Source organism: Haliotis asinina, chromosome 10, assembly GCF_037392515.1.
Source record: "Haliotis asinina isolate JCU_RB_2024 chromosome 10, JCU_Hal_asi_v2, whole genome shotgun sequence".
NCBI classification, from domain to species: Eukaryota; Metazoa; Mollusca; class Gastropoda; order Lepetellida; family Haliotidae; genus Haliotis; species Haliotis asinina.
The window spans coordinates 49,725,361-49,847,572 of NC_090289.1; the positions used below are offsets into that span (position 1 = coordinate 49,725,361).

The 122,212-nt window shown below is 40.5% G+C and overlaps 5 protein-coding genes across 5 annotated transcripts in view; 2 read left to right on the forward strand and 3 right to left on the reverse strand.

The window, feature by feature from the left end:
* Window positions 1–1,997, forward strand: part of LOC137298120 (homeobox protein engrailed-1-B-like) — a 16,699-nt gene extending 14,702 nt beyond the window's left edge. The window contains exon 2 of the mRNA XM_067830219.1: window positions 1–1,997. This exon is cut by the window's left edge and continues 64 nt beyond it. Within this exon, the coding sequence (XP_067686320.1) occupies window positions 1–241 (241 nt within the window). The 3' untranslated portion in view covers window positions 242–1,997.
* A 24,245-nt stretch (window positions 1,998–26,242) lies between these two features.
* LOC137299024 (major facilitator superfamily domain-containing protein 6-like) lies at window positions 26,243–62,705 on the reverse strand. Its single transcript, XM_067831497.1, has 7 exons — window positions 61,014–62,705; window positions 36,837–36,944; window positions 36,122–36,283; window positions 32,441–32,671; window positions 31,324–31,392; window positions 30,582–30,631; window positions 26,243–29,995 (listed from the first exon to the last, which is right to left on the reverse strand). The coding sequence occupies exons 1-7, from the start codon at window positions 62,626–62,628 to the stop codon at window positions 29,882–29,884; spliced, it is 2,349 nt and encodes a 782-aa protein (XP_067687598.1). The 5' UTR covers window positions 62,629–62,705; the 3' UTR covers window positions 26,243–29,881.
* A 6,903-nt stretch (window positions 62,706–69,608) lies between these two features.
* On the reverse strand, window positions 69,609–82,150 carry LOC137298003 (E3 ubiquitin-protein ligase RNF113A-like). Its single transcript, XM_067830023.1, has 9 exons — window positions 82,022–82,150; window positions 81,515–81,597; window positions 78,792–78,890; window positions 75,549–75,766; window positions 74,666–74,772; window positions 74,249–74,332; window positions 73,789–73,882; window positions 72,853–72,959; window positions 69,609–72,292 (listed from the first exon to the last, which is right to left on the reverse strand). Exons 1-9 carry the CDS (start codon window positions 82,134–82,136, stop codon window positions 72,114–72,116), a joined length of 1,086 nt encoding a protein of 361 aa, XP_067686124.1. The 5' UTR covers window positions 82,137–82,150; the 3' UTR covers window positions 69,609–72,113.
* A 94-nt stretch (window positions 82,151–82,244) lies between these two features.
* On the forward strand, window positions 82,245–95,210 carry LOC137298023 (D-ribitol-5-phosphate cytidylyltransferase-like). The gene is made up of 9 exons (XM_067830057.1): window positions 82,245–82,519; window positions 87,071–87,231; window positions 87,742–87,842; window positions 88,755–88,904; window positions 89,665–89,769; window positions 90,097–90,142; window positions 90,517–90,614; window positions 92,271–92,546; window positions 93,116–95,210. The coding sequence occupies exons 1-9, from the start codon at window positions 82,377–82,379 to the stop codon at window positions 93,206–93,208; spliced, it is 1,173 nt and encodes a 390-aa protein (XP_067686158.1). The 5' UTR covers window positions 82,245–82,376; the 3' UTR covers window positions 93,209–95,210.
* A 1,469-nt stretch (window positions 95,211–96,679) lies between these two features.
* LOC137298748 (O-acyltransferase like protein-like) lies at window positions 96,680–111,735 on the reverse strand. The gene is made up of 15 exons (XM_067831023.1): window positions 111,123–111,735; window positions 109,632–109,837; window positions 108,752–108,851; window positions 108,189–108,285; window positions 106,471–106,826; window positions 105,806–105,970; window positions 105,213–105,306; window positions 103,407–103,505; window positions 102,136–102,298; window positions 101,526–101,608; window positions 100,670–100,801; window positions 99,812–99,938; window positions 98,879–99,071; window positions 98,025–98,167; window positions 96,680–97,186 (listed from the first exon to the last, which is right to left on the reverse strand). The coding sequence occupies exons 1-15, from the start codon at window positions 111,733–111,735 to the stop codon at window positions 97,079–97,081; spliced, it is 2,679 nt and encodes an 892-aa protein (XP_067687124.1). The 3' UTR covers window positions 96,680–97,078.
* Between the last annotated feature and the right edge of the window lie 10,477 nt (window positions 111,736–122,212).

The window sequence follows — 122,212 nt, forward strand, 5'->3', positions numbered from 1 at the left end:
GTTCACAACAGAGCAGCTGGACAGGCTCCGTGATGAGTTCAACGAGAGTCACTACCTCTCGGAAGATCGACGCCGCGTGCTGGCAAAACAGCTCAGCCTTAACGAAACCCAGATCAAGATATGGTTCCAGAATAAAAGGGCTAAGTTAAAAAAGTCCTCTGCCTCTGTGAAACCTCTTGCTAACAAACTGATGGCTGAAGGGTTATATAACCACTCGACATTCAAACCTGACGGAAGCTGACGTCATGCAAATCAGTGATCCCAAAGACATGCGCATTTGACGTCGCTGCGTTCCACTTGTGCACAAAAAGATACATGCTTGAAGCGCGTGAAGATTTCAGTTACAGATCTACTGGTGCATGATGCAAACACTACCGCTATTCACGATATGTCTTTATGTATATACTTTTGTTTCAGTACTCATTGAATGATTTACAAATAAGCATGGGATCAAACAGTTTCGATGCCTGGCGGGACACCGGGTGTTTAACCAGCATGAACAGTCACAGATTGCATGCGTTGGACAATCTAGTCCTCAAACTGAAGCAGTTGTACACCGAGGATAATATACATAGCATACACCCGAGCTGTAACGTTGCTATTCAAACTGTCAAGTTCTTCGTGTTATCAAGGCAGATAAGTAAAATCTCCTTTAATTGTTTGTGCGAATAAGACATTGTTAAAGAGGGCGAAGTTACTGCGTACTTAAAATGTCATATTATACATTTTCTGATATAGTACTCAATGTTTAGTTGGGATAATCATATGTTTTATTGTATTCAGTTATACCTTGTGTATCAATAACATCATTTTGCTCATCGCGGAAATTCAAAAACACAAAACACCCCTACAAGAGTAGAAAAAGATATAATGCAAACAGTGAGTCCTTATTATAACACGCTCCGAAACGAATTACAATGTCACTACCAGTTTATCGTGAGTGACTTGGTTTACCATGTCGCCATATCCCACAGTCTTAGTAAACATAGCCTGAGTACTTTTCATTACACTCCATTACTGAGTCCAAACCTGAAAAAAATAGGAGGAGGTCGCGTCAGGTAATCTTTGAGACTGACCAATCAGAACACAGCTTACCAAATCGCCTCTTGAACTTTCACCTCGGAAAGGTTTTTACCCGAACGATTCCGAATGCTATTTTCCATACCGAGTAATGCATAAGGAACACGCTACAGTACTGTCAACAATGAGTGAACAGCCGCTGAAAATAGCGTTTTAGTCAACATTCAAAGATGTCAGCTTGCAGAAATACGTAGTCTAGCTTATGGTAACCATGTCATCAAAAAGCCCTAAGCATAATATATTGCAGGTCAAATACCTGTGTTTTGTGCGGATTTTCGTTTACTGAGGGATCAGTGTCAGTGAAAAGCGAATTTTTTAAGTCCCGCATAACCCTAAACAGTAGCCATTGTCTGATTGGTTACATGCGTTCGGCCTTCTCGCGTTTGATTGGACGGTCATAGGTCGCTCGAAGGTTACCTAACGCGACCTCCTACTAGGGTTTGTTGGACTCAGTAGTGGAGTGTAAAAAGTACTGAGACTAAGTTTACTTAGACTGCCTTTATCTTGTCCAGAGTCGGTTGTTTACAGAAAGCCGCCAAGCAGCTGAAATATTGCTGAGTTGTGGCGTTTATAAATATAAACATACATGTTACATTCATGGCCGACGATATTTTGAAACAAGGAATACGTTACAAATCAATCTGAGTGAAAGTATCCTGAGATTTGACGCATCTGAGGTGAAATCACGTTCGGTTTCCTGCATCTAGGTTGAAATATTTTCAAAACTGACACTTGCCCGTAGTTGTTGTGGCGACCGCCTGCTCCTACAATATAGGGAAGATAACACATTTTCCCTTGGACCAAGCAGCAAGTATTATGTCCCAGTCTCCCTATTGTGCTGCCTAAGATGAAATCATCCCACGAAGAGACAGACGTACTGAATTATCTCTTTACGAATAAATTACACTATTTTGACATGGTTTCTTGAGTTTATTTTTTCTTAAAATGCCTTTAACATTCTTGATCGTCGATTTTATCTGGACCCACTGACAGCAGCTCTCTCGAATTAAATGGAAGATTTAGTGCGAAACGAAAAAGAAAATGTTTTTGCATAAAGTGACTTAGTACAGGTGAAAACCAAGTTCTCAAAATCACATAATGTCAGTATTAGATTACGTTACCAACGCGGATGTTAAATAATCCTTTATCAATTCGTTAAGGTAGGAATTCACAGGAACTGAAACATCTTTTAATGAAGATAAATCATACCGATTATCCTGTTCTTGTAGATCTGAGTTGTAATTTGCATTTCTGGAATTTCTTTCAGATACCGATTCTCGGACCTCAAAATATTGATAACGACGATGAGGGGAGATAGGTTGGTTCACTGAATACATAGTTTGCAACCTGCAGTTATTTCAGTTCTCAAATCAAAGATTCGATACTCGACGTAAGGGCGTTAGAGAAACATATCAAACAATGAGAAAATAGTACATGAGATAATTAATGAGCATATTTACATCCTTTGTAATCCCGCATTTGTAAGACGCAAATTCACATTCAACATCAACTTTATAATTATCAGCCGGTACCGTCCGAGATTATAAACTTGTACAATGATTCTACGTCTGACGTTCACTGACGTAATGATGACGCCATGTTTTCTGATATTGACGTCACTTCCTCCCCGGTAGTCCTGGGATACTGCAGTGGCATGCGTCTCCGCCCAGCTGGATAGAACACAGATAATCGCAGATGTCCGTCGTGGTAGATGGCTTTGGTGTCGTTTGAGAGAGGTGGGTGTGATTTCTTTGAGCTGCCCGCTCTCGGATATCTGGGGATAAAACGACATGGACGATATTGGAGTACAACTAGACAGACATCATTCACAAAATATCGAGAAAAGTAATGCAGGAATGAAATCATTGAAGACGTGAAACGATTTCGCGGTTTTTTACGACCTGTACATGAAGTAGTCATTACGCACTGACATCAATGATCCAGTTGCTGTCTATCTCAACTCAAAGTTGTGACCTTAAAGCTCTATAGAATGTGTTTCGGCGAACAAACTGATTATTTTCTGGCATTTACGTTGACTCGAAGAAACAAAGAATAGTATTTACCGTGGACTTTTTAAGAACCTTTAGCTAAGTGCATGACTAATTTTACTGAAATGTTAAATATTACACAAAAGAAACTATAGATCGACCGATGTTCATTCGATGTGGAACGACCTAGGTATTCCAAAGAGGCAACGGCATCCAGGACCTCTTGCAGGCCACAGACCTAGGTCGTTCCAGAAGCAAGACCCCTCAGGAGTGGTTTACCACATAGAATGTGACAGCGGTGACTCCTATGTTGGAGAAACATCAAGACCACGCTGACTCAGGATGAAGGAACACCAGGCTTCAGTTAGGAAAAATGATTCTAAATCAGCCATTTCCGACCGCATCAAAACCCATCCTAGCCACATCATCCAATGGGATTTTGTCAAACTATAAAATTCGCAAACGTTTGGAAGCAGTACGCATCAAGAAGATAGGGCCCATACTCAAGAGGTGAAGGATAGTACCATATTCCCAATACCTACCATCACTTGATAAATTAATCAATAATATTTCTTGTGCACATTCATTGTTTCTGCTCAACCATGTACATCAACCCCAACCAATGTAAGAACATTCCACCTGGCTTCCTGTCATTTGTACAAGCTCTAATTTGCTCTTGTATGTCACCCTGATAGCTTCCTGTCAACATGCCCATCTCTTACACAAGTACATCAACCTCATTTATTGTACCAGCAACCATTTCCCTATGTTCTGTAATAGCAACTCGTGTATATATTCTCTCAGTTTGTTACTCATGTATCACTTGCTTGACAACGACATTAGAATCTATGTTGAAACGTCGCCTCCACAGAATACAATAAGTTGTATATCCATAATAATTGTCATTATTCTTCATCAGCTCAACTCTTAAAAATGCCCATCAAAGAAGTCATAGGGGAAGGAGATTTAAATCTTCGTACTAACGATCAAATCTGATGAGGTCTCCACTCTTGACATTAGGACACTCGCAGTAGTCCGGCGTCCTCACGAGGGGGAGTTCCTCCCCACGAGAACAGAAGATGTCACACATCAATGGGGAGGAATACACGTAGCATGCTGACAGCGCCAACGTTGCTAGGAGGGGCACACACGACCGCATGCTTAATGGAATTCACCTCTGACAATGTTCGACTTAACTTGAACGTAGAATGTGTTGAACTGATCTGTGAAATAAACACATGTATTAAATACAGAAGAAGCATTATGTCCTCTAAAGAAACGAACTTGTAAAGATGTTAACAACCTGTTTTCTTTTGAATGTCAATCGTTGCAGCATAAATACTACTGCAATGGTGCACTTGTTATCAAAGATACATGAACGACAACGGTCAGTAAACAAAGAATATGTGAGTGAATAAAGTGTCCAGTCTGAAAACCGTTGGTTGCCTCTTACAACAAACATGGGTTTAGAAGATCAGTTCTAACCCGGATCTTCACAGCACAAGATCCTATAACATACCCGTACATCAGCTTATGAACTATGGATTAAACTGACACATCAAACGCACCTTACTCACTCTTTCTCTCTCTCTCTCTCTCTCTCTCTCTCTCTCTCTCTTAAGATATAAGTATTATAATTATGATTATTACTAAATGATCTACAGCTATATCACAGCTATACAGCTATATCATTGTAATTGTCATAATTATCTACAGCTACATCACTCAGAACCTCGTCAAACCTAAAACATCTCAGAACAGAGCAATTCAACGGCATTTGCCTCTTACGAGTCAACTAATATAGACCTAATTTTCGTTATTTATGACAGTGCAGAACAAGGTAAGGCCTGGTCTCTACCTTCCATAAACATGCCGTAAATCAGACTACCACGTCAGGAGACAGAAAATACATTATCTGCTTGTAACCAAGAACCTTTGGTGGATCTTTATGTCTTAGAAGCTATGTAACACTAAGCTCGGATATAGGGCTATGTTTGTGAGCTACTTCACAAAGTGTTACGGTGGCAAGAACACCCTTATTTATGATAGTCGTAACGTAGTGCATTAAGTCCTAGTACTGTGAGATACCACGTCCCGTCTCTTATGCGACTTACGGGAATTAGCATGGATGGCCTTGTGGTTAGATGCCATGTGTAACACACGTGGGTACGCCGTACATACCACCATCATATTCTACCGCTGTAAATGTACTGGGGTCTATACGATTCTCAATGTATACGCTGCCGTCAGATTCTACCGCTGTAAACATGTACTGGAATCTGTACGATTCTCAAGGACTCGTATATACCAACTCAAGATTCTACCGCTGTAAACATGTCCTGGAATCTATACGATTATCAAGGACTCGTATATACCAACTCAAGATTCTACCGCTGTAAACGTCCTGGAATCTCTACCATTCTCGTTTTTCAACTGTCTGAAGCATAATTATTTTTTCAAAGCACTTTTGTCTTTTTTAAATGTTCCGGTCCCTTAGTACAATCGTTTCCATGCTTATAGAATTTGAACCAAACACAGAAACAGGCATCATTCTTCTGCAAGCATCAAAATCACTACACGAATGATTTCATAAGCATGCCCATCTGATTTTGTTGTAGCTAAGAACGAGTCCCGGGACTAAAAAAATACTCAAAACAGTTGAAACAGGCAAAGTCAGTTCATCAGTCGCAATGGATGGATATAGCTGATTTCTTTAGTTTTCTGGGGTTCAAAGGGAATTCTTCAGGGGGACCTCCCCTCCATAGGACAGGAGTTTATAGCCAAGAGTATAGAGTATGCTAATCTGCATGTTAAGATACGGGAAGTGTATGTTACTATCTGAGACGTGCATGTTACTACACGGAAGGTACATGCTACTATATAGGAAATACATGTTGCTATACGGGATGTACATGTTAATATATTGGAAGTGCATATTACTATATATGGGAAGTTATGATACTTTATGGGAAACGCATGGTACTATATGGAAAGTGCATGCTGATATTTGAAGTGCATGCTGCTATGTTGAAAGTACATGTTACTGCATGGAAACGTTTCTCTACATGACATGTTATCGTGGTGTAGGAACTACTTCTATTGTACAACAAGGACAGGTGACTGAATAGGTCATGGGAGCAGCATGTTATATGGCCAATGACAAGAGATAGGGTATAAATATTACATTTTAGTGTACACGAAGCCAGGTAACTGAATAGAAATTACAGATCATTGATTCAGACCTGGACACAGTTTTGTATTAACCGCGCTTGTCTTTTACAAACGCAGTAATCGTTACAGCTTGACAGTAGTGTAGCTGCTGGTCGCAATAGTGTGTTGTTCTGTTGGAATTTTGGCTTTATATTTGGCTTTGTACTTTCTTGTGAACTGTGTGCAGGTTTGAATGTGACCTATGTACTCTAACGTACATGTGTGCAAGTTTGAATATGACCTATGTGCCCTAACGTAAGTGTGCAAGATTGAAGATAACCTATGTGGTCTAATGTAAATGTGTGGGAGTTTGAATATGACCTATGTGTTCTAACATAAATATGTGCGAGTTTGATTATGGCATAGGTGCTCTAACGTAAATGTGTGCAAGTTTGAATATGACCTATGTGCTCTAAAGTAAATGTGTGCAAGTTTGATTATGACCTATGTGCTCTAACGTAAATGTGTGCAAGTTTGATTATGACCTATGTGTCCTAACGTAAATGTGTGGGAGTTTGATTATGACCTATGTGTTCTAACGTAAATGTGTGCAAGTTTGAATATGACCTATGTGCTCTAACGTAAATGTGTGCAAGTTTGAATATGACCTATGTGCTCTAACGTAGATGTGTGCAAGTTTGAATATGACCTATGTGCTCTAACGTAGATGTGTGCAAGTTTGAATATGACCTATGTACTCTAACGTAAATGTGTATAAGTTTGAATATGACCTATGTGCCCTAACGTAGATGTGTGCAAGTTTGAATATGACCTATGTGCCCTAACGTAAATGTGTGCAAGTTTGAATATGACCTATGTGCTCTAACGTAAGTACGTAAGTGTGTGCAAGTTTGAAGATTACCTGTGTGCTCTAACGTAAATATGTGCGAGTTACAATATGGCTTATGTGCTCTTACGTAAATGTGTGCAAGTTTGAATATGACCTATTATGTGTTCTTACGTAAATATGTGCGAGTGTGAAGATGGCTCTATGTGCTCTAACCTAAATGTTTCCTGACCTGTTCCGTATGTAAATCAGAATTTCTAGGTGAAGCTGCAACATCTGTTGCTATTCGTTATCATACGTGAAGACCGTTTCAGATTACCACTTTAAGGTGGCACATTTATGAATCACATAATTAAGTCGATCTGAATTTTCAGATTGAACTATATAACTGTTCCATGTTCTTCCCATACAATTTCAGCTATCGGGAAATATAGCGCTCTATCCGAATATTATAGTTACCCTGTGACTAAACAAAGTGTAGGCCATATAACTTAACGAATGTAATTCAAAGACAAATTTTAATGAAGATTGTTATAATTAGATAAATCCTCAAACTGTTACATAATGTCATGATATGTGTTAAAGTCGTAGTTCATACAATCTATTCTGAATAAATCATAATAATGCATATTTTGCCTGCATCCATTTCGAAAATAACATCTGCACCAAATATGTGTAAAGACACAATTCTATCTTATAATGAAGTTATCTTAAAATGGAATGTACTCTGTCAAAATGTATTCCGAATGCCAAGGTCACGGGCTAAATCAGAGAAGTAGTATGCCATATGTATATAAAAATTTAGAAAACATATTCTAGAAGACATCACTAAAAACATAATCATGTTAGTGTGAAGATCAAGCGTCTTCCAGTAATCAATGATCGTAAGAAGGCCACTGTCCAATACAGAAAAACGTGTGCATAAATAGCATAGCGGCATATAGATTCATCCATAGCTGAAATCGTAATGTTCCAATAAATCATATTGTTCCAGTATTTAGGAGTCTAATTACATAACTCTTGCATACATATTTACATAAAGGTCTCATTAACATATGTTAAATTATCGCATTTATATACTCATGCAATATAACAAGACATATAAGACAGATACAAGTGTCTTGTGTTCTTACAGGAATTACACATTAATATAAAATGATATAATTCATCTCCTACCCCAAATGATAACATACCTGTAATCAGATACGTTTCTACTAACCTTGTGCGCAATTATTTCCAACCGGCAATATGTTGGTATGTGTGTGTTTGCTTGGCACTCCTCTGCACGAATGTCAGGACCAAGAACCACATTGGCTGTCACAAGTATTAAGAAACCTAGTATCTAAATGCACTAGTTCTCCGAGCTGAGTTCATTTAATGACATTTTGCCAGGTGAGAGGGTTTCCGGGCAATTCCCTGCTGGAGTCGAGGGTACTAAAGGTAGTGTTGATGATCAGCCTGTATGTAAAGGGTCTGTTGACACAGTTGACGGAGATAAGTGACTTGTTGAGTCGCAATCACTAGATATATGTTCCTTCCATTTCGTGTGTTCAAATACGGCAGATTAGAATAGAGCTGAATCATCACCGGAATATAAAGCTTCTTTCCTTGATGTAGTTTACCATTATATTGCCGAATCTTATGAGGGTACTTGGGGCTAGAATTGGGTATTTGAAGTACTAAGGTAATATTTTACCACGTGCACCACGTTTACGGTTTCTGACGGTAAGCGACTGTCTACTCAACTGTCTTCACACTGTCTAAGGGAATGCTACTCAAATATAGATTGCAGACTGATCTGTGTTTAGTGTTCTCAGACTGACTTGTCATTCCTTTTATGTCTGCAGTGTTGAGGTAATTGTGTCACTAAAGGAGTAAATGCTTAGGACCTGCATTACTTCACACGCCTTGAAGCGCTCACGACGGCCATGACCCCACCTCTCTCACTCACTGACTCTTTGCCCTTTCAGAATGCTTGACATGGTTGTACACGTTAGGCTTGTTTTGCTGCATTTGCGCTTTGAGACCTCAAGACTTTCTTTACCTGGGATTACATCTAATGTATTCCCAGGGAGCTCTACTTCAAACTTGTACCAGAAATATTTGTCTTTGTGGCAATTGTGTATCGGTTCCGAACGGCTTGGAGCACAACATATCGGTCATCTGCTGACATCAACCAGTCTTCCAGGACGAGGTCTGTCCTGTATTCTACCAGTGGCCTGGAACCTGTCCCTATCTCTGTGAATGACGGAGGTAGACACCTGAAGACGTCTTATGTGGATTCACCATCTCTTAACGATGCATGGTACTGCTTCTTTTGGCGCATAACGGTCATCGCTGTGGCATGGTGAAGTCGTATAGAGAACCCCCATGCAGTCTGCAGCTTCTTTCAAAGGAAACGTTGATACAAGTTGATGGCACGTCTTATCTTAGATACATAGCGTTCACTAACATGTATGCTGCATGTTGTTCATGTCAGTGGACACTGTGTGTCTTAACTAGCCTTGTCGGTCTTCCACATGTACTAAGCTGTTGTGTTTGGGCGTTTGAACCAAACATAATGCTGGTGTGTTTTCAACACCCTTATTTACCGCTGTTTTGGACAATGTTTCATTTCACTCAAACTCAACCGATAGTGAATCGGTTGCTTCACTGCATGTTCTAGTATGCCGTTTGAGTGCCCAATAAGCACAGATAGAAAGCTGCTAAAAATGACCTCACCACGTTTAAGTTTAGACATGACTATCAAATTTTAGGGCATTCCTATACCTTTTGATTATAGTATATATACAAACATGACACCTTAGTATTTGTTTCATTTTAGTAACAAAGATATCACGTTGGCTCCATCAGAAACGACTGTTGAATTGAAGCAACTTGATATGTCAGTGATATGATTCGAGCGAAGACACAACTGCCACGAGGCTGCGTTTACTTGGATCACGGAGTAAACGGACGTATCTTCTTCTCCGTCTGAAAGGATGAGGACTGTCTGCTGGGATCAAATACCCTTTTCACAGTTGATGACGGATCCTGGTATGAAGGGATTGACTCCAGCGAAGAGGCGTAATGATGCGTTGAATGAAGGTCTCCACTGTCACGAGATGAGTCATGAGTCACCGATTTATATATATTCAGCAATAAACTGTGCCATCTGTCCAGTATCTAAGTAACGTAGACCCTTATAAAAATTACTGTGACTTCGAACTGTAACGAGGACACACGCAGTGTGCACGTGACGTGAGAACACCTCGACCTGCTGTCTGTCATCCTACTGCTAAAACCGCTGTTTCTCCACCAACCAACACCTTTCTATCTCTCATACAGCTAATAATTTTTTACAAGTAACACCCCTCAGTTCCTCCTACAACTAACACCATTCTGTTTCTGCCGCAACATATACATCTCTATTTCTTCTTCAACTAACGCATTACTACTTCTCATACAACGGACACATATCTATTTATCCTTCACTTAACACATCTCTATCCACCCTCAGCTAACACCTCTCTAATTCTCCTTCAACTAACACCTCTCTATTTCTTCTTCAACTAGCGCATTACTACTTCTCATACAACGAACACATATCTATTTATCCTTCACTTAACACATCTCTATCCACCCTCAGCTAACACCTCTCTAATTCTCCTTCAACTAACACCTCTCTAATTCTCCTTCAAGCAACACCTTTCTAATTCTCTTTCAAGTAGCACCCCTCTAATTCCCCTTCAACTAACAATCCTATATTCTCCTTCAACTAACACCTCTCTATTTCTTCTTCAACTAGCGCATTACTACTTCTCATACAACGAACACATATCTATTTATCCTTCACTTAACACATCTCTATCCACCCTCAGCTAACACCTCTCTAATTCTCCTTCAACTAACACCTCTCTAATTCCCCTTCAACTAACAATCCTATATTCTCCTTCAACTAACACCTCTCTAATTCTTCTTCAACTAACACCTCTCTAATTCCCCTTGAACTAACAATCCTATATTCTCCTTCAACTAACACCTCTCTAATTCTCCTTCAACTAACACCTCTCTAATTCCCCTTCAACTAACAATCCTATATTCTCCTTCAACTAACACCTCTCTAATTCTTCTTCAACTAACACCTCTCTAATTCCCCTTGAACTAACAATCCTATATTCTCCTTCAACTAACACCTCTCTAATTCTCCTTCAACTAACACCTCTCTAATTCCCCTTCAACTAACAATCCTATATTCTCCTTCAACTAACACCTCTCTAATTCCTCTTCAACTAACACCTCTCTAATTCCCCTTGAACTAACAATCCTATATTCTCCTTCAACTAACACCTCTCTAATTCTCCTTCAACTAACACCTCTCTAATTCCCCTTCAACTAACAATCCTATATTCTCCTTCAACTAACACCTCTCTAATTCCTCTTCAACTAACACCTCTCTAATTCCCCTTGAACTAACAATCCTATATTCTCCTTCAACTAACACCTCTCTAATTCTCCTTCAACTAACACCTCTCTAATTCCCCTTCAACTAACAATCCTATATTCTCCTTCAACTAACACCTCTCTAATTCCTCTTCAACTAACACCTCTTTAATTCCCCTTGAACTAACACCTCTTTAATTCCCCTTGAACTAACACCTACCAGTTATCCAATGTCAGTGCTCGTTTTTCATTTAAAGTATCTTAGACATGATACAGAGACTCCGTGGTGTACCTCAATTAACGTCATTTCCATAGCTCATAGCATTGTGTGTGTCAAGACGTATGGCATATTTCCTGCATATCATGTGCATATCATTACACCTGTCAGACTAGTTATTTCCATAGTGTGGAAACAACAGGAAGATTTTAAGACTACATAAGCAGTCATCGCATACTTTCACTATACTTCCACATTTTATCAACAACAGCGGTTGTGTCACTTTCATTACAATACTTCTACCAGGCCTCTTTTGGGAAAAAATGTCCATCTGTTGATGATAACGCTGTTAACTGATTTATTTCACATTGACCTCTTTTGTCTTATGCCACTGGATTGCAGTGACAACTTTTTTCTCTTATGACGTTGTGGTACATATCCGTATACCACTGTGAGTGAGTATAGTTACGCCGTTTTAGCGCAGTTTGTCTTGGTCGATGACATTGTGATTGTGTCATACGTCATAGCGTCGTCTATCTTAGTTCATGTCAATGTAGGAGTCTACGCCGATGTCATTGTATGTACTTTAGGAAGCATATTATGTGCGATGTATTCCACATATTACCGTGTTTGTGTTGCATATCTTAGTTATTGTCAGTGTTTGTCATAGTGATGTCACTGCAAGTATTGCTTTTTCTTTTTGTGTTTTGTTTGTTTGTTGTTATTTGTTTTGTTTGTGTTTTTGTTGTCTTCTGTTGTGTGTACTCGTGTGTGTGTGCGTGTGTGTGAGTAGGTGTCATTGCACTTGTTTCAATTCTTAATATACTGTTCGTTTGTCAACAGAAATGTCATGGTGTCTGTGTATTACTGTCACTGTGTATCTCTGTGTTGATCGTATTGTATTTTCGTATTTTGGAATATCCTTTTAACATAACAATTTAACCCCAAACAATTTCTTCAAATATTTTATTCAGAGACCAGGCCAGCCTAGCTCAAGTGTAGTCACGCAAGTGTAAGTCAATTCATTGTCACTGCATGGTCTTTGAAATGGGATTGGTTGTGATACTATGGTTACCGGACTTCGACGCCATTCTACGTCATAATGACGTCAACAGCGTTATCCAGATTAGGAGTCGGTAAATATAGTCAGCTGTCTTGTATCTGAAGATAACCGTTTATCGTGAAGTTATATATAATAAGAAGACTATTCTTATCGACTGTGGTATGTCACATGACCGACTTGTGAGCTTTCTTTGTTCAAAGACTGCCTGATCTTTGTCTGATTCCATAGTATGCTGCTTCGGACCAGTACTGCCTGACTTGCAATGATCGAATTGAAGCAAGTCTAGATTGCCTCCATTCCGAATCTCCCATCTCATCCGGGTTACTCTCTCAATTTAAATCAGCTTGTTGTTTCTTTCAGTGTTATTTGTTTGGCTAATCGAGAAGCGCGTTGTGGTTGACATAGCTGACAATTCCAGCAATTGCCAATGAGATGTTGTCTGTTATCTGACTCGGATCTAACTAAGGATTTTTCACATTAGCAAAGATAATGAATTGAAAAATATAGTGTTAGACAGTTCAAGATGATAAAAATATCACATGAGCCCGTGAAGTCATGCAGCTGCTATTCACACGGTTCGTACATAAATTAATATGGGTACGACTGTCGAGCTCAAACACAAACTTGTGCTGATCAAGGCATTCAACTTCTTCGAAGCTGTACACAGGACATTCCGTTGTAAACCTTTTATTGCTTTAACCTGAAGCACAGTGTTTCAATCACAGAAATCCCTACATCTTAATGTGTTTTCACAAAGGGCCTAGACGGTGTTGAGGTGTCAAGGAGACGATGTTCATGATGAGGTGCCAGTATGTGATGTACATCGCAATAATAGAAGAAACCTTGTCAGAATGAGCATAGAGACCTTTAAATATGAGTCTACATTCATGGACAGGTGCAGGAGTATAGTAATACATCACAGCAGCAGTACTGTAACAAACCATTTCCATGGCAATCACAGCATTCCTATCTGGGAAATCTTAGCACAACGGTTTACATCGACAGTCGTCGTACTGGTAGCACGATGGGAGAGGGCGTTTGCGGATACCGCCATACAATTCAGGCAAAGTCACATACTTGAACTACATTAAAAATGTCACTCGAGCGCACATAGATTAATGGAAAATCAGGGGATGTGTTAATCAACGCTGTTTTTTCATGATGCGAATTCGAGCTAATGGGTCTAAGGTATGTAATCGCGGACTATCACAGTAAAGGACAGACGTAGACGTGTGTTGCTGTTCCTCTGACAGTGTGAGATTTACAGCCTCTGGCACCCTACAGCTGAGTTACTTGTCGGGGTAACACTGGGATGTGTTCGCCTATGCTTTTTTTCTAATTGAGTCGTCCACCTGCCAACAGCGTCACCTGCCAGAAAGCTTTCATGTTTCGTTTAGGATCACAACATATCATAAACGTAGGCGTCACGGAATGTAGGATTTAGCGTAAATGTGTGTCTGAATTTATTGTATGTTTTATTACACTTATTTTGCTTGACCAAGATTTACACATGTATCATTTCAGCTGAAGAGGTTGGAATGACGATAGGCATATATTTGACAGGAATGCACACCACGCGTAAGATTGCAGGGGGAGATAAGCGAAACAGTTGTTATCAGACCTCATTGGGTGCGTTATCTGCCCCATCTCTGCGGAGAGAGCACAAAACAAGAGGCAATTAGAGTAGGCAATTTTCAGAATGTTAGAAGTATGTATATGACATGTAAGAGCGACACCAGAGGGGGGACCGGTGATGAGCTGTTTGCTGCCTTATGAATAATTGTCACCGGACAGGCGGTGTTTGTTGACTAAACACCCTTTATCGCTGAAATACATCTTACTTGTGTGCCAGTCTCCTTATCTATGGAGGCAGTGAGGGAGCATTCCTTGTTGATGGAAGGAGATGTGGAACTGGGAACGATGTCATACTCGACTTCCTACAAATACCAACTCCTTGTTAGCAACGTCGTCGACGTGCTTGGGGGATATTTTTCTTTATTTGTATCTGAGTATTCCATCTTGATTTCATGATTTGTTCTTGTGACAAGATGTTTAAAATAAATAAAGCCATTCTGACAATCCACCACCAGTTTAGAAGTTCAAGTTTTAGCACTGTTGGCGGTTGTTACGATTCTGCTTGTTAAACTGTTTACATCAATTAGTGTTGAGAGAAGAGTGAAGCTGGTTTGAAGAATCCGCAACAAGCTTATATTGTCAGAGTGCTACCCTGTCGGAGAATGCTCACTATTTTAGTGTTTGAAGTGACTCGGATATTTGGTTAGAGATGCGATAAAATAGCAATATCCGAATCTACATCCCCATCACAAGACCTACCGGATGGTCTTCACCGTGCATGACGCAAAGCACACTACTATCACATTTATCACCCCCAAAACACCATATAGAAGAGGAGGAGGAGGGTGGAGAAAGGGAGAAACAAAAGCAAAATCGAGAAGGTACGGAGAGTAAGCTCACTGGTATTGTTTGTAATTTTTACAAACCACTGGTGATGTCTAACATTTACAAAACACCCTTAAAGTTTGGGTTTTTTCACATTAGGGCGATATAAGACATATGATATAACGAACGGTCGAGTTACAAGACAGATTTTGAAATGTGTTAAACTATTTTCTGTACAACGCTTTAAATGCTACAAACCATGCCGCAGTCGTGACCGCAGTCAAATTAAGAGTATCTGCTCCGTGCACCACGATGTGCTCCAGTGGAGACAAGTTCCCAAGGCTTGGTCACGTTTGGCGGAAGTTGACTGCATGTGCTCTTTTGGTGACTGACCAAACTCACCCTCATCTATAATCTAGCTAATGGTGTTTCACCATCCGTTGGCGTGTCTTCACGTGTCTGCCACGAGTAGATCTGCTGTCAGCGAATCTTTATGTGCCTTCAACTAGTAGACCTGCTGTCAGCGTGTCTTCATGTGTCTGCAACTAGCAAACCTGCGGTCAGCGAATCTTTATGTGTCTGCAACTAGTAGACCTGCCGTCAGCGAGAGCTGGATAAGAGATGAGTTATCTGGATTAGACAAGAGTTAGCTGTTCTCGAGGAGAGTTAAGTCAGCAACGGCCCTTTAAAAAATACAGCATGCCAGGCACTGGTCTTTCAGTGCGACATGTATACATGGATATGAAAAATTAATTCCATTTGGGTGAACTATCTTAGTGTTCTCGACCAGTTGTTAAAGGAAAAATGTCACATATGTTCGACAATATTTTGGCCTGTATTATATATATCGGGGCATATGCACTCCCTTTAGCTTCCTAATGATGCAATACAATACAAGACGTGTTATCCGTTACGACATGCCTGAAATCAATAACTGAAACTTCGAGACGAACACCTTCTAAACATAGAAGACTTGCCATATATGGTATGTAAACAATTGCTCCCCACATCTAAAAGAGTCGCACGCGGTGTTGTCGGTGTTTGCAGAAGTTAGTATAGGATATCCGTAAAGAGCTTTCCAAGGGACATGAATCTATGGGAGTCGCTTGAAATAATGTTCGGCCAGTAGAGGGCACGGGGGTCGATTTAATGCAACGTTGCATAAATTCATTCAAACTTATTAATTTAATATTGTAATCTATGTATGTAATGTTGGGGGGAATACATTAAATCGTAGCTTCCGAGAGGGCTGATAATATTATTGAGAGAAATACATAGAGAATCTCACCCAGGTGTCTACTGATATCAAATATGTCAACACATGTTGGTAAAGTAACAAATATCAAAGGCTTGCCGAGGATATTTGTACCCTTATCAACGAGTGTTGATATAATTCATATCAGTAGACATGCGGATGAGATTCTATTTATCATCCAAAATCATTCTTCATTAGTTTTTAATGACAAATGTACATCTCTGAACACAGTACAGACCTTAGACTTGCAGTGCAACGATGTCATAGCATTGTGACGTCCTCAAGTTCATGACGTCATTGCATTCTCAGGGCATTTAGCAAAATCTACTGGCCTATCTCCTAGGAGATATGGTCTGATCTCACACAAGCGATATCTCCTGTGGAACACAGTTTGGGATGATATATTTCTTTATTACCAGAGAAGTGTGGTGTGATATTGTGCCTTTAAAAAGGAACAAGAACAAAGACACTCGTTTCTATGTTTCTTTCAATACAGTCAAATTCAAAAGATGATGATTATCTAGTATTCCACGTGTGTAAGATACAGGTGTAATCTTCCATCTTATCCACCTGGCACGTCTCCCTGTGACAGCTCCAGGCGAGTTCTACCTACACCCAAGGACATGTCTATAAAGACGTGGAACAGAAAGAATCTACACATTCCTGGCGGGTTCTAGCTTATGTTACACGTTTCCTGATCGTTGAAATGACTTTATTTGCTGCTGATATTTGTATTTCATTTCATTTATTTGCACTTTGAATTTATATGGCAAATTTCTATTCTAGCATATCCACTTATACCAGTGCATGGCATTGTCCACAGAAATATGTGTTAATGTTATGGGATGTTAGTGCTGAGAAGCTGCCTGCTGGACATTGTGAAACGATGGCAAGAGTGGATCCAGAGGAAAAACATGTTCGTGGGACATGTCGTCGTAATGTCCTCATTCTTCTTCTCCTCAACTTCTAGAAGTGTGCTCATGATACTTAGGTAAATGAAAATATGTGATAACACCAGGTGTTTCCTGCGAAAGGAATCGGGGTATATTCCTACCCACCACTAGAACCAGTCCACGCACACAATATGCCTGGCACCATTCAATATTGCGCCGAGTTCTTGAAGTAACAGCCTGGAACAAAGATGACTGCTACCCAATATTACTGCCGCGCGTATAATTAAAGTTTGTATAAAAAAAACTTTGGGCCATTCATGAAAACCGTCAACTCCATTGAAATATGTTGTTTGTCAAGAACTACAACGTTTCAAGTGTGTATAAAGGCTGTGCTCGAAGTGGGAACTTGTCAGATATTTAAAAAATGAAATGGCAAGATGCTACGAATGTTGTGTTATTGACAAAAACATTAATAACTGTTTCCGGTTGACATTCATGGCCTCACGGTAATTGGATATTTGACACGGTAGTAACGATAGTAGATCGTTAGAAAATAGTAACAAATTCAACAAAATCAAGCGTACTAACTCACATGTTTCTCCACAGAAGCACTGGAACGGCTAATGGTTTGAACTAAAGCAGATTCTGAATAGATAAGATTTCCTGTGGTCGTGTTTTATTTCTGAAATGTTCGATGGCACTTGGCGTAGACATTGTGTTGCTTGTCATACGTGTCATAAACAATTTAGGTATTATTTGGAACCTGATTTCGGAATAAGATACATCACATCAGTATGTAAAAAGACGGAAGAATTTCAGCGTGAAAGAAGAAGTTAATTGGTACGGTTGTTGGAATTCCACCTCCCTGAAAGAAGCAACAACCTCCCAAGCACTGGATCCTAGTGTGTGACACGCAAACATAGACTTGGCACTTGTCCCTTTAACAGTTACTGATCGTGCATACTAACAACAAAACGACACCACTGTGGCACCGGCCTGGTTCCGCGGGATTATAGTCAGTGTCCAAGCGTTAGCGCAGCAGATCCCGGCAATCAAGCATCATATATTAAAAAACGGAATACGAATCAAGGTGCTTGGAACATTTTCCCACATTAAAGATAAGTGACAAGAATTTTATGAATACAGTGTGGAATATCAGAAAGGACAACAGGTGTTGGTGGAAAGGGTGAGCATGTTGGCACCGTGCTCTGCCAGTTGCGCCGCCATTTGCACAAGTGCCATTGAGAGAGGAGATGCGCAATAACTGTTTTATGGCACGTGGCATTATTACACTGTTTATGTTTGATGAGCACTCTGCAACATACGTTCAGCATTGTTACATTTTGTCATTGTTAAAGTGTTGCATATGCTATTGTGTTACCTGCCTCCAAAGCGGAATGACGACACCCTGTAAGTTATCGAATCTGGACCAGGCAATCCGGTGACTGACATTGTGAGGAACGAACCAAAACGTCTGTGTTCAACATGCAGTCTACATCTAAACTTGTGGTGGACTTTTGTGGCCAGTGTAGGATTCTGGGGACCATTTCAACATGGAATTACTTTTCTCTTTTACTACGAACAATTTTCTGTAAAATATGTTCATTTCAGAGACTGCAGTTAGTCTATTTCAGCGACGGCTCTCGGTAAATTGAGTCCTGCAAGACATTAGAGCGTTCTCTTCAGGAAAGTCACCGTCAGGACTGAATGGGCACCCGGTAGAATAAGCTGGTTATGACCTTCTACAGCCTCAAAAGAGAAGTATACTCCCCGGGAAGATAGAAATGTTTTTGCTTATCATCAATATGCACAATACAGGGCACCACAATGTTATACAGTCGTCATTTATGTTCTAGGGTGAAGCAGGATAAAGACTCATATTCTGAAGCAGCGTATGTGGTTAATGCGCTATAAGTCATTACATGTCGGACAACAGATTGTAGCATAAGGCACAGTTTCGTTGTGCGTATCGAAGGTCCTTGGTAGGATTCAAACACCTGGTGTTTTCCTTTCATAAGAATGATTCTAATTGTCTCAGACTATCATAACTTAGGAAAAATTAGATCCGTTTTCGGTTGAATGAACTCGCTTTCGGACGCCATTATTCCAAATTGTGTGACAAGCTTCTTCTTCACAGTGGCACCGTAACAATCAGTGCAACGTTGACAGAAGTGACGGATGTTGAGGGTGATAATCACTTTCAGTTCTCTCGCTTGTGCACAAGTAGATGACGTTTATGTCACAAATCACTTGTAGATGTTCCCTGATGCGAAGGAAGGACTTTCAACGATATTGCCCTATTCCGACAGACATCGCGTGTACCGTGTCCCTGGTTTATCTGATCGAAGGCGACACGGAGTTAGCTCCATCATGACTGGCGAACATAATTACCTCTGATAGTCACGATGATAAGTCGTGTGGATGGTGGGCGATGAGGGACCAGTCATTATTTGCTGTGGATAGGCTTCAGCCGCTTTGTCCGCTCTGAGCGATATGTATCTTTCTGAAGACGGGATTTAAAGGGGATCTGGGCTAAAGAATATCAACAATGTCCAAGTAATAGTATGTAATTCTGATCTTACATACGACACAGCCTTGGCAGGCATATGATGGATAGTCCTGTTGTGTCTTTATTGTGCTATCGCTACATCTCCGAGAAGTAACATGACTAGCAAGACGTCAATAATAGAGTGATCTCCCTTGGAGTAGACAACCGTCGTTAACAATATGTATGTGTCGACTCAGACAGTTTTCGCGCCTAGGTGTTAAGAACATAATTTAGTATTAATGGCATCACGTGTTAAACGCCAGTGACAACTATTTGGGTTAAGGCGCTGAATTTACTGATGGGACACGACTGTACGCTATTTCTCATGTGGCTTTAGTACTGGTAAAAGAGAATTATCGTATCAAAATCAAGGACTACTACATTTAGTTTAAATATTGTGAACAAATTTACTTTAACACTCACAACATATTTTGGCAAATGCTTGTCTTACACTGCACGTAGCCCTAATAACGATATCCATGAACATAAACTATTAACGTTGTTTCATGACAAGACAGTCATAGTCTCGAATTGGACATACAGGAAATGGAAAACCGGAAGTGTCAGATTGCGATGAAAGAGCAAGGGATTACAGCTCTAACGTCGTAACCGAGACGAAGAATCTGGTGTTCCTAACAGCTGAAGGTTTTCTGATGTGAACTCAAATACTCACCAAAGATTGACATGCGGTAATGACATAGGAGAAACTTGTCGTTGAAATACGTCCCTTAGAATTCAGGTGGAATGAACAATCCATCATGAAGTTCGGAATGATAGATTTTGATTGGTAAGTCCAGAGCTTCAAACAACAATAGACACCGATGATTATAGACAGTGTGAATAAACTGATATTTAGAGATAAGTGACTTTTCTGCTTTGGTTGTGGAAAGGTATTCTGAAATTATGTTTATCAATGCTGGTTACTACCTGTACAGTTTCGACGTCTACAACAAAGCTGTGTGCCAATGTTAGGAAGTAAAACCCTCAAGTAGTCTATGTCCACGCACTACTCTGAGTAGTCTGTTGACCGTGCCACTGTGCTGTCGCGTCATGCTGCACTACTGTTGTTGTTGTTGTTGTTGTTGTTGTTGTTGTTGTTGTTGTTGTTGTACTTGTTGAAGATGATGATGATGATGTCTACACTGCACCAATATCCAAAACGCGTAATATAAATGTCAATGAATTTCCGAAGATGAAGTCCTTATAATAATATCAGTGTTGCAGTCACTATCGAAAACTATTATAGACCAATGTTTGATAACGGTTCAAGAATCTGTACCGAAGCGTCCCACTCGTGAAATAATAGAAGCTGTTGATATTGCAATCGCTTTTCTATGTTTAGTTCACTTAACTTTCGTAGTATTCAGCTAGAGTTCATCAGGTGTACACACACTATCCCATTCTACTTGTGTGTTCCACCAGTAAGTCATAAACTCATGCCGGTTCTCGAGGCGCTAAGTGGAGTCAAGTCCCCGTGATTAATTCTACATTAAACGCCATAGACAGCCGTCCGGTGACCTCACGAAACAGAGGTCACGTGGTCACACCTCGATATTTACCTGTAGATAATACAGGTCCATAAACCGTTTCCAGATGTTTTCAAGCACCTGTCACAAGGGTCTTTGAGATCCCATCTTGCTACTGATCCATGGTTTAACAGCAGGACCCGATATTTTGTACCGGGTATTTTCTGGACTTCGTTTTATGGCACATCACAGAGGCTAATCAATAGTTGTTACTCCCCCTCCAGTTACCGCGGACGCACTTCTTGTTAATGTTCGCTACAAAGCATCTCAAATCACCCAATTTGGTTAAATTACTGTTGTCATAAAAATTCTATCTACGTTCTTGTAAAACAAGTCAGCTTATTTCCTATGGGATATCTTTCTTAATTCAAGTATTTGTATACCTCTTCTGTTTCATTAAGCTATATCATTAAATCAATCTCCTTGAAAGAAGAAAACTTTCCTTTAAATACGTACATTGTTTGCGACACCGCGTGTTACAATATACCACCAACGTTTTACGGTAAATGATTGACATAAGTGGCCGTTTTATGGTACGTTAATTAATGAAGTCTCCTGTTAGCCTATGGATATTGTGCTTGTCAGTTTGACCAGCTTAACTTTATGAGATCTGTAGTTTGAGAAAGCTTCTCATGAACTCTGGGCGACTGCAGTTTTTCCTGTAGACGCTATTGTCATGGCATTATTATCGTAAAATTTGGGGATTTACTTATAGATGTTAGTGCCCTTTATCTAAGTATGATGTGTTAATGGCTTAAGGGTGAAGAAATGTTCAATTGTTTAGGTAAAACACATGTTAGGAGAACAGGCACGTGTGCAAATGGCTTATTGTTGAACTATTGGGCACATCATACAACGTCACCCCAAGGTGCTGGTTATGAGGTTGGTGTATACGAGGGCGTTCAACAGGTGTTTTGTGTTTCTGTTACTTTTTTCCGCTGTTGTGGAACGTAAATGACCATGCACAAGGCAATGCAAAATCCCCTTCCAAAAGTCGAACTCCTGTCGCCGTATCGGTTGTCATGGATTTGATATTATTTATCTAAGAACGGAACCTCGCTACTAAATGCCATATACTGTACACGGCGCTAAATAATATATAATAATAAATATTTTCCATATTGTGGATAATGTAAGGATAGGTGGATGAGGATGGCTTTACCCTCTTTTTGTTTATATATTTAATTTCCAGCAATATTTCTAAAAATACCAAAGCGAGCGACATCAGAGATTGACTTCCGAAGTAGGTTAGAAGATCCTAGTTTCATTCCCCACATTGGCTGAACATGCAAAGGCATCTGTGGTGTTCGTCGAATACTTTTTGCTGGGCGCGGAATAAGACTGAACTCACTCTCACTCATTAGAGATGTATGCTGAGGGATGAAATAAGGGATCAGATAAGAGTACAAATGTCCCTTTCTTTTTTCCATGGTTACTTCGTAAGCTTTGTATCGCACAGTTTATGAACAAACCTGGAAAAAATATACGAACACATGCTTCATGCGATCCCTTACTTTATTCCCTCAGTATATATTCAACAAATTCTTTCACTGAATTGCTGTGCTCCATAACAGTACTGATGGCAGTACGGGTAGATATAAAGCAGTTAGGTTCGGCATTATTCGATGCATTAAACCACATTGACAACATAGTGTATTCCACGAATCAGAGTGATGATATGTTCATATATCATACCATGTGAACCAACAAAGATAACACTAACTTTATGATATTTATATGCTGTGATAATGCCGAACACGAGATGCGCATATTCTAACGTTTTCACCTGGTAACGTGTATTTTGTATCGGAAGACTGGCGGTGGGGTCACGTGATGGTCACAGCGTCCGCGCGTCACCGGATTCGAGTACAAAGTGTGAAGCCCATTTCAGATTTCCCCTGCTGGATATTGCTGGAATATTGCTAAAAGTGACGTGAAACGATACTCACTAACTTGTATATGAAGGCAAGTTGTTCCATTTCCTTGTTCTTTAATAAGGTTACCGTACAATACGATCGATTCAAGCTCACTGGAGACGGCGCAGTGGGAACTACCAACGTTGCCAAGTATGCACCTATGCAACTTTTGCATTTTTGGGGACCATGACATATGAAATGAACGTATATGAATTGGACAACTTCAGAATTAAACCACTACCGAGATTTGAGGTCAATGGACTAGTGCACATGTCAAAATATAATGATTGACATTAGGACCAAATCTTGTCAGTTTCTGCATGTAAACAAGACGGCGATATCCTTCGGGTCGGCGGTCTGTCCCCTGTAGCTCTGGCAACAGGAAGCCATGGCGGTGATTGATAATCAGGTTCGATTAGGCGGTGATTGATTCATAACAAATTGATTAATGGTTACATCTGGCTCTCGGCGCATGTCACGTAGGAAGTGTTCGTAATTTGCCTTAATATGCCTGAAAGGGTTTCATTTTGAAAATTAAATAATCATGTGTTTCAATATTTGATGAATATATCTACTATTTTTAACTCGAGTAATTATTCTACTTTGACACGCTGCTTGTTGCATTCGAGGACGTATTTAATCTTAATCAGATTTATTGCAGAATCGTGACGGTTGGCTTAATATATAATTAATATCTAACTTATTCTCCTTCAAGAAAATGGAAGAGTTTTCCAGATGATGAATTTTCAGAATTCACAACAATCAGAGAAATTATTGGTAACATATTTGGTTTCAAGTATTGATACCCGGAGAGCTAAAAATAATAATTTCGAAGGCCGGCTGCACATTTAAAAGTTTAGTTAAAGTAATATGCCTGAGAGTTTTTTATATTCCTTGAACACGAACATGCGATCTATGCTCATGCTGTTGATTGGGTTGGCTTTTCCAGACTCGATAATTTAAACAATGCCGCCATCTAGGTGGAATATTGCTGAATGTGGCTTTAAACAACAAGCAAACCAACTATTTCAGTAAGAATTATCCACGAGGAAGACCTTGTTCGCCATGTGCCGTCTCTACATTGCTACACAGATTACGTGGAAAATTGCACCTTTCACGACATTACTCCAAATATGTTTCATACATTTCGATCATATGGTTTTACACCAATGATCCCTGTATATGGCGAACATACATAAGCAAACACTTTCTGCATGCGACAGATACGTTGAGCCTGTACTTTGCGAGGAGCATCATACAGTATAATATTACTTATTACACAAGATGCTTTATCAAACATTAACGCAATCAGCTTTATAAATTGGGAAATAGATTTACCCTAAATATATATCCATCGTGATTATTAAACATTACTTTCTCTTCACGTTAACTCCAAAAACGTTCTTCTTCATTTTCCTTTAGATGAAACCAGCGCAAATGTATGTACGTCACAAGAAAAGCCTTGTCACCGTCGCCACTGGAGCCCTTAACACGCGGTCATGCCCGTGCAGAGTGCGCATGGTCTGTTAGACAATGGGTTTTTAGTATCCAAAACTGAAATCAACTTTCCGTGCAGATTCCAATGTTATGCATAAAGGTGGCGTTTGGGGACAGGGGCAGTTAGTGTCAACAGGTCTCATAAGGTAGAAATACCCTGAGTGTATGGTATTTATTTCACTGGACAATACAACAGCAACTTGCTGTGCTGTCATAAGTGGAGGTGCATGTCACTAAGAACTTGTAATTGTGGGAACTGTTCATCCATAACAACATACGATTGTTAGAGCTGTTCATCCATACGAACTTGCCATTGTTAAAGCTGTTCATCTATACGAACTTGTCATTGTTAGAACTGTTCATGCATACGAACTTGCCATTGTTAGAGCTATTCATCCATACGAACTTGTAATTGTGGAAGTTGCACATCCACTGATAATAACTTGTCACTAGTGAAGGTGCATATCCCTAAGAACTTGAAGTCGGGGGTAGCTGTTCGTCCATAAGAACTTTCCATTGTGATAACTGCTCATACATGAAAACATGTAATTGTCATTAGGGAAGTTGCCTATCCTCAAGAACTTGTATTTGTGGGAGTTGTAGATCGATCATTGTAGGAGCTGTTGATCCATGAGAATTTGTCATCGTGGGAGCTGTTGATTCCTGAGAATTTGCCATTGTGAGTGCTGTTGATTCCTGAGAATTTGTCATTGTGGGAGCAGATGATTCATGGGAATATGTCATTGTGGGAGCTGTTGATCTATGAGAATTTGTCATTGTGGGAGCTGTTGATTCCTGAGAATTTGCCATTGTGAGAGCTGTTGATTCCTGAGAATTTGTCATTGTGGGAGCTGATGATTCATGGGAATATGTCATTGTGGGAGCTGTTGATCCATGAGAATTTGTCATTGTGGGAGCTGTTGATTCATCAGAATTTGTCATTGTGGGAGCTGTTGATCCATAAGAATTTGCCATTGTGGGAGCTGTTGATTCATGAGAAATGGTCATTGTGGGAGCTGTTGATTCATGACAATATGTCATTGTGGGAGCTGTTGATTCAAGAGCATTTGCCAAGCATTTGCATCTGGAGCTGCAGATCCATGGTATCTTGTCACTGGGGAGCTGCAGACCCATGGTATCTTGTCACTGGGGAGCTGCAGATCCATGGTATCTTGTCACTGGGGAGCTGCAGATCCATGGTATCTTGTCACTGGGGAGCTGCAGATCCATGGTATCTTGTCACTGGGGAGCTGCAGACCCATGGTATCTTGTCACTGGGGAGTTGCAGACCCATGGTATCTTGTCACTGGGGAGCTGTTCATCCACGAGAAGCTGCAGATCCGTAAGAACTTTCAATTTTTCATTGAACCAACTTCAAAATGCCAATCAACGAAGACATTAACCTATTCCAAAAATATTGACTTAAAAATACAAACTCAATTCCGTGTTTGAATAGCATTTAATTCATTTTGATTTGACAGGCTATACATGATAACTCTAAATATAACAAGTTTCAGAACCATTAAACTATAATGATAACAATGATATCACATGAGTACGTGTGAAAATACAGCGATAGTACGACGTCACTTGTGACGTACATCATGTGTCACAATGCGTCATATCTTATCGCACAGTGACAACACGCTTAAGTGATAACTGTTAAAACATAACAAGTGCCCTGGCACTCTCGTCACAATAAGGATCATATCACAAAACACATGTACATCCGTTAGTCTTTCTCACTAGTGACAGAGGAGAGAAAAAACTTATCTCTTCGAAGAGAGCCGAAAAGTATGTATCCTATTTTACAATAGTATCTATATTACACAGTGGCAGGTAAGCCGTATGACATATGTGTGACACATCAGTATTACACGAATATCTGAAGTTCAAACAGAATGCAATATTCTTCTAAAAAGAATTTCATGGACACACCATTCTTAAATATAACTAGTTTCTATCATGCCACGACAACCCTACTGAGTCATATGAACGAGTCGGGTGTTTTCACAATATAATGTTTCTTATTCATCAGCAAACCATATTGATGATGACAATCACATCGCCGGTACATTTACCTGATAACGCATGGGGATGCATATTGATGTATGAAAGCTCGTCGAGACAATGCTAAACGTTGCTAAACCTGAATGACTTCGAATCTGAGGGACATCATGACGTGTATTACCACTTCGGTGGAATCCAGGGTTTCAGGAATGGTGCTGTCAAACAATGAAACATAAGCGGAAAGTATACTGAATTTGAGCAGATGATGTGATTCTGGGACTCCTTAGAAACGCAAATATGCTCACAGAATTGTGACATTTTGTTTGATGCGGTCATCATTTCATTAAGATTGTAAAATGATATTAACTAAAGTGAGGAGGCTAGTAGACATCCACTCTACACATACATTTACTTACACACTTTAAATGTATCTTCGCTGAATCATATGTCACAAACTCGGCAATGAGGTATTTGACTCATATCACGATACTTCTACAACACTATTTGAAAATGGTTTGTAACAATCTGCAAGCTTTAATGAAATATTTATTTACGTACATTCACGCACTGTTCAGACGTTGTGAAATAAACGCTTACGTTGGTTTTCTTACATCGTGGAGTAATGACCTGTGTGTTTAAGATAGCATTAACAGCGGAGTTTCCACCCGTACGTTTCTGAGGTGTTGGTTATGGCGGCATAGCTCAAAGGCAACTGTTGTACACAGTTGTATTAGATTTATTCCCCCTTTTGTTAGCCGATGAAACGAACGCACATAAACACTGACTACATATACTGGTTCTATTGCTACGTACACTGAAGGGCACACAGTCACGTGCGCATATTGCTAAGAGAGACTTTTATGTCAACTATCAAAACTGGAAATATACAAACTGTAAATATAAAATGACACTGGCACAAAGCATCGCGGACTGTCCTTGCAGAACGCGACATCTGGTCGCCATTAACAGCGACAAACATAATCATACACGTCGCTCGAGAAAGGAATCACCGAGACTTTATACATTAAAGCCAACAGCGCTATCTACACGCAGCCAATATGGAACCCTACCAATGTGTTAAGGTCTATAGCGGTACTAGATCAACGATTAAACTGTCGGTTTAAGGAAAACCAAGTTCTATGGATAGTCATATTATTCGTTATTGCAATGGGTTTCAGTGCAGATCATTGCTTGATAACAGTGTTTAGTACCCACACCGAAACGTCGCACTTTTTGCCTTAAAGAAGTTGACAATCCACAGAACTTTGTTTTCTATCATGTTTACAACTTACAACTTGTAACAACAAAAATGCCCCCCAAAGAAGACTGACGATATATATTCAGGAGGGAAGGGGGCGTTGCTATTTTGGGCTTTTTAAACGTCTCATTAAGAAGGGGGGGGGGATCTTAAATTTTATGCGTTTAGGATAATGGTCTCAATCTGAATGTTATACACACCGCTGAAACTACACTGATATCAGTTAAAATTGAATCAGTAATTGGTTGAGTGTCCGATAGCCAGGTTTCAGCCTGTCTGTTTACATAATTTGCATTTGGTTCACCAATCGCAAACCACTTTGATGTCAGTATAGAGCTGGATCAGTGACTGGTTACGGTCCCCGCTTTGTCATCAACCTAATAAGGACAGACATAAATGTGTGGTCTCTATACAACATGGAGCCGTAAACACGACAGAAAAGATCCTCACATTCACTACACACTCTACGTAACGAGTATCACATTTTAACTCGAAAAACACATTTTTCCAGAAACTCTAAGCACTGATTCCTGTATCAATTCAAGGGAAATACTTCCGCTTGATGTTTTCATCAAAATCTCAGGTGCAACCGAAAATACTTTTTTGGAAAACTCAAATTTCAAACTATATTGATAAATAAGTGATATGATATTCCTTCGAGGGTGTCAACAATGTGTGTACGAGGGCTGATAACCGCGTAAAGATGTAAATAGTGAGAGTATTCTAACGCGTACTGATGTAATGAATGGCCAGGAACCTGTAAGTCTAACATGCAAACTGTTCTATAGTACCTCACAACACTCAGTTCGTTATTCCATCTACATTCATGTAGCTATCCAGTGATGGACAAATGCAGGCCCACCGACAGCAATATGGTATCTCTAGCTGTGGTTATTCTATGAACAATGACGTCCACGAGGCATAGCTTCATAAGTGCATATCCGCCACTGACGATCTGATATGACTTTCTTACACGTTCACTAAACAGAATAGGAACACAAGATGACTATACGCATGATATGTAAGCTTCGTTTGATAGGATACGGGGCTTAGCATCACATATGTTGTTGGGTATCTCGATACCTCTACTTCTCCACACCTGATACAGTTGAGTTGATACACCTTCAGAATACCACCGCTAGACACAATTATTAAAAGATGTCTCGACCAATGGGGATAATGCACCTAAATATAACTTTGTAAGAATCAGTATAGTTGATGTGCCGTCATTAAACCCAGTAAGATGACGACAGTTTATATATTTTCTGCATTGACGTAGACCTTTTCGGTATTTTGTAGAGCGACTGTATCATGCGAGCGGATTCATCTTGATAACTCTTCATCTCGTTCAAGCGATATTTTGTTGCTTTGTCCGTGGTTACCCTGTCAACCGGACCATGGTTACCTTTCAACCAACCGTTTGTCTTCATCCAGTGGTGGGCGTATCACCCATCACGTGGTCACTTCCACGAACCATACGAACCATGTCGACATGTCCGTGGTTAACATGTCAACCGATCTTCATATGAAGCTGACGTCAGTAGATGATGACATCACAGCTGTCTGGTGTAATAGGTTAAGTCCCACCACGTCACTCGAAGAACTATGACAACAGTGGAAAGGTCTGCTAGACTCCTATAAGAAACCGTTATTTCGATTTCAACGAGTGAATATCTAACTACACACAGTATCTAGATTAATGCTGCTTTTCTGCGTGACGCCTTTCGATATCTTGTTGAACTAACTACAGTACACGACTGAGCTTGTAGGAATATGGAGTTCAAGAGCGGGCTTGAGTTATGTGCCCCTGTTCAGGGCCCGTAACCCTGGTCGTATGTGTTATAGGGCTGCTGCTGGTATATCTGTGTGGGTATGCTGGGCGGCTCTTGCATCAGCAGACTGTCCTGGCCTCCTTGTTGATAGCCCTTGACAATACATAAATAGAAGTATGTATATAGAAATTCCAAACACATGGGTAACATATCAGGGGTGGATAGAGCTTTCTGGGAAAGGTGGATGCATACTATTGAAATTAGGAAGGGTGCACACTTCATTTTTGCTTGTGATTTAACAAAATTTCAGCCATCCCCCTCCCCCATCCCCTCCCCCGTCTTGATCCGCCTATGTATATACAATGAACTATTTACACCTGAAATATGACTGTTGTTGCATGCGACAAGTAACAGTGTAACGTGCATCACACAATCTCCGTAAAATGCAACAGAACCTTTTACAAGGATCATGTTTATGTCATGTCCGAACTAAGTGTAAGCAATGGTTCTGGAACGATATCATGGGAAAATATTCAATTCAATTGCGCATTCAAATTGAAAGCTGATAGACATTGCTAATAGTTAGCCTATAAATGAGTCTGACGTCACATGAAGACGTAATTACAGGTGAGTGTGATAAGTAGCTCATTAACATTACCAATTTTAAGTGATATCACATTACATATACATTAGGATTACTCTTGTTGTACAACCCAAGCTACACGTGTCCTGAACATACCTGAGAAAAGGCCCCATCGTCAAAGCCTCTATAGTTCCCATTTGCGAAACCTGAAACACGTGATTGTTTTAAATTCCCTTTACAGAATATTTTACGAGCACTTCAGGTAGTCACCAACGATTGTGCATTGGAGATTTTATTTAGTTTGGTTAGGAGTGGTTATTGTTTAACCCCGCACTGAGCGATATTCCAGCTATATGGCGACGGTCTGCAGATACTCGAGTCGGGACCAGACAATCCAGTGATCAACATCGATCTGCACAATCGGGACACGATGACATGTCTCAACCAAGTCAGCGAAACTGACCATCCGATCCCGTTAGTCGCCTCTCACGACAAGCATGGGTTCATGGGGTTGCTTAAGACCAGTTCTAAATCTGGCCCTCTGGTCTACGTATACCAGAAATTACCCCTGCCACAAACATTTCCAACTAAATAATCACCATCCTCTCTTAACAACAAAACTAAACGATTCACGAATATTGATACGCACTATAGTATTTTAATGCACATGATCCATAACAGTTGAACATTCCTTTCTTCTTTTATGGACACGTGTTATACATGATATACTTGAAGCTAACTGATAGAAAATTATTTTATAAGACTGGAGTCTTTACACAAATCATGGAACATCTGGTTTTGTTACAGCTTACAACTAATAATGTACAGAAAAATGCACACGCGAATTTGATCAATATCCCCGCCTATATTCCAAACAGAGGTATTGTCGTGCACCAACCTCTGGGGCCAGAACCCGGGCTCTTCACTGGCAAGGAGTTCATGCCGTCGTATGTCGTCGCGCCGTAGTCTACAGAAAACGAAACATACAACATGAAATCACAGCAAACTCTGAAAATATGAAACTATCTCGCAGAAAACTATAATAAATATCCTCCAACGTTTCTCAATACTTGTCCACCTGCTGTCATTGTGAAAACTGTATCAGAGAAAAGATTTGAACTGACCAAAGTGGACGTAAAATCTTCATAATGTTTCGTCAAAAGTGTATTTCAAGGTTCTACGGAGGACACAACGCTTATCCCGGACTGACACGACCTGGTCACGAGCGCTGGTTGGTTCAGAACACAAATCATAATTCCAAAACAACGGACTGGGATTACTTTTTCTTAAAATCATTAAACCGGAATGAACTTAACATGCGAATTGCAATCTTTGTCTCCTGGTCGTCATTGTGAAATATGAATAGCAATGAAATGTTGAACCACCATTAGTTACAGTGTCACACACAAGAGGAAATATCAGTGTCGGCTTAATCTTCTGCAATGTCGTTGAATATTCCCCAGACAACCCCAACTTGCCCCAAGTGGCGACTGTTCCAGACTCCTTCTTTTGAAGACCAATCTGCAATATTGCTGAATGTGGTTACCGTATTAATCAGTACACATAACGGTCCGACTGGTGGCAAATTAGGCTTAGACTCTGCACCCGTATGCCGATAATCCTGAGTGAGTCTCTACACTCTAAAGGAATAACTCACGGGGAGCGGAGGTCCCTGGTTGATTCCTGCCCGCGTTATTCAAAAGGTTGTTAAGATCTTTTAATGTATTGTTTCATTATTTCCGGTATCAAGAGGTTCTGAAAACAAGGACTTGGGAGGGCAATACACCTTCAACTGTTGCATACAGTTAGCATCTTAAAGGGCTATCAGCGTTAAGGCGGACGAATACAACTGTCACACAGACAAGCATGCCCCCACGCACGCACGCACGCACGCACGCACGCAAGCAAGCAAGCAAGCACGCATGAACGGGAACATTCAGATCGTTAGTTAAGTGCTATACCCTTGAACACGACCTAAAATGCCATTTCGGATAAGAAATGACTAAATGCTGTACCTGTATTCAGGGCTTCTTGGTCGAGCTTACTGCTGGACAAGTCACGTGCCATACCGGAAGGCACTCCATGTGGTGCAAGATGGGTATTCTCCTCGAGGATCTGATGTGTCATCTTGGTGCTGCCCCCGTGGGAGAAGAAGCCCCGGTCCTCCAGGAAGTAGTTGACGCCGAGGTACACCACCAGAATTATGATGCAACACACGCCATATGCCCGGAAAGTTATTTCGCTGCCTAAAATTAACACATTCAAAAGAATATTTATGGATATGGTGTTATTTCGTTGCCTAAAATTAACACATTCAAAAGACTGTTTATGGATGTAGTGTTATTTTGCTGCCTAAAATTAACACTCAAAATAATATTTATGGATGTAGTGTGACGTTACGAGTATGTTTTCACGCCTTCAGCACTGACTGAAAATTAGGACGCAGATCGTTATGTACACATTGACATAACAAACTGGATAACATGGCGCGTTTGGGGGCTAAGCAAGTGAAGACAGTTGCGTTGTGACCAATGTTATACGTGTACAACACTGTTTCATTACAGCTGTAGTGAGTGAGTTTTGGAATCGAACCCGGATTTTCAGCATGACGAGTGGACGTTTTACCACTAGACTAACCCACCTCCCTTGTTACTGTAGATTCAGCGGGGAGCAGCTGTGTGCTATGTCACAACTTCGTCAGATTTAGACAGAATATTATGGTATTATCATGCATGGTCTTAAACAGATACACTTGGGGACTTCACTAATCACCCATCACATGCAGTCACCGGGAGACTAGCATTGCTTGTATCAGTTTATGTACAAGTATACCCAGGCGTATTTGTAACTTCGAACTTAATCTTACTATCAGGTGATAATTCACATTGTAGTGTTTTGATTACTGCTCATGTGTTTTACTGTCATGGACTTGGGATCCGGGAATGTACGGGGTAGAGTAGGTCTTCATCAACCCATGATGCCCTAAAAGGCGACTATGCTTGTTGTAAGAGGCGACTAACGGGATCGGGTGGCCTGGATCGCTGACTTGGTTGACACATGTCATCGGTTCCCAATTGCGCAGATCGATGTCCATGCTGTTGATCACTGGATTGTCTGGTCCAGACTCGATTATTTTCAGATTGCCGCAATACTGGAATATTGCTGATTGCGGCCTAAAACTCAACTCACTCACTCTTGGATTTGGTTTGCCACTGTATTGTGAACTCTCACGGTGATACAGGCACCTTTGTGTTGCTATTCATTGATTTGCGGACTTAATCATCAAATGCTAAGCGCATCACAGTTCTGTGTTGATTGTTGGTTTTACACCCACTTCTTTTATTGGCTGATTCACGGGTAACGTTATATTCTTATCTCTGAAATCAACACGTAACAGCAGTTACCTAGCGCTTCTTGATAATGACAATTGACAAACAGAAGCCAGGAGCCAATCTAGACATAGATAACAGTGCCACTGATTGCCTAACGCAGCTGTTCTGTGATGAAATCTGGACACACACGTGGTTGTGGAGTGAGATAACGCTTGTTCAAGGACAAAGGTAATATGTATTAATTCACTGGTATATATTGTTGTTTTGCAATCAGAAACATCAGTATTGAGAAACCACAGTATTACCAGTCAATGCTATACCCACTGTGTCTCTTCACTGGTGGGTTTTTTATTTCCGGAGGAGGACAAGGAGGAACATAAGAATTATTTTGCAATACTAATTTGTAAATTTTGGGCTGCATAAAATAATGAAATGTTTCTCGGTTGTTGCAGACACTCATTCTTATAGTGGACAAATGGATGATCGGGACGCGCCAAAGTCCAAATTGTTACGCGCACAAATAAAAGTGACGTTCCAATGCCCGAGAAACATTTCACTTTATTATTTAGCTTTATACTTAATATCTAGTTTTGATTATGTCGCTTTTTCAGTGTCAAATGAATTGCATCATCTCAAACATTTCAATTCAATGTTTCCGTGCCCCGCTACATTGCAATTTATGTCATATCTATTTGTCAGATCATCTGTTCCTAGTTTAATCGTCTTAGCCAGGATCTTTTATATGGAACTAATAGTGAAATGTGGTGATACCCTTTTCCAAATGTTACACCATTACCAACTTTATGTTGAATCATGTACTTATGAAACCCTCCCACCTGTCTCAGGTGTTCACGTTGTCACTTATCTCGGCGAACTAATCAGTGTTAATATATCTCATTAAAGGTGACCCTATAGTGGATAAACAGGTCTATTCCACAAGGACTTAATACTGCAGTATTTCTTACAACTTAAAAGTGTGACTGACCCAAAATATGGTAACCGTCAAATCATATTAGCCAATGATTAGTTGGTAGAATCCATCACTTCTATATATCATGGTGCCTGTAGCAGGAACCCACTCTATATTGTTGTCTTGGACTACCCCTGACGTGCAAAAGAACATGCATACATTGAGGTTTCATACCATGTACATAAGGCTGCGTAAAAAAATTAAATATTTCTCGGTCACGTTTTTTTTTTCAAAAGTGACGAGGGCGGTGTGACTTTTTTTTTTAATTTATGATAGAAAAAAGTGACGAGGGAGGAACAGATTTTTTTTTTTCTCTCTGAAATACAGCTTGGGAAGTGTAGTGTAGGCGACGTGTTGAGGAGTTGTAGATTCAGTCACACTCGTTTATTACAGACACTCGCCCTTATGGTGAACAAATGGATGATCGGGACGCGGCCAATCAAAATTATTTTTTTAAATGCCAATAAAAAAAATTGTTACGGGCACAAATAAAAGTGATGCTCCAATACCCGAGAAACATTTCACTTTTTCATTTACCTAATGTCTACGCCTTGTGAGTCACAATCATAACTCAAATGCATCCATTTATCATGTTCCCGAAAGCAACGACTTATCAAGAATCAGATGGATGGTCCAAATGATGAACCAGTGCTACCAATTGATCCTCGTTCTCCACCAAACACCACTCTCGAGGTGAGAGAGTGGGGTTTTAAGCTTCCTTGGGCAGCACTTCAGCATTTCAGCAATATTACGACACGGCACTCGCCATTAGACATTGCATGTACCGGGAATCTGACCTGGGTATTACGAGGCAAGATGTTAACCTTTTGGCTACCCAACATACCAAAGTATATCCAACTTCACGCTGGGGCTGTATCCAAGTGCGTATTGTGAAGACTGCACTAGCTGATTGTGGTTCTTTTGAGTTAGTGTGGGCGTTTGGATCGCAATCTGCCGCTGTTTCTACTATTTAATCGGACCATTCTAGCGTCATCGATTTATTCATGTATCTTTTAAACAATGGAACGATTAAATGTTACGGTATTACGACATTTATGTTCTGTCACGAGCTGATGAAACTTCCCACCTGTTCACGTTGACTATTGCATCTCCTGTGTAGTTCTATATACAACAACCAGCGATGCATAAGTTGGAAAGTACTGCCAGTGAAGTCTCTAGAATAAGTCTCGAGTGAACGAGTGAGAGTTAACACCACATGCACTATCTATTCGTTAATATTACACAAGGTCAGCAGAAGTGCGTTGTCGTATCGGTGTCGTCAGCTATTTTTTCTACCATGATCTGATACATCAAGAATGGTTCATTTTAAATATCAGTGTGCAAAAAGGACTCCTTCAATGACAACAGTGACAGTATAGTTACTGTCAACTTACCATAGTGATAGACGAGGATGCCGCCGAACACTGCGCCGCAGCCCCTCCCAAGTCCGTGGTGCAGGCCCTGTAAGATACCCTGAGCCGATGCCCTGAGGGACTTGGGGATGGCCTGAGTGATGTAGGAACAACATGCCGCCCACACAGCAGCGTGCGTCAGGCCTGAAGACGTACACAGGATATGCTTCTACATTTCATGTTGACACAGTCCCACAAGACCAACCCCAGCATCCCCCCCATCCCCACCCCCGCCCCTACCCCCACCCCTGCACATCCAATGTCATGGACATGCTAATGTACTGCATGACGTGTGTTCGGTTTGAAGATGGTGTCATACGAAATAATTCGGATTTGTCTACGACAAGTGGGGATTAAACCACGAAGACGTGCTTATGCATATTGTATGCAATGTATGGACTGGATGCGAAATATGATTTTCATCTCCAGTGCAGTATTGTCATTATGTCTACAAAATGTTCGTCCTTCAACATTCATCCTTTTTAACTCAAAGAGATACAACAACATTTCATTGATTATCAAGCATTTTCAAAGTTTGAGATTATAGCTTCACATACAACATGCACTTTACGCAACGGCATTTGGCCAAAGGAATGTACATACATGTAAATCCTTCTAGCGCTGCAGTGTCCTGTGTGTACATCGCACTTGTGCCATGTTGTTAGATTTGTACAACGCCAATCACGTCAGGACCTACCTTGGACGAACTCGAACGGGAGCACCCACCAGGGGTTGTTCAGCCATGATATGTACATAAACCTCAATACGTTGCCAAGGAGACCAGCATACAGCACTCTCACGTGGCCTGTGGAGAAAAGGAAGCACGTCTAGCAATACATTCATAGCATTTGCAGAGGCATTTCTTCTATATGTGTTACTATTTTTCAAATGGATACCAAACCCAAACACCCAGAACGTTCTTATTTTTTTCAAAATAATACCAAAGATAAAAACCACCGAGTACGTAAACCTGTGGCTGTGTATATGGTTTTATGCTAGTGTAACAGGGCGTGGAGCCATCCAAAAGATGACACCCTTACCTTGTCAGCTTGCTGACGGGCTTAACCTCTTTGTTCATGTGGACAAGGCGTCCGACTTCTGATCAGAAGGTCAGTGGTTTGAATCCCAGCACGGGACTTGGAAAGTTTGTGGTCGCTACACTGGAGCCCAACATGGGACTGACCACATTCACGTCAAATGTGAGCATTATAAGTCACTACCCTTAGCAATTTTCCAGCAGTCTATCGCCGAGGACGCCAGAAATTGACCTAACATATTGTACCCGGGTGAAGAGTCGGTTGGTTTGCAAACAACCAAATGATTCACAAAGATTATCACCGCTATGTCGGATTTTACGTCAAATTTGTTAGCTGATTCGTAAATGATATGTGGTTATGTGTGTTACATAAAACCACAGTTCTTTCTTGCGATGTTTAGTCGTATTGCTCAACCATCGCCATATAGACTGTTTGCAACACAGCTGAAAACGGACAACAGTGATTCATTATGTAAAGATGACACCGGTTCTTCATGAAACGTTTGAACTATCATTCTCTGAGTCTGAAGGTCAGAGTAACATTACTGTTGATTCTGGAAAACCTGTGACGTCAGATTCGTGACGTCTATGCTCCCGGTGGTATTTGCAGTGATTTCGTAAACAGTTTTCACAGATGACGTATTCTACGAATAGGATTGTTTACCACTGGGCAAAACATGGTATAGTCTACCAGATAATGCCTTTGACTCAGTCTCGTCTATTGTTAATTCAAGAATCAATAACACTTTCTACGTATGCCCCTTTTCTATCCAGAGTTAATTCAGAAAAAAAGATTAGAGAAAATTCATTGATAATAAAGTTTTCATTGCCATCACGCTTCGTCTTTCATCTTTGGAAATTAATATGTGGCAACTTGAACCCTCCCCTCAACAAAGCAGCACTTCAGTTTTTTCGATTATCTTAGCTGGCCATACTGGAATGTGTGTCAATCAAATCACGCAATCAATCCACAGATCTCACGAGTCTGACACAATGTTTCCGTTTGACCAGGCACAACGGAGCGCTGTTAATTGAACCTTGCCACAAAGACATGAAATACATTTAGTAAGCATGCACAGCTAGAATGTGACAGGTTTCATTCCCCGACAAGTGTAGCAGGACAGACATGGATTCACAGTCGGGTCTTTATTGTTCATTTGATCACGTCCCACCAAATCTCTCCCATGCAATGAATAATTGTGCCTGATCAATACACATTGCAGACACGTTCCATTCATCATGGCAGTCAATAGAGCAGCATTACTCCGCTTTCAAGGGCGTGATGAGGTTCCACCACGAACACGTGACAGAGAGGTGATTGGTCCGTCTTGATGTAAGTACATATGACAAATTATGGGGTGCAAGATGTGAGGATTTTGTAGTGAAATTGGATTACAGGATATGGGTGATGCGCGGGATTTCCTGAATTGATTTGACTGCAAGAGCGCTATCATCTCTCAGAAGCAGAACCCGGCGAATGCATGTCTTCAATAGTTTGCAGGTGGCCTATTCTTAGCAAGATTAGAGGCGGCAGTTTTTGACATGAAAAAGTCCCATGATGCATTTCGGTTCCAGAGGGTGCGCATCAGGAGATTGAGAATGATGGCGGCTTGTCACTAGACGCAAGGTGTTAGTCTTGGTTTTCTGCCGCGTCGTCAACAGCTCCTGATACATCACTGTCGCCATGCCGCACAGCTACATCAAAAACTGTCGACGGTACGGATATTGAATTTTGTTCAGTTTCTGTATAAATCGCGGCATGCGGTATGACTTAATCAACCACGGCTGAGAGTGGAGGGAAAAACAATTTACATTTTTACGTTGAAATATCTCAACAGGGGCGAATAATAAGAGAAAGGAGAGTTTCCTTGACAGTTTTCATTATTTACCGGTACAATTATATTTTAAGGATCACTTCCATGAAAAGAAGATCACGGCGTGTTACAATGTAATAACATCACGTGGTGGATGATTAATACATCGGCTCCGGATATTATGACCCCAGAGAAACCTATCTATCACCTCTCAAAGCCAACACTGACTTCGCATACACAGGGGCATAGCGAGTTTGACTACACGCCGCGTTTAGCAATTTTCAAGCAGTATCACCAGAAATGAGCTCCACACATTGTACCCATGTTGAAAATCAAACTTGGGTCTTCGGCTTGACAATTGAACGCTTTAACCACTAGGCTTCCAAACCGCCCATCCGTAAACAGAAACATATACGGATATGTCAGATCTGAAAATCAGTCAGCCAGTGCCATCTCAAAAGAATAGCATACATACATACATACATACATACATACATACATACATACATACGTTTGAAACCTATACGTTAGGTCAGTCTGTATTCTCTATTCACAGAATCAATTCTCAAGAAAGACGCGTTACATTATGTCTCGTATAGCAGTGAAGGAAATTCCCACCATCAAATTCAGTGTTTTATACGACAATATACACCCAGCATTGAAGACAGTGTCAGTGACAAGACAACAGACACCAAACCACTATCGAGGCAAGGCTGTGTTTAAAACAACAACAACAAAACACAAGAAACAAAAGCAGACCAAGTCAGTGTCAACAGAAATGCACTAAACACAAAACACAAGATCGGGGTCAGTGCCAACAGACACCCACCATTGAAGATAGTGTTCACAGTGAGTGAATGAGTTAAGTTTTACGTCGCACTCTGCAATATTCCAGCCATATGGCGACGGTTAGTGTTTTTAGAAACACCTGAAAACATACCCTCGTTAAAGTGAATGTGCTCAGAGTTGGGTTAACACAAATACCAACAATCTCAGTCAATGACTCCAAACAAGGCAACACACACCTACCACTGATGACATTGCCTTCAAACAAGCCAACACACACCTACCACTGATGACAGTGCCTTCAAACAAGCCAACACACACCTACCACTGATGACAGTGCCTTCAGACAAGGCAACAAACACCCATCATCGAGATGAGCGGGAGAAGACACGTCAAATAAACACACAGCCACCATCGAGCTCAGTGTTTTTCCCGACATGCCAAAACTACAAAAATCATTTCAGTCAATGTCAACAGGCACCCCAACAAAAATCCTAAATCGAGATCATTGTCTTCAGACAAGCAAATAAACAAACAGTCACCACCAAACACACCAGAAACTTAACCAATATCTGCCATCCACGTAACCATCTTCAAGCAGTCCGACAATCAACCCCACTCCCCCAATCCCAATCGAGATAGGTGCTCTAAGACGCTCCAAACAGACGCCCCAAGCCATTGAAGCCAGTGACCTCAGCCTCGGCAACAACAAATTTTGAGACACACAATAAATCCCCATTGTCTCCCTTAGTGTCTACAGACTTATCACCGAGATATGTGTATTCAACTACGTCGACAAACATACCTCCATCATCCTGGTACGTGTATACAGACCTGCTAGCAGTTGGTAGCTTCTTGTTAGTGATGTATGTCAGTGTATTTCATCTTCATAAGGTTGATGGCTATTCCCATGGGAAATTACAGTCACGGAAGATCTGAACATTAGCAAATGTTTACAACATAGAAACCTTTGTAACTCTCCTCAGTGAGCTACGAGGATGCAACACACCCTGTTCTTTCATATTACTATTATTCTCTCATGTCGAGGTGACGCACGAGCATGTGTACGTGCGAAATGTACAGATCTCTACTCCAGCATATATAAAATGTGTATTGACGCAATTAATGGATACGAGCGTGTTTCTAATGTGATGTCTGAAACGTTTATATATCCCAAATGTAGCATTAAGTGTTTTATTACAAAAGCATAATATCTTTTACAAAAGTAAATAATGTTTTAACAGGTTGAACATTCTTTTTCACAAATGCGTATTCAATCCACGTGTTCCCATATTTGTGAGTAACCGTGGTAGCTCAGCCTGCCAAAACCACAGTGTATCTTTCTGATGTGCTAATTAACATCCAAAACAAACTTCATCTCGTGCTGTTTTCATAATGCACGCTAATGGAAGTGTACATAGAAGTATTTACAGCACATCTGGCATATCGATAACGTTCCGAAACCTCAAGGTCAAGGACATTTTGAAGTCCACGTGATCAAATCAAAAGGACGCCGTCAAAGTTTGCCCAATCGTAATTTCCCCACGACTACTGGTATTGATGCTTGAAGCAGTACATACAAAACCTTACTTCCGTTTAGAATTGATCACAGCAGAAGCTGTGAGATCCATCTCAAGAAGTGATCAATTTGTGGCACTGGTGGCGTTCCTCCTTCAGACGGCTTGCAAAAGCTAACAAGACCGTTCCTGACAAAACCCCAAGAATACGTTCTGAAAGAACCTGTACATTCTGTCAGGAGACAAATTAATAACCTCTACGACTGTTTTCATTTTTCTACTAGCGTTTTAGATCTGGTTCTGAGGGGAAAACTCTGTGGAAAACTTCCAGATTTAGCGGCGTCATGTACGGTGTCTTTATCAGTGTTGTTCACTGAAAACAATACGCCCCTTGTCAAATACCCCCTGGCTGACGCAGAGACGGAACACATATCAAAAAGTGGGTTAAGGTATCCACTGAAATTAATAGGTCCCTCAGATTCACTTGTGTGGAAAAGCGCGATTTAAGTGAGCGGAAAACCAGGATGTAGTGTCGCTGTACGAAGAGACTTCAAATATTCATTTTTATGTTTACTTTGTAGGACGTATCACTGGAATACTGAGTGTGCGTATAGAAAAACACTTTAACAGTGCAAATAGTAGTCCATTAAGGCCATAGAGGCAATCAAAGATACAGAATCCTCTGAAATCGGAAATGTGCTTAAGAAATACAAAAGCTGAAATATGTCAGACATATTTCGTCAATAATTGCACCACATAGCCAACTTGTAGCGAGAATATTGTCATGTTTCAATAGAAAATAAACTGTGTACGTCGTTACGAAAGGCACCCGAGGTGTACCTGGTCTTAACTCCACGTTATTGCTCTGAAATAACTAGTGTTGGCAGAGCGTGCAATATCACCGCACCAAGAGATCCCCTAATTAGTGACTGATACCGTTTTAGAGGCCTTTCCGGGAAGGGTTTCCCGTACTCTACATCAATAAATCCAATATGGTGTCAGGGCTTCTGGATAGCCAGACGTGAGGTGAATGTGATTTGACGGATTATGACATTCGAGCAAGCCCCTGGTATCTCTGAGCTTCCTTGTACCAAAGGCTGCGTACACCATACAGAGGGAGTCTCCAGTCTTAATGGCCAACTTTGATGTAACAAGGGAGGTCGTTCCATTCTCTTCTCCATGAACGGTTTCTGATTCCGCAATGGAAAGGTTTTGTTGAGAACTGACAGCTTGATATGATATATAACTAGGACATGGTGAATTCAGTCGGCAATACCAGCACATGAAGCCACATCAAAGCAGGGGTTGTAGGTCTAAACGCTAAGTCTCAGTGTATGTACTTGTCAGTTGCCATTAACAGAATGTTAAGATGAGGGACAAGGTGGATAGCACCTGGTTTGGATTGGAGGGGTATTCTTGATATTCATCAAAAATACTTTGGAACCGAAAGGAGCAATCTAACCTTCAGCTGCTTCTGAAATATGTATACTGGCGGTAGGGTCACCAAGTGGCCCGAAGAGTTCGCTCGAAGGTGTAAAGAATAGTTTTGTAACAATGACAAGTAGGATTGTACGTCTATATAGTTCAAAGTGTAATGCCACACACTACTGTGGAACCCGAAGATTAGATATTTATACTATTCACAAGACTGAAGGACCACCAATCCAATTCAATTTAATGTGGCCCACACTTTCCTGGTGTCTCGGTACGAGCAACTGTGAGTGTGTGGTTTTAAGTCGCCTTTCGCAATATTTCAGCAATGGCAGAGCGAGGGATACCAAACACATTTTGTACCCGCATGTAGGGATTCAAACCTGGGTCTTCAGCATGACGAGAAGACGCTTTACCCATTAGGCTAAGAACTAGCACGGACAAGAACTATAAAACTACAATCCAAAGTGATTCAACGCATGTAGATTAACTTGAGTTGCTAACATCACAAATGATACATGGGAATTATGGTTTCTGAAATACTATGGACGCTACGACCCCAGTATACGTACTGTCTAATATTATCTTTGACGACAGTTTACACGATCTTGCTTTTAACAGCCCGCTGTTTTGAAACTGAACAGAACAATACGGTGCCGGGATCAATGGTGGACAAAGGTACCATAGACCGGAACTAGGCGTAATAGGGACTGACAGTAGATCAAATCAACCTCAACAGCCACTACACCGTATTGAACCCGTGACAGTCACCTAAGTCGATTAACTAGTGTTACTGATGTACGCGATAAACTAATACCAAAGACATCCATCGGCGTTATACCTTCGACGAATTGTTTTTGTACACATGAACGCGCGCAATGTTTCTTTGCCAGTGGGTTCAAGGCGCATTTCGAGAGGCACATTTTCGTATGGAATACCATTACAATCTGCCATGGGAAAGAAATAAAAAAAGGTTATTCAGTAATGATGACTTTCAAACGGGCACCATAATTCAGTTTGTAGTTAGTATGTCTCGATGGCTGTTTTTAGTACCGTATTGTTTTGATACCATTGCAAAATATGCGTGTTTTTGTATATCAAGATTTCAAAAGTCTTTTGTCTATGATAACCTTCTGACAGCCCACATTAATAATCCTAATAGTGTTTTACGGGGCCGTAGTTAACTTTTCTTATTAAAGGGGACACTATCAACATTAAAAGAGTCTTATGTCAATACTTTTATGCATAAAGAGTAATCTGTAGTCCCTGATCTATCTCCGGCCCTATTTTATCACGCCATGTGCAATATTCATGTAAGCACCAGCTGTGACCTAAGAGACAAACATGTAAGGTTTCGAATCACAATAAACGGCGCTACCTCATGTCCACATTTGCGTCTCTCCAGATACACAGCCTATACTTCCTCCATTACCGACACAAGGGAAGTAATACATGTTTTGGATTCTGTAAGGACCAGGATGTCAGCGAGCCAATGCCCAGCAGCGTGCCATTGGCCACAAGAATAGAGAACATATTTACAGATTTGTTTGGGCAAGCGCCAGATTTGGCGAAAGAAGAGACGGTCTGTGGTTTCAACTTGCTGATTCTTGTTTATACAATAAGTGATGCTGTGTTGCCAGGAGTAGATCGTTCATGTGACTGACGTAAGGGCGCTATATGAGGTGTTACGTGGTCAGTCAGCTCACAAGTCAATTATCTTGATTTGTCCCCTGTAGCAGGCTCGTTAATGTTCCCTACGGAACACCATTGGTCCAGAAACTCATGTTTGGGCGGCTACCGTATGGAACACGAGACTTTAGCACATTCATTGCACCATATTCCAAATGACATTACAAATGTCCTTGATTAGTAAATCAACATCTGTTAATCTGTACATTTGTTTGCCCTTACATGGGATAAACTCAGTTAGGGGCAGGTGGGGTAGCCTAGTGGTTAAAGTGTCCACTCGTCATTCTGAAAACTAGGGTTCGATTCCCCATATGGGTACAATGTTTGAAGTCCACTTCTAGTGTACCCCGCAGTGCTATAGCTGGAATATTGCTAAAAGCGAAGTATAACCATACTTACTCTATTAAGAGGGCGAGTGAGTGAGTGAGTGAGTTTAGTTTTACGCCGCTTTTGGCAATATTCCAGCAATATCACGGCGGGGTACACCAGCAAATGGGCTTCACACATTGTACCCATGTGGGGAATCGAACCCGGGTCTTCGGCGTGACGAGGAAATGCTTTAACCACTTAGCTACATAGAGGGAGAGATTCATCGCACGCTTAATGTGTCGTTTTTTCCGACGCACGTACAAAATACAGAATCAAGGTGATAAGGGTGTACAAAAGTTGTTGAAAGGTGTTTCCGAAAGCCATCATAGTTTCATGATAAAATATTCTATATTTCCGTAATATTCTTTCAACAATCTAAGTTGTGCGGTTAGTACGTTTAAGGTGAGTTGAGTGTAACTCCGCTCTGCAGTTATTCGGAATAATAAAGTCATTTTAGGACAGGTCGGTTTAACGTGGAAGGCCAGCTCCAAGCCATGCAGGAATCACCTTTTTGGTGAATCCAGAAACGGGTATGGTCTGTCAGACAAAACAGAATCAGGGCGAAGCGGACCAAGGACCATGAACAGATGTCCTGAGTGTCAAATGAACGCAACTCGGTCCTGCGATGTCATAGAAAACTTGGCCACCAGTGTCCTCTGTTACTTTAAGAACTTCCAGTTTCTTCAACAAATACTTATCGGCTAACAACTTATACAGACATTATTTATATAAAACAGATATCTGAAGATTATATTATTGTAGGACATGATAACAGATTTGACCTTGCAAAACTGCCTCAAACTGGCGTTTGAATATGCTAGTCTCATGAAGCACATACTTTCATAATTATCCTTTCATTGCATTATACCATATGTGTTTATACTTTAGTCTAAATGATTTACGTTAACAGTAATTCGTTTTCTTGACGTGCATTAATATGCTGCACCGTTGACTTCAGTCTGTCAAAAGACAGCCCTAAGATTGCATTATGGGAAGTTTAAATATTTGATCTTGGTAAGGGTAACCGTTCTTGTCTACTGCTGCAGTGTTATCACTGTAAGGCGGGATGTTCCTGTCAACCCCTTAACGACAGTCATCACACTAAATACCATACAGTCGATATCTCAAAGCCCATGTCAAAATACGGCGTCTTACGGTGCACGATCGTTGCGTGACTTACGATAGTTGGGACACTGCGCATGTGCATGAAATCAATATTTGACTAGATAATGAAGGTAATCACTAGTCATTAGGACGGCAGCATCGTCGGAATAGCTTTTGATTAATGCTCTTCTGTCAGAAGATTCTGCCGTGTTCAATGTGCAAAAGCAAACGATTAAAGTGCTATTTAATGCATTTTGATCGACCGATACTCTCTGTACATTGCGATGGATTATTTATGCTATATTCGCTACAACTAAGTTCACATCAATATATTTGCGTCGGTCCTCACCTGGCGTCCAGAGTGAGGTTAGAATTAAAAGAATCAGACAGCGTCTTCCTACTCGGGAATCATCCCAAAGGAATACCAAGATAAGAACAAGTCTGTACCAGGTCGGCCATCTAATCTAACATTCTTCAGCACAGCGCGACGTGATCAATTTCATTTCCCGGATGCTCTTTAAATGGAGACCAAATGGAACTACGTGAAAGTATGTTTATATTTAGTTATACTTACAGCTGACATGGTGTTATTAGCATCGACATTCCCTATTTAACAGACGAGCATTTACAGTGAGATCTTAAGTAACCGATAACGCACTGCTTGGGCTTCCTTGAGACTAGAAATGAGAACGTCATAGTAGGGGATGTTTGGTCGACTAAAGAGGCAAGATATCCCCTTCAAATGTTTGTAGGAGGGGGTTCCACTTTGGTAAGAATTGAGTGATGAAATGGTAATAAGTATCTCGAGTCTTCGCCATCTAGACTTGTTTCAATTTAAAGAACCAATAAATATCACTCTCGTAATATGGATCAACACAATGGTCATTTTGGACCAACGTCGATCCTATTATTATAGACATAATTTAACCAATTGAGATATAAATTACAGGACATAATTATGCTGGTAAGTGTAGTCCTGTTATACTGAAGATTCGGTTAATTGCCTATTTTCAGATGTACTATACATATTGTTTAAAGTTACTACAAATTCAAATGAGGTTCAACAAAATTACGAGAAATCAGTTACCTGTCTGAGACTTCGTTTATTGAGGACAATAATTCTAAACGATTTAGGGCTTTTCACTGAATGAATTACACAATATTGCTATACGCAGATTAATTGGCTTAGTTAACAATTTAGACCTCCTGTACAAACTGAAGAAACGTAAACCTAAACTATACACATCTCTAATGACTAAACATCAACTATAACTTCCTTGATTACCTCACGAATACTGAAGATAAATGTAATTACCAACTTAGACCTCTTTGGCTACAGATAATAGTCATAATAACCAAATTATACCTCTTTCTCCACAGATAAACATAATTACCCGTTTAAACTTGGATGACCTTACATGGATCAAATTAGTAATTTTGTCTTGATTTAACGAAGACAAAATTAATTACCAATTTAGACCCTGTTTCTGGATACCAGAATAATGACTTATTTACACTTGGTTTGTTGAAGATCAATACACTCAGCAATAACGTCCTGCTCTGGTAAATTTAAATGCCTTTGAACATTACCCTATCTCTCACCAAGAAACACTTTATCTCATCAGTTCGAAAGAAGTTGGACATTGACTTGTATTCTGGTTTTCTGAAGTGTTTTATTGATTGGAGATGACGTCAAATTCAGTGGCATTTCACAAAGAGCTGATCAATACACTCGGCTTTCTCACAACTGAATTTAATCTCATAACTGTGTATCTTAAGTAAGATGCAGACATTGTCAGTCAAAAGCTCCGAGCCGTTAAAGAGGTTGTCTTGGCTGAAATGTCTCTTCCGGTGTTACCTGTCAAACATTCTTCTACCTCTGTTACATAATTTTCAATATATTTGGACATACTTATGGCAATTTCTCTTTGAGTTCAAATGAGAAAAAACAGCTATTTAAAAAAGTATAGTAACGATTGCGACATAAACTGGTGGGCCAAAGTACGTATATAGCAGTTCTTCATTGCATAATTGAAAGAACCGATGTTAGATTTCATTTCATATATTTAACCATGACACATTCCTGCAACAGTTTATAAAAAAAGTATTCTGTTTTAGGTGAACTGAGGGGGGAGTAGAGAATTTCAAAGAAGACTAGGAAAAGGCATTAATTAAAACTATTGTAAGCACTACCCCTTACTCCAATGTTCGCAGTGGTGTAAATGTGTGGCGGAAAAAAACACACTCGGTGTGTGTGTGATATACTGAGTACACCTCCATAATTATATAAATCCCCAGTATCAGTGGTTAGTAATATTAATCAGGCCCATATGCACAGATCGAGAGCGATTATCCTTACCAATCTTTGAAACTTTTGAAACTATTTTGTTTCATTGAAACTTCAGACTCAAGACAATGCCAGCCACAATGTATGATAACTCTAAAGTGAATTGTACACGTACCATGACGATGAATGTTTGAAAAAAAGCGCCTTTGGAATATTGATTTTGTGGTAAAAGCTTCAAAGCCGAGTTGTATGTCTTTAAGCCTCTGACACTATCACTTCTGAAAGCACGAAGTCGACATAAAAAGGACAATAAAACCGCATGATGGAACTGAGCCACACTACATGTACTGTGTAGATAGTTATGGTTATATGAGCCAATGAACCCATAGTTTGTTCCCAGTTTCATAAAATATCACCAGAACCACACATACCGTGCAGCATCTGTCCCATTCTGATGACAGTCTGCGAGATAAATATCATCCCATGAGTTTAGTACCCTACAAAGTTGGCAAGTGAAATCCCACAAAAACTATTCCACGTTGCAGACAGTGTCTCCAACAACGGTTAGACCTTAATATGTAAATGCTAGTGAGTTCTGTCTGAAACATAATGCCATGGGCAATCTTCACGTGATGATGAACGATCCAGCCATGAAAATGGGATCATTACAATGGGATTTCGGTTCTGTCAGAACTGGAGGTGATCCCCCTATTCAACATTAGAGCTGCTCGGACATCCGCCAAATTCCATTAAACACTGTTTTCAGTCACGTGAGGAGACTCCAATGATAGGAAGGAGAATGATGATGATGATAATGATGATGATGATGATGATGATGATGATGATGATGATGATGATGATGATGATGATGACGACGATCTTCAAGACCATGCACATTCAATTCCTTTATGTAGATTCAAGTTCGTATACACTCATATTTACAAGATACTACATTTCCTATCATTTCCTTACATCCTGACATCTGGATACTCATTTGTCTTCTTACGAAGTACCGAAAGGTTATGTATGATCAGTATGCTTCAGTGTATATGAGTGAAAACGTTGCTGCCAAGAAACCATCTAGCAGATTAGCCTGTCATAATATACTGACTCTTGTTTTTGTCAAGTTTTTAAATAGAAGGCATAAACATGAACACTACAAGGTTTCATTATTTCGAAATTTGCGTTTCTTTTTCTGCTCAGTACCAATGCTTTAAACAGCTGGACAAGAAAAGCCCGTGAGATATCATGACATGATGACACACAATCCAGCATGTCACAAAACCTGCCAACTGGATATGCAGTCGGACACCATCATGTCGAAGGTGAAGGGACTCAAAACAATGACAAATTAGGAAAACGAAGTGTCCAAAGTTCAAGACAACCGTAGGTCGATCAGCAAAGTTGGACATATCGGTATTTATGTGTATTTCATTATCTCTTACGACCATGAGCGGTTGCTCCAGATACAGTAACCCGGGTTACCAGCCACGTATGTATGTGTAACATACTTCATGCTGTAATTTTTTTATACGCTCAATCAATACATCGCATATTAAATTTCTTTAATCTAATCGAAGAATGTTCGCTGATTATCCAAGCCACCGTGCCATTAACGCGTTTTTCGATGTGTTATTTCCGTTAGACTGGACCATTAAGAAACGATACCTTTGAGATCAAAAAGCAAATATGTCCTCGCAAATGCCTATGGCCAGAGCAGATTGATACATGTTTCCCTGTACAACGCTCTAGCATCGACACTCCAGTTATACCCAATACAGAGCCTAACACCCCCTCAAATCAGCCAAGAGGCGTTTATTGACCAAAATCCAATTTCTTCTCCTTCATTTGAGTTTATTATTTGTATTACGTTTCAGGTTTGGCTTCGTAGTACTTATAGAGCTCAGATCGACTTAGTTGTCATAACAACAGCAGTTCATACATTGATTGGTCAGGCATTGATCTGAGATCGATATCGTATTATCCATCCTCCGTCTTGGTGACCATGCTGCAAAACAAGGACATGTTTGAATGGTTCCATGTTCAGATTCCGTTATTGATGTCACATCAGATGCGGATACAGAATCAAGAGACTTGATCGGAAAGTCTTTGATTATCTGAATTGCCGTTTCCGAAGCCAGCAGAATGCAACACTCATTTCAAGGGATAGTCTGGCTGGCGTTTATGTACCATAACAAATGGAACCATTTCGGTGTCTTATTCAGCATTCATTTTTACTTCTTACGTCTTTAAATTGCTGTTACCCGTCGAATGAGTGCGTTTCAGATTAATTTTAGCAATATTCCTATGTTTAGCGATATTCCAGGAATATCACGGCAGGGAACACTAGACATTGGTTTCACACACACAGTACTGTGGAGATTTGAACCCTCGGTGTGACTTGATCACACACACCGCCCCGTTACCCCATTCGCCTACTGCCACGCAAAAGCTGGGCTGAGCTTTAAGTTTCAGTTTAACGTGAGCCGGTGTATGTGTATGTTTGTAGGGGCCACCACACCACAGTTTAACACAGATGCCCCAGGCACAGATGCGATTCTGAGCCACCTAATTTATCCATCTTTCTATGAGACTGGGAAACAACTTTATGTCTTTTTGTGTGACGCAGACGGGCAGGGAACCACCCATCTTCAGCACTCTGGCGAGCTATCCACTAAACAAAGGACGCGAGAGACAATATCAGAAATAGCACCTGTTACTAAAATATAGGTCAAAGGGTTAAGCAACTTTTGGTGGATATGGAAAGAATTCTAAAACTGGAAATTCTCGAAAGTACCAAATTGATTCATTCCTTCCCTAAAATATTCGGCCTGGTCGCTGACCAAAAGACGTAAGCTACAAATCAACCCTGCCAAACCGCAAGCTTTACATGGTGTTGTTCAGTATTCTCGGTCTCGCGTTCTCTGCAAATTATGTAAATATAGTCTTATTCTCGAATAAGTCTTTAACATATGCTAAATATGTTTGTAAAACGATCGTGGACAATAAATATGTACGAAGCAAAACCCATCTGACATACTGTTAGCAGAATAGGCAGTGTAATTTAGAAGAGTCTCTCGGTTCACTCCTATGTCAGTTATAATGTGGGCTCCTGAACCGAGATCTTGACAGAACTGCGTAAGCTGCTTCACCGAACGCCGTTCTGCAGTGATGTTCAGCTCATGTCTGCCCCCTGGCAACATTACAGTCGAGACACTCACGACGGCTTCCACCACTTGTTGGCTTCTGTGGAGACACGAGCCGCCATTGTTGCTGTCACGCTGATAAAATTCTTTAAAAAATAGATGCCGTAAAAATATGTTTTCCTTTGCATGCAGTTAGTAGGATGAGATAACATTTCGAAAGCAATGTTAGCAAGGAATATTGACATCTTGGATAAAGTCCTTCCGACCGATAGAGCAGAGCGAGTGTGTCCAATAGAATTTCAGTATTCTGTTCCTATAATTTTGCTTGCTGTTTATCCTTTTAAAACATATGAAAATTGTTTCAGCAGATATTGATTTCTCTCTGGGATTAATGTTTGGAATTTATACATTTCAATGGGTACGTGACTTCCTCGGGACCCAACATTAGGAAATGAAGGGGATATTGGAATTACAAGATTGATAAAATGTAAATTAATATGAAATCAAGGAGGAAACAGATGATGAAGTGAAAAGGGCCATGTGATATTCCATTCTTATTTAATGATATATATATATTAATTATTTCTTTGATATGTTTTATAGATAATCCGCATAATTCCTCAGTCCGTTTCCTCCCAACATATTGCATATAACCTGCGACGATCAGCACAGTATGCAGGAAGGGTCTTATTACGAGTGTCCTGTTTCAAAAGGACCCTGTCTGTGCATGGGGACTGAACATATGGATAAAGCAATCTCTATTAAGGACATCAAATTGTCTCTACGCAGCAAAGAAGAATGCTTCTAAACCAGCTAAGCATCACTTCCAAACCCGGTTGCAGATGCAATTAGGTGTCTTAAAAACATTTGGCTGAAGTAGGCATCCGGCGATAGCAGTTAAGTGACGACAGACCCTCACGGGTAGAGCACCAAGATGCCGAAGGTGCACCTACCCCTAGGTCTAGTCATTACCCCCCACTTAGCAGCTTGCGCGAGCTGCCCGGAGGAGACAACAGACAATTACGAATGCACGAACTGCGATTTCCACTTGGAATGTCCCCTGCAGGAAGATGGTATTTAAACTGTTACTAGTTCTCACGAAAAAAAGACAGACATGGCTGGTACCTTGGGCATACCTTTACAAGTTTAAACAGCAAGCAAAATCAATACTTTGTGGTACCGTGCACATTCTCTGATGAAATTATTTCGGTAACTTGGCATTTTGTTCGTAATGGCAGAATTTGTATAAAGTGAATGAGTGAGTGAGTGAGTGAGTGAGAGAGTGAGTATGGTTTTAGGCCGCTTTTAGCAATATTCTTGCAATATCACTTCGAGGAAATACATAAATGGGCTTCATACATTGTACTCATGTCGGGAATGAATCTGTATTTGCACTTAAGATGCCACAGGCATACGGACAGTGTGTTTTCGGTGTAGGAAGGCCTTATTCAGAAGCACTGACAATATTTCCAGACGTCCTTTGCTAGAATAGGTAAATAGAGATATATATTCGTAAAAATTATGATGTACATAGAATAATAGAATAACAATTTATTGTATTTCGAGACCAGGAGGCCTAGAATGTTGTTAAAGATGTAGTGTAAGATGCTGAATACATTTCAGAGAACTATAATGTTATGATAATACCGGGGTACCATATGCACTGTAATACACAACGTGATTGAGGATATGGTCAAATGCAACGCGTTGTATTTGGGACCATACCCTCCCAACAAATCACAAAATCCCGCACACCTGCCGGGCTGAGTCCCATCCAGAACCCAGACCCACACCCTCAGAGCCAGGCACCCATTTTTTAGGTATTTCGTAACATACGTATTTAGTATAACGCTTAAAGTGTGGTAGTGGTGTGGTGACAGATACAAAGAAAATGACGAGGGCGGTTTAACCATTACGCAACTCCCACCTCCCCAGTTTGGGAATAAGGTCATGTATAATGGCTCCTAGCACCTCATGGTGACATTTCATCATGATTTATACATGTTTCGCCAGTCTTGGTACAGTATAATGCACTGAATGTGTATTTCCAACACTTAAATATGGCATTGGACACCATATTCGGATTTCAATATTCATTTCAAATGTCTGAAATAATGTAGCTGAGAAAGAGGAATTCACGCAAATCATTCATAAACGATATTCAGTACTGAAGAAAAAGCGCAGTTCCATATATTTATTCTTTAAAACAATTTAATGGCGCCTCCGTGTAATTATGGCCGTATCCTCCAGTTCTATACTGTGGCCAGGAGAAGTAAACGGTATCCGAATAAACGAGTAAACAACCCTATTATCATACCAGAGGAGATGTCTAGGTTCTCGACCATTCTCATCTTTCATTCTGGCCTCTGATCGATAATGCTGATTGGTTTACACGTGGATCAATATAGCCAGTGAACGCTCACTATCACTCTATTCTGAGCCCCTACCAAACTTGCCCTCCTAAGGAGCAAGGCCGTACTTAACGACCTCTTATCATCCGCTACTAAGATGAAATAAAATGAACAGTGATATCACCCAGTTTGGTCGTATACAATGACTATTTTACACGGTGTACATTTAGATATAGTACTTGTGATTAAATTCCAGATGTCCTAAAACACTTTTGAAAATGGTGGAAATATTTGAATATCGGCGTTCGGTTATCAGTGTGATGGCTGGCATGGTAGCAGGTGTGGTACGTCTGTTACAGGGTGACAGAAATTTGTTTACAAGCTATGTCAACATTTTTAGCTAATGATAAGCTATGTCATGTGTCCCTCCGCCAGAGAAAGTAAGTGGTGCATGCTTAAGACTGCAATAATGTCATCATTTGGTTTAACATGAGAATACCAAGTAGGTACCACATGGTGCCAAAAATTCCCCGTTTCGGTGCGCGAGTATATTGGAAATATTAGACCTATTTTCGGCCACACTTAGTAATATTACAATATATGACTGTCGCCTGTATATAACCTAGTTTGAACGGACAATCCAGTGATTAACGTAATGAGCATCAATCTGACTGAAAAAGAATCTGATGCCATGCATCACCAAAGTCAGACGAACAATTTTCTTGCCACCCACCTTGCTCAGGGAACAATTTAGTTGAAAATATTACTTGTGACAAAATTAGCAGTTTCGAGTAGTTTCTGGAATAGATTTTGTATTTCCTACGAATGACCCTTTCTCGCTATTCCCTGAACACAGTTCATGTGGACTGAAGCACACGGTACGTACTCAATGTTGTCTATGGTAACCCCGAGGTAAATGAAATATTCCTGGTGTATACTGGTCCATCTGTGATGTGCTAAAGGCCCTTAGTTCATCTTAACACTAATATTGGTGTCATACCAACTGTACAAGGGCAATGGTGTCTGGAGGAAGTCCGAGAGTTCATTTAAATATTTATACCATAAAGATTGGAAGGCATCTGTTCAGTTACTTCTGAGTCTCTGATGAAACTAAGGGAATAATGTGCAATGGAGCAGCATGCCCAGGTCTTCAATATCTGCCTTCTTCATATATTTTCATAACCAGCTGCAGGAGAAATACATGAGAGTCTGTTCAGCTATTCCGACTAGGCACCATAGGGTGAGCATATCCTGCCAGACTGGTTGGTAAGTTTGTTTGTTGTTTAACGCCACAATCAGCAAACATTTCAGCTATCAGCGGTGGTCTTTAAATAAGTTAAATAACTGAGTCTAGACAAGCCAATTCAGTGATCAACAGCATGAGCATCAATCTACGTAGTTGGGATACGATGACATGTGTCAACCAAGTCACCGAACCTGACCACGTGCTCCAGTTTGTTGCTTCTTCGACAAGCATGGGACATGCGCATTCTGGTTTAGGAAATGAATGTCAAACGGTCTTCACTTCACATCGACAAGGTATCCGCCCCAGGACTATGATTTAATACTACTTTCGTAACTGTAGAATTAAATAAATTTATGCGTCTGAAGTAATGCTATAATTTTAAGGATTCATCTGAGGTTTTCATGACATTCGCAGGTAAGGAGAGAAGGGGTTTGAAATTCATGAAAAAAGAGTTTAATGTAACGTATTAACCGAGTTTTGCACTTAAGAATAAATAGTTAGTTACGAAAATATGTCCAATTCCCTTGTAGAGAGTTGACCCATACCTGGAATTGGTGTTGACTGGCGCTTTGTCAAACAACACTGGACAATATTCACCCGGTATCAGCTTTCAAAACAATAGAAGGAAAATTGTCTGTTTGAGTTGTTCGCATGCTGTTGCACACATCCGTTAATGGTGATTTAGATGACCAAGAACAAATACCATTCCAGAATGGAACAGTTCAGAAAGTGGTTGAAACTGAAAAGGCGTCAACGACAAGTCAAGGATTCGAATTTCGCACAGTGTAAAACATTTATGAGAAAATAAAATCACCGAATTTGCTATTGCAGCATTTGAACTGGTTTAAAGTCAGATGACGTCAAATGGCGTTTATAGAACTAGACCATCACCTTCTCATTAATCCAGATCAATCTTTTAAGACTAGATCACCTTGACACTAGACCATAAACTTGACATTGACCCGATATTATATTTTATAACGAGGCCATCACCTATGCATCGCCTGGAACCGTCCCTTGACACTTGACGGTGACCTTGGCATTGGCCCGAAACACCGAAACAAGCATTTAACACAAGAACACCACCACCGCATTGGCTCCTAACAATCTCATAACACAAGACTATCACTGTCCTGGGACCTTGGTCCGGCGCTGTAACCTCACGCAGCTGCCACTCCGTGTGGTTGCAGAACTCAAGAAAACCACCTATATATTGCCTGGGGACACCGGCGTAACACGCAAACTCCATTCTAGAGCCCGATTGAACAAACTGTTATCACCGCTACGAATGTCGTAAGTCTGTGTTGGGGTATGCGAGTTAAAATGTCGTAGCGAGATGGTTACATTGTGCAGGTGAACTCAAGGGTGTGTGACCAGGAACAGTACTTTAACACAAGGGCATCACCTACCTTTTGTCCTCGAATGTTTGCATGTAACATCAGTTGCTGGTGTAAATCGCATGAACACCTACAACATCATGATGCCGTCCCGGCCGTCCCCAAAGACAACATCTCAGCTCAAAACACAGCTGATTGCGGGAGACAAGTCACACTGCATTACTTATTCATCACCATCTTTAAGCTCTTTGCAAGCGCTGGGCATTGCAGAGCTGGTTATTAGTCTGCGACAGATATTCTTAAAAGACTTGATGGCGTAATGCACATTCAAGATTATGAGGTCTCAAAAGGTTTTCTTGCTTGACATTCTCCTTTTAATCAATAACACGCTCCATAAAGTGTATAACATGACGGTCGTGGCTGATTACAGTCATGTATTTCCCTAGGGATCTAAGTTGACTTTATGTTTGTTTGTTTATTGTTTATTCTTGTCGTCATTGTGTTTAAGACACATGTCGATGGCATATCGGTATATGTAAATACGCGAGTCTGGACCAAAGCAATCAGAGATGTAGTGAGGTACGGTCCACGACATCGGGGTAGGATGACAACAGACGTGTACGTCAACGAGTTAGACCATTGGGTCAGTTAGGTGGCCACTTACGACAAGCACGGGTTGGAGGAAACAGCCTATTCAGAGCCCTAGATTCTATATCCCGATTTCCCCACATTCAGCATCTCCAATCTCACATGGACTCAGTTTAAACTGGATTACTTGTTACTATTAAAATTATATTCAGAGGCCAGTGGACCTAAGGGACTCGTAATTCCACATGGCCCTGTTCTTTGTAATGAGGACTTAGCACTCTGGTAAGCACGATATTATCCTCTTCTCAAAGCTGCCTTTTCATTGCACTGAAAGTTCTCGCAGCTATACACACATACTCCGGTACATCCACGTAAGGAGGCATTTAACGTTGCGTACCGTCGAAAGATAATCCGTGACTGCTTAACAGAATGTCTACCAATAATTCTCACTTCTGACATGGCAACTGACAACAAGTGTAGACTTTCAAACACAAGTCGTTTGTTTGCCTTCTGAAAGGTGCTGGGTTGTATATTTTCTTCACAATTACACAGGGTGTCAAAACAGACTTCGGCCTCTACATCTGCAGTGTGGCACCAAGGTCCATCCTGGCTTTTGAAAAAGCACATTTGGTCACGGAAGCCCATACTTCGCTATGGCGCGAGATAATGCACACTGACGCATCGATCTCCTGGCCTGTTTTTGCCGCGTTCTGGATTAGGCAATTAAGTATTCAATCGATGGGATACAAACAGCGGAAACCTTGGATAGAGAAACCTTTCCACATCTTCACTACTCACTTCACTCCGTTAAGTAGAAACACCAGTCCTTGATTCAATCATTACTCAAACTGTTACAGACCGATTCAAAGCAATGGTTATACAATTCATGCGCCTCTTGGAGGAATCGGCTATAGTATTAGGGTGTTGATAGAAAACAGCATGCAGTGATACGGCGCGATTGTTGAATCAAAGAAAGGGCGAGTTGCCATGTACCATTGCTCTCTGTAGAACACGACACTCGACACTCTCTCCGCGCAGACCTGGTATCATCAGGGGTTCGGGTGATTTACTCTCATTACTTTCATCATGACATATAGTTTGCAGTTTACGCCAAATGAATCTATTTCAGCAGATATTGGAGACTGGTTATTCTGTGACGCTGACATTTTGTATTTACCAAATAATTACTGACATGGAATAATCACACCTGTCACCAGCACAGAGCCTACTTCCACGGTAGGGGTCGCTGTTTCCGATTACAACCACAGTTTTCTCTCACCGAACTCCATCAGAAAGTCAGCAGTGATACAGATGGAACACTGTTGCAGGCAACCTTAATATTCAATGCTTTACAGGGTGGTGACTGACAGGATCAGGACAGTTATCTGTGCTGCAGAATGTAACTGGCTGTGTTTTTTTCTGAACTGAACTGCTGAAGTGTTCGACCTCTATTTAATGACAAGCACCTGCAGGGTTCCCACAAGAACTGGAAAACCTGGAAATTTCCAGTTTTGGAAATATCTTGGAAATATCATTGAATTTTAACAATCCAGGAAGAATCTTGGGGGATGGGGGTGGGGATGGTCGCATCCAACAGAATTGTAAATCTTAATGGTATTACAAGGGCCACGCCGCCACGTGTATCTGGATTAGTTTCATTAGTGTGAATACTTGCTTTAATACTTCAATACACGTAGTTCTAAAATTCTAGGCAATAAGAAGTAAAGAGTAAAAACAAATTGCTACGCTTAATGTTTCATTTTTATTTTGCCATCTTCTCATAAAGAGGTGTGAATGGACAGCTGTATTTACGATACGGTTTTATTTAGGACAGAGTGATTTATGGAAATATCGTGGATTTTTTTCACAAAAAAATCGGAACCCTGACCTGAGGGTAATGAGTGTATGTAGAACATTAGAATGGCAAGGGATGTCATACCAACAACAAAAACGCTTTGACAATATAAATAATCCAAGAATTTTTTGCAAAATTTAAACTGTTACACACTTCTACGTTCCATTCTGGAACTAAATCCCATACACTGGTTTCCGATGCCTAAGAAAGTTCGTTATTGTGTTCTCGATTAACGCATGAGTAATGATAAAACACATCATCGACTTATTAAAGACGGGGTCTTCCTGTAAAGGATTCGGGTAATCCGTAAAGACAACTTTAACTTAAACACAAGCCAACATCAGAGTATTTATAATGTTTCTGTGACGCAACCTGCTTTACCGTCCGAAAAAATATAGGTCTATATGCAGAGACATACGCATACCCCACAATGCACTGTTGAAGGATAGCACAACTGTAAATCATCTCCAGTCACATGACATGAAAATTGGTGAAAACTGGCAAATTCTTGACAAAAGTTTACACGAAAACGCAGCTGTTCACTTATTTGCACGTGGTTTTAGCAATTTGATGTACGATCTTCGGGCATTTCAACTACATAAAGATTGCATTATTTTATCCTAAGTAAGTTGAGATATTCATTTTCGATGTCACCATATATGTACACATAACATATAGTGAGTGCGTTTAGTGAAGCTAAACTTTTGATGGGTAGGGTATATCTTGACATGTCTGTGATACAGCACTACGTGTCGTCTTGACGTTCTCCCGCCTAATTTCTATCATTTTCACAAACACATCACGAACATGACATCACTCACGACATCACTCATGACATCACTCATGAGATCATCCTTGAGATGGCCTATGATGAAATCAATGCCGCTTTTTCGCCGTCCAATGACACACAATATTTGGTTGCTTCGCCGCAAAAGTGCGATGTAATTTTCACGAGATTAAAGACGAACCTCATGGGTCAGTCTCATAGTTAATTGATTTTGTCCTCTTTAAATGAGTGAATGTAATTTTGACTATCTGTCCCGGGTGAGGTAACACATGCAAATTGTTATCTCTGTATCACTTAAACTTGACGTCAACCGTTACCTCCAGCTGTTTGACGGTAAAAGAGGCGCGTGGACCTGAGGAATGTGATAATTTAACGCAGTATGACTTAACATTGACGTTTATATCACAAACTTGATACAAATGCGTGTCTTATTCGGCTTCAGCTACAACTGTATGTGACATTGTTTTATCTCGAAGTCACTTTCTATCAAAATATGAGATACTACTGCATTCGTAAAGCTCTGTCAAGTTCCAGTGTTAATTTGTATACCAGTACTTAGCATGGCTTCACTAAAAGCGTTTTGTATGTCGCGTTATTTGAAACTCGACATAGTGTTGTCACTATTTCAGATGAAGCTATAAAACACCACTGCATGATACGGCTCAATCGGATTAGTATTGACGCTGCCGGCAGACGGTAATCTGTTCATGTTTAATCATTACTGGTGGAATCGTCAAGGTCAAGGTCAAGGTCGGTCTGGCCACACTCAAAACGTTGTACTGTTGAAAATATTAACATCACGCCACATTATACATTTTTATTTGCTGAATAATATCCAACTTTTGCCACATTTTACAGCTTGTTTACAACATTATCCGAATTGTCAGACTATACAACGTACATTTTCCTAAGAACATTCCCTGTATCGTCAAACCATACAACTTGCACTACAAAACAACATCATTTGTATCGTTAGATTATACAACTTGCACTGTACAACTAATTACCGCGGAGGTTCGTGGCAAAACACGTCCTATAGATGGCGTAGCAGCACCTGTATCGATGACAGTCTGTCCATATTGATTACCATTGCCAACGACTCGGTTGCAACGTGAATTAGCCTATTTCACAAACCAGGTAATCGAAAATGCTAAAAATCCATAATGGTATTAAACGAAGCTGTTTGTTCACGTTCGTAAATTACGACGGGATCTATCAACGCGACCTAGATGGCCATGGGCTGCGTGGAAGTCTCTATGCAGCCAGATCAACAGGTTATTTGTCCTTTAGCAATAACTGGCGGTTTACCATTCATTCAAGGATCTCAGTTACAAATGGGAAACGTTTTCCTGCGTACTGCGATTGAGTGCATGGCATGTAATAATCAGCTGCTAATGGCTTGTATTGTTGGGGTTAAGGTCGGGTCTTCAAGAACGGGTAGGGTCTCTTTCTTAAACAACAACAGTGAGATACATAGCACAACTCTGGTAAACTGATCAACTTGTTTGGTTGATATCAAAGTCCTACTCACCGAATGAAGCGATGAACTTGGTGCTCATGAAGTAGGCAAGAAGCTCTGATATGTGGTTGATGACAGACGCCAAGCCGAAGAGTGTGGGGCTGCCTCCCAGATCCTGAAGGTGCCAAAACAGGAATGTGAAGATGATGCCGATCCCAAAGCCCATAAACCAGGCGATGAAAAGAACGGAGATGTACTTGTATGTTCCCAGCATCCTGATGACTGTCATCCATTTACTCATGAAGGGATCTCCTGAGTAGTCATAGTCCCCGGGGGCCACAGCTCCTGGCGCCTTTAAGGCATCAGTTACCATGTCATGGTCTTTCCCAAGACTTATGTGAAGAGGTCTGTCTGATTGTTGCTGCTGCTGCTGCTGCTGCTGCTGCCATTCTTGTTGTCGGCGTCGTTCCAGCTCCTGAGCTTTTTGTTTCTCAATTTCTGCATGGAAGTATGCATCATCGTCATCCTCTTCAATAAGTCTCTCTCTGTCAATTTTCTTAATGCCTGTTATTGTCTGTTTAACTTTGTCCTTCACCTTCATAGTAATCTGAGAGAGAACTATTTCACGACCTTGACCTTGGTGATCAAATCGGAACTGCAAGGCCGTAATGAAGGCACAACTCATGAGCACAGTGAACACGGCAAAACAAACCACGTAGTTCTTCTCAGCATGGTGTTGGGTTCCACAGGGATGTTGAGGGAAGGTGGTGGAGTGATCCAGAGCAAGACCCACGAAGAACATAGCTAAACCCCATCCAAGCGATCCAAACATTCTTTGCCTTCCGTAGTTTTCTGTGTCATCACCCAGAACAGCTAGAGTGACAGAATCAGCGAATGTTATGGCAGGTGCGCTGAAGAATTCTCCAATAACAACAAGAAGCAGAAGAATAAAGAAGACTTCCTGGACTTCGTCTTCTCGATAAACGATAGTGCTGAAGGGCGAGTGCAACAGACCTTTAACGTCAGACTCATTGGCATTAGCGTACTTTGTATGGTCAAGTCGGCGGGGGCTCTCACCTGTCCCGCGTCTATGACGCATCACTAGTATGCTCTCCTTCTCGTCATGTTGAGAGGTGTAAAGGTTCCTAGCCATACCAAGGTGTTCCTCAGAGTGGAAGGATGTCTCCCGTCTTTCACGTCCCAGTGGTGTGATGAGGATGTCGTGTGTGCCGTTGTTGTTGATGCATCGTTCAGCAGGGGGAGTCACGAAGGCTATAGCCAAGGTAAAGATGATCCAACAAAACAAGGAGAAGAGTAGAAGTTCCTTTGCACGTTTGTATCTGTCTGCGATACCACCCCAAAAAGGCGCACTGAGAAACTCAATGAAAGGACGAAATCCTATAAGGACACCGCTCTGTGATGGGTTCATACCAAGCTGCTTGAAATATATGGCAAGTAAAGGAAACAAGGAGCCAAATGCTCCGAAGAAGAAGAAATAAAATAGTTTGCATATGAGTAAATCCCTGTTGACCACAGTAAATAAAGTGTCAATGAGGTCCCGAGGTCGTGCAGGATTCGGGGGGCCGGAATTGAGACGTTTGGCGGTATGCTGGTACTCACGGTCTTCTGTGGGCTGGGGGTAGCCCTCAGACGCCGGAGTTTCTTCAGCGTCGAAATCAGTCGCCATCTTGTTGAAGCGATTTGAGTAATGTCCTAAGGGGCTGATCTAGCGATCAACGCCGAATTAATGTAGACTGGTTTAACTTGTAATACTAGTACTTCTCAGCATCCTCCCAGTCTACCCGCCTTCTTCGAACGACGTCGACAACAGTACACTGGACAGACCTAACAAGCAGACGACAGTTTCAGTCACTACAGAGTTGTAGAGTGGAACGTCAAAGAGTCATCTTACAACAAGAGCACCTCTGCACCGATGTCTGCTGACTGAAGCTCTGCCTTGCCTAAACTGCAGCACAAGACACGGCCGGGGCGGTATTTACCAATAATCCACTGAGCTATTTCCAGTGATGGTGGTCCGCGACAGAAGCCTGGTACCGACAACCACTCCGCAATTACAGCAGATCGATACAGACTTTGGCGGGAAGCTCACGCTCTGTTGGGCAGAAAGACCTCTCTATGTATGTATACTACATGGTTTGGGTGTAACATTTGGCTGACGGAAATGGATTTGAAGTGGTATCCGTCGACCTGAGAGGGTGACGAGTCGAAGAAGAAAACAAGTTACTTAGCATGTAACTGGGTTTCAGTTCAGTTTGTAGAAACATGGATGAAAGTCTTTTGAATATTTGCCGACTGTGGAATACTATCAAAGCGCACAGTACTGGTACATAAACAGGGGACTGCTTCTGCAGGATGGCGTGTGACCAGGAAATGCTGTAGGTCTTTGTGATAGCTTATGTCCCTTTAATGGGAATATAGTGTAGCGGTTACGTACATCTCAAATGAAACGACATGTTAGAGCTATCATCAAGTTCATCAAGTCTGCACTAGGCACTAAGCAAAAAATTATTTTGTACGGTTTTGTCTTACCTTAAAGGGGACGCTGGGGCAGCCTAGTGGTTACAGCGTTTGCTCGTACGCCGAAGATCCAGGATCGATTTCCCACAGGGGCACAATGTGTGAACCCCATTTCTGGTGTCCCCGTCGTAATATACACTTCTAATAAGCGGCGTGCAACTGAACTCACTCACTCTTACTTTAAGAACCACATTCTTCAATTCCCACAGCGCAAACATTGATCTCCTATCAAGCTTACGTTATCAAGATTGTATCATTGTTTGTTCTGTATCTCGATCGACGAAATATACAGATGTTATCTGATCAAATGACTCGATGTGTCTTACATAGCCTGTATCAATAATCTCAGAATTCTGATACCTATGTAACTGAATGAATGATGAACCACATTCAACATACTTTATGTTTCCCATCCTTGTCTAATGAGTCAAGTGATAGGCTGCTACTATACTTCATGTCTCCGTGGAGACCGACTATTTGGTAGTCGAATTTCGTGTGCTTCGGGCTACTGAAAAACACTTTTGTTTGATAACAACATTTCTACAAGATATATATGTCGAAATTAGACCATTTAGTCTTTATCACTTATAATTGATACTTACTTTTAAATATATGGTCCTGCACTACCAAATATATCCAGCATCTTTACAATACCCCAAATCCCACGCCCACCCTACGAGTGTACTGCTCGATCCCTTTCCAGCTTTTCACAATTCTAACGACCACCTACGAGTGAGGAGGCCACCTTGATATGCCCAAGCAGCTACTAAGAGTTTATCCATCCAGCTCAGTCTCAACTGATATGAGAAAATTATTCCCATAAAACAATGTCTCCGTGAGTGCCCACAAGTAATACCCTGAAACACAGTGAGAGCCACAAGCCTGTGTGATGACCCTCAACCCACATGCCTGTAAATTGACCCTCTTGAGACTAGTCTATCACAGTCTTTCACTGCTAATACAAAGTGGTGTTACCAACTACAAGAAGTGAAGTTTTTTGCGCCTTGGGTCTATTGATTGTGTCTCGACAAGCTTCATCAATAAAGGAACAACCCGCTGCTCGACCTCACGAGATATGGCAATGACGAAAAGAGCAAATAAGATCATGCTCATTTTTACACCACTGAATGTATTTATTGTGAAGATGCTTATTTGATAAACGCCCCAACAGCGTGGAATAATGACCTGGAGGGTTTAGTGTGAGTAGTGGTAGATATGTCATGGCAACACAAGACGTTATATGAATTTTGACATTTAGCACAGGCGTGTGTGTTTAATATGTCTCAGCGCGTAGAACCATGAACATTGCCTGAATTAGTAAGATCCATTATTATGTGTTTGAATGAACACGTCAATCAGATAGCAAGTATCGCAAGTAGCCATCCGTGACATTTTACAATTGATTTTATGTTAAAAATTTTAACAAGATTATTAACACGTTACATCCATTACGGGATATTGTGGGAAGTTCTTCTGTAAGCCCGAGATAGAACACAATACCATATGTGTTTCCGTCTAACTGCATGTATTGGGATAATTTGTCTTCCATGCCAGTCTTCGCTAGCTTACGGTAGGAATTAGATGCCAGTCACAGTGCAGATCCTAGTTGTCAGCATAGGTATATTATATGTATTCATCGATACCTCAAAGACCTTTGCCTGGGCGGTGGGGTAGCCTCTTGGTTAAAGCGTCCGCTCATCACGGGTACCCGGGTTCGATTCCCAAAATGAGTACAATGTGTGAAGCCAATTTCTGAGGTCCACAGTCGTGATATTACTGGGATATTGCTAACAGCGGCGTGGAACCATACTCACTCACACATTCACTCTGATACCTTTATCACACATGCATTCTACGCGCCGTGATATATATGAATGGACAAATATCGCACTTTGTTAAGATAATGCACAGTAATGTCTGTAGTGGTCACGACTAATTCAGGTGTTATAATATCGGCGTGAGACATCACGCTACTGTACGTCCCTTGACGAATCCCAAATAGTTGGTAATGAACGAAGAATGGTGGATGGCGTACCGTAAATAACAAGTTAAGCGCCACCTAGTATATTTTGCAAAAATATAGGTTGGCTCATAGGAAATCTTTCAGAAATAAACGAGCAATAATAATGTAGTTAAGGACTTTTAGGTTAAAAACAAAACCATAATGGAAATTATCTTTTACTTTCAACAGGACGTATACGCTTTTGGAAAACTGTTATTTTGATTTAAAAAACAGAATTTCCTTTAATTGTAAACACACATGATTATGACATTCCTAAATCAGTTTCCAGATGAATCTTCTCAAAATATGGATTGGTCTTCCCAGTTAGTTCAGCCTAACATTTCCATAGCTTCACATCTTAGTTTTGAAATAGGCTGGCTCTTAACTTTTTATTCTCGGTATATTTGTGTAATAGTGGATTGTGGTGAGAAAACAGTATTTACTTGTTGAAGAGTTGTGGATGGTATTTGAGAACAAAGCAGTTACAAGATAAGGTATTGTGCATATTGGGGAGTGAGTGAGTTTAGTTTTATGCCGCAATATTCCAGCTATATGGCGGCGGTCTTAGATGGACCAGGCAATCCATTGATCAACAGCATGATAATCGATCTATGCAAATGGGAACCGATGACATGAGTCACTCAAGTCAGCGAGCCTGACCACATGATCCCCTTAGTCGCTTCTTACGACAAGCATTATTACTACAGTAAAATGGCTGGTATACAATCGGGCAGGGTATACCGGGCTTTACCCTTGGTGAGGGATTGATGGGTGAGCGCATAGTTTTCCCGTGATGAGCTGGCGAACGCATGATCAGTGAGTCCGTCACACAAAGTTGCGTCTTTTGCAGATGATACAGCAACCTTTACTTTTAATCAAATTACCCAAAAGGGGCCGTGGGCAGTCAAGCGTCTAAAGCGTTCGCTCGTCACGCTGAAGACTTGAGCTTGATTCCCCACTTGGGAACAATGTGTGAATCCCATTTCTGGTGTTTCCCTCTGTGATATTGCTGGAATATTGCAAAGAGGGGCGTAAAACTAAACCCATCCATCAAGACTACCAAAGTATTTGGCCGAGTAACAACGGAATACGCAAAACGGTGTACTGGAGCACAAATTTTTCAAGCCATTGGCTGCTTGTCGTCAGGATGTATCGGGAGACAGGAATCAACAAAATACACAGGGAGGATGAGTTAACACAGCGGCACCGTGTTAGCATTGAATAGCTCATTGTTATGCATAATATTTGCAAGCAATCTGATACAATATGACAGGACAATTTGACAGTCATAGCCTTTCATTAAAATCGTACCACAACATTTCATCCGTCTAATAAATTTAACAGTGAAGCTCTTGGTGTTGGCTCCTATGAAGCTGTCATCTTCATACAAAGTTCTATCATTCTACGTTATCAAAATAAAATGTAAACGTATAAATCTTCGTTTTTTACATCTGCAACTTTATATATTTATTCATTCTAATATGTGATTATTGAGTGTGTGTACCAGTGGTCCTGTAAGTCAGTATTTGGCCATATTAAACATGCAATTTCATCTTTTGTACACGAGTTCACAGCTGCAAGTGTTTGACATGTGACACCCAGTAAGACGGTCTGAGTGTATGTCGATCTGACTTACACAGCGTCTGGAACTGAAGCTTGTTTCTAAGTGAAGCTTCGGGCGTTGTAATTAGTGACTTGTGGAACTGAAACATCTATGGTGGCAAACACACGTGCTGTGCCTGCAGATGACTGAAGACATTTCTCCTTTGATTCACCTTGATGGATAAGTTAGCTGGAATCTTAAATCTAAAAGGAGCAGACGCGCGCAATGCATATGTTCTACAGAACTTGTCAATATCAGGGTTCGCATATAGACTCCTTGGCGAACACAACTCTTTCCAGTCATACGAAAAATGTAATTGACACCAGTGGTCTCGAAACAACTGACACAGAGCAATTATGTCCGACATTAAAGACAGACGTGTTCTTGCTTTAGTGTCGGGATCTGAGTGGTTGTTGCAGTCAAATAAGTCTAGTATGCCCGCTAACTTGGCGTGACAGACGACAGCGCCACGTAAGGCTGACACTGTATCCTCCTAATTACATATTCTATTACGCAGATCGATGTGCCATCTAAACAAAGCTGCAGGCCCATCCAAACAGCCTTCCTCCTAATTACTGGGTATACAATCAATACCATGGACGGGCTTCTTACATAAGACGTGGTCCAGCTCATTAGTAGAACAGGCTATTTCAATCTCGGTCGTGGTTGGCTATAAAGTCAGTCACGCTGTTATGATGGAGTTTTTGTAGTTTGGGGTGAATTGACATTAGATATTGGAAACCGCATCAAAGGTACACAGGGAACGGATCTAATAACATTCGCACTGAGCATCTGTGTAGCCAGCTGAACCAGTACTGAATGTACATTGTGATTACATGTTGTTAAACCTGGACTGGAAGACGATCCGGCCTTGAACTCTTCACAAGTTTCTGTTGTGCAAGTCGACCAAGGGGCCGCTGTGTGAAACAAACTTAGCGTTACGGCTGGGCAAGTAAGCGTTAATATAAAGGAGTTACGGTCACCTTGACAAACAGATCGTGTTGCACAGCGGCAGCCCTTATGTCAACGTTGTGACATGTTCTCTAAAGCGTAGTTCTGCGAAAATACACTCGGGTAAACAGAGTGAGTTTAGTTCTACGTCGCTTTTAGCGTCGGCGTAACAAGCTACCCTTCCGCCCCGAAAATGGAGCGCTAGATTTGAAACATCTGTCGGCAAAGAATAGTAAAACACAATATGTCTATCACAGTTCTAACCTAAAACAAACCTTAACAAAACTAAAAGCATATGGATAAAATGATAAATGAATCAAGTCTTATCAAGTGATATATAAACCACCAACAAGCAACTTGGGCCTTGGCATCAAGTGTGGTGTTTCCCAATTCAAAGATTTACCTAATAGTTCAATTTCATTTAAAAACCTAAGATTTAAAAGAGCACGGACATTACTAAAAGACCATCAAAAGAAACTGAATGATAATAAGTATTCCTTCTGTTAAATAAATCTACACAGTCAAGCAAAATATGCCTGACCGTGATTTTCTCATCGCAGGGGATGCAAAACTGAATGGAAGACAAATGGTGTCACAGATTAGATCAATGCTGCTTCCACTACACTGTCAGCCAATGTGTTACCCGTGGCTGTTATGTCAAAATGGATGGGCGACCAACAAAAGGCATATCAGAAAAAAACTGTAACCTTCCTATTCATCCAAGATTATAGGATGGTCTGAAACCATGTTTAAATTGCCTGAAGACATGACAGAGAATGTGAACAGAAATTATTTATAACAAGACTGTTGCTGTATGTACTCCAGGGCTGTGAAAAGTGGTTTGGACTCTTTTGTGAAGAGCTATTGTGTGGTAATCTAAAGTCAAAGAGGTGGCATGGGTTTGTCCTGGATAGCAGTAGCAGCAGTAGTTGCTTTGCAGTATCAGATGCAGCAGCAGTAGCAGCTGTGGCAGCAGTTGGGAGTGGCAGCTGCAGCAGAAGTTCGAAATGGCAGCAGTATCAGATGTAGCAGCTGCAATTGGGTGTGGCAGCAGTAGCAGTAGCTGCAGCAGTTACCTTGCAGTATCAGATGCAGCAGTTGCAGCTGGGAGAGGCAGCAGTAGCACTAGCAGAAATAGTTCGGAGTGGCAGCAGTAGCAGCCGCAGCAGCAGTTTGGAGCAGCAGTAGTAGTAGCAGTTCGGAGTAGCTGCAGTAGCAGCTGCAGCAAGAGTTCAAAGTAGCAGCAGTAGCAGCAGCAGCAGCAGTTCAAAGTAGCAGCAGTAGAAGCTGCAGCAGCCATTCGGAGTGGCAGCAGTAGTGGCAGTAGCAGTTGAACAGCAGTAGTTGCATTGACCTGCAGTATCAGATACAGCAGCAGTGGCATTTGCAGCTGCAGTGGAGTAGTAGTGGCATTTACAGAAGCATTTGGGAGTGGCAGCAGTTGCAGCAGCACTAGCCCCAGCAGTTGCATTACATTGCAGCATCAATGTAGTCACAGATGCATTTGGGAGTAGCAACAGCAGTAGCAGTACAGCCCAATATTAGTGACAAGTCAAAAATACAGCAAATTCCATTTATCAATGATGCACATGTTTATTTACAATGCCTCACATGAACAATGTGTATTAACAATGTATGAAAATGCAAGCTTTATGTATAAACCAAAACAAATATAGTGATGTTTTACAAAGCATGATGCTCAACTCTTAACATGCACATAGGATGTCACCAGAATATGTGGTGGCATGTGATCATGTGGATAGAGCTGAAGTCACAAATCAGTTGAACTTGAGCAACACTGGGAGTGGAAAGTCCTTGGATGGGCAACCGTGTTCAGTAGCTTGACTCCTAGAGTTTCTAGGGCTTAGGTCCTGCTCCACAACGAAGCATGTGATACATGTGGTTTCACTTAGGCAAGTGAGTTTGTTCAAACATGCCCCTGTTCACCCAGCAGAAAATGGGTACCCAGTGGGATAAATCATGCGACTATAACATTCCAGTGCCTTACAGGCAGCTTGGGTTAACCATGGAAAAAAAAAGTGCTGTGCAAGCCCCTATATACAATTTAAGTTTTTTGGACAACAGAGAGCAGGAAAGTAATAGTCAAGCAAGGAATAAAGTCAGAAATTTTTTTAAAAAATGCTTTTAGGTTGTTCTCTATAGCCCTAAAATTTACACACTTGCAAATAGGGTATGTGGAAATAACTCACTTTGGCTAAACGGGCATTCAGTGGATTGAGTAAGGTTGAAAAAAAAAAGTGAAATGTTTCTCGGGCATCGGCCCGTCACCTTTATTTGTGCACAAAACAACTTTTACTGCCATTTTTAAAAAAATAATTTTGACTTAGCTGCATCCCAGTAATCCATTTGTCGTATAAGAAGGAGTGTCTGTAAGAACGACTGTGATGGAATCTACAACTCATTAACAAGTGCTAAACTTTTCAAGCTGTATTTCTGTGAGAAAATAATAAAAATGTGTTCCTCCCTCGTCACTTTTTTCTATCAAAAGTTAAAGAAAAAAGTCATACCGTCCTCGGCACTTTTGAAAAAGATGTGCCCGAAAAACATTGGATTTTTTTATGCAGCCTAAGAGGTTATCCAGAAAAGCATGTTTACTCCTAAAATCGGGCAAAAACTTAGAACCAATATGTCTAGCTGCTGAAACAATACATCATTATTACAGATGGCAGTTAGGTCACTTGGCCAGGTATGATGACAGACTGTCGACTCACCTGGCATGAAATGCAGGTGCCTGCTGGCTCAAGGGGCCATCTCAAAGACACTTTTTGCTTTTTCATGTGTGTTGAATATGTCTCATGTATTGATTAACATCTTACATTGTCTTTCTTTCATAAAGTTTATAATGAGATATGTAAAAGAGTATGATACCTCAACAAAGTCCTTCTATTACGCCTCCTCTTCCTACCTCTGAAACTGTAGTTAGGCCTAACTTAGTTTAACAGATATTTCAACCTTTCACATATCAACTGCATAAACTGTAGAGTTAAATGTGAAAAAAACAGTTTTTTCTCCTATTTTCGACAGAACTATTAGTTGTTCAAGAGTGGTACAAGAGAGACAAACTTGTCGCTCACCATTTCAATCTCCCAAATCACCACAAGAGTGATTTACGATACACCATCCTCACTCAACTCAAGGCACACCCTGAGCAGGAGACCACCACTAAACTCCGACGCTCCACAGAACTTCAGTGGATTTTCAAGCTCTACACGTTCAGTCCGCAAGGCCTCAAAGATAAAATTGTTGGTTGAAATTCACCCTGTTTTTCATACCAGAACTATTAGTATGGTGAAGTACTAATCCTTGCTTTATGTTTTTGTAGAGCTGCCTATGTCAAGTTAACAAGTAGATTACAAACTTTCCATGTCTGAAAAATATCTTAATAATTCAGGATGTAAAACAACAATGCATATTCAGTGCTAAAGATTGTTTACAGGCTAGTTTCGCAGTTCCCAAAATTCAGATCAAAAACATTCTCAAACTACTGATGCCATTTCACTCAGTGTCTCTGCTAAAAGACAGAGTTTGTACTTAATTTTGCCTAGAACGAAGGTAATCATCTACAAACAACCTAATTGTTATTGAGAATGTAGTATGTTTCATCTCTGTAAATTATCTGTAATTGGTAGTATTGTATGTGTTTTTGTATACTAATATTTGACTACAAACATCTTGTAACCAAAGTAACTGAGCCTTACTTGGCTCTGCATGGTCATCGCTGCCAATATCCTCTTCTGACCCCAGACAATAAGCATTGTTATCCTTAGCTACAGATGAATAACATTCTGGCACAAATGATTCTTATTGACTGACAAATAAATGACATAAGCTAGGATATCTCTCTAAGCAAGCAATTAAACACAATCTAGAATATATCTCAAGAAAGAATTACTTCCACATTTTGTCCAAACCAAGTGTACTTCATCTCTGCTCCCAAGGAAAAACAACTGTCAACCCCATCCAACCTAAGCACAGTGCATATGTCCAAAGGAGACACACTTAACCCTGCCACCATGGACCATCCTCCATGTTGGAGCTTTCTTCTTGTGCACATCCCCTACGTCACCTGATTCCAACCCCCAGAAGGTACTCCCTTTCCAGAGTGTCTCTCCTCCTGACTGACCCCCTGTAATGTCCCTTTGTCCACTTGATGCCACTCTGCCAAATCACCAGCTGCCTCAGTATCAGAATCACTATCCTCCTCCTCTTTATGTTTCTTCAGCTTGTTAATGAGCTCTGAAAACAGCATGACATCCAAAAATGAGTTCCATCTCAGACATCATAAACTACAGACACAGTACAACAATGTGTTTCTAAACAATGCATTCAGCAATAATTAGCACTATTCCAGCTTTATGACTGTGGCCTGCAAATGATCAAGTCATGGTACAATGAGCGAAGCCTGTTTCTGGTATCCCTGATCACGATATTGCTGGAGTATTGCTAAAAGTGGAGTAAAACCATTCATTCACACACAGAGAGGGATTACTGACTCTGTGTAAGTGAGTATAGTTTTAAGCTAATTTTAGCAACATTCCAGCAATAGCATTAACCACTTGGCTACTCCACAGCCCCTGACTGAGAAGACCAGATACTGTTTTTATTGTTAGTAGATGAGCAACAGGCAAGTGAACAACAACACAACCATCTTTCATAGTTGTTTCAACTGATGCACCTGTGAAAAGGCAGTCAATCTATCGACTGGACCACTAAGGCAGTCATGGAAAGAGCCAGAACTAGAAACCGTCCCGAACTGTACTTTACTCAACACTTCTGTACATCGCACACTGACTCACCTTTGGCAGGGTTGAACACACCATTGGTTTGCTCATTACACACAAAGCATCGTCTGGATTTCTTGTAATGACTCAGTGCACACTTCTCACAGAAATAGTGCTTGCATCTGAAAAACAGGACAAAGATGCATCAAGTTAATAGACTTTGAACAACACTCCTAAATAACATGAACACATCCTAAAATCAAGCATTGTGATTTAAAGGTGAGGTGAGATGAAGTTGTTCATTGTGGTCAAGAATATTAAACTTATTAAACTTATGTGAGTCTGCCTGTTCTCAGCAGGTGTTTTCACACCATGAGCCTATGACATATCAATATGCCTCACTTCCTGAAACGCTAGTCTCAAAATGTTATTTATACTTCAGATCATGCAGCTGTCTATCTACCTATCAACTTAGAACCTTTGGATTTAGCAGTCTGGTTTCAAACTTGACAAAATAGGGCACTGATTCCTGATCTAAAGTATCAGTGGCCATATTTGAAAAAGGATTGCTTTTTCAGGTAGAGAGTCATTAAATAACAACAAATGTTAACTGCTAAGCACTGCTATGCAGATTTTGATCAGGCATATATTAGGAGTTAAAAGTAAATAATGATTACAGCACAACAGGCACATTGTGACAACTATAAAGGACTGAACTTAAAATTCCACTTTCAGCAACTATGGGAAAACATTGTAACGAGACAGAACTGCTGCCAATAGTGTTGATTTCATAAATTTTAAAGAAATAGGAATTTTTATTCAAATTGAGACCTTTGTAATATCATTTGCTGAAAACTAGGGGTGAAAAATCTAAATCTGAGTTGGATAGATCTCAGCAATTGTTATTCAGTGAATGAATTTTGCAAATCACTGAATCACTTCCAAATATGACAGACAGTAATGCCTGCTGTTGATAGTTGATTCACTGTTCATGGCTACTGTCTCACTTACTTTGTAACTATTGGGTTCTTGAATGAGTCTCGACATATGAAGCATTTAAAAGGAAGGTCATCTTCATCACTGCTGATCTCGTAGTTCCGATCATCTGGAATGACAGTACAATTAGTTGTGAACATATACATAAATTCTGTCACTTGGTTAATATGATTAACCTGAGCATAACGGTGGATTTGTTTATATGTTATTACTCATGACGAGAAGATGGGTGATCGCTGGGGAAGCCTTTTGCTTAAACCACAGTATCACAAAGGGAATGATTGCAAGAGATGACTATATATGAAGCACGCTGTCTCTGTATGGTAGAGACATCACCATTTTCACACATGGGGCTCAAACAAGTCAGTTGTGTGAAAGGCAATACATCAACCACTATGCTAAGCCATCCCTCCTGAAGTATGTATGAAAGGGAAGGGAAGTTATTCACTAAAGGCTCTACAGACATTGCACTCACCTTCTTTGTTACCCTTCTGTTCATCTCGCTCTAGCTGCCACCCATGTTTGTAGTCACCTCGGTCGTGCAGGAACTTGCAGCTGTCTACAACACAACATCAACATACGGCTGAATGTATATGGCTGAGTTTCACAACACTAAATCCAGAAATACAAACACTTTGATGTCCTTTTCGCCCTCCATATGGATTGATGGACACATGGACTGACAGACGTACCAGTCAATAAGTTTCATGCTGCAAGATCACTATTGCAATGTCAACATGGTAAACCAAACATGAACAATAAAATGATGACAGTTTCAAAGTCAGAAGACATAAGACAAGAAGACAGAAGACAAGTTCTTGTGAATCAGTTATAGTTGACTTCACTGTTAAAATCTGTTACTATCAATGGCATGAAAGTGGATTAACCTTACCTCCAAATCCACAAAACCCAGTTTCCTTGAAGTCTTTGCAGATGTCCGGTTGGTAGTCCCATCTCACGGTTGCCCTCAGGTGAGCTGGTGCTCTGATTGGGCCTTTCCTGAAACAGCACACAGACATTGTATTCATTCATAAAAGTATACCTCATATTTACTGTTTAAAGAAATTTAGTAGTAGTAACACACATATTGAACCCTAAGATCTGAAGGTCTGAGTGCATGAGTTACACTGTCACCACTACAAGGTCTACACAAAATATAGGTTACAATATCTATGCTGAAACTTTCTGCAATTGCAAACGTCCACATCCACAAGGGATAATGCATTCATTTCCAAATGATCAAATAATTGAAAGAATGAGATCAAAGGTATCTTGAGGAGGGTCTAATGGGGTTTCCTTCTTTTTCCTGAACATGGTGCATAGTTACCAGCGACAGTGACTGACGAAGACTATGGCTCCCTTTGTTCAGTACTATATAGTTCTAGTTAACAACCAACATGCCGACAGTCCTTCCTGACAACCAACATTCAGACAGTCCTACCTGACAACCAACATGCAGACAGTCCTTCCTGACAACCAACATGCAGACAGTCCTACCTGACAACCAACATGCAGACAGTCCTACCTGACAACCAGCATACAAACAGTCCTGCCTGACAACCAACATACAGACAATCTACCTGATGATCGACATGCAAACAGTTCTACCTGACAACCAACATGTAGACAGTCCTAACTGAAAACCAACATACAGACAGTCCTACCTGACAACCAACATGCAGACAATCTACCTAATGACCAACATGCAAACAGTTCTACCTGACAACCAACATGTAGACAGTCCTACCTGAAAACCAACGTACAGATAGTCCTACCTGACACTTCCACTGGAAGCATTTCCCGCCGCTGTGTCTTTCTTCTCAAAGTAAACAGCATAGTTGTTGAGACCCCTGTACACCTTGTCATCTTCTTTGCCCTTCAGTTCCTTGTTAATTATCTGTGCTCTCTCGAAGATGGCTTGTGCATCCTGCTCCAGAGCAGTATCTATCTCCACAATGGCCGTGGCTCCCATGTCTCCTGGCCCTTCTCGCTTCTAGTGAAGAAATTGAAGACGTTGGTTGCAATGCTTTAAGAAATATTGTGTTAACATAAAATTTAAAAAAGGACAAACTGTTGTGGTCACATTGAAAATAAGATCAAGGTCACCTACTTGACTGACATCTGTGTCAATTTAGGTTGTCCCTAAATTTGAACTTGAAGACACTGGGTGCAACAGTTCATGAGATATCGTGTTAACAAGAGTTTGCAAAGTAGTCAAAGAGTCGTCATGACTTTGAAAATAAGATCAAGGTCACCCAAATGTAGGTTGTCACCAAACATTTGAAGACATTAGGTACAATAGTTCATGAGATATCGCGTTAACAAGAATCAGGAAGTACGTACATATGGATGTACAGATGGTGCTGAATACATAGGCCTCCATTTGGCATTGCGACAGGGAAACATTACTTGACTCAAGTATTATTTCAACTGAAGAATAATTTCAGTTATGTTTCCTTGTGAAATCCATGTCAGTAGAAATATAGCTTACAGAGTTGTCTCCCTTTAAAGTAGTGATCAGCCAAGTTATTTGGCATTATCACCTGTTCATTTCTTAAAGCTTCACTCAGATATATTTGAGTGGTATGAAGGCTGACAGTAAACAATTGAGTCTGGAACTGATAATTCAGGAACTGACGCTTAAGTATCGAATGGGTTGAGATGACACATGCAAGCCAGCAAGACTGATCACCTGATCCATTTAGTTCTTACAAGAAGTACTGATTGCTGAAGCCAGTTCTAACCAGTGATGTGTGCCCTTTCAAATTACCATTGTGAACCATTCTGAAAATCTGCAGATCATAGAAAAATAAACTTACCATTGTATATACATTTAGAGGTTTGTTCTGTTTTTGTTTGTTTTTTTTTCAGCTATCATGATCATAGTCTAATTACAATCCACATTTGGCAAGTGCTAGATTACCAAACAATGTTGAAGTAGTGGCAATATTTAGCTACAGTTATCATATACATAACCATTCTCATGATGAATGTGATAATTGTTAGGTGCATTTTGAGAGCTGAAAAACAACATTAGTATTTTGAAAACATGCTTTTCCCATCTATCACTTCAATTCTAGCATGGATGACTTTCTACTGAAATGGTACGTTAAGACTTTTGACCATTAATGACCTGGTGCATGTAAGCACGTCTTTCGGCCCATGAACCATTTAAATATACACTACTTAAACACCAGCATCTGGTTGTATCATTCCTTCAATAACTAATCTCAACATCAAATCCTAATGATACATTAAATCGTTAATCCCTTTGCATTTATTAGTTAATGGCATCATTAAAAACACTTCTCTCAAGCGCTTATTAGTGCAGCATTATCTAACAACATCTAATGTTAATATTTTCTTAAAATTTGGGGATTCCCCTAAATATTTCCCAAAATTCCCCAAAAGTAACCATGTAAGCATTACTCTTGGTCCTCTGTCAGAATGGCATCTTCACAGCTAAACCTCAGAACAAAAACAAACATGTTGACAGTTGTGAAGAAACACATCTAAATACTTCTGAAAAGTCGCTCATAAACCTAGAATCGGTTGGGATGTTTTGGAAAATACATGAACAATGAACTTTCCGCAATATTTGATACTGCAGAAGTGTTCACAAAATAACGTTTTTCTAAAGTCGATCATAGGACACCTATTACTTCATGTATACAACATATTCAGTTGTAAGAAATGCATCGCTGAATACCTGTTGCATTTAAGAATCAAATTCCAAGTGGTCTTTGTTAGTAGAACAAAATGACCAGAAAAAAACCAAAAATAACGTGTGTGACTGTGAACGTTGATAACACAGTGCTTGCTAGCAAAGTCAACAAAGCAAAATTAAGACTTTATACAGTGTAGCAATTATTTCTCAATTATTTTGACATCAGTTTGTCCATTCACAGCATGCAGCTCTCAATATGTTTAGAATATGCAAGGAGAGAATATGAAAGCAAGTACTAGAAACTTAAGAACACATACAATACAGTAATTTGATACATGTATATTCATAAGAAGGTTCTGTGCAACGTGACACCATATCAGACGCAAATTCACGGAGAACGACAATGGCAATTACTGGCATTTCTGCCTTTTTCAATGAAAACAGTACATGTAACAACAAAAGCCATATACAGATAGCGAGAATGTTTCTAATGTCTTACATTATACATTTATGGACAAACGTCACAAAAATGTAGTGTCCTTATCCACAGCAAATTCTCCCCAAGTGATCAGTTACAATGACTTTGTGCTAAGCTTAGCGGAGGGACGCCCCCTTATTTGACGTCATAGAGGAAAACCCATTTTTACCACATATTGTGGTTCATATTTAAGATTGAGTTTACAGCTTTATAAATAAGCACACAAACTAATTTAATTTATACTTCTGTTGCTCAGATAGCAGATAGTACCTTGTTCATCATGTTCATTCACACTTTCTGTAAAGATGGCAAATTAAAAATATAGTTGTACAGTAATTTTATCAGTGCACAGTAAACAGCAGAGAAATTTATTGCCCTTAATGCATGACAATATTCGGGACAGAATATAGTAGTGTCTACTTTACAAACAGCCAAAGTATTTGCACTTGAGTTTACACTATGGGATAGGCAATTAATATTCTATATTTCTGTGTAATTGTTCAGTTCCACTGCAGCGCAAACAAAGTTCTTGGCAAAATGTTCACCTTTCCAGGAAGTTACTGACACTTTAAAGTCTAATGATACCCTTGAAACTTCATTAAGTTAATGACTCACTTATGACAACATGACATCATCAAAACATTAGTACAACAGAATTTAATGGTACATTAGTTAATGAACATTTAATGGGATGCTAATGCTTCATTAAGGTTTGATACAACCGGGCCCAGAGAAATAACAGTGGTTATCTAAGCAGGAATATCTAAACATAATTGTTTTAGTTCAGAATCCACACCACCTGCATGTATGAGATATCTGATTACAGAGCTGAAAATGAAGTTTCATAATTGTAGAAATGGGAAGTTTTCATACCCCTGTTCGACTTGACTTGTACGCCATGGACAGCCTTTGGTCATCCTCAGAGCTTTCACTGCTGTAGTCAGCATTATTCGCCACCTTTGCTCTCTTTGTCTAAAGAATGACAAAAGGAAATCATATCATATACTGACCCACAAAAGAAATGTCGCACTGGTAGTGGTTTCTTGAAGCACACAGTTTAATTCACTCTCAGTAACAATAAAAGTGGAGGACTGAGTTCAAACTTGATAATTATGGTTAACACATTTTCGTGAATCACACTCAGAATTCACTCAAACAAAATCACCCAGAGTGGTATCATTAAGACACCATAAAGTCAGTATAGTGTGTGGCCTCCATGGGCATCAATGAAAGCTTAGCATCAACTGTACATGGAATGAATTAGCCAGTTGATGAAGGCCATAGGTTTTTGGGTCCATACTCTGTGAAGAGGCCAGACACATTGTCAGACTCGGTTGGAGGTCATTCAGGATTCTTTGAATCTCGTCCCAAGTGTGTTCTATTGGACATACATTCTAACTGAGTGCCGTTAAATGGAGGGTTTGGATGCCATGTTGTCTTAGGAAGTCAATTGTTGCTTTGGTTGTGTTGTCACGAGCGTTGTCTTGTCGGAAGCTGTGGTTTCTGTATCATCCAAATTTTGGTACAACCTGGGGTCATGTGACTTGGTCAATATAGTGAGCAGCTGTCACATCATTTCCTCATCCTGGACCAAGGTTCTGGAACACAATGGTGTCAACTAACTGGTTCAGATCAATTACACCTTTACCATACTCTGCCATCGACTGTTGAAACACAATACCATTAGTTGTGGAGCCCATTTCGATGCTGAGGTGCCCACTGATGTCGGTTTTGGCGGTGATGAGCGGTGAGGACAGGACTACGATATGGTCTGTGTCAGGCTTCTTCCAGTTCCATGGCAAGGTCAACACACTGTCTCAGCACTGTTTGAGTCCCATCGGTCTGGTGTGCTGTTTCCATCATTCTGTGGAAGCGATCTGGCAGATGGTTGCACACAATCTACCAGTACTGACATTGTGATATTACTGAAGGTCACCCACCTTGTGGATGTTTTTAGATGCAATTCGAGAGCTGATACCACTCTTGCAGCCAGAAGATTGTCCTACCATAAACACTGAAATGACTGTGGTCTACTTGTAATCATCCAAAGTCTTGGCTCCTCTGATCTCTCGTAATTTGTGCCATGGCGAATGAGTCAAAACAAATATGATTATGGGTAAGTTTGGGACTCACTTTCACTGGTAGGGTTGTCAAAATGAGCACACGCATTTTCAGTTTCATGAATGTCATACATAGAGGATACTAAACGACCTTCCGAGCGAAAAACGAGCGAAAGCGAGTTTGACACTAAATCTTTAACGAGTTTAATGAAAATGGTATTTCACGGAAGCAAGTTTAGTATTCTGTTTATTACTCGCCAACATAAATTGACAGAAACTGCGGCAAAATTGCCTACAGTGTGAGGACTCTCAGCTTTCAAGTCAAGCAAGGTCTAGTAAAATCGCGACATCAACATTAGCATTGTGACGTCACAACTTTGAACCATTTTGACGTCATAGGTCAAGCGGTATTACGCTAGTGTAATACTGAAGTGAAAACATTACACTGCAGTATCTTCAACGGGCAAGTAATAAAGAACCTTTCACCTATTTAGGTGCATTTGGTCAATATGCCTTTTATCATCAGAAAAAACACTGATGTTGGTAATTACTGTCAGTTAAACCAATACAATCATAACAATAACACCATTTTGCAAGAAAAAAGTTTTGCATGTGCTTTTGAATAATGACGTTTCTTTTGTGGTTCAGTATAATTCAGCAAACAGTATATCCTGTGTTTGTTGTACACATATTTCCACAGCTTAAAGTGCATCCACTAGTATTAGTATTACATGCTGCTGTGAATAAATAGATTGTTTTTAGACAATGTTAGTTTACTTACTGTTTCATTGAATTTCTGACCAAAAAAAAAAGATTTTGATGCAATCCTTAATGCATACACTGACAAATAGTCATACTGTGTGTTACCTGTGGAGCAATTAGTCAAACAATTGGTCAGTCAATCCATGTTGTTTGCGTCAGTGACTATCAATCAGATCAGGACTTTACTGATATTCACAAAAAAATCAAACCTCAAATTACACTCAAGAAAATATTTTTTTTAATTACAAGCACTGCGTTTGTTAAATCAAACCACAAACAACTGATACATTTTCCATGACTCGTAAAACTAAGTAACATGTAAACAACATACAAGCATATCCGTAAATAGTGTGATAGGAATCTTATGGATTTGAACTTTAGTTGACTGATATACACACGAGAAGGGTGTAATGCTTGATATAAAAATTCACCAGTAATTTGAGTGCTGCATCAAAATTTAAGAAATTAAGTACACCTTGAAATTATGTGTTGTGTCCAGACCTACATACTACATCCCTATTACCACCTGGTTACGAATGCAACCATGTAGTAGTGAATATTTAGGAATTAAATATAACACAGCTTTTATTTAGTTAATGGTTTGCCATCACAACTGATGTGAAGGCTGATGCTTTGACAGAAACAAGGAACATGGTAATGATGACTACTGCATTATTTATATAATGTTGATATTTTTACATGGTCAGAAAAACATTATTCTAGAAGGATCATTGAAGATATATTACCCTTATAGCTTTCCTCCCTTCTACGTACCGACTGAACCAGTGGGTTTCTGTTTAACTGTGTCTTCTGTCGTTTCACTGCCACATTTCCACTATCGCTGTCACTGTCACTCTCTGAAAGAGTAGTAGAGAAAAATAAACTGGTGTCACTATTGTACTTATTGATGAGTGCCATCTGTTTAAACAAAAACTTTGTTGGGTACACATTTGTATGGAAATATATATGTGGTATGTGATCAATGCTCATAACGAAAATTCATGCGGTACCAACAATAATCCCTTCACCTTCTCTCGCCTCTCACTTCGTAATTAAAAAACAATTCCTTAGAGAGTAGCATACTTCGGCGGAGAGCCCGAGAGGAATCAAGGTCTTACAACTGCAAAATGTCAATGAAATGAGAAATCAAAATTGGAAAATGTCGAGTATGAGGACGCACTCTTGCTATAAACTAGTGCATTTCAGTGGTGTCTACCAAATAATTTCTGAAAGAAAGAAAAATAACCCACTAATTTCTGACTAAAAGAAAAATAAAATAACCTTCACTACTTGAAACTTGTTTCCGCCTTGATGTGTGTCTGTTGGTCCGCTTCTTAAAGCCAAATTTGCTGACTTCTTTCTTCTGGGACTCATGCATGGGGTCATTGTCAGCCATGATGATTCTAACGAACTGCCTACGATGAAACCGGGACCTTTGATTGGTTAATGTTCTGATCCAAACCGGAAACAACACTTTGTACCAATCAACAGCAACGTTACAAACGAAAACATCAAAACATGTGTTTGCAACTCCCCACGACGTGTTTTAGTGTTGAGTTATATTTATATTCCATGCTGACTTCGCTGTAAGGAGTGTAAATGACAACACAACATTTATCGAACGTTTTACTCAAAGATGAGCAAATCAGTAGATTTTAGTTGTGGTGTTGTGCTCCCAGCAAGTGGAACTGGTGAGCGAATGGGCATTTGTACACCAAAACAGTTCTGTGACGTTTTAGACAGGCCTCTGATCGTCTACACGATTTCAACATTTCACAGGTGATTGCAACGCTTGTAGTTGTACATGATGTTCAGTGTACTATCTTTTCATTAGGAAATAATTATTGTTTTGTTTTGAACTGCATATAAGCAACATTATACTCCAATGAACTCAAAGAGACATTTGTCTTCCGAAGCGAAGTAAAACCAAATTTCATGACCAGGGAAAGGATGCCAGTCAAATCGCGCCATTGACAAAACGCCCTAGCAAATTTAGTAAAAAGTTTGCCCAGTTTTGGTCATATTGCGTCAAGGGGGTAGTCAAAATGCCTTCCCATTGACTTAACATGGTTTAGTACATTCCATAAATGCATAGTTTTTGTCAACTTCCATATTATATTCTTCACGTAAAGCTTTGCAGCAATATTTCTGATAAATTTCTACAAGAAAACCAATGAGCAAAAGTAATATTCATGTATAGACAACACTGTAATGCCAATTATTTGGTAAAGAATTGCAAGGATAAATTAAAAGGTTTGCAATTTGAATAATATGTTTATTGGAAATGCTGTAAATGGACCTGTGAAGGTCACGGGGTAGAATAGTCCTTCAGTAACCTATGCTTGCCGCAAGAGGCGACTATAGTTGTCGTAAGAGGCGACTAACATGATTGGGTGGTCAGGCTCGCTGACTTGGTTGACACATGTCATCGGTTCCCAATTGCGCAGATTGATGCTCATGTTGCTGATCACTGGATTTTCTGGTCCAGACTCAATTATTTACAGACCGCCGCCATATCGCTGGAATATTGCCGAGTGTGGCGTAAAACTAAACTCACTCACTCACTGTAAATGCATAGTTTCTGTCAATAAATGGCATTGTGTAATAATGGCAAGTATGGTATATTACATATAAAATCAGTCTAGAGTTTTGTCAACTGGGATATTTTCAAGGGGCACTGATGCGGAGCGAATAATGTTTCTCGCCAACGGTCTAATTACGAAACAAAACTGCAAATTGGTCAACGCCCGCTCCTTCGACCGTGACGGACAAAAGGACTGGGCTCCGGTCCACATTAGCAGAATTTCTTCACCTAAACAGTCAGGAAGCCGGGTGCCCATCATATGCCATTATTTAAAAATATCCATGGTATTCCTTGTCTGATCGTAACAAAATATCCCTGCAGTGTAGTTTTATTTTTCGGATGCTTGGATGGTGACTGATCCAATTTGATTCTATTTCTGTGTTTTTTACCTCGATATTTAATCATGTTATGTGAAAATATGATGTCTACAGACACGTAGCAAGCCATTTGTTTCAGTCCGAAAGATTGCAAAGCTTTATATTTAGATAGTTTTGAGTGTTGGCCCAGCTGTGATAGCAAATATCATACGTAAATTTTGGTAACTATGGTAGCTACCCTGGTTTATTATCTATGATAATAAAAACACACAGTTGATTTATTTGAATTCGTAAACTAAAAACGATGACTGCCATTGGTAGAGAAATCTGAAAATTTTCTTACGTAAAAAAACTGATTACACCTATTCATCCAAGTACACAGCAAATGCCTGTATGTATTCCTTATGTAACGAAGTTCCGTTCGTATCCTCAAAACAGTTTTGGCCCATACGTGTTTTCAGGCTGCATGCCACACAGACACTACATATTCCTTGCTGTAACTCGCATTTGATGGTGTAAACCTACATGTGTTATTTGTCATCATTCTCTTGATGGTCAGTTAATGTATTTATAACAGGTATAATTAGTGGTAACACCTCACAGGTTACTCAACAAAGGTTCCCATTTGGCATGTCTCCTGTCTGGAGTAAATACTCAACATTATAAATTAAGGTCTGTAATGGCAATTGTATTGTATGTTATGTTATATGTGCATGTAAGTGATGTAAGAGGGTTTATCAGCTGACTTTCAAAAACAAACATCGATCAAAGGATTAACCGATAACACACTGATTAATTAATTACTTTTATCTTCTACAGAGGATTTGTCAAAAGGCAGTGTATGTAGATGTACTAATCTATACTGACTACACCCTGTGTGCGAGTGTAAAAACAACATCCTCCCTTCAACGAGTTAACCATCATTGCGTTGATTGATTCGTTGCTCATTAATGGAGCCAGGTGTGCTATCTTGGGTGACCAATGAGAGTTTTATCAGGTTTTCACCAGTGTGAAAGATGTGGAACGATGTGTTACATTTTCGCAAATTCGACTGTTGTAAGACACACGACACAGAGCAGGATTATTTACCAGCTTGGAATATCGTTCTTTTATGTGGATTGATTCTTTTATTGATGGATACATTCCTGAACAAGGTAGTAGCCGGACATTGTTGCTATAAAATTAGTCTGTTTTACATTCATTATTTGCATTTTGTTTTAATTTATTTGATGTAGCATTCAGCAGAATCTATATGACAGAAAACACACACTAGATCGCGTATGTGTGTGAAATAAGATCCCTATTGAAGTCTATACAATGTTTAAATGTTACCGTCATGTTAGAAATTTACTGTAAGTATAAGCAGACCGTGTGTTCTTTTATTAATTTTCAAAATCATACAAATATGACAACAAACTAATTAGGGTTATGTGACAAAATATAGAGACGTACACTGGCTTCGTTATTTTTCTGTCCTAATAGTTTTTTACCATTTCTACCACTGGCAGATGATTAACCTTCAAAGTGTTTCATTTGTTTTCATAATACATTTGTAATGAAGTAAAAATGATTTCACCTTAGTTGATCTGTCTATAATTAAACTCTTAATTAATGCGGACTGCACAGCAGAGGTTACGAACCAGTCACGAATTCTGGGATATCATCCGGGTGATCACGGGAGAAAAACAATAACAAAAGTTTAAACCAGTCCACGGAAATTGCTCCGCATCAGTGCCCCTTTAATCCTCATATAGAAGTTCTTCATACAGGAAATCACCATGATCACATGTCTTTATTTCAGTTTAACTTTTTTTAACTTTCATCTGCATGGTGGACCGGTACATGAATGCAGCTGCTGAACTGAAATTTGGTCTTCCCTTAACTCTGTTCACAGAGCAAATATCTCCTTCTGGGCTGTGGTTGATTGGTCCCTGATTCTTGCTCTCACTTTGCTCTCCTTCTGTTGATCCCCAACCTTTGCATTAAGTGCCAGTGCCAACCTGGAAACAAAAAGGGAAATTTTAAAAGAAATGTTGTCATGCTCAACATGATAAGCTCACATTAAATTTGTTATTTATTGAATATTTGTAAATTCAGCATAAGTTAGTTAGCTGAAAGAAATAGTATTTAAAAGATATTTACCTTCAGTGTGATTGTTCTTGCTGTCTGTTGGAAGCAGGATAAGCTTGAAGGGGAACAGGTTCTTTTGTAGACCCACTGAGTCCTCATATAATCTATTATATGGCCTTTGATGTAACCCAAAAGCTGACAAAGCTTGTTTGCTAGGGTGATTGTCTTGGTCAGCTCTTCAAACGTCTGACGGATCTCTGAGGCAGTGATGAAGGGCAAGGCCATCAGTTTCCGAATAAATAAAAAAAATGGGTTCTTTTTCTGTAACAAGAAACTCAAAATCCAAATCCTGTTGATCCTTGGTCTATTCCTTGTTACCTGATTCATGTTCTCTCTAGCTCTACTTGGAGCATCTGGCTGCACTATGGTTGTAACCACATCCTCCACAACAGTTGCAGCTGACTTGAATAACTCCTTTGTGGCATCCTCTTTATCTGACAAATTGAAATTTATCATAATGCAATAGTTGTTTATGTACTGATGAAATAATATTGCCTCTTTATAAAGGCTTATAAAGGTGAATTGGATTCTGACAGCCTCCTGATCATAACTGGAATTACCTAGCAGAAGCTCAACTAAAGCTTAAGAGGCTTACCTGGACCCTTACATGTGATGCTTGTAACTTGCCAGGGTTAGAAGTATGGTTATTTTATCCAGCCATATTAATTCAACTGTCATGCTTCATAAACATTTGTTTCGAAATTTCCAAGGATTCATGAAAAACAATGGTTCTAGGGATTGAAATTATTAGTGCTGCCATATGTATGGCACGGCTAAGATTAGAATTGGTACGATTAAATTATGTCTGCGTGCCCTTACAGCATACTTTGTTTGCGAAAGTGCATTAAAGAATGTATTCACTGTTATTACCTTTCATGATATAAAGTGAAATTGTGAAAGATGACCAATGATAATGTGTATAAGGTCAGACAGACAGCTAATCATCAGTCTTTTCAAGGTTTGAGGTCAGTGAATAAACAAAACTACATACCTAGCATTGTTATATTACTCTTATTTATTAGTTAATGTTACAATTAGAACTTTTACATTCACAACAAATAATGCAAGGAATCATTGAGACCAGTTCCAATTACTGTAGCGTACTCACAATCCTTCAGAATTATCCTTTAAATAATAACATACCACTAAAATCTAATTTGAAGCAATATCACAATTTGTTAAAAATATATGATGTTGTTAAACGATTAGTCTCATGAACTTAACACAGTGTACATTAAATGTGAAGTACAATCATGACTTCATTTTCAACTGTTGATTTCTGGAGTATGTATAAAACAGGTTACCGTGGATCAAGTTCATCATTGTGACAGTGTCAGAGAGCTGCAAGGACACAATGCTCCAGCTGGTGACAGACTACAACCTCCACAAGGTCACTGTTGTTGTTGGGTCCTCCACTAGGCACAGATCTATCTATAATGGCATCAAGGCTGTTGAAAGGGGTACGTATAATTGATTGAAACTATGCAGTAGTAACATGATAAATACTGGTTAAGGAATGACAGAAAAGTATGAAACTCTTTCAGGTCATAGCATTGTGAAATAGAGGGATGAACGAGTGAACATACTAGACACAAGTGTGCGTGAAACTGTTACAGCTGTTATCATGGTATGATTTGCGTCTTGTGAATGACCAAGTGGATTGATATAAGGAAGAGGTCAACTATTTCTCAAATTTCCCTACTTTTCATCTTTTTCTGATCATAGTCTATGTCACTTAGAGTTTTAAACACCAAACATGCTAAAATAATGGGAAGTCTACTGTGATTTTAGACTAACGTGATTGTCAAAACTTATTGATACATTTTTGTAATATCTTCTTGTTTGATGTCAAATATTGTGAAGAAAAAGAAACATAAATAGTTTCATCTTGCCACTAGACAATTTGTGATTGCCAGAACAGGACATGAGAGTAACCATGGTAACCCACAGATTCATGCTGATTTTTTCAGTATGCAGTGCAACAGATGTTGTCTTGATTCATGATGCAGTGAGAATATTTGGTGAAGAAGATCTCATCCGAGACATTGCCTTGGCTGCTCACAAACATGGGGTAAAGTTCTTAGCTGTACCAAATAAAACAAATCTAGTGTTAATATTCAAGTTTCAAATACAGTAAAAATGTTTGAAAAGTATGAGTGTGTTTGCTGTTTATTTATTGATGTTTAGGAGTCATCTTTGTACAAATTCCCAAGTTGTGTGCTTCCCCTGGAGTCATGGTCCATATTACTTGGGCACTCATTGTTCATTTAATTTTGTGCTTAAATATATAAAATAACTCTTAATTAATTGTATTTATGTGAATTCTGATGCCAAAAATGAAATCAAGGGTATTCAATTACCCCCATCTTTCACATTTTGTTTATATACACCCAAAAACAGCAAAGTTTTGGAAAAATTAAGATATTTTCAACGATAAAAGTGATCCGCAATTGCCCAGTAATTATGAACAATCTTGATCTAGACACGAACCCAGAATTTTAACACTTTGATTGGGTCTAAAATGTTTATTTATGGTCCAATTTTCAAACGGAAAGGTGATCTGAAATCAGTAGAATGCCAGCTATCAGACAATGTTATTTGTATTCAGTTATCTGTAATATGAAAAAAAACCATGTGGTATAGTTAGTGTATCATAACTTTCGTATCTTTCACTATAATTGTCTTTCAATCCATCACCATTCTGTAAGTAACAAGTCAAGTTTTAACTACACAAAATGTTTGTGATGTCAATATTGCAACAAGCTGAGTAACGCGTGTTGTAGATGATCATGTATATTCACATCAAATGTATATCATCAGCGACCAAACTGTGGCCCATTCGCCCAGTACTGTTAATTTGTTTGCAGTCTCCTGACAAAGCATCATTTAAAATGAATTATTTTCATGAATTGCATTGTCCCATGCTTGAAAGTATCTAGAATTAAGTTATTACACTGTTATTAAGAAAAACATATTCTGCCAGGCATCAGGAGTCACCCGACCCCTCATATCCACAGTGATTGCGTCGGATTCTGACGGGATGTTGGCTGAATCCTTGGACAGAAGTCAGTATGCTGCGAGTGAGATGCCACAGGGATTTAAGTATGATGTCATTAAACAGGCCTATGAGAAGGTAATAATACAGATACAATACAGATGAGAACATAGATTATGTAAGGATTACATCATTGAAACAGAACTATAACATAACAGCAGTGTATGAAATAAGCCCAAAGCCCAGCCAGACATCGGTGCAGGTAAATTAAAAATGTTACGAGCCCAAAAAGGATTTAACCAGATCAGATGTGGTGAATTTACCCAAATGAATGGAACATTTAAAATTTTTACCAGACCATCAGGCTTGCTAGCTGTAGATTTAGACCATCCATCAGAAATCTACTCCATCTCAGGCAGTCGAACAGGCCTATTTCATACACTGTGAACAGGCATTAATCATAACACTGATGAGAGTGTAGATATTCCCTCTGTATGCTGCTAATGAGATGCCTGACATCTTTCAGTATCTACATGAAACAGGAAGAAAAACAGAAGATGGGAATATAGGATGTTTATTACAATGAACATGAGAACCATATGGCTTGTATCACACAGAAATACTCTACATATATCATGCTTGTAGCATGGTCAGTTTCAAGGTGGGAGATGGGTGTGGCTTAATTTGGGGATTTATATTCCAAGTATGACTGAAGTCACAGAGTAAGAAGAATACTATTTAATATAATAATGACTGACTTAACTCTGTTGTGTCAATTGTTGTATTTTTTCATTTGCTAAGCACGTACCCTTTTAGGTATATATGTTTCTCTCCTGACTGGCAGTCAGATGAGCTTATGCCCAGTTTTCTGTCTGTCAGTAACTTTTATTATTGACAGAGTACTGACTTTGATTTTGACTATGGTACTGAGTGTCTTCTGCTGGTGAAGAAGTATGCAGGGGTGAATGCATGTATAGTGCCCGGCAAGCCCTACTTGTGGAAGGTGAGCATGTGAACATGCGGGTGTAGAGTCCATGTGCCACACATAGGCATCAGAGTGGCATTAAATGCACGGTTATAGTGGATATTGTGTATAATAATGCTCCTGATCTGCCAATTATAAAAGTATCTTCTTCAAAACCAAATATCATCAAGGACTGACAAGGTTTGGAAAGGTTTCTGCTGTTGTGATTTGTGTTTTCAAAATACTAAGAAGGATCGCCTGTTAACCAGTAAAGTAATAAATATTCTCATTAATGCTAATTATAAAATACTTAGAGCCCTACGTTTATGTTAAGTGTACATTAACTTCCTGTGTCTGCCTGCCCAGGTTACACACAAGAAGGATTTACATGCAGCAGAAGCCATGTTGAAAGGTACTGTATCATGATCAGTATAGACCTACTCAGAGGACATTATGGAGTCCACTGTCTGAAACAGATATCATTTTATTCAAGTATCAGTTTCCTGATTTCATCAAATTTTCATTGGAGTTTCTTCCATACTCCTGAAATGCATCTTCGGGATGTTCGGAGGACGTTCATTTTATGACATCAACTCAAGCCTTCTCCCAACCCAAATCAAAGATTTGGATCTTTAGATCTGGATACCACAGCAAAACCATGACTTAGGATAGAGCTTGTTTTTACAGTAGTGGTAGCAATGGGTTGATCACCGCCCCATGAAAAAATGCACTGATCTGAAGTGAAACCTTTTAACCCTGCTAACAATAGTGTGTATGTCTCCACAGAGCACTTTCTCCAGGTAGCCATACTGGCCACTGCTGGACAAGATATGTTAGTGGACACCCTAGAGAGACAGCTGCGTACAGCCTTCAGATCTGAGCAGGTGCGGAAGGGAGCGGTTGGGACAATCTTGGACAGTAGTGCATGTACAAATTACCAGGGGTTACAAAGATTCTTTACCTTCACAAAAACATAGTCTTCTTGCTGTGTGCTTGTTCCATCACTTTTAGAGGTCAGTCATTATTGTTTTTGGTTTATTTCAATTTGACAACAGTCTGTAGTCACTAGTGATGAATATTACGGGTAACATATATTTTGTTTATTATCTAGAAAGTTGTATGCTTCATTACTGACATACCAACTTCTAGAATGCTGATCTAACGATTAGGTCTGAAGAAGAAAGGAGATGGGTGTCAGTATTGGCAAACTTAGAATGGTTGTCCATTCAAGAGGTATTCCCCCTGCAGACAATTATTACGGTCTGTGGTGTACTGTAATGCTACGAAGAATAAAGTTAGTTCTTGTCAAGGCAACGGCTTGGAAATATGAAAGTGGGTTTGAGGCACCCACACTCTCATGCAGCACCCATTCCAACATGTCTACTGTAGACAACTGCATTGTCCTGATGGAGAGGGACATTACAGTGTGTCTTATTAGTCAATAATCATCATCTTTTCAAGTTACCTGTGAAGGTCTGGGTTAGAATTGATCTTCAGTAACTTGTCATAAGAGGTGACTATTGGGATCACATGGACAGGCTCAATGACTGTTGAATGATATCATATGAGGAGATTGGTGCTTATGCTGTTGATAACTGGATTGCCTCGATCTCCAGTCTTGATTATATAAACACCATCACATAGCTTGAATATTACTGATGGAGGCATAAGCTAAATTTTTGACTTACCTTACCACATGATAATGTGCATATTACCTTTGCTCATCCATTGCATCCATTGGAAATGTGAGAGTGATAAAAGATAAAGTAATGTGTTCTCGTTGATGGGATAGGAAGGCCTTCTTCCACTCGCTGGATGAGATCGACATGTCACAGGCTTCACGACAGCATTGAACAAGGATACTTCTCCATCACGTTTTCAGTCTTTGTATCAATCATGTGTTTTATCTTTGTATCGGATGAGCAAAGGTAATATGCACATTACCCCAAGGTAAGGTAAGTATTTTAATATCTAAAATGACCCGTGAAGGTCCCGGGGTAGAATAGGCCTTCAGCAACCCATGCTTGCCATAAAAGGTGACTGTGCTTGTCGTAAGAGGCGACTAACGGGATCGGGTGGTCAGACTCGCTGACTTGGTTGCCATATGTCATCGGTTCCCAATTGCGCAGATCGATGCTCATGTTGTTGATCACTGGATTGTCTGGACCAGACTCGATTATTTACAGACCACCACCATATAGCTGGAATATTGCTGAGTGCGGCGTAAAACTAAACTCACTCACTCACTAATATCTAAAATCTTAACATGTGAATAAACGTATTCACTCATTTCAGTGAGTTGGCCCAACATTCACTATCTATAGTTGTTGATGATGTGTATTGTACCTTGCAAAGGCATATGGTGGCCATTACCTGTTTAGTGGAGGAACCAAAGTTTTTCCACATCAGTGGCTTCTGTTTCTGTGGGGATCACAGTAACCTTGGGTCAGGTCACTCACCTTAAATCAAATAGTTAGGGTTGCATTTATATCTTTGTTAGAGATTAAATACATTGAATATATGTGATGTTCTATCTGTAGGTTAGTGTGACATCGGAGATACTCACAAAGTCACAAAGTGAAGTTCCCAACACGTTCATCCACATGCATACCTCACTGCCCACTGACTGGTCAGCTCTCAATCCTGCCACCCGTCCATGTGGTGATCGGCTGTTGTTTGACCACTGCCACATTCACGTGTTCCTGCTTGAACCAAACCAGTTGTCCGACCAGCATCACCGGTTGTGTGTCCACTTCAAGCAACTGGCCACCGAGCTGAAGGGTCAGCATTATATGGTGTATGCTGTTCTAGCTCAGGTATTTCAAGTTATCAGTGATTTTATGCAGTACTTTCCTTCTGTGAACTTTCACAGTTGTGGCATTGACAGGTTAGATAGACCCCTACCACCACATGATTACATGATACCATTTAGGAAGTGGTCAAATGGAACATATGTCATATTTGGGATTTGGAATTTGCGGTGGCTGAGCAGGTTAGGCAGCTGACTTTGTGTGCTGGTGATTAGGTGTCTGACTCTGAGGGTGCAGGTTCGAATCCCAGATGGGACTCAACCAAAAATGTACTAGAATTTGTACTTTACTGAGGAAGTGAAATCCCAAATATGACATATGTTCCCTACCACCATAGTCTTAAGAAGAATGGGGATTTGGATTTGTTTATATGTACAACACTTGAAACCCAGTTCTGGTGTCTCCAGCCATTATACTGCTGGAATATTGCTAAAAACCGTACTCACTCATTTACTCAGTTCGAGTCTGCTGGTTGTACATTCCAAAACATCTGTCTGTTTTTACCATCCCAGCAATAAATATAACAAAGATAGCTGAGTAATAAATAGTAATGCATACTGTGATATGTGTTTCAGACAACAGAAAGCTGTGAAACAATATCAGCAATGGTGAAGCATCTAGTCATCCAAAGAAGTACAGCCTTCTCAGGACAAGTGTTTCTTGTGTGATGAAGAGTTGTCTCCCTTCTCCATGAACCATATCTCTTCCCATAAACACATGCATTTCTGATACACTCAGTATATGTATACTTTGTATTGAAGACGCCTTCCGCCATAATTCTAGAGAATATGGATAAGAAATACCTATGCATGTACAGTTCAAGTGCTGAATTTCCAGGAACTCTCATACCAGTCCTGCATGTGTTTGCTCAGTGTTTTTATTCCCCGCAACACGTTTTGCGGGGGTATTAATATGCATCCCGTCCGTCTGTCAGTCTGTCCATCCATGCATCCGTCTGTCCATCCATGCATCCGTCTGTGCACATTTATCTTTTCCGGAGCAGAACTTTAAAACCGTTCAATATTTCTTCACCAAACTTGGCGCATAGATAGATCTGGTGGTATATTAGTGCCTTTTGGTAGTTTGGGTGTTCTTAATAAAATATTTTTCACATTTCCATAGCAACAATTGTGACTTAGACTGAAATTGGAGGTAATGTGTGGGATATTGATCACTGTGTCTTCTTGTTTACATTAGAGAACGCCTTATCATCTTATCGTCAAAGGAAAAACAAATGAAAAACAGTTTTAATGAATGTGCATCGTATCATCATGAAACACAATGCAGAAGACATAGCAGTCTGTTATGGAAGTCACAAATTGTTGACAGACACAAAGCATGACACTGGATAAGGGGCCTTTAAGGGCAGTGGGAAAGCATGACACTGGATAAGGGGCCTTTAAGGGCAGTGGGAAAGCATGACACTGGATAAGGGGCCTTTAAGGGCAGTGGGAAAGCATGACACTGGATAAGGGGCCTTTAAGGGCAGTGGGAAATGTGTTGCTTAAGGAAAAGAAAAAAACCCAAGGCAGATTATTATTAGCCGTGTGCTTTGGGCTTTTTTGTTGTTTTGTTTTTTGTTGTTTTTTTTATTTCTTTTTAATCTAGTTATTCTAGTCTAGTCCTGGTTATTACAGTTAACTGATGGAGAATAAGTACTTTTTAGTCTGGAATGTGTGTACTGTGAAATGGGCACGTAAGATCAATATATTTCTGAACATATGTGAGAGTTTTCTAAAGGTTTTACTTATCACTTGAAACAACCAATCTGAAAAGTTGATTGTCTTAAGATTGTCTTATACTGAACAAAATATGTTAGGGATCATTAGTGGTTTTCAGATATATGTTTATGAAATTTTGTAGTCAAGTGGTCAGCCCTTTTGAACTAATAATTTTCATTCCAATATTGCTTTCTTCATCTTCAGAAAACATTTCTATGTGGTCCAAGACAACCTTTATTGTACTTCATTCTTCATAGTGTTAATGTGTGTTATAAATGATATTTGTCAGTCAGTACATTATGTACACATCGTTACATTCGCAATATATAAAATGGTGGAAATCTCATATCAGATATCAAACACAGGGAAAGCTTTACCCTCCTTGAAGTTAGTTCAGGTTATTGCCTGTAAGGTATAATACTCAGGTACCCACATAGTTTCTGCAGCAGTGTTGAGGGCCTCACCCCACTCAGGCCTGGGGAGCACCTTCATGGCATGCTGAAGTCCTAGGTGTGTTCCTAAAGTGGCTACTATATGTAAAGCCCATTTCTGGTCTTCCTTGCCATGATTTTGCTGGCATATTGCTAAAATCATGTAAAACCCGTCTCACCTCACACACCTGTCCATCATACAAGTGGGAAGATACAGATTTACATGTATCAACTCACCATGGATTTGCAATGTTCTACATTCTATTCTAAGATTGAAATCATATGTTCCTGTGGGATGAAAATGTCGAAGATGTCATACAACCTCATGTATACTGGTGCGTGATTAGGGGGTTATGCAATAGTAAATTCTTCTGTTATGTTTTTAATTCATTTATTGTTTCACCCAAGATATATATTAATACTCCACTTACTCTCTTTATACTTAAATGTTTTTATACATAACATAATATAACATAATATTGAATTTTTATGTGCTGAATAAAGAAATGGACACATACCATCAGGCTTTTGTGAGTAATACATATTTACGGACGATATTTTACGGTTGCACCAGCAACCAATCTTATATGTCAGGTGACAGTCCTCTGCCTGGTGACATAGTTATGTATGGTGTAAATAGTTTATCCTTGAGACAAGTGATGGTGCCCCCTTCCAGGAACTGAAATGATCATATGTCTTAAACCCCAGTTTCCGATACTGTGCCCCTTTCAGGGCAGTGCGATCACGTCCTAATCCCCTTGTATGTGGTATCGCCAGCAGAAACCAACGTGAGACATGGCTTAACTCCCTTGACACATGCCTTAAAGCCCTTATGTTTGGTACCAAACAGAAACAAATATGAAACACCACGACAATGTTGTTGGAAACACATTCGGTTTGTCCTGAAATCAACTTGATCCAAAGAACGACTTTTCTGATCAGGGGTTAAAAATTGTTTTGCATTTTCATCCTGTTTCAGTATATTTTGGGATCACACTTTGTGTTGGATGTTTGGCGCCTGACTCAGAGTGAGAGCGTATGTGCGATTGTAATGGACTCAACCGAAAAGTACCAAAATGTGTTCTTTACCGAGAAATTATTGAAACATGTATACCCAAATCAAGATGCCATAATGGCGCGCCATAAACGGCATATACATGTTTAGGTATTTAGGCATACTATATTGCATTTCCAAATGGTTCATAACTAAATTATACAATGCACGCTTGTAAGCGAAAATTTATAACACATCTCGACAATATAGTATGGTTTATTAAATGCAGTTGAGCTATTAGTACGTCACAAACGTTTCACTGAAATAATTATACGCAGAGCATAGTTTAAGCTCACAACATACGGAAAGAAATGGAAATGACTTCCATGCAGATCTAATATAACGCCTGTTATGGAAAGCGTGTTTTGAATATAGGCAAACAAGAGGTAAGAATGGTAAAAATAGAGGTAGTATCATGCATTGATTATAATTCAGTGTGATTATGTCTTCTATCGTGTCATGTCATGTCATATTATGTCATGTCATGTCGTGTCATGTTTTTATATTATGTTATGAATTGTTATGTTGTATGACATTAAACGGTCACAGCGGGATAATACTTTGTAATTTAGTGAAATCGTTCTCCTGCAAAATGAACAGCGAAAAAGATACCAAGTTCATATCACTGTTCAAAACTATCAAATCTTTCCAAAATATGAATAGGGTATCGAAAGGCACTTAACCCTTACGATTTACCTGTGTATAAGCAACTGGCAACTTATCTTCTATGATTCAAATATGAGGGTTTTCAGGCCAGTACTGTCCCGATGCAATCACATATTTGGTGGTGTAAAAAGACAATTATTTCTTTGATTCGAAACGGACACCAGGCTGTCTCTTTCACCCATTTAAAACTACTCATGGAAATGTCAAGTCTGGTTTATCTCTGTTCGTCTGTTTCTATTTTGCATTGTTTCCGAAGGAACTAATACCAAGACTTTACCAAGACTTTACCAAGCCAAGCCACCTATATTCTATTAACATGTAGAAACGCAAAACTTTGGGTGGCCTTATGATATACCATTAAGAAGTTGAGAATATTCCACTCGCCATTGACAATGCATATGAGAAAAAGTAATACAAAACCACACAGGTAAAATATTTCAAAAGTTGTGGAATAAATTGTCACATTTTCTCTTCATTTCTCTTCATCATCTGTTTCTTCCTTGGCCTCATCAATCTTGTAAAACTTTGACATCTACAACTTGAAATTCAAGGCGAGACTGCAATATTTAGGAATGGTATTACAGTTTTGTCACAAAGGATGGTTGTCTGTTTAATGAATATTTTAAAGCCGTGAGACTCGCTAACATGACCGGAAGCAGTTGTGACTCAGGACAGGAGCAATTTCTCCAGCTGCAGCAGGGGCGCCTCAACCAGGATGGACACCATAAAGGATAGGATGAACGACATGCATGTGTACCCAAGGAAGCGGTATACCTGGAATACACAGCAAAGTGGTATGACATTTTTCATATGGCAGAACGTGATTTTAGCAAGAGTTTCAAAATATACACTATAGGAGTCATACATGCTGAATTACCTACGATGCATTGACATCCGAACATCCGGTGTGTGATATGAACGATTCTTGGGCAACGTATTATTTTTAGCGTGTTGGGGAAAGGTAAGTTCTTTCGAAATACATTCTCATCGTCTTTCACGTATCAGGGTTGAGCCTCAAATGGAAAGATTTGGCTTAAAAACATCAGAAAATGAATTAATCTTAACATTCCCGTTTGTACCAGTTTCCGTTGGCTGTCCAAAAACTCCAAAAAAGGCATCAACACAGATTCCGTCAGAATCTTCTTCATGTTGGTGAGCAGATCTCAGGCTCTGTTAGAGCTAGATCAGGCGAATGAGATGAGTGCTTGTTGCATTGTCTTGGTGGAGGAACAAACATTGTTTGAACGTTGTCAACTCCGTTTCAACAAGAGCGACAAACTGTTGCAAGAACATTTTTGGATCAGTTTCAAACAGAGCGACATTCCCATATGAAGCCCTGTTTGTTTTTAATCAGATACCAGAAGCTTTGGCATCAACCTTGTAACATTTCTTCATTGTCAGAGTTTCTCACATAGTGAAATATACTCCCCGAAAAATGCCTACTTGTAGGTTTCTACCAACGCAGACGATTCCTTTGCATGCAGTTGTTTTTGTTTGTTTTGTTTTTGAATCGGAACGCTTCATGTTTAGCAAGAGGTTTTAAAGCGCATTAAATTCTGTTTCATGGTGTTAAACCCTCTACCGAACCCACTCTTCAGAGAGATGTACTTACAATGTACCCGGATGTAAAGTTGACGAGGGATCTCGCAGTGGCCGTTTCAGTCTGTATCAGCATGATGTGCATAAGGTAGGCCCCGTATGTGAGTCGAGAAAGAGGCTGCCACCAGTCCCAGGACAACATCCAGTCCACGAAACCTGTGGGAGGGGCATTGTATGTACAGATGTTCATGCTACAATAGTAAATCAATTCAGCAGTTAACTGAGGAATGAGTTTAGTTTTGCACCACTTATAGCAACATTCCAGTAATACACAGTCTTCACACATTGTATCAATGTGGAGGATTGAAACCGGATCTTCAGCGTGACGACTGGACCTTTAACCATAAAGCTACCACACCGCCCCTTGCAGTCAGCTGGGTTAAATATAAAACCAGTCCCTATTATTCATCGAAGCACATTCCTTATCACCTCGTGCTCAATAATTGCTTTTGAAAAGAGGCGGGTGACATTGATATGAGGAATATGATTTAACGGGCCTGGTTAATACAACACTGTCAGTGGTCACGAATAAGTGACTCAATATTTGCCGCTGCATCTGCAATAGTTCAAAAAAATATCGTGACGAGAGCAATTTGTAATTAAAGATAAACACTTTTTGAAGATTGAAACCTGTCGTCGTAAAACAGTAAAGCTACTAGCACGTTATTGAAGATATATAATTAAACAGAATAATACAATATAAAAAACGGGATATAGATCGATATAGATCTTACTGAAGTAAGAACACCACACATAGGACCATGATGACATACAGTACATTTTCTATCTGCATGGACCAATGACCAACCAGAAAATCATAACATGACATAATCGTGACAACTTCTGAACACTTTTGGCTGCAGGCACCTGCTTTTCCCTTGCAACACATGAAGATGACCCAGGCCAGGACCAGCCCCCACACGGGTCTGTATAGCGTCTCATGAGCCGTCCTTGCTTCTACTCCCCAGCCATGTCTCCCCTCAGCATTGGCGTCATAGGTCGACAGTGTACAGGCCCCAGCTGCCACCAAAGCCAGGAGCCAGCCCACACCCTGCAGGAACTGCAACAAATAATGTACCATAGTAGTCTAGTGTCATCTGGTGGAATCTCTGAAAGTCCATGTTTAACTTGGGAACATTGAATTCGCGTGTCGTATTTCTAATATACTCAAATAAAATAATTCTAACAACCCAGGCTAGAATTAGTCTTCAGCAATCCATTGATGTCCGTATGAGGTGACCAAGGTGCACAGTCTCGCTGACTTTGTTGACATCTGTCATCGCTTCCCAGTTGCGTAGATCGATACCCACGCAGTTGATCACTGGATTGCCTGGCCCAGATTTGATTATGAACAGACCAACGGCATATAGCTGCCATTGTTTTGTTTTGGCTTAATCATCAAACAAACAAACAAACAGACAGACAAACAAACAAACTGTGATCCCACCGACTGGGTTCAAAACAAGCCCATCCGTCAAACCAAACCTGTCATATACAAAATGAGTGATGCTGCTTAAATTCTTCACGTGGGCCATTTCCAAATCCGCGTTATCACACTGACTGAACTTGCGTGTTTAAATAGGAGATGGATTTGTGTTTCGCAATATGCGTTTGAAACCAGGTCTCCGTCGAGGACAAGTTAAATTAATAATTCTTATCCCCAACGACATAATTATTATCTATATTCACGAGAAGGTCAGCGGAGTGGATATTCCCATGGGTAATCTAAGGACTGGACTGGGCGAAATGACGTTTCTGAAATCTACTTTTCCTGTAAGCTGGACAATGTATACTACTCACTGGAGACATCTTCACCTCACGGGACTTCATGGTGTGAAGGATATAGCCTAACGTCATCCCTATAGCGAATGTTCCGATCCGACACCAAGGTTTCTCGTACACCATTTCAAAGTACACCGAAGCATTCCTGAAAAATATCAATAATCATGTCAGCTTAACTGACATTGTGTGTTATTTTACATTAATTACTCAAAAGTACCCCGGGGTATTAAGTTCATTTGCTCTTGGGAGAACGGCCCGTGCACGGATGCAGGATCTGTTGGTTATTTGTTCGAATCCGAAATACCGATTAAGATAGGTAGATGAATTGATGCGGTAAAGAAGGATGGGTCATCCAGGCAGTCATGCTGGTTAGGCTCATCCAAGCTCAAGGTTCTTTGAACCTTTACAGACAACGAATGGGACTTCTCCCAGGAAGCGCTGCCTAAGTCTATCCCACCAAGAACGTTTCGGAGAATGGGTAGGCTGCAACACTCACTGCAACCTTCAGCATTATCCAGCAAACCCGGGTACTCGTTCAATGTCAATCAAGAGATTGGGACGAACCAAAGCTAAGGCACCAAGAACAATGGGGAATCAACAGCTGCCTAAACATGATGATGTACGTTTGGTTCAAGGGAATGAATCTTCAATAGCCAGGCCCACCACGTAGAGGCCTACATCAGACGTTATAACTATTTACGCTAAACAGATTAAGAGTTCTTAAATCCAGCAGAGAGGTTGGGTGGTCCTGGTACAGTCCTGGCTGGTAAGGTTCACCATTACCGCAGGTACCCTTGCTAGTGTTTCTCTGTATTATCATTCTAACTAACTTATCGATTGAACATTTGAAACTATGTTGACGTGTTTCCTCCTTACGTGAAAACGTCAGCGTTGTACTTGTGTACAAGTGTGGCGGTGGTGGCGACGCTGCAGATGAGGTAGCCAATCACAACAGTGACACCAGCTGCCTTGAAGATCTTCCCAGCTGTTGTCCCCGCTCTTCTCGAACTGCAACGATGGAAGGGATGGAACACATATCATTACTGCTTGTAATCATATATTCGCACGTGACAAAGGGACTCTAATGAGGCCATGTCACTTTAATGAGCTCATGATGTTATCACGTGACCAAGCAGAGGCCCCCCGTCTGTCTCGAACTGCAACGATGAAATGGATGGAACACAGATTTTATTAATCGCAGTAAGATATTCGTTAAAACATTTCTGCAGTCAGATATTCGCCAGAAAATATTTGCAGTCAATTATACGCTGGAACATATTTGCAGTATTTATTGCACAAGAGCGGTAACCAAACTCTCTTACCTATACCTAGAAGAGGGCAAGCGCCGCAATCAACCAGACACTATCACTTCAGTGAAAGGGATCCATTGGAGCTACCTTACCTTAATGTGTGAGAGGACTCCACTAGAAATGTCTTGCCTTAATGTGTGAAAGGGCTTCACTAGAAATACCTTACCTGAATGAGTGAAAGGGCCTCACCAGAGATACCTTACCTAGATGTGTGAAAGGGCTGTACTAGAGATACCTTACTTCAATGTGTGAAAGGGCTCCACTTGAAAAACCTTACGTCAGTGCGAGTCCAAAAAGAAACAGAATATCCCTTTCCCCGAAAGCCTGTGTTAAGAACCCTCCATATATATGATGTACATCAGCGTTGATGGGTTGAGGGTCCAGAAGTAGCTTTACCTCACGGGCTTAGTATGAATATGTACCTTAACGCCCATGGAACGAGGGCCAGTGGAGCGACCACGTAGAACTGCATGTCGTTTGCCAAGTACCAGCCCCAAGGCATACACTGAAACAGCGGAGGGAAAAGGAACCGTGATGTGACAATGTTAGCCCATGATCTGACATGGTGAAGGCCATGATGTGAACTGGTGACCATACTTAGGCCATGTCGTGGAGCGCCGATACTAAGGCCATGATCTGAGCAGGAGACGATACTAAGGTCATGATCTAATCTGGTGGCCATACTAAGACGATTACTGGACCAGATGACTACACTAGACCTTTGATCTGGTCAAGTGGCGATACTAAGACCGTGATCTGACAGATAACAACACTAAGCACTTTGAGTCGACCAGGGGCAATACTAAGGCCATGATCAAACAAGATGGGTAGGATAGGGAAGGGGGGGGGGGGGGGAGAGAGGGAGAGATGAGGTAGGTGAGGGTTGGTTTGGCTCCGCCCTACCCTTGACTCCGCCAACGCCAAAACCTGATGCTCACCATAACAGTGACTTGATTTGAAGTTGCATCACCCGGCGTTAAGCAACAAGTAAACAAATCACAAACTCATACCAACGGCTGATAAAGGTGTTACCTGTTTCTTTGTTTCATAAAAATTGTTGATGTAAAGTAGGTTCGTCCACCAGCGTGTTTCACAGTTCTTCTTGTCATACGGCCCAACCCACGTTGGACCATCCGCCAGATGACTCACTAGGACCGTGTAGACGAACATTATGAAGGCATAGACGGGCGTCAGTCTGTATCATGAACACATTTTACATTTAACCAGAGCTATTCTTAAAGAATGATATTCACACATGCTTACATTATGGAATTGAACATTAGCATCTGTTTGTTTATGGATTGTTTAAAGGCACAATGTCACATCCCACTTCTCCTAAAATACATAATGTATTTCTCTCAATAATACTAACTACCAGTCCTCAAGGAAGCTACCGTACAATTATCCCCAATATTAGTATTAGGTATTTTGATTACTGGATCAAATGAAAAAGTTCGAATAATGCAACGTTGCATTAAATCGACTGTCGTGTCCTCTACCAGCCGACCTACCACTATTCCAATCGAACCCCACAGAGTTATGTCCCTTTTGTCTCTTTAAGAATATCTTCCGAGGAACAGTGTACGGAGCAAACGTTTTCATTCCATACATGTATTGGTAAGTGCTACCTGTTTGGATGTTGTTCGCCTCATCATCGATATCTCCAGGGTATACGTTCCACTACACCCTGGATGCGGCATACACCCTAATATACAAAATATAGGCCAAAATATTGTCGAAAATATGTGACATTGTGCCTTTAAGAGACTCAGACATATTATCGTTGTGTGGCTGAGGTAGTTTCGATCTACTCAGCTGGACTACTATGTGTCAAGCCTAACCACCCGATCCCTTAAGTCGCCTCTATGGATAGATGAAGACCCATTGTAACCGGGATCGTCATGAGTTAAGCATTCGTGTGATATGAAACGGTTAGATAGAGGCTATTTGGTTGACTAAGTGGACGTGTGTCAGAGACTGTTGCAAGAGTCGACAACAGAGTCGAAATTTCCCAATCGTTGCCTTCAACACTTCTTAACTATTTAGTTACTGAATTACTCCACAACCTCCAATTGTCTACTATGTCCCATATTTGTATAGATTGACAATACAAAAATGGTTTAAACTGTTCCCCATGTAGCATGACCAATTTAACTACAGCACAAAGGAAATAAGTGTGTACCTTTTATACCGTTATACAATTTTGGTCAAATACAATTTTCAAGTGAAGCGTTCAACAATTTAATAATACATATATGCATCTACAATGTGTACACAAGTTGAATGAAACAGGCTTGACTGACCTCAAGTAGCGGTGGACATAGTACATGACCATGTGTTTCACCTTCAGACCTCCAGCCTTCTCTGTCTCCTTCAGGAACAAGTACGTCACCAGTAGGCCACTGCGACACACGGATGTTAAAGTAAGCTTTTACTCAAATAAGAAACCATATATGTGGTGTTTATAGAAGAATATAATTATAAATAAACAAACGAAAATGACAAATACTCAGTTTCTAAAATCAACTGAAAGTTTCACTGAATGCAGTGTGTGTCGACTGTATGATTTCACATAAACTCAAATTGTGACACAAACAGCAGTCAGAATCAGTGTTGGACATGCAATGCCGTTTGTGCATTGCTATTATTCCCAAATATGGTAACGATCAACAAGCCGTAAGAACCGGGCACCTGGCACATGCAAAATAGCCTAAATTCTAGATCTGGAGAGGGTTTACAAGCAAGTTCAATAGGTCAGTGATCTCCACCATATGCATTGATGCAGGTCTGAACCTGTCTTCACGAGTTGAAGTCAATGTACTAGCTTCAAAACCGGACTTCTCGCTTTGAACTCGTCAAACAGTTCTCACCACATTTGCCTGATACGTGTTTCTGACTGGAACCTGAGAGGTTCCGTCACGCTGCGAGATATTAAACTAAACAATAGCACATTCTCATACCATGGAGAGATACCTGAATGATATACCATGCCAATATACCAAATTGATATAACATATACAGAGACCTTATAAATATACCATGCCCAGCTACCATACTGATATACCATGCCCAAATACCATACTGATATACCATGCCGAGATACCATGCTGATTTGCCATGCCCAGATACCAGATTTATATGCCATGACCAGATGCCATAATGATATATCCTGCCCACATGCCATAATGATATTCCATGTCCTGATACCATACTGATATACCATGCCCAAATACCATACTGACATACCATCTCCAGATACCACATTGCTATACCATGCAAAGATACCACATTTATATACCATGCCAAGATACCGCATTGGTATGTCATGCCCCGCTGCCAGTGATATACCATGCCCAGATATCATATTGATATACTATACGCAGATACCACACTGATATACTATGCCCAGGGCCCATATTAATATACCTTACCCAGATACCATACTGATATATCATGCCCAAATACCATACTGACATACCATCTCCAGATACCACATTGCTATACCATGCAAAGATACCACATTTATATACCATGCCAAGATACCGCATTGGTATGTCATGCCCCGCTGCCAGTGATATACCATGCCCAGATATCATATTGATATACTATACGCAGATACCACACTGATATACTATACCCTGGGGCCACATTAATATACCTTACCCAGATGCCACATTGATATGTCATGCCCACATACCATGCTGATATACCATGTCCAAGGCACTATGTTCATACATCATGCCCAGATACCACTCTGGTGAATATAGCATGTCAAGATACCACATAATTTAACACATAGTTATACATTGAGATACGGACTCTCAGCTGACTAATTCTTTAATGCCAAACGCCTCAAAGCAAACAAGGAAGATCATATCTGGTCTGACTCGGGAGGGAATCGAACTATCGACCATCGGTTTCCTGGACAGAAATTCTACCCACTACACCACAGAAGCGGTCTAAAACAACCGCAAAAAAACGCGTGTTTGGTGTGTGTCAATAGTTATAACGTATTAGGGCAAAAGGCAACTGATCGGGGCATTCGAGGAACTACATATTGCAAAGTAAGTCTCGAATTATCATTTATATGTGACTCCTTCGAATCTTACCTGAGAACGAAGAATGAGTCAACAGAAACTGTTGCGTTCAACATAATTTGGAAACTAAAGCTTTGTACTATCTTCACGAATGATTTGGGGTTTCCTGCAACACAAGGATAAGCGAGCTGAGGACATCCACTTGTCGAAAAGCAGAGAATATACAGTAAATGTGGGTTTTCGCCCCGTTGAGCAACATTCTAGCAACATCACGGTAGGGGACACCATGAGTGGTCTGAAGAGGAGTCCTAACATTTTTCAGAAGAATGCAGATGTCGTTAACAGAACCAATGTTAGTATTCTCACAAGTCGTCCATACTGTTTCATGTGCCGTGTCCACACCTCACGAAGCCACTAACGGGATCGGCTGGTCGAACTCCGTGACTTAGTTGACACATATCATTGTATCCCAGTTGCGTAGGTCGATACTCATGCTGTTGATCACTGGAATGTCTGATTCGATTATTTATAGGCCCTCGCCACATGACTGAAATATTACTGATACGGGCGTTAAACAACACTCACACAAAGAAAACAAAAAACACTTTCATAACTATATCTGTATGGGTATATTGAATTGTCAACTATAAATCTATATGACCCACCCGCGGTAGACATGGTAAATATGTACGTGTGGCCCAAAATGACCCAGCCGATGCTAAGGACCCGGATGCCGTGGAGACAGGTAATAGATGCAGGTGAACGCTTAACGCTGAGGATCTTCTCCCCATTGCTGACGGCTGAGAAACACAACAGGATCCGCTCCAACACTGCCAAATCAAAACAGCAGTTTCAGTGTCACTTTACGTGTTTCATTGTGCCTATATATATATTGAACTAACAATTCCGTTCCTCAAATACAAAGCAAACCGGTCATTTAGAAACAAAATATCCATATCTGTTTCACGACATACACTTGCTTTTTCTCTAACAGGAGCCTTTGATGGGATTTACAATACATCTTAAAGGAACTCCAGCATGTTAAAGTTACTTTCGCGAACACATTCATGCGATTGCCATTCATGTGATTTTCACCGCTATTTCCGCCCGACTTCATCTGTTTCGAAGATAAAGTGAGGCTGGTTAATCTCTGGCTTTGACGGGTTATACTTTGTTAAACCTGAGGCCATTTTAGTAGTTCCTTGCTATCCAACTTACAACTTACATTATACAATAAAGCCACATAACTCTAACAACACAGGTATTTCTGAATCTGCATGAAACTTGAGTGTAAAATGTCACTTATCAACAAGACCATTACAAAACGTACACTTAGGCTTATATTTCTGGTCAGGCTCATTGTCCACTGTTAGGAGCTGCTGTCCACCATTAGGATACACCAAGTGTCCACCATTTGTCTCCTGAACTTGTGGACCTGCAGGGTTGTCTATTCCACCGTTCACGATATTGAGCCGTGGATTCTCAATCAAGTCATTTGTATCTATTTTCCCATTTGTAAATGTCGTTTCCCCAGAATGGTTCAAGGTTGTACAGATTTCTGTCAGTTTAACTTCGCCCTTACGAGGACTCAAGGGAACCTTTCGACGAAGGCCTTTGGTAGCCCGGATGTACAGATCCAGGCCGGAACCCAGAAGGACCATGCATCCCATGATGGCTGTCAAGACGCTGAAATCGTCCAAGACAGAGGGTATGTATACACGTGAAATGGGAAAAAAACATGGCTATTACAAAAGCGGTTATTAAACAGCAAATGTTAGCTCTTCCTTGGTGCGCCTGCTTTAGTGTCCAGGAACACGCTGTAGGAGTTAGAAAGTTAAGATACCTTATGGATAACAGCCTTGTATATTCTAGAAAACGGTTTAACAACCTCCATAGAAACGTCGCATCATAGCATTAAAAACAAGTTCTCATTCCTAAACTATCCCAGTTAGCCCTGATTAGGTTTGTCAGAACCATTTCTGAGCTCGTGGGATTCACCAAAGACTTGCCTCACATCCGGCTTTCCTATATAACGGGATTGTTGTTGAAGTGGCGTTACAACAACTCAGACACTAACTCCCATCACTCAGTGTAATCACAAGGTCAGGTGACTGACCAACCAGTGGCGGATAACCCCCTGTCAAGGTCCGGGTTCAAATATTGGCCTTCATTAGTCCATGATTGTCGTAAGAGGCGTTCTGGCTCGCTGACTTGGTTGACTCATGTTTATAGGGTTATTTAAACAAAGATTTTCAGATAGTTTAGTTCTACTCTGCGATAGTTGTTACTCTAACCTTTTTACTTCCTCCAAATGCAACTATCTTAACATTTTGAATCAGCGTTAAATGTCGAATGTTATTTATAATTTACCCTTTGTACACATGTAGCACAATTTGGATGTGGTAATTTTAAAACAGCTGTAGAAAAGGGGCGTTATCAAAACACTGACTATATAATCAAAGATACTTTATATCATGTAAATCTAAAGATCCAAGCCATACTAAAGATGAATTCCATGCACTCTTCATTTGTGAATCCTATTCTCAAATGAGAACAGAGGTGTATCACAAAATTTGTTGAATAGCCTTATATATTATTTAGCAAATCCTTCAAGAATACTAATGTAGACATTGGAAAATCTGTTGCCTTGTATCGATTTTATTATAAACATACTTGAATGATCACTGTCCCCCCGACCACATTTGGATATCATTTTGAATGTATTTTGGACCTACAGCCTTTTACATTTTACAGTCTGTCATGTCATCGTTTGCCCGTTGCGCAGGTAGATTATGTACAGAACGCCGCCATATAGCCGGAATAGTTTCAGTGCAACGTAAAACCACACTTCCTGTCGAACAAATGGACGCCCAAAAGGAGAACAAATCAACCCGTTTGCCTGAGATTGTGGCACAGATATTACTAAGTGTTCTTGTTGCGAGTATCTGAAATCTCACCCACACCTATCTGCCACAGTGGCTGTGATAACTCTATTACTAAAAACATCCAAAACCTGCTGATGTATATATAATATATGTCAATACTCACATGGCTCCAACCGCACCACTATCGTTACTGACGGGGCCGTTTTTTATTTCCGAATGACACACCACTCTTGCGACTGTCAAATTGATTTGCGATAGACCTGTAAGACCAATGTTGAAACAGCATACCTAGATTGTAGATACTGAATGGTGCAGTTTATATACTGGTCACATTGGTTGGTGCTTTTTACATGTTAACTGCCTGGCAAAATATTTACACCCACGCTCTTGAAACGTGCTCGTATATGGCTTTTCAAACAATCCTGGTATTCGAACATGAATGATTACAATTACTACTACCGTTATTTTATATCTCCTGTTTCCACAAATACTTTTTCATCAATGACGAGGGGTGGGGCCATGAACGGACCGCAGTAATCCTTAGTCACCCATGACACAGTCTGTTTGGTCCCCAAGAACTAGCACTGGTCTGGCATCTACACACATGACAACTGCGCTTTGAACACTAGGTGTTGTTGTATCTACATGTAGAGTTATGTATCACAGATTAATATATTTAAAGAATACATGTTCAGACGGGTTTGCCTGTCCAATTGACACACTCACGGCTCTGGAGCCCAGACTGGACCATGCTGCCACCGCAACTACTGGGAAGACACAGGTGCCAGTTGAAGGCCAGTTGTTGTCCGCCCAAAATACCATCACCCTGTGAATGAAATGTCAGTTTATATAATCCATGAAATATGTTGTATCGGGTGTAGCTCATTCAGAGTGGGGTGTAAGTAAGAAGGGTGAGGGACGTATCAACCACAAACCGCGTTCCGCAATCCAACAAATCCTACATGCCTTGAATACATGTATAGTTCAAGCATGCGTACACGCACACATACTCATATTCTAAACACAAACATCACTCACAACCAACACAGAAAACTACCTCACAATCTAAACGCTAGTCCTTCACAATCACGTCCACATTCTTCACAATGACCTAACCCTAACTAACTCAGATGCCTGACTCTTGGAGTATATTCAGCCTAAGAAAAGAACAAAATTTCTCATTTACTGAGAAACTGTAATCCTAAATACAACATATGTTTCATGTGACCGCTTTCTGAATGACATCAACAGTTCATATCATACAGTCGTCACCATACAAGTCCTACACAGTCCCAATCTACTTATCACTTTCACTTCCTCAGATGCAGAGGTGTCTGTTCTCTGTTCACCCAGCAGTGACTGAGTGCCCAGAAGGACGAGATTTTAATGCGAGGGGGAAATGATACTTTTCTTTCACGTATAATATTAGGATTGCCATATCGACTGAAATACCAAATCTGGGTAACCATTGACAAGATGTTGATATCATTGTCTGATTAAATTCATAGCATAATAAAAATAACTATCCTCTTTGGTACATGGATGCAAAATCAGGCATTGATAGTTGTAGTGGTAAAAAGTAAAAGTGAAAGTAGTCGGGACATACATTTCCCCCACCTCCACCTCCGGCTCCCATTGCGGCCAGCAGCTGTGCAGGAGGTTTAATGTTTACAACGCAGGTGTCCCCCTTTATTTCTCTCCCTGTGGCTGGATCCACCTTGCTGGGTCCGTCAAGACATTCGTCAAAGTTGCCGAAAAAGGTCGTTGCCCCTTCCAGGATGGCGGTGCCAGGTTTTCCTGATGCATCGAACACTGCAAGAAGGGAAAAATAAATATTATTTGTAATTTTGTCCAATTATGCACCCTAGAAAAAAATATGTGGGTTACCTTTCGCTGTTTCGGCAAACACAACGCTTGTCCTTCATATATTCTTGATACAACATGAATGAAATGTATCTATTAAGGCAAGGTATCAGAAATACAAAAGCGGAATATGTCTTCACTTTGGAAAGATCTTCGTAAACTGACGTTAAGTAAGAAAACGCAGAAGGGGCAGTGTCGCCTTAACACATTGACCCATCTGATGTCATGTGTTGTGTTAATATGTGCCCCAATGTAATCGAAGGGTCAGTTTCAACGTCACTATGTATCGCGTTGTGGCAATATTGACTCATCTGATACGAGGTATTATTTTAGTAAAGTGGCCGCGGTGTAATTCCACTGCTTAATATTCATAGGGTCTGCATTTGAACGTTTTGTAAAAAAAATATTTATTGGCATGACAATCAAATTTTCATATCCATCGCTAGATTTTGCAGACGACACAAGAAAAAACAGATTCAGAGTTGTCTCCCTTCCATCGATTTGCGTTCGCAAAATATCGGTCATTTTTGTGCATCGTGCGTGATATTCAATGTTATTCCACAAAAAGGAATAATACTTCCAAGTACAGAGTGAGTTGCCATCGGCAGCGGGGTACACTGAAATGTACCTCGCTTGTAAGTGTGGTACATTGAATATAATAGAAGTGCGCTTAGCCAATCACAAAACGTCATTTACGTGTGAGGTAAGATATGATTAAATATTGCATAAATATGTATCCCAATTTAATGGAAGAGCTTATTTCAACGTCACAATATATCTAAAATCATGTGAGTAGGCACGGTGTAAACATTCGCGAGGACACGGCAATGCCCCATGTCGCATCATTGCCTTGTTTAACTCCATTAACACAAACTTTACAAGGGGCACCAAAGCCACGACTCTATAATATCGTTGTTGAAATACATTACATATTATTCAAAGCGCGACAATGAAACAATACGAGGAATGAGTAAAATGTCACGTTGTTGCGCTGCTGCATTGTCGCATTATTGCGTTTTGGTGTATTTCATTACTTGTTTTGTAAGACCTACAATTCCGTCCTATGATTCTACACATATTGGTTGTCTGTTGATTGTCTGATAAATTGTCTTTCGAACCATGTATTGTCTAGATTAACTGTCATCAAAAGATTCGGGTGTTCGCACACTTCTTTTGAGTAGTACAAAGGTCAGTAACATCTCAACGCACGTCCCTCAAGGAGCATTGTACTCACTGTTAAGTGCCCACATCTTCGTCTGTAAGAGATCGGTTAGATACGTGTCCATGTCTTCGGAACATGTCAGTTCCTCTGTTGTCAGTCCGCTTGTATTGGACTGTAGCAGGGCCTTCAAGATGGACGGAAGCACAGGAGAGAGGCTCTTAAAGAGACGTGTGATTGATTCCAGGCCGGGCGTTCCTCCCTCCATGAGAAGGGGCAGCAGGGAGTTCCTCATTTGTTCTGGGATTATGTTCTGCTTGGACAAGACTGAAAGCGGGAGTTTTGAAGTAGTCGTGGACGTTGTGTTGACGGAGGAGTCCAGGACCATGGGCAGGAATGAGTTCAACAGCCCGGATAGGAAAGAACCTAGTGTTTGAGTGGTGGCATTTCTGGGTATCGCCGAAGACGTTGTCGTTGCAGGTTGGAAGGATGATGTGTTCTCAACAGAATTGGACAGACTTGTCACAGATAATGGTGATGTTTCAGTTGCTGTGTGAGTGGTCTCACTACCACTCATTGACGTACTCTTGGGAAGTGACGATCCGTGATCTGTTGTTGAGGAGGCCCCAGCTGACGAACGACGCATTGAGAGGAGACAGAAGAGAAATAAGAGTCTACTGAACTCCATGGTATGGTTTCAAGAAACAGCCCCTGGCTTCAATTGTTTTAACAATAATCTAGTAAAGCTCTGTTTCCTGTTTCACTTGACATGAAAATAATGTGAGTTCATTTTTTTTAGGTGATCACGTGTCTCAGAACTGGAAGGAATCTGTAACCACAAAGGTCAGCCGAAACACAGTCTCCGCAATATTGTCACCCGACCACGTACAGTCCTATTTGTTGTTTGTCAGCCCCCGTACTGATAGCAACATCACAGAAGACGTTCTGTTATCAGCACACGTTTAATATAGCATTTACTCATAAGCATGAGGTCGTTGTACCTAATTTCACATTCTCCTGTATCCAAGCACAAACGTCCAGGTAAACTTGATCCCACATATAGTCAAATTGACATCCTCAAAACAGGTTTCTTGTTTCTTGGTTTATTTTGTTTTATAACAAAGAAATAACATTTTGATGGAAATAATTATTTACACGATGTTTGGACAATGCGTATGTATTTCTCAAGGTTGAAAGTTGATTGTCAGCACAACTTTATAGTATGCACCTCATACTTTGAATCAAATTTATTCTTCAAATGTTAATCACCAGATGATTATAAAAGATAAATTCATGGCTGCATGATGACTCCCATAGTGTACAAAATGCCACAGGGACGAGGTGGTATCTGCATATTCAATGTTGGAATCCCAAGAGCTTTGTACTGGATCCGATGTTCATTAAGAAGGATGGGCATTTGTTCTAATATTGACATCCCTCTTTGTCGTTTAGCACAACATTTTATAGCCCATTGACTCAAATGCGGACCGATGAATTGCATTCTAACTCGAAAATATGTAAAAATAAAACAATCCATGAAACGCTGATCACAATCAAAACGTCATACCAACTTTGTGAGATGTCTGCAGAATTTATTTATTATTTGACGGAGGCGGTGTGGTAGCCTAGTGGTTAAAGTATTCGTTCGCAATGACGGAGACAAGGGTTTTGTTCCAAACATGGGTACAATGTCTGAAGCCCATTTTTGACATGTACCATATGTTCCTAAGTTTTTAGGTGACCAAGTGACTTGCCAATGTTTCTGACGCGTATTATCAGTTGGACAGAATACCTTTATATCGAGACACCTAATATCACCAGTATTTGACCCATGAACGAATCTTCTTTAGTAGAAACGTAACTTATGGCCATAACTGAATATTTTCTGTATGTTTCTTCGTGTTTTATATAACAACAATATTAGCGTTCGTTTTAATACTCTGCACAGAGTGACTTACGAGTGGGTGAGTCATTCCTCCACTTTAGTTCGAAATAAGTGAGTGTATTCCTGGCGATCAGTGGTCAGTGTGTATGTGAACTCCTAAATCCACTAGCCACTGACAATACATTTGTCACAAACGGCATTTGTTTTCACCACGATTCAAACTTTGTGATGATTCAGGGCCGCCTCAACTCCACTCGCTTTTGTAACGGCGGGAGGCTCCAGATGACTCGAGCCCGGGTGTTTAACCATCGGGCTACCCTGAAATGTGTAATTCAACATAAAATGTTCGGCTGTTGTGGATAGTATATTTTCTAGATATATACTTTAGTAATTCGTCTCCTTCAAACCTTTCCGCCCCACCCGAAGTGATGAAAACACACTCATGATCAAATAGAATCATATCTGATGTCGTTTTATACATCTACCTATGAAACCATCTAAGATTGTTGTTGATCAGGAGTGTCCATAAACTCGTACAGTCTTGCACTGCAGGTCATCATAGATCTCTACACGACCTATTTAGCACTTTCCACGTATGAGATATAAGCCCACAGTACTGTTGGTAATGGAGAGGTTGATACTCATGTTATTGCCCGGTGACTCTACCCCGTTATTCCCTGAATGATATCAACACAATGAACATGATTAATACAACAATTACACGTATGATTCCTGCATTGTACTGAAGTAGTAGAGATACCTAAATAAATACATCGAATTTGAACTGATGTATACGTACTCTTCTAGTGGATCGTTCATAATCTGTTCCTACTGTCACATGTTTGACTAGCCACTTGGCAGCTTGGCCAAGACGTGATTGTTTACATTTCTCGGGGAGGTCTGAAGCCTGTCTTAGGTTGTCTCAAAGTCCATGGTACACGGGCACTCGAGAATGTAAACAAATATGTTGCAATAAAGTGAAATAGTTATTCGAGCTTTAAACCTTTAAACCAGCATTTGCAATACAAAACACGCACATGCACATGCACACGCACACGTACACGCACACACACACGTACAAGCGCACGCACACGCACACGCACACGCACACGCACACGCACACGCATGAGTAAACAAGTGAAATGATTTAGAACGCGACATTCAACCTCTTTTCATTCACTTACCTGGCTTTGGCTAACACTATAACCCGAAAGTAAATGTTAAACCGAAAGTGACTGATTTCATGTAAGGAAACAGCGACCAGTCGGGTGGACACAAACCTAGAACATGGTACGTTCGCTAGAGGTGTCCCTGACCTTACATGAAGCGAAACAAGAGGTATCATGCTGTCACTAGCATGTGGCCCCGATCCCATAACATGACACTGAAATGGAATATACTTAACCAAATTATTAACTTAATACTTGCTGCACTGAATCCAACATTGGATGTTGTGTGTACATTTTGAATGCCAGTCACACTGCAAACCTCCACACAGCAAAACGTGCAATTCAACATCATATTATTGGGAAAATAATGCATGGCGATCCCTGACACTTAATCACCTCAAAAGTGAGTTTGTCGTCCTCGAGCGGCCTTGCCTCCTAATCAGGAAAACATGCCGGAACATTCCCACCGGAAGGCATTACCATTGGTCGTTTTCGCAAGGTCTGCTGCTGTGTTCGATCGACCTCATGTCTTGATAACAGGAAGGCCAGTCCATGGCATCGAAAACACCTTGTCCGCAAGATGCCGTGTGAAATGCCAGTCTCGGACCATGTAACTGTATAAATGGCGGACGTACTGAGGTATAAGACTGGTGCCGATATCGTATAGCAGTAGAAACCCCTTGGACGACAATCAGTAGAGATCGACCGTTGTCAGAAATACCAGTCCAGCCATCCAACTAGGTCACCCTCAGGAACACAATATTCTGTGTGGTGCCAATCCCCCAAACCCCTGCCCACTGGGTAATGTATGCTGTGCAGGATCCTGCGTAAGGATAGATTCTGCTTAGAGTCATCTAGCATGGAATCCAGACGTCCGTGCTGGCACGCTGCTTCTTAGGACAGCTGTCATACTCAGCGCCTTGTGCTTCGGGCCATCTGCAACGGGTCTGTTGCGATGTGTCCCCAGAATGTGTCTATTATCTGCCTACTACAACGGATCGTTTAGCACTACTGCTAGACACATATTAGATGATCCTGCGCACTAAACACATTTGTGACAAGAGAGGCAGTACAACGAATTGGGCGAGTACACTTGGCTGCTACAGGTAGCTTGACAATTATGCACGTGCAATACATGTTAACCGTGACATGAAATCAACACCGCTACTGATTAACGCTTGTCTCGCTACAGTGTAACACCAGTCTCGCTACTGTTTTACACCTGTCTCAATACTGTTAAACAGATTTCAGTTGTAATTCCCCCTTGCTACTCTCATTTAGCCACCACCATTCAGTAACAGATAACTATTAACATATTAAAAAGTTAAATGAAACACAATTAATTATATGTAGTTATTATCTATTTAATATTTAGCAGACGAAAAGTCAACTTTGCCCATTGAAACAACACCATATATTCCTTCGAATGATCAGACTGCAATTTCAGACGTAAAATACTGATATTCCACGCTAACCTTTAGTTAAGACGAAGACAAATAGATGATTAGGGCATTGACAAGCATTTTAGATATTCAACAATTTTGTTACGAAAAAACCCAAGAAAATGTCATTTGCTTCGTGAAATGGATCGGTGGTCCTAAGCATATTTGCTCAGTATATTGTGTTCATTCAATTCGTTGGGATTGTACCTGTTCCCAAATCGAGTGTGCTATAACAATTCATGCGTGAAACGCACAGGGAAAATGAACTTCTCGATATTTATCAGACAACCTGTCTCCCTCTTGTTTCAAGTGGATCGTTCTGTGGGGCGTTCCCAAGTATTCAACTTGGGGTCATTTGTCAGGTCGTCGATCTTATATGTGTTTACCAGTAAGCCTATCAATGACACGCTCACCTTGGCATTCCGGCACGGCCTTCCTGTTATATGTGTTCTGTCGGTTGTATTGAATAATTTACTATGCAAAAAAGAAAATGAAACGTCACAATTGAGAAATTAATTTTACTGGCAAGTTCACATGTTATCATGGGCGAATACCATACTGCCCAGGTCTAACCTGACGCATACATTGTGGTAAACAATGAGGAGTGCATGCAGAACGCTCTTTTGTGAACGTGGCAACAATTTCATGTGAACACCTCCAACACGTGTGCTGAATTTGACGATGATTCAAAAGAACACGTTAACATCCCTTGAGACGTAGGCAGTTCCAGTACCACGTATTACTGATGTTCACACCCATTCAATGGTACTTGTAATGAAGTTACAAAGTTGAGCCTCAAGCTAGAAATCCTCATTAGGAACGTCATACCTACAATGACTGGTGCCATGAGCACATGGCCTAGAACAAGAAGTCAGATGAGAGTGATTTCCCCTTAGTATGTACAGCTAACCTACAACTGGTCACATTAATGATACTGTGTTTAGTGAACCTCTGTTGGCCAACATACATATGTTACAGTACTTAGATTTAAATTTTACTAAAAATCAAAAATTGAAAATTCATACCAAAAAAGGTCTGAGTTTACCAGTCTGTGGCACGATTTACTTCAAAATTAGCGACATACGTAAATGCTGTATGCTCTGTTTTTTGGGGTTTTTTTTTTTTGGGGGGGGGGTTGTTGTTTGTTTTTTTTTTGTTTGTTTTTTTTGTTGTTGTTTTGTGATGTTTATAGATGGATTAAACAATATTCGTTATTTGAGGCAAATGAATTTCACTGCCTTCGAGATTAATTTACGTCATTAGCGTTTGGTGTTCATTAATCTAATTTATTTGTTGATGAAACTATTGACCTATTTCAGCATATTTTTTTGTCATGTAGATTCAATATTAGCACACATTTAGTACGGATGTATGTACAATTATCACGTGATCCCTTCACAGAGTGCTTTTATATGTTGTCTTTCACATGCTTGACATACAGTTGGTTCAGCTTGACCCGATCACGTGATTACTAATGCATTGCCTGACCCTGTCACAATTGGTTGGGTCAGTTATTGTGGAAGGCCTTTGTCAGGTGATTGTCAACATGTCCGAATACCCGAGACAAGGTCACCGTTTGACATCTCACTGTCGAGAAATCGTCATCAATATCCTAACTTTAACAATTTGCAGATGGTTTAATGTTTTCTATTCAGACTTTTAGGCAGCCAGTAGCAGCAGTGAATCCGATTCTGAACGTAACTGACTTTACGTTGTAAAGTTAGTAAACCACACTAGATAGCTACAGTCTTACTGTAAAAACAATTAATTTAAAACATGAAATGATTGTCTTTTCCAGAGGGTTGTTTTCCAGGACAAGTTCTGTAACGAATCCATGTATGCATGTTTCGCACGAACGCAACAACAACAACAATCTCTGCTCCCCTATTTAATGAAGTTAACTCGACCAGCCGTTTGTGCCACTTGACCTCCCAGGTCATGCATATGTAGAGTAGCTCAGGTCAAGCTGAACAACCTGTAGGTATGAGCACTTGTATCACACAGGCATTATACAGGTGGGGTGTAGTAGACTGCGTGGACAGCAGCTGTTATAACTCAGGACAGGAGCAGCTTCTCCAGCTAATGCTCCACCAGGATGGCCAGCAGGAAGATGATGAAAGACATGCAGGTGTAGCCGAAGAAGCAGTACACCTGGAATAAACAGTGAAGCGGTCTGACATTCTCTCTTGACTGAACGTTTTTTTAGCAAGCGTTTCAATAAACTACAATATGGGAGTCAGTTATAAATCCCAACTTCCGGTATGTCATATGAACGATTCCTTGTGCAACGTATTATTTTTAGCATTTTCGGGAAATGTTTTTCAAAAGAAATTTCCAGCGTCCTTCACGAAGGAGGGTTAAGTCTCACAAAGGAAGATGTAGCCCAACAAAAGTTTGAAAATAAGCATTCAAAACATTTCAGTTATTCCAGTTCCTTATGGCTGTCAAAATAGTAGTCGAAATACATCCCCTCAACACATTCTTCATGACATAGTCTCTGGGAGCTAGATCAGACGAATAAGATTAGTGCTGAATGTGATCAAGCAGTGATATTGTCTTGGTGAAAGAACACACATTGCTGACAGACTGTTGCAAGAACCTTTCTGAATCAGTTTCAGACAGAACTAGATTGCCACAAAGTGTATAGTGATTCGCTACCAGAACCGTTGCCATACTATTAATGAAATGAAAGGCCTACTGAACTTTCAGTGTTCCGTTCAGATGTTTGCCAATCTGTCATCAGTGTATCGGACCCATGTCTTCTTGAACAGAAGAGGAGTCGTGTTCAGCTTCCCCTGATACGTGTACACAATGGCACAGGCAGTATATCCTTCCCCTGAGTTTATGTAACTGCTGGCGAGCCTGCTTCTATTTATGGACCCGATTCCTTTCTAATGCATTTTTATTGATGTTTCGTGTTAAGTCTTCAAAGCGCATTAAATGTTGTTTAATAGTCTGAAAAACGTTTACGGAGCCCACTCTTCAATGATATATACTTACAATGTACCCGGACGTAAAGCTGAAGAGTGATCTCGCAGTGGCTGTCTCAGTCTGTATGAACATAGGCCCCGTATGTGAGACGAGAGAGTGGCTGCCACCAGTCCTAGGACAACATCCAGTCCACGATACCCGTGGGAGGGGTATTGTATGTACAGATGTGCAAGCTACAACAGTAAATCAATTCAGCAGTCAATTCAGTTTAATATAAAACAGAAAAACAACAGTCTCTATTGTCCTTCAAATCTCATTCCATATTATCCTTGCATCTCATGCTCGGTAATGCCCTGCTTGTCGAAAGCAGTTAGTGAGACTGATATAGTGAACATGACATCAGGTGCATTGTTTGTCTTTGGCCAAAAAGGATGATCGTTTCAATCAAGCATTACAGTCACATCAGCATCTCAGCACTCCTGGCTGCAGGCACCTGCTCTCCCATTGAATCACATGAAGACCCAAGCCAGGACCAGCCCCCACACGGGTCTGTATAGCGTCTCATGAGCCGTCCTTGCTTCTACTCCCCAGCCATGTCTCCCCTCAGCATTGGCGTCATAGTTCGACAGTGTACAGGACAGTGTCGACAGTGTAAAGCCAGGAACCAGCCCACACCTTGCAGGAACTGCAACAAATAATGTACCATAGCTCTCTAGTACCATCAGGTGGAATCTCTGAAACTCCCTGTTTAACTTGGGAACCTCGAATCCATGTGATCGGTCGACGGAATACAGAAAGGTTTCTTCAAAGAATAAAATTGTTGGGAAATCAAAAGCTGACGCCCAACCACACTGAAACAGACCGCCACCATATGTTGCTGAGTGCAGCGTAAAACAGCAAACCAACCCTCTTAGTTTTACATAACGTCACATTGCGTAGTTGCAGTATTTGTATTCGGGTGGAGAATACGTGGTCAAAACCAGAACTACTGGTATGCTTAACACGTGTTTCAGTCAGTGATCTGCAAACACGTAAAGATCCGACTAGAACTGGCCTTCGCCAACAAATGCTTACTGTAAGAGGCCACTAAGGTGGTCCGGCGTAGACACGACATTCCAATTTCGGAAATCTACCTTTGGTTTGATATTAACGATGTCCACTACTCACTGGAGACATCTTAACATCACGGCATTTTAAGGCGTGAAGGATGTAGCCTTACATCATCCCTATGGCGAATGTTCCGATCCGACACCACGGTTTCAGGTACACCTTTTCAAAGTACAGTAGTGGGTTCCTGCAAAAAATCTGTTATAATGTCAACCTATAACATTGTGTATTCTTTACACTGATTACCCAAAGGTACCCCGGACATTGTACTCTGTTTATTCTCTGGAGTATGCTCTGTGCACGGGTACTCATCCAATGTCAGTCAGAGATTGGGAAGAACCAAACCAGATGACCCAAGAACAAACGGTTGTCAATGGCTACCCTAAAAGAATGATGTACGTTTGGTTCGGGGGAATGAATCCCCCCTAACCAGGTCCACCATACGTACACGCTCAGGTACTGAGGGTGGTAGGGTGATCCTGGCAAAGTCATTCAGGTAGGGTGGTACTGGCAGCGTCAGGCTGGTAGGGTGGTCCTGCCATAGTCGGACTGATCATTTCTATTAGCACTATTATTGGAATTCAATCGCTACATATGGAAGATAATGGTGATAATAGCTATATTTGTCATGGTCAAATCAGTGTTTCTGTATAACTTTGATCATCACTGAAAGCCAACAGGTTCCTCGAGGTACTCTTACCGTTAAAACTCCACCTGTCACCCCCATGTGTATTGATATTCATGCGACCCATCTAAACACTGCCCTTAAACGTGTGAAGTTACTGTAAGCGACGGAACAGTTGAAAATATATTAACATGTTTCCTCCTTACGTGAAGAGATCAACGTTGTACTTATGGACGAGTGAGGCGGTGGTGGCGACGCTGCAGATTAGGTAGCCGATCACAACAGTGATACCAGCAGCCTTAAAGATCTTCCCAGCTGTTGTCCCCGCCCTTCTCGAACTGCAATGATGAAAGGGATGGAACACATATCAATACTGTTTGTATTTAGATATTCGCTCGTGACAAAGGGACTCTAATGAGACCATGTGACTATAATGAGCCCATGACTAAATCGTGACGTGACTAAACAGAGGCACGTTGTTACAAAGTGGCTATAATGAGGCCATGATGTGACCACGAGACTATAATGAGGCCATGGTGTAACCACGTCACTATAATAAGGCCATGGTGAGACCAGGTGACTACGATGACTGCATGATGTCCCCACGTCACTATAATGAGGCCATGATGTGAACACGTCACTGCAATGAGGCCATGATGTGACCAGGTGACTATAGTGACCGCACGATATCCCCACGACACTATAATGAGGCCATGATGTGAGCATGTCACTATAATATGGCCATGGTGTGACCAGGTGACTATAATAACACCATGGTGTGACCAGGTGACTGTAGTGACCGCGTGATGTCCCTACGTCACAATGATGAGGCCATGATGTGAGCACCTCACTATAATAACACCATGGTGTGACCAGGTGACTATAGTGACCGCGTGATGTCCCTACGTCACTATGATGAGGCCATGATGTGAGCACCTCACTATAATAACACCATGGTGTGACCAGGTGACTATAGTGACCGCGTGATGTCCCTACGTCACTATGATGAGGCCATGATGTGAGCGCCTCACTATAATAACACCACGGTGTGACCAGGTGACTATAGTGACTGCGTGATGTCCCTACGTCACAATGATGAGGCCATGATGTGACCACCTCACTATAATAAGGCCATGGTGTGACCAGGTGACTATAGTGACTGCGTGATGTCCCTACGTCACAATGATGAGGCCATGATGTGAGCACCTCACTATAATAACACCATGGTGTGACCAGGTGACTATAGTGACCGCGTGATGTCCCTACGTCACTATGATGAGGCCATGATGTGAGCACCTCACTATAATAAGGCAATGGTGTGGCTAGGTGACTATAATGAAGCCACGATATGACCGGGTTACTATTATTGGTTTAAATGGACAGCCAAAAGAAACTTTAAGACAGTTTTAAGTCTCTCTAGTTTGAAAACCAGAAAAAAGATAAATGACTGAAAGAGAACATGTTGAAAATGTGTATTAAAATCTCAGCGAAATAAAATGACAGTCAGAGGTGTGGGAGCTGTACGAATATAAGTGGGGTGGCAAAATTAACTCTTTTACGTAATGGACAATGGACTGACACATTAAAATCGCTTAATTCGAACGCCACGACATATTAATAGTGTATGTGACCACCAACTGGTACAAAACACGCAGACGACTCTCTGGTCAGCATCTTGTGACATCACGACGGATACATCACCATACTACTTGGAGGGCCTAGATGACGTACAGTGTTGCCTCCCTTAACGCCGATGTTACGCTGTCAGCAATTGTCCACTGTGAAGTCTTTGAGTCTTAATTATTGGAAACTTTCGCCTGGCCACTGTCGGCAAACCTGCGTCCAATGCATTCGTCGCTGATATCAGGAATCGATTCAGGAAATGAAAAGTGCCGGTTTGTCATTGGGCGAATATCCTTAGGCCTGTTCATGACCTCTCTGATATCTGCTCTTACTGTGACGGTGTATGAGGCTGGTTACAGGAACAAAACGTTCTTACAATGTTG

Bases quoted from the DNA above. Each gene is read 5' to 3' on its own strand.
- LOC137299024 (XM_067831497.1), bottom strand. From the start codon at position 62,628: ATGGCGACTGATTTCGACGCTGAAGAAACTCCGGCGTCTGAGGGCTAC. The intron at 31,393-32,440 runs GTACAGCATTTA...CGTTTTCTGTAG, and splicing joins CCAAGAAGCCCTGAATACAG to ACTACGGCGCGACGACATAC. The intron at 30,632-31,323 runs GTTGGTGCACGA...CACGTGTTTCAG, and splicing joins CCCGGGTTCTGGCCCCAGAG to GTTTCGCAAATGGGAACTAT.
- LOC137298003 (XM_067830023.1), bottom strand. From the start codon at position 82,136: ATGGCTGACAATGACCCCATGCATGAGTCCCAGAAGAAAGAAGTCAGC. The intron at 73,883-74,248 runs GTGAGTGCAATG...CTGTCATTCCAG, and splicing joins ACAGAAGGGTAACAAAGAAG to ATGATCGGAACTACGAGATC. The intron at 72,293-72,852 runs GTGAGTCAGTGT...TGCTGTTTTCAG, and splicing joins TGTGTTCAACCCTGCCAAAG to AGCTCATTAACAAGCTGAAG.
- LOC137298023 (XM_067830057.1), top strand. From the start codon at position 82,377: ATGAGCAAATCAGTAGATTTTAGTTGTGGTGTTGTGCTCCCAGCAAGT. The intron at 87,232-87,741 runs GTACGTATAATT...TGATTTTTTCAG, and splicing joins CATCAAGGCTGTTGAAAGGG to TATGCAGTGCAACAGATGTT. The intron at 92,547-93,115 runs GTATTTCAAGTT...TATGTGTTTCAG, and splicing joins TGTATGCTGTTCTAGCTCAG to ACAACAGAAAGCTGTGAAAC.
- LOC137298748 (XM_067831023.1), bottom strand. From the start codon at position 111,735: ATGGAGTTCAGTAGACTCTTATTTCTCTTCTGTCTCCTCTCAATGCGT. The intron at 100,802-101,525 runs GTACATATTCAT...CCATCGTTGCAG, and splicing joins CTCGTTCCATGGGCGTTAAG to TTCGAGAAGAGCGGGGACAA. The intron at 98,168-98,878 runs GTGCCTGCAGCC...CCCCTCCCACAG, and splicing joins GTGTTGCAAGGGAAAAGCAG to GTTTCGTGGACTGGATGTTG.